General features: G+C 31.2%; 4 protein-coding genes and 1 long non-coding RNA gene across 15 annotated transcripts; 2 read left to right on the forward strand and 3 right to left on the reverse strand.

The window, feature by feature from the left end:
- The first annotated feature begins 2,999 nt into the window (after positions 1 to 2,999).
- Positions 3,000 to 16,076, forward strand: LOC143047563 (uncharacterized). Of its 2 annotated transcripts, XM_076220644.1 has the most exons (6): positions 3,000 to 3,149; positions 3,856 to 3,946; positions 5,194 to 5,438; positions 7,248 to 7,383; positions 14,105 to 14,233; positions 15,422 to 16,076. In XM_076220644.1, the coding sequence occupies exons 2-6, from the start codon at positions 3,874 to 3,876 to the stop codon at positions 15,805 to 15,807; spliced, it is 969 nt and encodes a 322-aa protein (XP_076076759.1). In that variant the 5' UTR covers positions 3,000 to 3,149; positions 3,856 to 3,873; the 3' UTR covers positions 15,808 to 16,076. The 2 variants fall into 2 exon arrangements, with proteins under 2 accessions (XP_076076759.1, XP_076076758.1); XM_076220643.1 differs by lacking the exon at positions 3,000 to 3,149 and having other exon boundaries at positions 3,794 to 3,946.
- A 3,168-nt stretch (positions 16,077 to 19,244) lies between these two features.
- Positions 19,245 to 23,644, reverse strand: LOC143047564 (uncharacterized). Its single transcript, XR_012969598.1, has 2 exons — positions 22,986 to 23,644; positions 19,245 to 22,319 (listed from the first exon to the last, which is right to left on the reverse strand). It is a non-coding gene; the product is annotated as an uncharacterized LOC143047564 (long non-coding RNA).
- Positions 23,645 to 32,026: 8,382 nt separating this feature from the next.
- Positions 32,027 to 45,890, reverse strand: LOC143049484 (anoctamin-1-like). The gene is made up of 5 exons (XM_076223100.1): positions 45,860 to 45,890; positions 42,528 to 42,655; positions 35,454 to 35,503; positions 33,764 to 33,869; positions 32,027 to 32,617 (listed from the first exon to the last, which is right to left on the reverse strand). The coding sequence occupies exons 1-5, from the start codon at positions 45,888 to 45,890 to the stop codon at positions 32,333 to 32,335; spliced, it is 600 nt and encodes a 199-aa protein (XP_076079215.1). The 3' UTR covers positions 32,027 to 32,332.
- LOC143047565 (anoctamin-2-like) lies at positions 39,099 to 113,951 on the reverse strand. 9 transcript variants are annotated; one of them, XM_076220647.1, is made up of 29 exons: positions 111,115 to 111,220; positions 100,863 to 100,884; positions 96,560 to 96,715; positions 94,118 to 94,233; positions 92,721 to 92,744; positions 90,258 to 90,419; positions 89,569 to 89,673; positions 86,947 to 86,991; positions 86,359 to 86,391; positions 85,669 to 85,683; positions 80,193 to 80,341; positions 79,090 to 79,208; positions 78,002 to 78,057; positions 77,255 to 77,358; positions 76,885 to 77,019; positions 76,395 to 76,555; positions 75,750 to 75,832; positions 74,852 to 74,923; positions 73,132 to 73,209; positions 72,247 to 72,456; positions 71,830 to 71,978; positions 71,382 to 71,436; positions 68,170 to 68,270; positions 67,503 to 67,639; positions 66,953 to 67,105; positions 64,878 to 64,930; positions 61,367 to 61,545; positions 47,958 to 48,063; positions 39,099 to 46,846 (listed from the first exon to the last, which is right to left on the reverse strand). In XM_076220647.1, exons 3-29 carry the CDS (start codon positions 96,669 to 96,671, stop codon positions 46,562 to 46,564), a joined length of 2,997 nt encoding a protein of 998 aa, XP_076076762.1. In that variant the 5' UTR covers positions 96,672 to 96,715; positions 100,863 to 100,884; positions 111,115 to 111,220; the 3' UTR covers positions 39,099 to 46,561. The 9 variants fall into 9 exon arrangements, with proteins under 9 accessions (XP_076076762.1, XP_076076767.1, XP_076076760.1 ...); XM_076220652.1 differs by lacking the exons at positions 96,560 to 96,715; positions 100,863 to 100,884 and adding an exon at positions 113,873 to 113,951; XM_076220645.1 differs by lacking the exon at positions 100,863 to 100,884.
- Positions 113,952 to 117,693: 3,742 nt separating this feature from the next.
- Positions 117,694 to 142,370, forward strand: LOC143047570 (uncharacterized). 2 transcript variants are annotated; one of them, XM_076220663.1, is made up of 16 exons: positions 117,694 to 117,775; positions 120,686 to 120,874; positions 122,061 to 122,222; positions 122,821 to 122,908; positions 123,604 to 123,721; positions 124,446 to 124,578; positions 125,168 to 125,311; positions 125,828 to 126,025; positions 127,125 to 127,250; positions 128,206 to 128,403; positions 128,794 to 128,955; positions 130,034 to 130,245; positions 132,527 to 132,653; positions 134,210 to 134,374; positions 136,036 to 136,221; positions 138,089 to 142,370. In XM_076220663.1, exons 2-16 carry the CDS (start codon positions 120,694 to 120,696, stop codon positions 138,406 to 138,408), a joined length of 2,520 nt encoding a protein of 839 aa, XP_076076778.1. In that variant the 5' UTR covers positions 117,694 to 117,775; positions 120,686 to 120,693; the 3' UTR covers positions 138,409 to 142,370. The 2 variants fall into 2 exon arrangements, with proteins under 2 accessions (XP_076076778.1, XP_076076777.1); XM_076220662.1 differs by lacking the exon at positions 117,694 to 117,775 and adding an exon at positions 118,723 to 118,992.
- The last annotated feature ends 807 nt before the right edge of the window (positions 142,371 to 143,177 follow it).

Raw genomic sequence — 143,177 nt, forward strand, 5'->3', positions numbered from 1 at the left:
GAGAGAGAGAGAGAGAGAGAAAGAAAAACGTCGAAAACATTACCTAGGAAAATAAAGATTAACCAAAATTCAGATGAGGACTCGTTTTCTGCTTCTTCTTCCTGCTACTCTAGTAACACCCGTCAGGCTACTATTGTTTACTGCTTTGATTGAGTAAATAGGCATCTTACAGATATATCTTTCATTGAAGTTTGATAATTGATGAGGTTTTTTATGCAATTTGGTATTTTGTTTTATTTCTTATTTTAGAATAAACACTGCCAAACAGACATGTACCCTTTACAATCATTACATGTTTTAAATACAGTTGACCTTTTGCATAAATATAGTATCAAAGAAACAAATCAAACCAGAAAAACTTCAGATTAACCAATAAACCATGAAAATGAGGTCATGGTCAGATGATAATTGCCAGACAGACATACACACCTTACAATGATTCCATATGCCAAATATAGTTGACCTATTGCTAATAGTATAAGAAAAATAAACAGAATAAAAACCATTGAGAAATGAACTATAACAATGAGGTCAAGGTCAAATGAAACATGCCAGACTAACATGTACTTCGTAAAATATTTTCATACACCAAAAATAGTTGACCTATTGCATAAAGGATCAGACCAAGAACACAAAAACACAAAAGCTTAACTTTAACCACTGAACCATGAAAAGGGGTCAATGTCAGATAACAACTGCCAGATCAACATGTACTGCATACAGTATTAGCAAAACAGACCAAAACACAAAAGTTTAACTAAAACCACTGAACCATGAAAATGAGGGCAATGTTAGATGATACCTGCCGGTTAGAAATGTACACCTTACAATCATTCCATAAACTAAATATAGTAGACCTATTGCTCATAGCATCTGAGATATGGACTTAACCACGAACAGTCAACCTTGTTCCCTGATCCATTAAATGAGGTCGAGTTCAAGTGAAAATTGATTGACAGGAATGGGAACTTTGCAAAGTACTCACATACTAAATATAGTTATTCTATTACTCATAATAAGAGAGAAATAAAGAATACTAAAAAATCTTTATTTTTGCAAGTAGTTACTGAGCCATGAAATTTGGTAAAGGACAGTGGACAAATGACAGACGGAAACTTCATAACATAAGGCATCTTTATGCAAAGTTTGAAGGATCCAGTTCTTCTGCCTTCTGAAATATTAAACTTTTAAGAGGTTAGTTAATGTGTGAAGTTAGTACTTTATTAATCTGTTTTAGAAATTGATATAAAATATGACTATTGACCTTGTTTATAGAATCCATACCAATTGTCATTTCCGTGTTTTTTTAACTATGTGTATTTCAAATAAAAACTCTGCAGCTAATAAATCAATAATTAAAAAAATATAGTATACCCTTAAACTCTTCAGCTGAGTAGTACACAAAAGGCTAACAAAATGCCCTGAAAATGAAATACTACATTTTTGCCTATACTGTGACAAAGATATGAATAATTCTTATGATACCTAAACTGGCTTATACAGAAACTACTTGCTATAAGAAATACTTGTCGGTCACCATCTTTTGATGAACAAAATCAATACGGGGTCTGGAGCTGCATTTCGGCATACAATCAAAAGGTAAAATTTATACATTATCAAGCAAAAGACAAAATATATATCATTCCCTTTTATTGAAGCCAGGAAAACGGACAAAAATGTCATTCAACAATACATTTTGTAAAGTTTTAAAAAGGAAGTGGCTGTACGGCAGAAGTAGGAAAGTTTTTACCCGCTACAACTAAACATTATCAAGCTCAAATTTAGATATAACATTATTCCCATCCATACAGAAGCCAAGAAGAATTTTAGGAAAAATTTTCTAGTGCAACGAGTGTTGTAATTTCTAACTATCACCAAGCAGAAAGTAGCTGCACGGCAGATGACCAAATATAAAAACACAATTGACAAAAGTTCCTACCTTAGGTCTTTCGGGCGTGCATACGGAGAGATTCGCGGAACAACGTATGAATTGACAGAGGGAGGAAAGGATGAAATGACGGACAGAATGACGGACGGAATAACAGACACAGGGACAGACGGAGGCAAGTGGTTACAAGACCTTCTTTCGACGTTGGCGACGCAGATATAAATGGACAATTTCATATCCCCGTCCTTATATGCCGGTTTTCTTATTTTGTATTTCTTACAGATAATACATGACAAACTATCTTTATCCGTCCATGTGTTTAAGGTCAAGGTCACAAATATTTACACTTAAAATTTGATATAGTGGTTTCCGATTCATAATCTAGAATTTTTTAAAGAAGATAAATCAAAATAAAACGTATGCAGCAATAGATGTTAGGGTGCCTGTTTACATAAAAGAAATAACATGATGGTTTTAAGGATATTCGCTTGTTATGTTTTGGAATATTTGTCAGGTTTTCGGAATCCTCTGGCTTTGTATGCCTTAAAACATTTACCCATTGACACCCAATTTTCTTTTTATAAATCTTTTGCATGTATAATTATAAGCCATCTGTAAAAGTCTTATACAATCCTTGTTATTTCTAAATAGTTTTTGAGTACTTAAACTTGTCAATGTTAAAGCTATGAAAAGTCAGTAGAGGACATTTTCCCGCGGAAATTTCAATGGCTAATATCTCGAAAACAAGCACATTGACCTATAATAAATTTTTTGGCACTTTTTAGTCCTTAAATAATCCCCTATCAATATATACTAGTGTTATGAAAAGGTTGTTGTTTTGAAACTGAGTAGCGAACCTCCTTAACTAAGTTAAAAAGCTTAATACTTGAAAGGCGACATCAGTTTATAGTAGGTTTATTTTTTACAAAACTGAATTAAAAACGATGCATTTAAAGTTATTTGAACATTTGGATGTTAGTTTCCGCTGAAAATTATCTAGCTGCCAGAAAAACATTTTACATTTGGATATGATCCACTTTTTGAAATAAAACGAACATATCGATTTTAATTACACATTCAATTTATCAATTACATGTCCAAAACCTGGGACAAAGATAGTTTGTAGGTTAATGTAGGTTTCGTCGCATTAAACATGTGCGTATCAATAACATGATAAACGTTTTGTATATAAAACATTGATGTGTCAGTTATTCTTTGTATTGATGCTATACATATCGGTTTTACGAGCTGTTAATTTTATGTAAGTATTTGTAAAGAAAACCTCAAGAAATTTTTTTCAACAAATATGTGTGTGTATTGTCATATGCTTTTACTGATATTGTTCACAACCTCTAGTAAAAGCCACGCTTTTCCAAAATCTTGGTCAAGAAATGCCTTAAGATTGATCAATATTTCTTGTAAATTGTGAATGTACGGCGATACGTTAATAATACAACGTCATTACGAAAAGAAAACAAAAAGCACGACGGACGATGGCGACGGACGATGACGACGGACAACGGACGCCAAATAATAAAAAAAGCTCACTTGGCCCATTGAACCATGTGAGCTAAAAGGAAGTCAGAGGACAATTATTTCTTGACATGCTAAAATAAAAATGAAGCTTTAGAGAGGTTTTTTTTTTTTGGTAATGCAATTGATACATGTACATACATAATATGATGCAAAATGATTAGGGACTTTCCGTTTTGAATTTTCCTCGGATTTCATTATTTTTGTGATTTTACTTTTTTACACAGCTATTTCAATTGGTCCAGATTTCAATAGGCACAGGCCTACAACAATTTAGGCCATTGAAGTGAAAATTAAAGTAAGTTATAAGAATCAGAAGACCGTACTGAATATTTCCAAGCACATTTTTTTTCAAAGTGACATAACTCTGTTAATGAATAACTCTAGCACATCTGTATTAATTTCGTTGAATTGAAGACATTTTTTTATCATAGGAATAAATTTCAACAACGATGATGTATACAGCTTGGACAGTGATATGGTTGTGTTCTGTGATATTAGGAAGTGTCCATTCGCAATCTACCAGTAAGTTAACGCTAAACCTTCATTGAGGAAATGTAAGATTAACTGACTTGATCCTTACACTGTGTAAACAATATATAATGAACCAATAAGTATTAAGATGTGGACTTATTCCTTATTAATAAATTTTGTATTTTCCCTTTTAATTTTTCTAATGTTTTCAGAAATTTCAATTAAAATTATTTGAATAGATACTTATATAACATACAAAAATTGTTAAGATCTGTTAATGTTGTACTGACCAAAATTTGCTAATTATATATTCAACCTGTGTTTCACATTTTACTCAGTTGGTTTCCATTTCTTCCTATTTGGAAACACTGATTAGGGATTATGTATCATAAAGGCAAAGAAGGGTCTACAGAAGTTGATGCAATCTAGGTGCTGTGTGCAAATCATTCCTACCACATTGCACGATATCAACTTCGCTTCCAAAAATTTAAAAAAGAAAAAAAGGATGATTTATTAATGTCTCTAAATCGAATAAACAGTGTTTTGTAATCATAGAAAATATTTCTAGTACAAGTTTTACATAAGAAGAATTTATGGATTGTTAAAATAACCTTCTTTTCAAATATTTACTGTATTATTGATTTATTTAGGGAAAAGTTTATCATGTATGAAACCTTTTTTCACTGAACCTCTGTAAAAGAGAGGCGAAAGATACTAACGGGACATGCGTTCAAATGTAAAAAAAATATACATGACAAACTCCAGCTAACATTTGAAAATTCACAAGTGACGAACACTGAAACTTACAGTATATTAGTAAAACAACTGTTCATACATGAATATATTGTGTACATGTAGATTGTATAATCAGAACTACTTTTTGAATGAATTACAGATTATGTGTATAACCCCTTCAACAAATTTTAAATATCTTTTGGGTGATGTTCACAACAAAAATTTCTTGTAAATAATTACATATCACCACCGCAAAGGATGGATAATGACATCACAATTCAAGATGCTGTATACAATGTGCCGGTCTTCCTCTGTTCGATGTCCTATAGCACCATGATACATACACCTCGTTGTTATCCATTCGTTTGGTGTGTTTGAGCTTTTTATTTTGCCATTTGATTAGGGACTTTCCGTTTTGAATTTTCCTCGGAGTTCAGTATTTTTGTGGTAGAAAGGTAGAAAATAGCTTTAACTTTCTTGCAGGTTGAATAGGTGGGTTTTTTTTTCGTGTTCTACATTCTTTATGTTTAGTGTAATGTTTTGTTATGATATATGTTTTGCAGTAACTATGGACAGTGATGTCTATTGTGGGAAAGCAATTGATCTTTATGATCAGGAATATGTTATAAAGATAAGAAAAGATATGACAACATCAATCCGGCCGAATTACCATTGTGTTATTACGATTCGTTATGGTTACACAGATTCAAATCACGGAATACAGATCACTCAACAGATGATCGATATCAACGATTGTGGAATTAAGCTGAATATTTATGAAGGATCTTCACCAGGTGGAACTGTTTTGGTGGGTACTTTATTTATGGTAGGAAGATTAGAATATATTATTACAAATACTTGAATGCTTATTATCCGTACATATTTTTAAACAAATGTATAATTGCATTTCAAATTTTACGCACCTTCAAAGATATATTTTTAAAAGATGTGCAGAATTACTGAGTACTACTTATAAAATCTATATCAATAATACCTATGCAATACACAGAGATATGTTTCAGAGTGCTTCACTCACAATCATCAATAATCCTTGTAAAAATCACACCAGAACTAAATTCATAACTGTATTACCTTATGTGCATACATAGTTTTATTTTGATTTACTTTCTTTGTTTGATTGCTATTTCATTGATACTAACCCTTATGACGTCACCAAACATTTACGTTGTATTTACAATGATAAAAGAACTGTCTCATGAAAGTACCAAATGTATTGTTCCTGTGACATGGAAATGTCAGAAAAATGTTCCTGCTATTTTGATTGTGTGCAATTGTTGATTCCATAAATTCTTCCAGCCGATTTGGTTGTTTTTAATTGACAGACACTAACATAGGTGCTAGATCAGAATTAGGTAGATTTGCTTTGGACTCTTATATAAAAACTTAAACACTCATGTACTTTTATAGAACAAACTGTAATTAAAATAATTCCCTGGTTAAAGAATCTCTAAAAACAAACATAAATTTACATTCTGCAGGATTTATTCTAGCTTTCGTATGCAGATATATGTTTTTAAAGATATGAAAATAAACACAGGAAATTAATCTAATATCAATGTACCTTTTACATGTTTTAAACAATCAAAAAACGTGTTAAAATGTACTATTAAAAAGTGTGTTTCGGAGGAATATGAAAAAACGACTTTAAATAAACTTTCAAAATTGGATACTTCATCCAAAATTTGTCTCTATGGGAAATTAAAAACTAATTGTCAATCTGAGGAATATTTAAGTTGCAATAATTTTATACATAGGCAGTTACTCTCGAAAATTTAGACTTAGTGATCATTCCCTAGACATTGAATTGAGAAGATACAGAAACATTCCAAGAGCACAAAGATTATGTAAAAAATGTGGAGTCCTAGATGACGAATTCCATTTATTGTTGTATTGTGACATTAACATATCATAATTTTTTGGCTTATCTAAAAGACTGTGTACCATCATTTCAACATTTTGTCTATCCCTTATTCATGTATTTGATTTTGATGTTATATTTGTTATTCTCGTGGGATTTTGTCTGATGTTTGGTCCGTTTCTGTGTGTTACATTGTAGTGTTGTGTCGTTGTTCTCCTCTTATATTTATGCGTTTCCCTCAGTTTTAGTTTGTTACCCCGATTTTGTTTTTTGTCCATGGATTTATGAGTTTGAACAGCGGTATACTACTGTTGCTTTTATTGATGCATTTAATAAACTAATACACATTCTAAACCCCATCCCTGAACTTGTTTGTCATATTGGAGTCTTCATTTTGCAGTCTTTAGAACTGAGAAGGTCAGACCCATGTCAGACAAGCTCATGATTGTGTTTTATACATAAATTTATAATTGAACTCTTAAAATATGTTCTATTATATTGTATTGTATTTCATCGTTTTGCATTGTATTTAAAATGTATAATTGCTTATTTGTATTGCTTGGCCCTTATGGGTGTAATTGCGTCTGGCGTATATATAAAATTTAGTCCAGGTATCTATGATGAGATTATTTGCAATAAGGATTACGTAACTTCATAATTTTTCTATCCATTTTAATTTCACAAAATGTATTTTTTCATGTCATCGTGTGTTAATTGTACATTGATGTATAATTTCAGAAAAGATTATCCTGTTCAACCAAAAGTACAGGTATTTTATTTTCCGAATATAAAATGGTTACATTTGAGTTAATAATTCCAGTAGCGCTGTACAACCCAAGGAATGACTTCATTATTAAAGTGAAAGCATTTTACAGTAAGTATTTTCTGTTGATAGTGAAATATTGAAACATGCAAGTGGGATTGCCGCGTATCCATCAACTGATTTCATCAGTCCACCTACAGAGGTATAGACACAGGACAAGTAAATGAAAATAACACTTTGTATACATTAGTTAAAATATTATCCAGTGTTTCAAACTTATAAAGGCTTCTATCAACATTATGTACTTAATTATTCATTTTTTATATGATAATGCGGATCTAATCAAGGTGTCTGTGGGGGGTCCTGGTGGTCATGTTGGAAGAAATGTGTAATAAGAATACAAAGTAAAAATAGAATAAACAGCACCAAAAATGGCTTAGTATCGGAAACATAATATTATAACACACAGTCATGTGTAGGTATAATCAACAATTCCGTTAGATGAATATATTTACCACTCATACACGTTGTGGGAAATTTCGAAACCTTTAAAATATCTAATTTCACTGAATTCAATCAGATCTAAAAAAAAAAAAAAAAGTGTTCTGTTTTATTTCTACATCTACATGTACATCGTACGTGGAACTGTCAATTCGGACCAATATTCAACGCTTTCGGTAGGTCAAAAAGAGTATGTTGAAAGGTAAAATCAAAAATATATAAAGCAAGTATATATGTATGATATGACCTTTAAAAAAAGGAGAAACCCGGCTTCCTTGGTAGTACCAGGGAAATAATACCCACCGGCCTACTTTAGTTCATCATTTGACTAACTTTGCAAATGGCGGAATGAACAGAAAATAGAAAGAGAGCTTTGAAAGCTCCCTCTTGAGGGATGCCAAGGAAGGAGTCTAAGTTACTCTTGATGGAAAAGAGTTTCAAAAGGTCACTGTTCTTGGGAAAAAGCTGTATTTGAAGCCATTAATCTAGGTTGAGTATTATCGGAACTTCTTGGTATGTGATGATCTTGATCTTGCTAATATTTGTGTTAGGTAATTGTCACATGGTATATCACAAGATCATTAACCACTTTATTTTAAGGTTAGTGTCACCTTTCTGTCTTTCAACGATTTCCAGTCAAGTTCTCCCAACATGCTAACCACACTACTGTGGTTCAAATAGCTATAAGTGGCGTAACGGGCTTTTTAACTTTTTTCACATGCTCTTTTTGATAGGGGTTCCATACTTTTGCAAAGTAGCGTAATTGGAATCTGACCAATGCAACATAGGTGTTTGTCTTTGTTTCACTATCAAACGTTCTTAAATTGCGTTTTAGAACTCCTAACATACTTTTTCCTTTTTTTTCGGTCACTCTATCGATTTCTGGTTTCCAGGACAGGTTTGATTCGGTGTCAACCCTAAGTTATTTTGTACTTCTTTATCTTTCCAGCACTTGTCTCTTTTATTTATGAGCATGATCTTGTAGTAGTTTGTACAGTGCACTTCTGTGGGTAAAAGTCCATACCTTAGGATGTTTGTGCTGTTTCTTAATTATTATTTATAACTGTTGGTTTTGATTGTTATTGTCTTATAAAGATTTTCATGTAGTATGCTAGTATCAACAGGAGATGTTTTCTTTATATGCTATGCGATCGTTTTATTAGGTAGATCGTTAATAGATAGAAGGGGTAGTAAAGGTCCGAGTACAGTCCCTTGGGAGACTACACTGAACACATGAACTTTCTCTGAAGATTCTCCCTCAATGATGGCTTGTTAAATACAATAAGCTAGGAATGATTGAATCAACTTGAATGTTTGTCTTGTAATTCCGTAAGGATGTACTGAAATTCAGAAAATATTTCGAGGGTTTGATGAATGCAAATAGTGCTATGATAAAAACTCGCATTCTATATATATATATATATATAAATATATCTGTATGCAGAATTTCCTTAAATCTAATCTCGTATGTTTGTCCTTTTTTTTTAAATCGCAATAATAAAAGCGTGAAATTCCTGCATTTACAGTAGTTTGCTTAGCAGGCGTCTATGTAGTAGCATAAACAAAATTACGGTAACCCCATTTTTATTTTGAGATCCTGACGAGCTATATTCTCATGATTTATTTTAAAATTCTATATAAAAAAGAAGATAGGGTATAATTGCCAATGAGACAGCTCTCCACAAGAGACAAAAGAACACAGTAATTAACAACTATAGGTCACCGTACGGCCTTCAACAATGAACAAAACCCATACCGCATAGTCAACCATAAAAGGCCCCGAAATGACAATGTAAAACAATTCAATAGAGAAAAATAACTAACAAAGAGAATGAGGCAGGGTTAAACATGTTAGCAGGATCCAAACCCTCCCCTAGCCTTGGGTGTAACAGTACAACATAAGAACGAACTATAAACATCAGTTGAAAAGGCTTAACTTATCAGATGGATAAACATACAAATATACAAGTGGACATGGCCGGTGTCATATGGTATTTTAAACCCCATGGTAAATTGACCCCGGGGTCTAAATACCGCTATGGTAAATTGCCCCCCCCCCCCATGGTAAATTGAACCCCCCTGTATGAAAAATTGAACCCCCATAGTAAATTGAACCCCACTGTTTTTTCATCCTAGATGATTATTAGAACATTTTACATTATTCTAAAGCTTAACATAGATTAAGAAATCATTCATACAAGGAGGGGAATAACCATTTTCCATGCTTAGTTAAAAGAAAAATCTTTGCTTGGTATAAGTGCTCTGAAGTCTTTACCAACAAAATGTCATTCAAAATACTTATTGACACATTATAACTAGACCATATGTAGCTTTAATGCTATTATTATTATTTGTAATTATAACAAATGTATATATAGTTATATGTATAAAGGGTAGTTTTGATTTTCCATGGTAAAAAAGGGGAAGGGGGTCAAAATACCATGGCAAAGTAAAATTTTAAAAATATTTTCCAGCAAGTAAAATACATACAAACTACTTATTGGTATATTCTAACTACATAAAGAAGTAACAATTGCCAGATTTTTTTTAATTAAAGGTCTAGAGTATGGGGGTTCAATATACCGCAGAAGGGTCAAAATAGCATGGCAAAGTAATTTTCAAAATAACTTTTCCAGCAAGTTTAATACATACAAACTACGTATTGGTGTATTCTAACTACATAAAAGAGTTAGAATTGCCAGAATTTCTGAAATTAAAGGCCTAGAGTAGGGGGTTCAATATACTGCAAAGGGGGGGGGGTCAAAACACCATGGCAAAGTAAAATTTTCAAATTCACTTTTCCATCAAGTTTAATACATGCAAACTACGTATTGGTGTATTCTAACTACATAAAAGAGTTAGAATTGCCAGATTTTTTTTAAATTAAAGGTCAAGAGTAGGGGGTTCAACATACCGCAGAACGGTCAAAATACCATGGCAAAGTAAAATTTTCAAAATAACTTTTCCAGCAAGTTTAATACATACAAACTACTTGTTGGTGTATTCTAACTACATAAAAGAGTTGAAATTGCCAGATTTTTTTAATTAAAGGTCTAGAGTAGGGGGTTCAATATACCGCAGGGGATCAAAATACCATGGCAAAGTAAAATTTTCAAAATAAATTTTCTAGCAAGTTTAATACATACAAACTACTTTTTGGTGTATTCTTACTTCATAAAGAGTTAGAATTGCCAGATTTCTTTTAATTAAAGGTCTATAGTAGGGGGTTCAATATACCGTAGGAGGTCAAAATACCATGGCAAAGTAAAATTTTCAAAATAAATTTTCTAGCAAGTTTAATACATACAAACTACTTGTTGGTGTGTTCTTACTACACAAAAAAGTTAGAATTGCCAGATTTTTTTTAAATTAAAGGTCTAGAATAGGGGGTTCAATATACCGCAGGGGGTCAAAATACCATGACAAAGTAAAATTTTAAAAATATCTTTTCCAGCAAGTTAAATACATACCAACTACTTTTGGTGTATTCTCACTTCATTAAATAATTAGAATTGTTAGATTTTTTAATATTAAAGGTCTAGAGTAGGGGGTTCAAAATACCGCAGGGGGGTCAAAATACCATGGCAAAGTAAAATTGTCAAAATATCTTTTCCAGCAAGTTTTATACATACAAACTACTTTTCCAGGGTATTTTGACCCCCCCCCCCCCCCTTTGCGTTATATTGAACCCCCTACTATAGACCTTGAATTTCAAAATTTCTAGCTATTCTTACTCCTTAACATAGTAATAGTACTCCAATGAGTAGTTTGTATGTATTTAACATGATGGAAAAGACATTTTGAAATTTTTACTTTGCAATGGTATTTTGACCCCCTGTGGTATATTGAACCCCTTACTATAGACCTTGAATTTCAAAAATTGTAGCTATTCTAACTCTTAAACATAGTAATAGTACTCCAATAAGTAGTTTGTATGTTTTTAACATGATGTAAAAGATATTTTGAAATTTTTACTTTGCAATGGTATTTTGACCCCCCTGCGGTATATTGAACCCCTTACTATAGACCTTGAATTTCAAAAATTGTAGCTATTCTAACTCTTAAACATAGTAATAGTACTCCAATAAGTAGTTTGTATGTTTTTAACATGATGTAAAAGATATTTTGAAAATTTTACTTTGCCATGGTATTTTGACCCCCCTGCGGTATATTGAACCCCTTACTATAGACCTTGAATTTCTATTAAACATAATAATAGTACATGTACTCCAATTAGTAGTTTGTATGTATTTAACATGTTGTAAAAGATATTTTGAAAATTTTACTTTGCCATGTTATTTTAATCCCCCCCCTGCAGTATATTGAACCCCCTACTAAAGACCTTGAATTTCAAAAATGCAAGCTATTCTACCCCCTTTACATAGGGGTCATTTTACCGCATGGTAATTTGACCCCAGGTTCACTTTTCAGGGCGTTCAAAATACCATATGACACCGGTTACTTGTACTTCTGATTCCCAACAACAGAAAGTCACTAAGTACAGATCAGAGAGAACTTTCAGTAAGTACAGATCAGAGAGAACTTACAGTTACTGTACAGTCCAAAGCCAGTAACAACTTATAAAAAAAAATATGCCACTGAGACTTAATAGTTTAGTTTACTTTCTAATAACATTCACATTATGATGGCACTTTTTTTAGAAGACAGTTTTTGGATGTTCATGTTTAAATAACAATAACTAAGTTATTTTAAAAAATATCAAGACAAGTGAGGCACTATAATAATGAAGGATTAGCAACCCAAACACAGTAAATGCACCTACATGTTTCTAATTGACCATATCTGAAAGACGACAAAAAACAATTACAACATTTGTATTCTTAAATTAGCGTTGTCAGTTTATCAAAAAATAATAAATCACTTAATAAGATATATTAATATTAAATATATATATATAAATATATAACTTATCATAGGTTTGAACGTAGTTTTCAATTTAGACTTGTATATATATCTATATATATATATGAGGTGCAAAAATTTTGTTGTACACCAGATCCGGATTTCGACGATAAATGTCTCTTCAGTGATGTTAGGGATTGAAACGGTATTTGGAAGGCCATATAATGTATCTCAATTTAGGATAGACGTTTGAATTTAAAGAGTCAAAGTAGGATGAACGGATCATATAAACTGGAGGGAAAATATGATACAAGCCCAAACGAAAAAATATAAACAAGTCTAAATTGAAAACTACGTTCAAACCTATGATTGCGTTGGATAAAAACTGCAATTTTTATACGTGTGCAAGTAAAATCAATTTCGTTGTAGAAGGGTCTAAATGCAGCACAAACAACATTTTCCAAAAGACCAAAAAAGTGAAAAGTACATTTTAACAAAACGCATTTGACTAACAGGTCGAACAACTGATATTCTTAAACCCTGCTGACTGCCATTGGCGATTGCCAAATAAATTGATCACAAGATGTAACAAAATGGATTTTGAAATGAATTTTATACTAAACAGATAAACAATAATTTTGCAGAAAAGATGTTATACCACAAACATGAGGTGCAAAAACTTTAGGCCATATAATTTATCTCAATTTAGGATAGACGTTTGAATTTAAAGAGTCAAAGTAGGATGAACGGATCATATAAACTGGAGGGAAAATATGTAACAAGCCCAAACGAAAACATATATTTAAACCAGCTCGCCATACATCAAATTTAGTTAAAATATATTCAATTTTGAAACACAAATTGTTTGTGCAGCGTTCGTATAATCTTTATTAAAAATGCACCACTTGGGTTAGTCGATTGTCCTCAAACGTTCATATACAAATAACCGTTCGAGTTAAGTTGTGATTTCCAATGAGACAACCTTAGTCACTCAACATTTCTCATAATTTGTGTCAGTCTTTACAGAACACTCGTTAAATCTGAATATTGGAAAAAGAGGTAACACAAATGGATAATGCAACATGTAAATTCCAGAATGGATGTAATTGTGGCATCATATCACCAAGTTATGTGTATTATTTGTAGATAAACTCATCAATGATACCAGGATTGCATTAAGAATATCCTCTTTTTTACAATTATTATGTATGAGTTATTTATTCTCTCTAACAGACTATTCATATTCCCCATTTCCATTCTTAATTTTATATGACCAAATAGGCATACTTATCTATGTCTGCTAGCATATCAAATCAGATCTTTTTAAAGATAAGTTTGTCTTTTATGATCATTCAAACTATAGACATCAGTTTGAAACATGTTTGGTATTACCCTTCCTAAACCGATATCATTAATAAAAGGAGTATGTAAGAATACGAACAAATCATATTGTGTTGTTTTTTTCCAGAATATCCATGGACCTTAAATGATTCCGTAGCTGAACAAAAACCGAACATGGATAATTTAAACAAAACTGATGACGTAAGCACACGTGTTGGTAAACTACAGCAACAGATTGTTAGTAACAGTGCTAGAGGTTTGTGACTTTAAGTAGTGTTACTCCCTTTATTCAAACTCCGTACAGTGATCGTTTCCGTTCCGGTACTATTTTCCCTTACTCCATCAATTAGTGTAGAGTAGTTTGCGGATTGGAGCTGAACTGCCGGGGAGTTTGCCCTTTATTATGTCATACAAACTTATGAATATAGGAATCGAGTACAATTTCAAAAACTCACTTTGTACTGTATAAGAATAACTTAAGGATAAAAGTATGTGACTTCCGCTTTCGAAACCTCAGTTATTCATATTTTTCATTTCAACTGATAAGCGATTTGATTAACATTATTTACTGTTGAGCTCTTAAATTATTTTTTTTTAAATAAACACAAGATGGCTAGTTCCCTTTATGTTTGTTGTTTCAACTATCCATAAATTGGCATCCAACAAATATATTTAGTCCAAAAAAATCATGAGCTCTTGGATTGACGTTTCTAAATAAATCGTGCAAAGTATAATTGCGTAATCTTTTTTTTTCAAAAGACTTTAGATTCTTATGTTATTCAAAATGTTAATTAGAATCATATGAAGTGACAGGTGAAAAATAATGTTTATCCAATTATTGAACCAATGCATGTATATATCATAAACTTATTCTTTTGTGAACGATTTTATAATTTTTTACGCAAACATATCGTATTATCGTCAATTTTTCTTCTTCTTCTCTCTGTCTGTTATGATAAAAAAAAATATGGCAGCTAATTAATTGTCGTGTTTCAAAGCCGTAGTTTACCGATTGTCACCTTATAGTAAACAATCAACAAAGAAGAATGGTTATTGAGCACGTGTATAACAAGTTCAATCAGATAACAGTTTATTTTAAACACATATTCATGCGTATTGTGATTTCCGGATTTTTACGAGAAGGTTACGCTAAGGTCACTTGCATACTGAAAATATGTTGGCGAATTACTTCCTGGAAGCAAGCAATTGAAAATAATAAAATTCTTCTAAATGTGGACAAATTAAAAAAAAATCTTCAGACAAAAGTATACATGGTATATGCACATAAGTTTTATAATGAACACTGTCCATTTAGTTAGAAAAAACAGATATGCATAATTTTTTTTTTATTTGAGGTTTCATATGACTTTAAAAAGATATAATGACCGATTATAGATTATACAGAGTTCAAATTTACTTTAAACTGGTTTCATTTATTTTTCAGTGGCTATGACAGCATGTCTTGTTTCTAGTCTTTTCTTATCCAGTGGTTCTGTTGTGAAATTTGATGATATCAAAACACATACAGGCATTTCTAATTTATCCTCTTTCCGAGAAAGTGGCAAGTTTACAAGTGAGAGCGAGGGGCTCTATCTAGTTACTTCCTGGATTATGTCGAATACAAATGCAGCCCAGTTCGCAATATACTGTAACGGCGATAGTTTGTCAAGTGCATATGTTATGCATGATGGTGATGCGGGAAGTATTGGAAGAGCCACAGCTGTTGTTTCTATTGAGTTAAAAGTAGGCGATAATGTATGGGTACAAACCAAAACACGCATGCAAGTAGGTAGAGACGGGTCGTGTCTTACAATTGCAAAACTGAAGTAAAATACCAGATTAGTGTTAACCGCTTCGTCAAAAATTTATACAGACTGTTTAAGGTTTTTTTTCTTAAAAATACTTTAATGTGCTTGTTAATTTATTAAGAAATGTTGTAGTTTCAAATAATTTTTAACAAAATTTTTCTTTTCTTTTTAGATTAATGTACACATTGTATATATTTTATCAAAAAAAGTTATTCTACTTTATGACAATAAAAAGTCATAACCTATACATTATTTAAATATTTCTGTATGTGAATAAACTCATCATAGATACCAGGACTAAATTTAGTATATACGCCAGAAGCGCATTTCGTCTACAAAAGACTCATCAGTGACGCTCGAATCCAAAAAAGTTAAAAAGGCCAAATTAGTGTATCTGAATGACAAACAATGACAAATTGTAAACATTGAACATCTTTGTTTTGGTATCACCACCTCTCTGGCTTGAGGTAAGTGTGTCATTGCTTATTTCTTGGAAAACGATTTTCAATCGTTACAAGGATACATCTCCGTTCAGATAGAATTGAAGATTATTGTACATTAGATTCATAATGTTCCCTCTTAGGTTTTATCCGTGAAAAAGTTGTGTCATGCATGCCTTAAATTTAAAGGAGGAAAACGTAACGTTCTGAATATTTTTCACCGGTCAATACGCTATAAGTTACGGTATCCCGACCTCTCAGTTGATAATCAAACTGGTAACAAAATGAACGCTAAACCCTTAATGTAGTAAAGAATTCTAAATATATAAAAAGGAAATGTAGTATGATTGCCAATGAGACAACTCTACACAAGAGACCAAAATGACACAGAAATTAACAACTATAGGTCACCATAACGCCCTTCAACAATGAACATAGCCCATACCGCATAATCAGCTATAACAAGCCCCGAAATGACAATGTAAAACAATTCAAACGAGAAAACTAACGACCTAATTTATATAAAGTATGGTTTGATAGCCAATATTCAGATGATAGTTAAAATATCGTTGACGATGACAATCAGTCGCAATTACCTGCACTGCCTTCTGGTGATGGTGGTCAATATAGAACCACGGAAAAGAACATAGAACAGAACTCCAATAAATATCCGCGAGTTAGAAAAAGCACATAAACAAGAAAAATAAATCTATACAAATTTATCAAATGAAAAAAGAACTCAACAAAAATTCTAAAGACTATGAACATGTTAAGCACAGTTATCGAAATATAAAAAAATTAAGCGTCTTACCTGATAATCACATTTTTTAAACACAATTTCCACAGTTGGACAAACCTAAACAGTATTGGTCTTATGAACAAAAGATTTCGAATGGAAAGCTATGTAGACACAGAAGTTTATCAGCACAGGTCGATATTTTTCATTGATTTGGTAATGCTACGAGACATATTTTTCCTCCATATTCAATGTTTCAATTTCTACAGTGTATTTTTTCAACATGGGCCTGTCACATCAAATCAATATTTTCAAACAAAAATATGAACCCAACAATGCATAAATAACAGACAACTTTTCACCCAGATACATAATAAAATAATCCGAACCAAGTTATGATTTGGGACTGCACATAATTCGAAATAGATGAGCCTAGTGAATAAGATCAAATTCAGGCAAAGGTATAAGTTTGTGGCTGTTGTCAAGTTATTAAACATGTCATTTTTTAAATTAAAATGTATTAACTCATAGGGTCTTTGCATCGGAAATACACATAATTATTCCAAAATCAGTAGTGTAACACTATATGCAGTGATTATATTATAACTTTACAGTTCAATATAATGTTCATATACAAATGGACAGTAATTTTATAATAACATTTATCTCTGGTTTAACTCACGGAAAAATCTATTGTTATTCTAGAAAGTAGTTATGTGCGTACATATTTTTGCTTAAGGGAAGCTCATACTTTTGACAGATGGTCATCGTGTATAGTGGTCAGTTAATTGGCTTTTAAAGTTCTGTATTAAATCAACTTTGACCACTGTTTGTGACATATGTATATACCGCATTTGGCTTTCTAGAAGTAAGTATCCTCAAAGATTGAATCAAACAACATGCTTTCTAAATTAAAGTCACGTTTGTGGAACTATTAAAGAATTATCTCGAAAAAGATACTTCAGATTATAATTTGGTCAGCTTGTTCAGCCATTGATTATCTTGTACCTGTGCATTTGGTTTATTGTTGATGTTCTGTCTTACTAGACGTATCTAAAGTCTTGTAGTATGTCTGCATGATACGGGCAATGTTCTTCTCGTATAATTTATGATGGCACGATACTAAACCCCTAAAGGGAGGGATTGTTCTTGATTTCAGATGATGAACTCATAATCTTTGGATCCGTTTAATTTAGGTCTGCATTCACTGCAGTATCTGCGAACTTTTCTGAAAAGTTCATCGAACAATACCAAGACCAGTTAGTAAATATTCCAAATTAACATCACAAATAATACACGATGGTCTTGAAGTTTAGATTCTAGGTACTGACGTTGTTTATCATCTGAATAACGTGTTATAGCATTCTTTCATTTTGTCTTTGTACATTTTTACTTTTATTGTTTATGTTATTTTTAGTAATATCCATTTGAGGTGGCTAGGGACTTATACATCCATCATTGTGCTATTGTAAATTTGAATTCTTGTATTTTGTTTTTTCTAATGTGTTTTTTCTAATGTGCTTTTTCTTTGTGCATTTTTTTTAATAGTGATTAAGATTATTACACAATGTTGACTTTTGTATCCCTATATTTGACATTTTTACCTGTTGTCTGTTTTTGTTCACACATCATTGTCAATATAATGCAATTATATGCGACTGTTATACAAGTGAGGGGTTGAGCTAGCTATTAAATCAGGATATATCCACCATTTCCTACATATGAAAATGCCTGTACCAAGTCAGGAATATGACAGCTGTTATCCATTGGTTTGATGTGTTTGAGCTTTTGAATTTGCAATTTGCTTAGGGACCTTAGAATTTTCATCAGAGTTAGGTATTTTTATTATTTTACTTTTTGTTAATTTATGTTGGTCATTGTCATGCTTAGATTATTTTGTTACCTAGTTCTAACATTTGACTTGGACTTCTTTTTAACTGATTTTACTGTGTGTACTATTCCACATTGGCTAGAAGTATTAGGGGAACCGTTGAGATTTATCAAATGAAAGGTAAGCAGTTCTTGCTTCACTAGTGACATCTGTCATGTAACTCATGCAATAACTGTTTAACAATAACTGAACCATGAAAATGAGGTCAAGGACAATTGAAATATTAAAGACAAAAACATCATAACATAAGGCCTCTACATACAAAATATGACGGTCTTCTACCTTCTAAAATGTCAAGCTTTTTAAGTATTTAGTTATCACTGCCTCTGGATCACTATTCCTTTTTTCAGCTTAGTGTGACAAAAGTTGCAGGCTTGACAAAAACTACTGACTAGAATGAGGTATCTTTTTTATTTGCAGGGTAAAATGCAGTTTCATAAATACATATTAACTATAAATATCAATACAGCTTGAAATACCAGACATGAGTAATAAATGTATGCTTTCAAAATTTGAGTAGGTAAGAAGGTGAAAGTTTGAAAAAATGTATGGCATTTATAAAAAAATATCAGACAAAAAGACGTAATTGTGAGGTAATGCCAACTTAGTAGTTTTAACAGTCATAGTTCAGATATTTTCACACTAAGAGAGTATTGTCAGAAGTTTTCTGATATATGTACATTTACGATAAAAATATGCATGGTAAATTTTAGTAAAAATATCTGTTAAAAATTTCCATGAAATTTACATTATTATAGCATTTTCAAAGCAACTTGAGAAATCTATATATAGATTTGAAAAATTCAAAACAAAATGAAACCAGTGGGCCAAAACAAAAATGTATGTTTGGTTGACATTGATGGTAAACTGTTTAAAAAGACCAACTGGAAATATTTACTCATAGGATAGTTATTGATTCAGATTTGGGTATTTTTGTAACTTTACTTTTACTCATTATTTTACAAACCCTGCCCGAACAATTTTGATCTTAAAAATTATTCTAGTCTAAACTTCTTATTAAAGTTCTGCGGCAGTCTGAAAAGACCATTTTATCAGTCATAAGCTTAAAAAAACTGAGAAAAACCATGTCAAGTTTTCCATTAACAGAAGAACTGAGAAATAACATGCATAGTTCACCATTAGCATGATTACAACAACAGGTTAATATAGGCACTTATAATGGCGATCAGATGTGAGAAATAAAAATATATAAAGATTTGTTAACAGATATATATTTAATTTGGTCCTACAAAGGATATTGCACATTAAAATATATATGGTTTTAATGGTGTAAACTATTATCATATAATAAGATTTTTTATAACCAAAGAAGTATATGTATTAACCAATATCTGTGCAACTGGTAAACTTAATTGTATATAGAGCTATACTGTTGTTGATTGTCAAAAGTAATATTGCCCAGATGAAAAAACTGCCTCCAGGTGATCTCAAATAAAACTTATCCCAGTTCCACATATTAAATCTCTTTTTAAATGTTTGACATTTATTTTTTTAAACAACTTCTTGATGACCAGTTGCAAAAAAATTGGTAACACATTAAAAGTATAATAAGAAATGATATTAATTACAATTATAAAAACTATTAGACTTTTTAAAAATTTACAAGTATACATTATTAAATAGAAAGATAAATTTTCAACCTTTTAAATGTAAAAAATAAATACAGCATGTACAAAATCTAAAATTCAGAAAAGACCATTCGATAAAATGTTTATTTCATATACACAATAATTTTGTTCATATCTACACAACTTTAAATTCAATTTGTCATAAGTGGTTCATCTGCAATGTTAAGATTGTTTACAAAACAAAATATACAAAAACATGAATAAAATGTCATGATAAATCAATAATTTCTGATGTATAAAATCCAAACCAAAATACATTTTCAATGGAAAAATTAGTAAATTTATATCTTAAAACTCAATGTCTTAATGATTTATCTCTCAATTATTAGTATAACAAATGCATAACAATCCTACCTTTAAGAAGTACTTAAACTTTTATAAATATTTTAAATGCCTATGTAAAATGTGATACAAAGGCCGAATGACATTTGGTTACATCTACACCTGTTTTGAACACTTCATCCTATGAGTAGAAATATGAGTATCTTCATGGTCATATGCAATTATTTGACATATTAATTCATCCAATATGTTGTAGAATGTGCTAAGTCCCAGCATTAGGGTAATTTTTGTTTCTTGTTTTACAACAGAAACTTTGCATGTGCTACCCAATTTCTTTCAACAATAAAGTTTAAAATAATCTAAAATCAAGATCTGCAGAAATGAGCTGAAAAGACTTAAAGACATAAAAAAAAATATGAATGGATATATATACTGGAAAAGTTATGGTATTTTATAAATGCTATTTTGTACCAAGGGGAAATAATCCAGCACACTCAATGACTGTCTAATACCTAATAGTCCTTTGCCTGGAAACAGATATAAATAACATGTAATATGAAAAGACACTCGGTGTGAGGCTCCAAGGCAATTATTCAAGTTATATGTCAAGAATGAAGACTTTCAAAAAGGTTTAAAAATTGGGGCATTTATGCATTTAATCTAAATAAAAATCAAATATGAACAACAAATTGCATTGCATACTAAGGAACAATTCTATAAGAGTTGCGTACATAAAACTGAATCAATTTCAAGAACAACCAAAAAAATGCACTAATTGTATGTATTTTTTCTCATTTTTAAAAGTATCAGTTCTAGAGGCTACCCATTTCTAATTGCAATGAAAATGGTCATTATCTAAACTAAAAGCAAAATAGCAAATAAAGTTTCTCTAATATGACAAAAAGACAAGGACAAATTTATACATAAAAAGAAATAAGATAATACAAACTAGTACTTAACTTATAAACAAATACTACATTGCTAAAGCTATATTTATAAACAAACACATTAACTAGTTCAGATGCAACATGGTCCAGTATACAAGTCTTTTTATCCGTACAAGTTGCTTTTGCTAGAGTATTTATGCTTACATTATAAAAATGACAAAATTTAAATGAGTCAAGAATTTGAAAAAAAATGACAACCTCTGCTGTATCAAATTTTTTAAATGATTTGCCTTGAAAATTGCATATATACAGGTATTAGCAGCTTTCAGGATGAACCCTAATCCCTAAGGCCCAGACCAAAACTGTTTTCTGGGCGTTAACATTTTGCACAAGCTAATATTTAAAAATTCACTAAAAACTATGTTAGCATGCTTTCTATGTCAATATTTTTGTATAGACTATTTAATCTAAAATATTAACGGAGAAACCTCCACTGTAAATAATCATATCTTAAAAAAATATATATTAATAGAAATAAATACTCTATGAAAACATAAACAAAAAATCTGGCAACATTTCCACTTATACAACCTTTAAATCAATTCATTTTTTTTCAAATTAAATGTTCAACCTTTATCATGATGTCTACCTTAAATGCAGGATTGATTGATTGATTGTTGGTTGCTTAACCTCCAGTGTTACAACCTTTATCATTATGTCAACTTTAAATGCAGGATTGATTGATTGATTGTTGGTTGCTTAACCTCCAGTGTTACAACCTTTATCATTATGTCAACCTTAAATGCAGGATTGATTGATTGATTGTTGGTTGCTTAACCTCCAGTGTTACAACCTTTATCATTATGTCAACCTTAAATGCAGGATTGATTGATTGATTGTTGGTTGCTTAACCTCCAGTGTTACAACCTTTATCATTATGTCAACCTTAAATGCAGGATTGATTGATTGATTGTTGGTTGCTTAACCTCCAGTGTTACAACCTTTATCATTATGTCAACCTTAAATGCAGGATTGATTGATTGATTGTTGGTTGCTTAACCTCCAGTGTTACAACCTTTATCATTATGTCAACCTTAAATGCAGGATTGATTGATTGATTGTTGGTTGCTTAACCTCCAGTGTTACAACCTTTATCATTATGTCAACCTTAAATGCAGGATTGATTGATTGATTGTTGGTTGCTTAACCTCCAGTGTTACAACCTTTATCATTATGTCAACCTTAAATGCAGGATTGATTGATTGATTGTTGGTTGCTTAACCTCCAGTGATACAACCTTTATCATGATGTCAACCTTAAATGCAGGAAAAAATTATTCTAACAAAGGAGGATCACACCCCGAAAGTCTGAATAATAACCTTTTTATTTGGATATCTCCTGTATCAATGCCCCGACAAATGTTAACAATTCACTATACAATGTTAACCATGCATGTGTAAACCAATTTGATGGTCAAATCTATTTTAATTGCATTATTCTGTTGACCCTCTTGCTGTCTAGATTTTTATAAACCAAAGTATTTCTTATTATAACATAAGAAATTTGAAAGAACTGTTCCATTGTGAAACTTCTATGTTACAGCATCATTAAGAGGCTGAGAAACTTTCAATACAAAAATAACAAAGCACATATGTAATGCCCATTTCAATTGTGGTACATTTTCTGTACCAAGATATCAATAATTATGTTAGATGCAGAAATCGAAACTGCTCGGGTGAAACTTTGGAGATCCAATATGACACTTAGATCTATTCCATTAAAATTGAGGGTAGAAAGGAACTTAATGAATCCCCTTATAACCAACATACTTGACTTGAGCAATTTTGTAAACAACAAATGATCCATGACCAATTTTCTCTTCCTTCCCTCCCCCATTCACTTTAATAGAATAGTCCTTAACTGACTCAATCTGTATCTTTTCAAAGTAATCTGAATATCAACATTTTTCAATTAAACAAGTGTGGACACAGATGAGTGTGGATAGTATGTTTGGATGTTTGACAGTGTCTTATGACAAAAGGAGTTCTATGTTTTTCCTATATGGTGTTATTAACTGTGTTGCACGATGACAACCAATCTGAGCATTAGGAGTGTTATTTATTAAAAAAAAATATGTCCAAGGCATGTAGGAGACAGTAATTACATTAGTTACCAAATTATTATGATATAATATGTTCTACATCTTTGATTTTGGATACATTTTGTAGCTAGGAGAGCAACACATAATAGCTAGGTTCTTTTTTCACATGTTTTTTTCTAAATGGGACATGATATCTAGTTTTGAGAACATGATATAAGGAGCCTGTAATTCAGTGGTTGTCGTTTGTTTATGTGTTACATATTAGTTTTTTGTTTATTTTTTTGATAAAAAATAAGGCCATTAGTTTTCTCGCTTGAATTGTTTTACATTGTCATTTCGGGGCCTTTTATAGCTGATTATGCCGTATTGACTTTGCTGGTTTATCCCCGTACAGTGACATGTAGATGTTAATTTCTGTGTCGATTTGGTCTCTTGTGTAGAATTGTCTCATTGGCAATCATACCACCTCTTTTTTATATGTATTTGCTTACTATTGGTATGGTTCTATTTATATTACTTTGTGGTGGATCGTCGGTATCATTAGTTAAAATTTTGTTAAAATGTTCAATTGTTCCTCAGATTAGAATACATTTATTGGTTTTTAGTAATGACAATGCCTGACATGATGCTTGGGGATAGATGAGCTAGGAAGTAAACTTCTGTGCTGATTTATATCAATTCTTTGATTATATCTCCTCCAAAGTTGGTCGAAGTAAAGAAAATTTTTCATCAAAAAACTTTTGTGAGCATGCTTCAATGACTCATAACTGCTCCAAAAGTAATCTGATAGAATTTCAAGCATGTTAAGCCAATATTATCAACATCTACTTAATTAGTCTTAATATGTCTAAATATCTAAAAAGTCATAGTATTCAAAAGGTAATGCAAAGTTATTCCTTTTCATTTTTTGTATGTTATATGGATACAAATATAAGTGATACATGTACCAATACAATATTTGTTGTGGTATGAAAGTGTAGTAATTATCATTTACTGTAACAATGTTAATTCACTCAAATTAAGAAATAAACAAATGAATGGACCAGATGCTCCACAGGGTGCAGTTTTATACGACTGCAGAGGTCGAACCCTGAACGGTTGGGGCTAGTATGGACACAACATTCAAGCTGGAAACACACTCTGAATTTGGATTGTGATTAAATATTTGACTAAGCTTAGGTTTCTGACACAAAATGAATGTGGTCTAATGAACTTAAAATATTTGTTTTGCTTTGGAGCAATTCACTATGTTGTTGAATATTTAAAATCCTTTCAAAAAAAAAATATTTGAAGAAATTTTCTTTTTAATTTCAGAAATGAGAAAAATTGACCCCCCTCCCCAAATTTTTTTTCACCTCCCCCTTTTCCTTATTCAAAAATGATCTCAATTCAAATTTCTAATGGAGTTTGCAACAATAACTACTCATTTAAAATACATCATAAAATATTAAAATATAAAATGTCATACAGTCTTGGTTAAAATTAATAATAATTAAAAAATAAATGGGGAATGTGTCTAAAGGGACAAAGATGATGCCCCCGCTAGCATATAACGTTATAAAGGGACATAAATCAATGAAGCTGCCAAATATTAAACTTAAACTAAGTTTAGAGGTAATAAGCCTTATATACACATTTCATTTAATTTAGTGGAGACAAACTTAAGTTAAGAGATCAGAAAATAAAAAATTCTTCAATCTTTCCATTTGTAAAAGGGCATATTAACCCTAGAATTATAATCAAAGTGCTTGTAATCACTGAATGGTAATCAATGACTGCTTTAATTTATCAGTTGGTAATAAAGTGAATATTGCATTGTATATTGTATAAATAGCATTGATTTAAGTTGATTAAACTACTATCCTGAACAAAGAAAGATAACTCTAATTTTCAAAGAAGATATCATAAAGCATTGGTTTTAGGTTATTCAATAACAATTCTGGACGTTTTGGCCCTTAATTCCTAGAATGTTTGCCCCATAACCCACAAAATATATCCCAACCTTCTACTTATGGTATGAAACATTGTGTTACAATTTCAGAACAATTGAAATACTTATACACAACTTTTTGTACTGACACTCTAGATTAAGTCTTGTTTTGGGCACCTTTGTACCCCTTATTTCTAAACCTTAGGGACCATAACCCCCAAAATCAATCCCAAGCTTCCTTTTGTGGTTATAAACATTGTGTTATAATTTTATTGATTTCTTTTTACCAGTCGCGGATCCAGAAATTTTCATAAGAGGGGGCCCACTGACTGACCTAAAAGGGGAAGGGGGGGGCTTCAGTCACGCATCAGTGATTCCCTATATAAGCAACCAATTTTTTTCCAAAAAAGGGGGTCCCGGGCCCCCCCCTATATCCGCCTCTGTTTACTTATACTAAAGTTATTATCTGAAAACCATCTGTCTTCGCACAGGATACCAATTTACGACTGCATTTTGTGGTTGTATAAAAATGTCGAACATGTACAATTAAATATAGTTTTAGAAATCAATTAGACTAGATAGGCCTTATAATTTTTTTCAAAATAATTGAAGGACCATTTACACTCAGGACCGAGACATCAGCAGGCATTACAGATGTATTAAAACAACCTACATTGTAGCCTCATATTGCTAGTAGCGGGAGTAGCATTGTCGGGTAAATTTGTTCTTTTTTTTCTATAAAATGTTTGGTTCAAATCAAAATAGAATGCTTTTATCTCCCCAATACTTACATTGTACATAGAGGTGATACTACTTTGAAAAATCCTTGTCCATGAGAGTTGTCTGTCAAATCTTTATTTCACAAAGAATGAATTGCATAACAGTGAACTGAGCTCAAAGCAAAGTACTTTAATAATACACTTAGACAAAGAGCTAAATCCAGTGATATACTTTGAACTACAGGTCCTTCATGAACATCCATCCACCAAAACCATATCTCAATAACATTCCATACTACATGGTTGGATTCAGAAGGCCTGAAAAAGACTTGATTTTTTTTTTATCGAATTTTAAGTATATATGCACAGGTTAAAACTTTATTGTGGTATAATCATTCAGTATCTAGCAACTATCAATTTGCTTCATGCACATATTGATATAGGTTGAGTGCCCCTCTGTCGGAAATAAGAACACACCTCCGCCTAATTTTAGTCAACTGACGAAGAAACATTCAAAACTATAAAATGTTATCTAAGACTTGTTAGTGTCTATTTACCATTGCCACTGAATAAGATTCAATATCTATATATAGCTACAACCAATGAAAATCAATACGCCTCTAATAGCTATAGACTAGCATTGAAATCCCAGTTTTCAAAAATGGTAGCTAGATGGAACTAAAAAATTTGAAACAATAGATCTTAAATATTTCAAATGCATGTTAATTTAATTATATTAATTCTCCAAAATTCACCATGTTTTTCCTTTTTTTGTTTTCTGTTCGAGACCGTATATGACCTCTATGGAGCCTTTTCAACTTATAAAAGGGGGGATACATTTCCATAGAATAAAACTTTTCTGAAAGAATTGATTCCATATATTTTAAATAAATATTGAAGTCCATCTCAGGCATCTAGGAACAGGCTCAACATTACTTCTATACATGTATTAATATATTCCAAAAATGTGGACAAACTTACATTAAATATTTTACTTCAATGACTTTAATTAGTGGAGGAGATCAAATTAAAAAGTTGCAATGGTTAAATACTCCAATGGCAGTCTTTCCAGCTAAAATCTTGTGTGTAGAATGTGATATACCATTTTTGGGTCTATATACTGTCCTTTATCATGTTTATATTTAGGTCATTTTGACACAGCAAAATAAAAAAAAGATGTTAACTGTGATCTGGAAATTGAGTTCTTTTTTGCAAAATAAACCCACTAAAACTTAACTTTAAATGCAAAAGACCCCTAAATGGCTAACAGATACAATTGCTATAGATAAAATTGAGAATGGAAATGGTTAATGTATCAAAGAGACAACAACCCGACCATAGAAAAAAACAACATATAGAGAATAGTCCATGATTAATCATGATATTAAAGAATTCATGAAATTTACACCTATTCTGTCAGTTGAATGGACTACATTGTAGAATGAGATAAGTTATAGAGAGTAAAAAACATAAAGGTTTTTTCCAACAGGTGTGGTGTAAATTAAATCAGTTGTATTTTATGGCTGACATATTTATGTATATACATTTGTACATGTATGTAGATCATTGGCTTTTCAACGCATTGATATTTTTCAATACCGATTATCTATTTATTGTTCTATTGTTGGTATTTTTCAGCTTCCTAAAACAGTTTTCACACAACATGAATGCAAGCTTGAAAGGGTGTCCTCACACATTTTGACGTGGCTGCAAAAATTTTGGTTGACATATGTGTCCTCTTCTCATCAGTTACTGTGCTATTAAGAATGCATTCTGGCGTCACAATTTCATTTGAAAAGGCTAAGTACAAACTCAAATGACATACCAAAACATATGATCTGACCATACAAATGTACATGTACATGTATGAGGGTAGTAATGGGGTACCTTATTGAAGTATTCTTGCCAAATGAAAACAACGGTAATTTTTAGACACGACGATAAAATGTACACTTATTTTCAGAAGATAAAAAAATCAGCTGAATTTTGACAAATCACGCTATATGTTTTCCAAAAATAACAGTAATGATAATTATTTGAGAATCTGTCAAATCACCTTCAGAATATTTTCACTAATCACAGCGAGTTAAATTCAAACTAATTTGAAGCTAACGGTAGCGGAGAATGACTGTTTGACACCTGACAGTAAATTTAAGGGCATTACCACCCTCATGTATGTACATATCAGTTTTTCTTCATATAAGCCAGTGAGCCGCAATGAACTTAATGGCGAGCGAGTGTAGCTAATGAGCTAATGTGAATCAAATTGTGTCCTGAGTGGGGGATATATAAAGGGATCTATACGAAGAAAACCTGATTATCTGTTTATCATTCTATCTCGCACACATGTATAAATTATCAGCTTACCTGCACATGATTATCATAAAATATTTGACAGTGAACCGCAATGAACATTTTTAGCAAGTGAGCCCAGCTAATGAGCTAAAATGAATCAAACTGTGTGCTCATGCAATCAGAGTTGGTGATATTTTAAGGTATCTTTACCAAGAAAACCTGCAAATCTCAGTGGCGGATCCAGAACTTTTCATAAAGGGGTGGGGGATTCTGACTGACCAGAGGGTTGCCCTCTCCCGTCATGGTTCAATGATTTCCTACATGTATATAATCAACTTAATTTCCCCCACCCCCTTGGTCTGTCTATGCATGTCTATAGTCCTGCGAAATAGTACTAATACTGGTTTTTTTTCCCCCCATATTTGGCCCTACACAGTTGCTTATCTGTTTATCTTTCTATCACTGGCATTTTTAGACTAGAGATTTCATGCATTCAAACACATGTTCTATTGACCCTTTCGGTGTGTGTCTTTTTTTTTTTAAATTTCTCAATCTGGATGTAGGAATTTGATATTTTTTTAATTTGGGACTTCAGGATTTCATGTTTTTTATGTTAGGATTTCGTGATCAGGACAACTCCAATCCCACTCTTAAATAATGACTTATTTAGACTTATCTTTTAATTCTATAAAAAAATGCAACTCAGAACAGGAAAAATGACACTAAGTCTGATTTACTTCGACTATTGATCAGCTTATATGCAAAGCTAAAAACAGACACATAAATAACATAAAATAGTGCACTTTAAATGTACAATCCAGACACGTGTTACATGAGGAGCCAGTTTGTTTACAAATAATTGTGTCACGTGAAGGCGCACTGACGTCACAATTTGCATTGATCTTGCAATACACTACAATTCACTCATACAGAACCCATGATCATGCAAACATGTAACGTGAATGGGATTGGTTATCAAATAATACGGAATTAATGCGTGTACAGTTTTAGAAGAAATTAGTTCATCAAATAGATTTTGACACGAATAGGTCGGGTTGACATTTCTGTCATCGGGGATAATATGGAGATAAATGGGATTAAACTGACCGTCAAAAATGTCTATAGACGCACATCTCCAGAACCTTATAATTAATAAGCCATACTTACCAAAATTACTCTCTATATATATTTATAAACCTTACGTGAGTAAAATTTCACAATGATAACGATAAGTAATTTTGATGATGGTGATGATATTACTGATAAAGTGTGTATATATTTCTGTAAACGAAGTTGCCTGTATACTTCACTAAGGATTACATTTGAGCGCAAGGAGATCTCTATTTGTGGATCGGTTTATTAATTAATACCTTTGAACCCAGGGTCAAAGTTCAAGATGTTAACATTTTAACGGAAAATTTTAGCGGTTGCCTTTACAATTGACATGATTGAGGCCATCTATTTTTATTGCGGGGTTTCACATATTTAAATCGAAATTATAGAGAAAATTGGAATGTTAGCAGAATCAAAACAGAAAATAAATGAACAATTGATTATTTTCAGCAATACATACATTGGATTGAGCGTCTATGTATACACATTATTTGTAAAACTCTCCTTATTCCTGTGAAGCGTGTGCTTTACATGGAGGCTTGCTATGCTTTACATCGACGCCACAGTTCTTCAACCAATCAGGGAATGTTTATTTTGGGGCATTCGACCTATTTTTACTCAGAATTTGGCACATTTTAAGCGAAATTATAGAAAATGGAATATTGTTAGTACATATGAAATAGAAAAAGATGAATACTTTTAGCTAAAGATGATTTGGATGGGGGTTCTGTGTATTCTCATTATTTGTACAACTCTCCTCACTGATGCCATATTTAGGAATTTCCGTGACCTAAATGGTTCGCGAAAATTAATATTTTTATATATACATGTGGTACAATATGAAAATTGCAGTATAGATGGTAAAATCACAAATCAGCTGTTACTGTAAATGGACTGAAAGTATGACTTTTGAGCAAATTTAAAGGGAAATGACAGGGAAGGGGCCAAATAGTGTTCAAGGGGTGCAAATGCCCTTTAATTTGGTATGCAGGTTTCAAAAATAGAGGTAGAATTAGAGGGAAAGTTGAGTCATCTTTTCAGACTTCAGTTAAATAATGTCACTTATGAAGTTATGTAGACTTACCTTCTAATTCTAAAAAACACACACACACTACTCAGAACTATGTCTAATTCACTTTGACTACTGATATGCAAACCTAAAAACAAACAGAAAAATATATCATAAAATAGTGATTGAAAGATTCATAACACTTTGAAAGGATAATTCACACGTGTTACACGGGGAGCATGTTTGTTTACAAATAATAATGTCACGTGATCGCGCAGACCTCACATGTTGCATCGCCCAAGGTAACTAATACATAACCCATTATCATGCAAACATGCAACGTGAATGTGATTGGTTATCAAATAATACAGAAATAATGCATGTACAGTTTATGAAGAAATTAGTTCATCAAATAGATGCGATTTTCACTTTTGATTCAATTAAAAGAAAAATAACAATTTCTGAAATAAGTTATAACAAGAATGTGTCCATAGTACACGGATGCCCCACTCGCACTATCATTTTCTATGTTCAGTGGACCGTGAAATTGGGGTCAAAATTATAATTTGGAATTATAATTAGAAAGATCATATCATAGGGAACATGTGTACTAAGTTTCAAGTTGATGTAACTTTAACTTCATCAAAAACTACCTTGACCAAAAACTTTAACCTGAACTTCACACTATCATTTTTTATGTTCAGTGGACCATGAAATTGGGGTCAAAACTATAATTTGGAATTAAAATTAGAAAGATCATATCATGGGGAACATGTGTACTAAGTTTCAAGTTGATTGGACTTCAACTTCTTCAAAAACTACCTTGACCAAAAACTTTAACCTGAAGCGAAAGGACAGACGGACGGACGCACAAACGGACGCACGGACGAACGGAAGCACATACCAGAAAACATAATGCCCCTCTACTATCGTAGGTGGGGCACAAAAAGAAATTTATATTTTGTCAAAATATTACTACATAACTTATACGAAGCACATGAATGCTCACTTAAAAAATCAGCATTATGGCTAAGAATTTTGGGTAGCTTAAAGCACCTATACTTCAAGAAACAAGTACATTTTTTTATATATGAATTATTAAAACAATCAGAATATATCACAAAAACTAGGAATGGAAAGAAAGAAACTGCTACATCACTAGCTATTATAAAATGAGAATTTCAACAGATCTGTGCCTTGTATTTCATTATTCATGACAAAAATAGAAATAACAAAATATTACAAAAAGCATAGCTAAATTTTTCACAAATAAGTAAAAAATAATATTTATGAACCTATACTCTGTTCATATAGTAGATCTTTAAAGACTTTTAGTACTAAAAATAACTCTTTCTGTCATATTTTATCAAACTTTTGCAACTAAATATCAGGTAATCTCATTAGTAAATATATATGGGTTCACGACTCAACAATCCAGATCTTTTGTGAGCTATTTTTTAAGATCTGCTTTTGGAAAAAATTTCAGAAACAAATCTTATACAATATTTTCTTCCTCCCTTTCAGGAGAGTTCCCAGGAGACTTCCTGAACATTAATTTAGCACTTCCTGTATCATCAAGCTGATACTGAGGTCCAACATCAGATATTGCTTCAATGGCTGCTTCTCCTTCCTCGGGAGACTTTCCTTGAGCGCGGAGTAGTTCTGTCTTTATAATAATCTCATTGCTAATATAAGCCTCTCTTCTGATTTGAACTTTCAACTGTGCAGGGACATCTGGGATTAACCAAGCAATCAAACCAGTGATGAAAACGATTACATTCTAAAAAAAATATACAAGTTTAGATTATATTTAACCTGATCACTGTACAATCATCTAAAATCAAGATTGTAAGCACTGACTGGTAAAGATTGCTTTAATTTATCAGTGGGTAATACAATTAATAAATATTGCATTGAATAAAGCATTGGTTATAGTTCATTCAACTACAATTCTGGACAATGGGAGATATTTCTAATTTTTAAAGATTGCTTTAATAATGACATCATTTTTTTATAATTTTAGAACAGATATTAGATTTTTGCTTCTTGCAAAAGTTATGTAAATTTCTTGCTAGGCGTAGCATTATTTTGTGACAGGAATATCTGACCATATATTTATACAGTGATAAGTTTCTGAAAATGTTCATGGATAGGATGTATAGAATGTTATGATCAATGCACTATATTTTGTGTAAAAAGGTAGTGATAAGCCTTTGAAGATTCAGATATCAAGTCAGTAACATAGGGTTTTGATTGCATTTCATGCAATCTTTACCCAAAAATATTTGAAATTTAAAGATTGTTTGCTTGTTAGAGCTTAGGAATGGCAGTTGGTCCTTGACAGTTTTATTGGCTATAAAAAGTCGACTGGTATTAACATTTTGTTCTTAGTTTGTACTGTCACACACCTGTCCATAGCTAGGTTCTGATGTAGTGCTCACAAACATGTTTAAACTACATTCCCCTGTTCCCAAGTCAGGATCATTGGGTGTGGTTTTATTACAAATCAGGCAATTGTTTTTGTCATTTCACATTTTGTCAAGTTTAGGCCTTTTCTAATGGACTATACAGTATGGATAGGGACTTAAAAGACAAATGTGGTCCTAAATTTTTTTAAGTTGTAATTTCTGTCCTGCCTTTTTATTTATCCCTCTATTCTGTCCTGCTTTTTTATTTATCCCTCTATTCTGTCCTGCTTTTTTATTTGTCCCTCTATTCTGTCCTACTTTTTTTTGCCAAGTTGCTCATCCTCCTTTCTTTTTTCTTTTTTGCTAAGTTACTCATCCAGCCTTTTTATTTTAATCAAAACTCCTACCCTGCCTTTTTTCAAATTAAATGGTAGCCCCCCCCCCTAAAATCAAATGGTAGCTCCCTTAAAATAAAAGATATAAGAAGATGTGGTATATAAACTTTTTTGTAACCTTACCTGAAATACTACAACAAATACAAATCTAGCAGCCAGTATATGCCAGTATAATTGTGAAAATTCATAGGCATTCTCTGACCATGGTGGGTTTCTAAAATCTCGGTATCTGTAAATAGAAGAAAATATTAAATATTGAGGAAAAAAATCTTTTTACAATATTCATGTCCACTCATTTAAGGGCATATGATAGTTACATGAAAGTTAATGATTTGTCAGCGTCAAATGTTATTTTCCCCCCGACGTCAAACTGTGACATATCGAGAAGAGATGAATTTCTTTTACTTTGACAAATATACCACAAAACATGCTGTTTTTTCCTATAATCCTGAAACTTTGTTAAAAATTAATAATTTTCAAAGAAATACTATGCATATCACAAGCATATTTATGTAAAGAAGATTTGCATATTATTTTTACAGAAATCTGCTTGTATTACAAGTATCTATTTGTTGAAATAAACAAAAGTTAGGTGTGGGTATCCAAAGGACAGAAATGTAAAAAAAAGCACGAAATTTCAACCAACTTATCTCTTAAAGTAGCACATGAAGGTATATTTCTTTGTTATATTTTTTAATTGCATAGGTGAAAAATAGCTTGTTTGCAAATTTTTGTAAAAACATCATTATGGGATTGAAACTGTATGGTATGCTCTTAATATAAAATGTATCATCAAAAATGTCAAGGCATTCAAATGTGTACTCAGGGTGTCGACTTTAGTAAGATGAAAAACAGGGGGAAAGCATCAACAAGATATCAATATAACAAATATGAAGCAGACAAAAATGAACAACTATTTTGGGGTAAATGCAGTCCTTAATATTCATTGAATCATAAGCTAATGCATTCTGGGTTTTAATACACTCAAAGCTTACAACAAAATGCATCGATTGTGTAGGTAAGTTGATATATTTGGCTAGCTTGCTTGTTAGCTGAACTGTGAAGTCATTATGAGGTTAACTATACTACCCTCCTTTCCGAGTAATCTAGTCCTACAGACAGAAAATTGGTTATATGTCGGACTAGTCTCCTCTAAAAGTAGGGTAGTATACCTAACCTGATAATGATGATAATGTGTTCCTTTCCAACTTGTCATAGTATCTAGAGAAAGTGTATCATTTCATGAGATGCTAAATCATTTATGAAAAAAAAAAGCTTTTCATTAACCAGAATTCTTTTGCAACAGTGTTCAGTCTTCAATATCAGATACAATAGTTGCATGAAAATTAGGATATACCTCTGCAGGTTGGTATTTTCAGAAATTCTAATTTTATTTAGCTCTATTTAATGTTTTTTTTTAGTATTTATATGTCATAGTATAAGATTTGTTACTTTAAAAATTTTATTACTTCTAAAATGTAAAGTATTAGTGAAGAAAATATCAAAAGACAGAAAGATTAGTCCTACACTGAAGGGCGACCTGCAACTGATGAGAAAAAAATATTTTTATATAACAATTATCAGTAAACTGTTAGTTTAGTATGACCTCCATAATCACTGAACTGGTACACATTTTTGTTTAGGGGCCAGCTGAAGCACGCCTTTGGGTGCAGGAGTTTCTCGCTGCATTGAAGACCAATTGGTGGTCTTTGGCTGTTTTCTGCTCTTTGGTCGAGTTGTTGTCTCTTTGACACATTCCCCATTTCCATTTTCAGTAAACTTTTTCTTTTATTGGATAAATTCAAGACAATACCTGCAAATCTGTATGTCTTCACTTCCAGCATACGTAGGCCTATGGTCTCCCTCAAAATCAGATGTGTTGAAATATTACATTGTATGATTGAGGTATCCCTTCAGGCTATCATCTTTACTGTAGGAATTCAGATATACCATTCTAGGTATATAATCTGATGTCAGAGCAATTATAAAGGCCTGGAAAATACATATGGCATATCATTAGAGACACTAAACCTGCCTTTCACTATATTAACAATTTAATCAGATTTTTAACAAATTGGTACACAAGCTTACAATCTGCAGGATTGATTGATTGTTGGTGTTTTAACACCACTTTTGATGGAGATTTATTTCCCCGAAGGTATCACAAGCCCAGTAGTCAGCACTTTTTGTGCTGACATGAGTTGTCATTGATTTGGTTATATTTATAAATTTACTGTTTACAAATTTTTGAAATTTTTGAAATACTAAGGCTTTTCTACCTCAGGCATAGATCACCTTAGCTGTATATGGCAAAACTTTTAGGAATTTTGGTTCTCAATGCTCTTCAACTTCGTACTTTATTTGGCCTTTTTAACTTTTTTGGATTCGAGCGTCACTGATGTCTTTTGTAGAGGAAACGCGCGTCTGGCGTATATACTAAAGGAGTAGGTTCACTAAGACCCCTTTTTTTGCCCCAAAATATAGCAGTTTTAGAAAATTGTGAAAATGTAATCTTTAAGCTATATTTTGGAAAGTAAAATGCTTCTGCTACATAAATATGAGCTGTTCTTGACGATACATTGCACAAATATCGCGTTTTAGCATCATTAAGTCATGATAAATTACTGAAATCTTCAAAATTTTACCATTTTGGTCATTTTTTAGACGGTTTCTGTCTAGAATGAAAGTGGCCGCATTCGTGTTCATTCATAATATTGAAATATAAGTTGTATTTGATGATAATACAAAACATATATAAAGGTTGAGGATGAACACGGATGCGGCCACATTCATTTTTGACAAAAACCATCTGAAAAATGACGTTTTTTGGCATATTTGATAGATTTTTCATATTTAAGCTTGAATCAGAGCGTTTTTAATGACTAAATTAGTTAAAATCTTTCACATAAACTAATCGAATCAATTGAAATAAACACTTAAGTGTTTAAAAAAACTTTAAAATCAAAATGTATTAACCCATAGGGTCTTTGCATCGGAAATACACATAATTACACACTGCATATAGTGTTACACTACTGATTTTGGAATAATTATGTGTATTTTTTTTTTTTACACATAATTATTCCAAAATCAGTAGTGTAACACTATATGCAGTGATTATAATATATCTTTACAGTTCAATATAATGTTCATATACAAATGGACAGTAATTTTAAAATAACAAATGTCTCTGGTTTAACTCAACGAAAAATCTATTGTTATTCTAGAAAGTGATTATGTGCGTACATATTTTTGCTGAAGGGAAGCTCATACTTTTGACAGATGGTCATCATGTATAGTGGTCAGTTAATTTGCTTTTAAAGTTCTGTATTAAATCAACTTTGACTACTGTTTGTGACATATGTATATACCGCTTTTGGCTTTCTAGAAGTAAGTATCCTCAAAGATTGAATCAAACAACATGCTTTCTAAATTAAAGTCACGTTTGTGGAACAGCTTACCCTTCCGGAGCACCTGAGATCACCCCTAGTTTTTGATGGGGTTCATGTTGCTTATTCTCTAGTTGTCTATGTTGTGTCATGTGTCCTATTGTTTGTCTGTTTGTCTTTTTTCATTTTTAACCATGACGTTGTCAGTTTATTTTCGATTAATGAGTTTGACTGTCGCTCTGGTATCTTGTGTCCCCCTTTTAAAGAGATATCTCGGACGGACTGTTCAGATTATAATTTGGTCAGCTTGTTCAGCCATTGATTATCTTGTACCTGTGCATTTGGGGCAATATGCGCAATTGTTTCTCCATAGGCCGTAATGGTAACGTTTTCTTCTGTTGCTCAGCCCATATCGTAAACTTGTATATGTATGATGGCTTGTTTCGAAGCTGAGACATTTTTACATATGTGGTTAAATTTTCGGGGTACGAAGTGTGATTCATTTTTCCGTAATTTAGCAAACCCCGAGTATCATTTTGCGATGTGGCTCCTCATGGTAAAAAATCCCATTTTTAACACAATAAGTTCTTTGAAATTTTAATACTTTGAACACATTTAATAGCTCCATTGTTTTTACACATTTATTCTGTGTTCCCTTACTTTCTAAATTAACACTAATGGTTCAGCTCAGTCATTTGTTTATCATAGAAATGTGTCAGATATCACTACACAGAGATATTTGGTTTACACGTGACTTTTGTGTTCCTCATTTCAAGGCGCATTAGGGGTATTGTCCCATTTGGTTTATTGTTGATGTTCTGTCTTACTAGACGTATCTAAAGTCTTGTAGTATGTCTGCATGATACGAGCATGTTCTTCTCGTATAATTTATGATAGCACGATACTAAACCCCTAAAGGGAGGGATTGTTCTTGATTTCAGATGATGAACTCATAATCTTTGGATCCGTTTGATTTAGGTCTGCATTCACTGCAGTAACTGCAAACTTTTCTGAAAAGTTCATCGAAAAATACCAAGACCAGTTAGTAAATATTCCAAATTAACATCACAAATAATACACGATGGTCTTGATGTTTAGATTCTAGGTACTGACGTTGTTTATCATCTGAATAACGTGTTATAGCATTCTTTCATTTTGTCTTCGTAAATTTTTACTTTTATTGTTTATTTTTTGTAATATCCATTAGAGGTGGCTAGGGACTTATACATCCATAATTGTGCTATGGTAAATTTGAATTCTTGTATTTTTTTTTCTAATGTGTTTTTTCTAATGTGCTTTTTCTTTGTGCATTTTTTTAATAGTGATTAAGATTATTACACAATGTTGACTTGTGTACCCCTATATTTGACATTTTTACCTGTTGTCTGTTTTTGTTCACACATTGTGGTCAATATAATGGAATTGTATGCGACTCTTATACAAGTGAGGGGTTGATCTAGCTATTAATTCAGGTTATATCCACATTTTCTACATATGAAAATGCCTGTACAAAGTCAGGAATATTACAGTTGTTATCCATTTTTTTTATGTGTTTTAGCTTTTGAATTTGCAATTTGCTTAGGGACCTTAGAATTTTCATCAGAGTTAGGTATTTTTATTATTTTACTTTTTGTTAATTTATATTGGTCATTGTCATGCTTAGATTATTTTGTTACCTAGTTCTAACATTTGACTTGGACTTCTTTTTAACTGATTTTTACTGTACGTATTACTGTGTGTACTATTCCACATTGGCTAGAAGTATTAGGGGAACCGTTGAGATCTATCAAATGAAAGGTAAGCAAGTCCTGCTTCACTAGTGACATCTGTCATGTTACTCATGCAATAACTGTTTAACAATAACTGAACCATGAAAATGAGGTCAAGGACAGTTGAAATATTAAAGACAAAAACATCATAACATAAGGCCTCTATATACAAAATATGACGGTCTTCTACCTTATAAAATGTCAAGCTTTTTAAGTATTTAGTTATCACTGCCTCTGGATCACTATTCCTTTTTTCAGCTTAGTGTGACAAAAGTTGCAGGCTTGACAAAAACCACTGACTAGAATGAGGTATCTTTTTTATTTGCAGGGTAAAATGCAGTTTCATAAATACATATTAAACTATAAATATCAATACAGCTTGAAATACCAGACATGAGTAATAAATGTATGCTTTCAAAATTTGAGTAGGTAAGAAGGTGAAAGTTTGAAAAAATGTATGGCATTTATAAAAAAATATCAGACAAAAAGACGTAATTGTGAGGTAATGCCAACTTAGTAGTTTTAACAGTCATAGTTCAGATATTTTCACACTAAGAGAGTATTGTCAGAAGTTTTCCGATATATGTTCATTTACGATAAAAATATGCATGGTAAATTTTAGTAAAAATATCTGTTAAAAATTTCCATGAAATTTACATTATTATAGCATTTTCAAAGCAACTTGAGAAATCTATATATAGATTTGAAAAATTCTAAACAAAATGAAACCAGTGGGCCAAAACAAAAATGTATGTTTGGTTGACATTGATGGTAAACTGTTTAAAAAGACCAACTGGAAATATTTACTCATAGGATAGTTATTGATTCAGATTTGGGTATTTTTGTTACTTTACTTTTACTCATTATTTTACAAACCCTGCCCGAACAATTTTGATCTTAAAAATTATTCTAGTCTAAACTTCTTATTAAAGTTCTGCGGCAGTCTGAAAAGACCATTTTATCAGTCATAAGCTTAAAAAAACTGAGAAAAACCATGTCAAGTTTTCCATTAACAGAAGAACTGAGAAATAACATGCATAGTTCACCATTAGCATGATTACCACAACAGGTTAATATAGGCACTTATAATGGCGATCAGATATGAGAAATAAAAATATATAAAGATTTGTTAACAGATATACATTTAATTTGGTCCTACAAAGGATATTGCACATTAAAATATATATGGTTTTAATGGTGTAAACTATTATCATATAATAAGATTTTTTATAACCAAACAAGTATATGTATTAACCAATATCTGTGCAACTGGTAAGCTTAATTGTATATAGGTTGTTGATTGTCAAAAGTAATATTGCCCAGATGAAAAAACTGCCTCCAGGTGATCTCAAATAAAACTTATCCTAGTTCCACATATTAAATCTCTTTTTAAATGTTTGACATTTTTTTTTTAAACAACTTCTTGATGACCAGTTGCAAAAAAATTGGTAACACATTTAAAGTATAATAAGAAATGATATTAATTACAATTATAAAAACTATTAGACTTTTTAAAAATTTACAAGTATACATTATTAAATAGAAAGATAAATTTTCAACCTTTTAAATGTAAAAAATAAATACAGCATGTACAAAATCTAAAATTCAGAAAAGACCATTCGATAAAATGTTTATTTCATATACACAATAATTTTGTTCATATCTACACAACTTTAAATTCAATTTGTCATAAGTGGTTCATCTGCAATGTTAAGATTGTTTACAAAACAAAATATACAAAAACATGAATAAAATGTCATGATAAATCAATAATTTCTGATGTATAAAATCCACACCAAAATACATTTTCAATGGAAAAAATTAGTAAATTTATATCTTAAAACTCAATGTCTTAATGATTTATCTCTCAATTATTAGTATTACAAATGCATAACAATCATACCTTTAAGAAGTACTTAAACTTTTATAAATATTTTAAATGCCTATGTAAAATGTGATACAAAGGCCGAATGACATTTGGTTATATCTACACCTGTTTTGAACACTTCATCCTATGAGTAGAAATATGAGTATCTTCATGGTCATATGCAAAAATTATTTGACATATTAATTCATCCAATATGTTGTAGAATGTGCTAAGTCCCAGCATTAGGGTAATTTTTGTTTCTTGTTTTACAACAGAAACTTTGCATGTGCTACCCAATTTCTTTCAACAATAAAGTTTAAAATAATCTAAAATCAAGATCTGCAGAAATGAGCTGAAAAGACTTAAAGACATAAAAAAAAAATATGAATGGATATATATACTGGAAAAGTTGTGGTATTTTATAAATGCTATTTTGTACCAAGGGGAAATAAACCAGCACACTCAATGACTGTCTAATACCTAATAGTCCTTTGCCTGGAAACAGATATAAATAACATGTAATATGAAAAGACACTCAGTGTGAGGCTCCAAGGCAATTATTCAAGTTATATGTCAAGAATGAAGACTTTCAAAAAGGTTTAATAATTGGGGCACTTATGCATTAATCTAAATAAAAATAAAATATGTACAACAAATTGCATTGCATACTAAGGAACAATTCTATAAGAGTTGCATACATAAAACTGAATCAATTTCAAGAACAACCAAAAAAATACACTAATATTATGTATTTTTTCTCATTTTTAAAAGTATCAGTTCTAGAGGCTACCCATTTCTAATTGCAATGAAAATGGTCATTATCTAAACTAAAAGCAAAATAGCAAATAAAATTTCTCTAATACTGACAAAAAGACAAGGACAAATTTATACATAAAAAGAAATAAGAGAAATACAAACTAGTACTTCACTTATAAACAAATACTACATTGCTAAAGCTATATATTCATAAACAAACAAATACACCAATTCAGATGTGCAACATGGTTTGAGTATACACGTCTTTAACAGTAAAAATCGCTTTTGCTAGAGTATTTATGCTTATATTATTAAAACGACAAAATTTAAATGAGTCAATAATTTGAAAACAAATGACAACCTTTGCTGTATGAAATTTTTAAAATGATTTGCCTTGAAAATTGCATATATACAGGTATAAGCAGCTTCAGGATGAACCCTAATCCCTAAGGCCCAGACCAAAACTCTTTTCTGGGCGTTAACATTTTCCACAAGCTATTAATTGAAAATTCACTAAAAAATTATGTTAGCCTGATTTCTATGTCAATGTTTTCGAGAAGACTATTTAATCTAAAATATAAAAAGAGAAACCTACTCTATAAATAATATCTGAAAAAAATATATATATACATAGAAATAAATTCTCTATAAAAACATGAACAAAAATCTGACAACATTTCCACTTATACAACCTTTAAATCAATTCAATTTGTTCAAATTAAATGTTCAACCTTTATCATGATGTTAACCTTAAATCTATTTTAATTGCATTATTTCTGTTGACTCTCTTGCTGTCTAGATTTTATCAACCAAATCATTTCTTATTATAACATAAGAAATTTGAAAGAACTGTTCCATTGTGAAACTCCTATGTTACAGCATCATTAAGAGGCTGAGAAACTTTCAACACAAAAATAACAAAGCACATATGTAATGCCCATTTCAATTGTGGTACATTTTCTGTACCAAGATATCAATAATTATGTTAGATGCAGAAATTGAAACTGCTCAGGTGGAACTTTGGCGATCCAATATAACACTTAAGCCTATTCCATTAAAATTGAGGGTAGAAAGAAACTTAATGAATCCCTTTATAACCAACATACTTGACTTGAGCAATTTTGTAAACAAAAAATGGTCCATGATCCATGACCCATTTTCCCTTCCTTCCCTCCCCCATTCACTTTAATAGAATAGTCCTTAACTGACTCAATCTGTATCTTTTCAAAGTAATCTGAATATCAACATTTTTCAATTAAAAAAATAACAATTTCTGAAATAAGTTATAATAGAGATTTCCAATAAAATGACATACGTACCTAACTCGACGTACGCACGTAACGGGACCGGTTATTGCTAACCAATTAATTTTGTTAAACGCGTCACTCAAGTTTTAACTAAGTATTCCTCAATTATAAAACCCATTCATAAGAAATTTTATCAATATCAAGTATTTCTAAGATGATGAAAAAGAAAGAAATTATGATTTTTATATATCACGTGACTATTGAGATTCCCGCCAATACTTCACTATCATAAGACCACGTATATATACGTATCTTTACCTATCATACGATTCATTTGAGTTGTCTTTCCTGCTTCTCATGACCATGACTTTGTTTTTTCCGATATACTTTGCAAAAATTAATGAACCTTTTATTATTTGATATTTGTATTGCTCTTGTTTGTCGTAACTTATCATGGTGTCCCTTCTTATTTTTGTTTTTTTATAATGTTTTGTAATATCTTATTTCCGTGGGTATTTAATATTAAATAAGTTTGTTTTTTTGCAATTTCATAAAAAATGAACTGAAAGTGTTAATTAGAATATGTCTCAGTTAAAGTTGATAACTGGGATTGCATCATACTTTATTCAGCATCATTTCAAACGTTCTCGTCTTCTGTAGTTAATCTCCTTAGTTTACAATCTCCGATTTTTTTTCAACTGGGAAAATGTACGACAACGGGATGAGTATACTAAAAAAAAACAGGTCTCGTACGTCTTTGAATTTAACTAGTTGACATACACTTTTCTTTCAAATGAAAGTCAACGAACATTAAAAAAAAGAAAAGATTTTAATTGATAATAATGTACATGTATGTAAATAAATGTGTACACCAAATCATTACATAGATTGTAATTTGGAAGGTGTACTTGATTCGCAACTGATGAATAATATGCATATAAACATTGGTCACTGTGGATAGTAAACTATCAGTTAATAGTACATAGTAATTGGCTAAAAAATCCTGTCCCCAAGTATCTCTGATTTAAAGAGGATGGGAATGCTATTTACATACTTGTTACACTTTTGAGACAACAATAATGTCACTTCAGTCTTTACGGGAATTTTCTTTAACTTTTACTTATCCAATTAGAAGTGGATTTGTAAGCTATCACATATACTGATTGAGTTAACGAAACATTTTAATTTCAATTTTTGTCTCGCTTTGGAGGAATATGTATAAAAGTGACAAATCTGCGACAGATAACCAGTGACTAAAAAACACTTTATATTCATAATTATATACTAGTACAATGTACATGGGATTGACTGGTAGCAGGCTAGCCTCGATGAGGGTTCAATTATTTTGTTGGACCCCCTGAACGAATGACTTTGAGAATGTATTTTTCGGCTTCTTCACCAAGCATGATGCATTCATGAATAAGAGCAGGTATTGGTTTACTTGTAGAATACATGCTTGAGGCTTCTTCGTCGTTAGTAATATAACTTGAGGCTTAATTCTTATCTGATATATTAGGCAATTTATGTCGAGAACTTATTTTACGCATGCATATCGATGCTACATATAAATTTCCAAGTTAAAGCCAATAAAAATCATTGAAGTATGTTTATCAAATGATCATGTGACAATTAAAACAGTAAGAAAGGAATTGACTCGTGAGATTGAAACGAAGCATCAAAACAGCAATTTATAGTATTTCCAAAATAAACTCCATGTACCGATCTGATATTAACCATAGCTGCTGAACACTATCTTAAAACAACTACAACTTATGAATAGAGAATAATTATCCAGTTTATAATATTGAACAATTATGTCGTACTGTTACATCATTGTCCTAGTATGGATGTGCCTGTCCAACGTCAGGAGCCTGTGATACAGTGCTTATCATTTGTTGTTGCTTTTTCGTTCATATTTTAACATTAATTTGGCCGTTAGTTTTCTCGTTTTAGTTGTTTTACATTTTTCTTTTTGTGCCGTCTTATAGCTGACTATGAGGTATGGGCTTTGCTCATTGTTGAAAGCCGTACGGTGGCCTATAGTGGTTAAAATTTCTGTGTTATTTGGTATCTTGTGAAAAGTTGTCGCATTGTTTTTGGTACATATCACCAATGAAGTATTAGAAATTCATACACATAGATATAGTCTAAAAAAGCAACACTACATGTCAGTATCACATTTCTGTGTTAAGTGAGATACTAAATCACGGAAAAAATAAAATTCAGAATGTAGTCTTAAACTTTTAAATCTCATGCGAGATGTCTAATGTTCAGACAATGTTGTTTTTATAAAGTATTTATCAAAGTCAAATGACAATGATTTAAGTTTTTTTTTCGTGCAGCACAATTTGTGAATATGGCCGAATCCAAGATATTTGAAAGAGGGTGTAGTTCCCGATAATTGGATTTATGCTGACAATTATACGGTAACAATTTGTATAGATATTGTGGAAAACATGAGACTTTCAAAATTATTTAGCGATCAAAAGGGGGGAGTATGCCCTCTACCCCTGTATCCTCTAATGCCCGTTTAGGTATACAAGGACAAAAACCTCGTCCCATACATTAGTATAGGTAAAGACGGAAAAGTACCATTTGATAAATATATCAATGATATGAATTTCTGCCAACATCAAATTATCTTTAATAAAATTATAGAAAATTATATTGAAAAAATAGTCGAGTACACCTTTTTCATTCGGGTGTGTTGGAATCTACTTTAAACTTAAAACTTGTAAAAACAAAAACAAATAGACAACCTTCTCGCTTTGGAATTCATTGTTTTAATATTTTCATGCTAAATGTTAACTTTGTATTTTTTTAAATTCATAATTTGAGAATTACTAAAATATGGGTCAAGTGAAATGACAAGAAATGATGGGTGTGTTTGATTAGAAGTTGCTAACTTACTTAATCCATTATAATATTTGTTTTAATAAAATCTTTCAAAGTTTAATGACAAAATATTCAAAGATTAAAAAAAATAGTTGGGTTGATTTTTACATCTTGTATATTCCAGCAAAAAATGCGTGTTAAAAGAGCAAAACATTCATGCAGTGGATTCTCCCCTCCGTCATGCTTCAATGCAATAGAACGAAATACGTTGAGTTAGGTCAGTTATGTCGAGTAAAGTCATTTTATTGGAAATCTCTAATAAGACTTAAAAATTGCATTAAAATTGGTTAAATTACCAATAGTTAATGGTGTACAACAACCATACATTACGACAAGATATTTCAAATATTCTTGCCAATCAGATTATATGGTGTTAATAAGAAGCCAAGTCTACAACAAACAAACATTTTTGTGACCCTGAGTGTACAAAAAAAAATTATACTTAAAGGCAAGAAATTTATATTTTGTCAAAATATTACTACATAACTTATACGAAGCACATGAATGCTTACTTAAAAATTCAGCATTATGGCTAAGAATTTTGGGTAGCTTAAAGCACCTATACTTCAAGAAACAAGTACATTTTATTATATATGAATTATTAAAACAATCATAATATATCACAAATACTAGGAATAGAAAGAAAGAAAACTGCTACATCACTAGCTATTATAAAATGAGAATTTCAACAGATCTGTGCCTTGTATTTCATTATTCATGACAAAAATAGAAATAACAAAATATTACAAAAAGCATAGCTAAATTTTTCACAAATAAGTACAAAATAATATTTATGAACCTCTACTCTGTTCATATAGTAGATCTTTAAAGACTTTTAGTACTAAAAATAACTCTTTCTGTCATATTTTATCAAACTTTTGCAACTAAATATCAAGTAATCTCATTAGTAAATATATATGGGTTCACGACGCAACAATCCAGATCTTTTGTGAGCTATTTTTAAGATCTGCTTTTAGAAAAAATTTCAGAAACAAATCTTATACAATATTTTCTTCCTCCCTTTCAGGAGAGTTCCCAGGAGACTTCCTGAACTTTAATTTAGCACTTCCTGTATCATCAAGCTGATACTGAGGTCCAACATCAGATATTGCTTCAATGGCTGCTTCTCCTTCCTCGGGAGACTTTCCTTGAGCGCGGAGTAGTTCTGTCTTTATAATAATCTCATTGCTAATATAAGCCTCTCTTCTGATTTGAACTTTCAACTGTGCAGGGACATCTGGGATTAACCAAGCAATCAAACCAGTGATGAAAACGATTACATTCTAAAAAAAATATACGAGTTTAGATTATATTTTACCTGATTACTGTACAATCATCTAAAATCTAAAGTTTGTAAGCACTGACTGGTAAAGATTGCTTTAATCTATCAGTGGGTAATACAATTAATAAATATTGCATTGAATAAAGCATTGGTTATAGTTCATTCAACTACAATTCTGGACAATGGGAGATAATTCTAATTTTTAAAGATTGCTTTATAATGACATCATTTATAATTTTAGAACAGATATTAAATTCTTGCTTCTGGCAAAAGTTATGTAAATTTCTTGCTAGGCGTAGCATTATTTTGTGACAGAAATATCTGAGCATATATTTATACAGTGATAAGTTTCTGAAAATGTTCATGGATAGGATGTATAGAATGTTACATTCAATGCAATATATTTTGTGTATCTAAAAGGTAGTGATAAGCCTTGGAAGATTCAGATATCAAGTCAGTAACATAGGGTTTTGATTGCATTTTATGCAATATTTACTCAAAAATATTTGAAATTTAAAGAGACTGTTTACTTGTTAGAGCTAAGGAATGACAGCTGGTCCTTGACAGTTTTATTGGCTGTAAAAAGTCAACTGGTATTAATATTTTGTTCTTAGTTTGTGCTATTACACACCTGTCCATGGCTAGGTCATGGTGTAGTGCTCATAAATATGTTTAAACCCACTACATTCAGCATGTGCCTGTTCCCAAGTCAGGATCATTGAGTGTGGTTTTATTACAAATAAGGCAATTGCTTTTTGTCATTTCACATTTTGTCAAGTTTAGGCCTTTTCTAACGGACTATACAGTATGGATAGGGACTTAAATGACAAATGTGGTCCTAATTTTTTTTTAGTTTTAATTTTTTCCCCCCTTTTTATTTATCCCTCTATTCTGTCCTACTTTTTTTTGCCAAGTTGCTCATCCTCCTTTCTTTTTTTCTTTTTTGCTTAGTTACTCACCCAGCCTTTTTCTTTTAATCAAAACTCCTACCCTGCCTTTTTTCAAACTAAATGGTAGCCCCCCCCCCCTCCCCCCCCTAAAAATCAAATGGTAGCTCCCTTAAAATAAAAGATATAAGAAGATGTGGTATATAAACTTTTTTGTAACCTTACCTGAAATACTACAACAAATACAAATCTAGCAGCCAGTATATGCCAGTATAATTGTGAAAATTCATAGGCATTCTCTGACCATGGTGGGTTTCTAAAATCTCGGTATCTGTAAATAGAAGAAAATATCAAATATTGAGGAAAAAAATCTTTTCACAATATTCATGTCTACTCATTTAAGGGCATATGATACAGTTACAGGGAAGTTAATGATTTGCCAGCGTCAAATGTTATTTTCCCCGACGTCAAACTGTGACATATTGAGAAGAGATGCATTTCTTTTACTATGACAAATATACCACAAAACATGCTGTTTTTTTTCATAAAATCCTGAAACTTCGTTAAAAATTAATAATTTTCAAAGAAATGCTATACATATTACAAGCATATTTATGTAAAGAAGATTTGCATAATATTTTTACAGAAATCTGCTTGTATCATGTGTATCTATTTGTTGAAATAAACAAAAGTTAGGTGTGTCTATCCAAAGGACAGAAATGTAAAAAAAAAAAGCACAAAATTTTGAGTAATTATCAAAAATTTCAACCAACTTATCTCTTAAAGTAGCACATGAAGGTATATTTCTTTATTATATTTTTAAATTGCATAGGTGAAAAATAGCTTGTTTGCAAATTTTTGTGAAACATAATTATGGGATTGAAACTGTATGGTATGCTCTTAATATAAAATGTATCACCAAAAATGCCAAGGCATTCAAATGTGTACTCAGAGTGTCGACTTTAGTAAGATGAGAAACAGGGGAAAACATCAACAAGATATCAATATAACAAATATGAAGCAGACAAAAATGAACAACTATTTTGGGGTAAATGCAGTCCTTAATATTCCTTGAATCATAAGCTAATACATTCTGGGTTCTTATACACTCAAAGCTTACAACAAAATGCATCAAGTGTGTAGGTAAGGTAATATCTTTGGCTAGCTTGCTTGTTGCTGAACCGTGAAGTCATTATGAGGTTAACTATACTACCCTACTTCCCGAGTAGTCTAGTCCTACAGATAGAAAAAATGGTTATATGTTGGACTAGTCTCCTCTAAAAGTAGGATAGTATACCTAACCTGATAATGATGTTAATGTATTCCTTTCCAACTTGTCATAGTATCTGGAGAAAGTGTATCATTTCGTGTGATGCTAAAATCATTTATGAAAAAAAAAGCTTTTCATTAACCAGAATTCTTTTGGAACAGTTTCAGTCTTAAATATGAGATATAATAGTTGCATAAATTAGGATATGCCTCTGCAGGTTGGTATTTTCAGAAATGCTAATTTTATTTAGCTCTATTTAATTTTTTTTTTTAGTAGTATTAACATGCCTTAGTATATGATTTGTTACTTTATAAATTTGATATCTTTTGAAATCTGAAGTTCTAATGAAGAAAAATATTGAAAAAAAAAGAATAGTCCTACACTGAAGGGTGACATGTCTATTACTGGTAAAGTTTCCCATGTTCTATTTTAAGCCTCAAGGTCATAAAAATGTCAAACAGATAATTGTTGTAAAAACACAGACCATTCTACTTCAAAGGGTGTTAATAATTGATTGGATTTAAACAATTGTCCATAGATTACATTTGGGGTTAATTTTTAAAACCAAAAAATTCTGCTAATTATCAATCATAACCAAATGTGAACTCTATTGGGCTTTGGGTGATCTGTATTAATGTTAATATTGCAGGGCATTTACATATGGTTAAAGAATTTCATACATCAATCATTTGTTTTTAATATTTTATTGGTAGTGAGTCCAATGGTGTCACACACGTCGCACTTTGTCTATGTTTGAGCACAATTTTTGTTTATATTGTTTATACTGTATTTGATATTCGTACTTGTCATATTTACATTTACTTAGGATACTACTTTTACAGGAGTCTAGTACATTTAATTTAGTTTAATTTATTAAGTAGATATTTTGAAAGTCACCATTGCTTTTGCAATGGATGACAGTCAACATTTTACAGGGAGTGGATATGAGGTAGATCCCCTTGAAGAGTACATGCATAATTTACAAGATACTCATGTTGATACCCCACATAAGAATTTTGATTCTATTAGTGTTAGGTCAGGTACTGACAGTGAAGTCAGTACGTCTGAATACGAAGCAGCCCATGATTGGCAAACCCAGCGTCATAAGAAAAGGAAGATTAATATCTCTCCTGGTTTAAAAACTTATAGTGAAAGTGTACAAAGCACTATTAAGAAAGCTCCTTCTTGAAGTTTTTCGCTGTTGTTACATGTGATGATACAGAAACAAAACTGGGTCTTAAAAACCCTATTTTAAAACAAAAACTGTTTAACAAAACAGTTGGTATAATTAAAACTTTAAATAAAACTAAAACAGGCAATTTATTTGTAGAGTGTTTTGATGTAAATCAATTTAATGAGTTAAAAAAGCTCAACAAATTAGGTGAGTGGGAAATCAGAGTTAATATTCCCAAAATTATGTCCACCTCTGTGGGGTGTATTTATAGAACCCCATCAGATATAAGTATTGATCAGGTTAAAGAAGCCCTAGAGGCATATAATGTTGTCAAGGTAGAAGAAATGTTCTTCTACGATAAAGTAAAGAAACAGAAGGTACTTTAAAACTATATTTTAATACTCCGGAACTACCGGAAAGAGCCAATCTGGGCTTTACATCATATAAGGTCAAAATTTTTGTTAAAAAACCTATACAATGTTTTAAATGCCAAGGCTACGGTCACATGCAGAACGAATGTTCTAGTAAAGAAATATGTGTCCGTTGTGGTGGTGCACATACAACACCAAATTGTGATAAACCCCCCAAATGTATTAATTGTAATGGGGAACACCCCGCCTCAAATAAAGACTGTCCCAAGAGGATTGAAAATATCAAAATTATAACAAAGGTCGCTAAAGAGAAGTGCAGTTATAAGGAAGCACGGACAGAAGTAAAGCATGAAATTAAAAAACAAGATATAGTTCATCGTCCTAAAACAAAATCTCCCCTTCCCAAAGAACACAAAGAGATAGATGATCTATTAGTATTTATAGCCTTATTACTTTTTAAAAGAAACTACCTGCTATTAAGGAAGAAAATGCCCAATTTATTTATATTACAGATTTAGTTAAAAAAGTTTTTGGGTTTGAAATACAACCACAAAATCTTACAAAAAGATTTACTGAACTTATATAAGCAAATATTTGTTTTACAGGGTAAATTGTACAGAATATCTCTTTTAATAATGTATATATTATATTTGTATTTAAACCTAATATTAGTCATGGCAGCACATTTTACAGTACTGCACTGGAATTGCCAGGGTCTAAAAGCCCATGCACCAGAGTTTTTATGGCACTTAGGGTCTGTTAAACATAGGCCTGACATTATTTGTTTACAAGAAACTTTTTGTACAAATGAGTCAGATTTTATAGATATACAAGGATATATGTTGGCTGCCTTCTCCACGAGAGGCACAAAAAGAGGAGGGACGGCTATTTATTGTAAAAATGGTATTAACTTTACTAAGGTATCGTTAACCAGTAAATTAGAGATTTCAGCTATTAACATTATTTATAATAAGAAACGTTTTATTGATTGTCAATATATACGACCCACAATCTGATACAGTTCAGACAGACTATGATATTTTAATAAACCAATTTGATACCGAATTTATTTTATGTGGAGATTTTAATGCTCACCACAATTTATGGGGTAGTGAAAGAATAGACACGAAAGGTAGAGAATTAGCAAATTCAATTTTATATAATAATATTTGTTTATTAAATGAAGGAAAAGGCACGCGCCTGAATCCTACTAACCTTAAAACTTCATGTACTGATTTAGCCTTTTGTAGTTTGAATTTAGCTCACAGGATTCAGTGGTCAGTTGACCAAAATACTACTTTTAATAGTGATCACTTTTCTATATCACTTAAAATAGATATCAAAGTTAATAATAGTGAAGAAAATAATAACTTTAAATGGAATTTTAAGAAAGCTGATTGGAAGAATTTTTCCAAAGCTTGTGATGAGAGAATTTCAGATAATTATATTTCTGATAATATTGAAAATTCTAATACTTTGTTAACTACTGAGCTTATTGATATTGCAACTCAGTTTATTCCTATTAAAAAATTTAGAAATCAAACGAAACCTTGTGTGCCATGGTGGTCTGACCAATGCACCAAAGCGATAAAGGAAAGAAATAAGGCTAGAAACAAAGCTAGACATACAGGAAAGGGGCATGACTTTATTATTTATAAGGAAAAAAAACAAAATTAGTCAAAAAGTTTTACAGGATACACAAGATATATATTGGAAAAATTATTGTAACACATTGAATGACAATTCCAATATTTCAGATTTATGGTATAATATTAAAAAAATGCTTGGTAAAATAAGCAGCAAAAAAGAGATACCAGCTCTTAGAGCATGTGGTCACTTTTTAACTAGTACTATTGATAAAGCAAACTATTTTGCTAAAAAATTTGTAGAAGTTAGCAGTTCTAACAACTATGATAATGATTTTAAAAAGCATAAATCTACTGTTGAAGAGCAGGAAATCAACACGTTTCTTAAATATTATAAAGAAAATCAAGATTGTTTTAACGAAAAATTCACTTTACAGGAATTTAAAGATGCCATTTCAGATACAAACGATAGTTCACCAGGTAAAGATAAAACCAGTTATAGCATGTTCAGACATCTGAGCGACAAAACTTTAAACCTTTTTTCCTATTTTTAAATAAAATATGGTTTTTACAGGAGATTCCTAAAGACTGGAAACATTCTGTGGTCATCCCTTGTTTAAAACAAGGAAAAGATTCAAGTGATCCGTTGTCTTATAGGCCTATAGCTTTGACCTCTAATTTTAATAAAATTATGGAAAAGATGGTAAATAACCGATTAAGATGGTTTTTAGAAAAAAATAATTTATATAATCCAAACCAAAGTGGATTTCGAAAAAATAAAAATACTTTACAGCAATGTATTAGACTTGATAATGAAATACATAAAACTTTTGCTAAGAAATATATTACTGTTGGCGTTTTCATAGATTTTCAAAAGGCTTTTGATATGCTATGGAAACACGGATTATTAAAGAAAATGGTTAATTTTGGTATTAAAGGAAATTTGCTAGCCTATGTCAATAATTATTTAACATCAAGAACACTACAAGTTAAAATAAATAATACTTTTTCAGAAACTTATTTTGTTGAAAATGGTACCCCACAAGGGAGTTGTATAAGTCCCACTTTATTTAATATTATGGTTAATGATTTATCAACATGTTTACAAGACTGTGAGATTTCACAATTTGCAGATGATGGTGCTATTTGGAAATCAGGTTCATGTATTAAGTTCTTACAGAAAAAAATCCAACTAGACTTGGATAATATTTGTAAATGGTGCTCTACATGGGGCTTTAAAATTTCTCCAAGTAAAACTGTTGCTATGATATTTACAAGAAGAAACAATATAAATATATCTTTAAAACTTGGTAATCACACATTAGAAATAGTTAAAGAAATTAAATTTTTAGGATTAATTTTTGACAGAAATTTAACTTGGCATCAACATATCCAAAGTTTACAAACAAAGTGTCTAAAAGTTATTAACTGTATGAGAGTACTTACAGGAACAAGATGGGGCGCAACAAGCAATACCCTTAGAACTATTTATATTTCCTTGATTAGATCAAAACTTGATTATGGATGTGAAATTTATAATTCAGCTTCTTTTAGTACTAAAAAATGTCTAGATAAAATTCAAAATCAGGCATTACGTATATGTACTGGTTCAATGAGATCAGCTTCCTTGAAAGCTTTGCAAGTTGAAATGGGAGATCCTCCTTTAGAAATAAGAAGACAAAGTCTAATAGCAAAAGCTTTTTTAAATATGACTAGTTTTGACAACTCACACCCGGCTAAAGCCGCGGTAAATGACACTTTCATTTTTGATTATTACTCCAAAAACCTTAAACGAAAACCCTTTTCAATAACAGCAAGAGATTTCCTAGCTCAAAATAAATTTTCTACTGAATGTATTTACAGATATTCAGAATGTCCATGTCCACCATGGCATATCGAAAAATCATTAGTTAAAACACAACTTCAGGATAAAATAAGTAAAAAGGATCTGCCACATTTAATTAAAAGTGAGGCCGAAATATTAATCGACTCAGAATATTCAAAACATTTGCAAATATTTACAGATGGATCTAAAGACCCACATGGTAATACAAGTTGTGCATATGTTGTTCCAGAACTTAAAATAAAAAAAGGTTTTAAACTACCCAACTACATTTCTATATTTATGTCAGAATTAATGGCAATATTTGTAAGTCTTTTATGGCTAGAAGATTTTAAACCTATTAAAACTGTAATTTTTGTAGATTCTTTGTCAGCTCTTCAAGCCATCAGAGCTCCTATTTTTAAAGTAAAGAATCAAATTTCATACGATATTCATTTAATTTTGACTTCACTTAAAAAGGGTGGATCAGAAATTATATTTGAATGGATACCAAGTCATGTCGGAGTAATGGGCAACGAAAGTGCAGATTTACAAGCCAAAAACGCACTTAATTTAGACAACTGCATAGATTTTATACCTCTCTTTAAAGAAGACATTAAAACTGTCTGTAAAAATTTTCTGAAAAATTCATGGCAAAAAGATTGGGAAACAAACAAAGATAGGTCATTATTTAAAATTATTGATAAAGTAAATTTTCAAATTAATATTCCAAATTTAACAAGAGAGAAAGAAATATTACTCTTCGAATTAAGAACAGGATATATTGGACTAAATAAGCACCTGCATAAAATTGGAGTAGTTACCTCAAATCTATGTATAAACTGCAACCAGATCGAAAGTGTAGAGCATTATATGTTAAATTGTAAATTATTCAATTTAGAAAGGAATATTTTATTTGAAAAACTAAAAAAGCTAAATGTTACTGATTTTTCACTTAAAAATTTACTAAAAGGTTATAATTTTGCTCCCATTTATGAATATGTGCTAAGTACGAAAAGACTACATTATGTCAAAAATACGTAGCATTTTTTTAGATTTTATTAGTTTCTATCTGAACTAAATTCAAATGCTGTATTTTGTTTTACCTTTTACATATATTTCATATAAAAATAGGGGTCTACCTATATTAGGGAGAATTCATTTTCTGCCCCAGGAAGAAAACAAAAATTATTAAATTTGTTAATGAATACTTTTAATAGTTAAAGACCTATATCATGCTATATTCACCTACATCAAAACACCAGGATAGCTACCTTCACTATTATAGAAAGAAATACACAAAAGAAACTCTTTGCCTAAGATAAGGAACAGTACTCACCAAGAGAGCGATATCTTTAAATTTTCAACTCGACCTCGATTAAGAATTCACTACTTAAGTAGCTACAGATTTAATTTTCAATACATTCATTTTCATATTTAAGCTGCTAAATTTATTACACTTTTTTTAATATTCAAGTATTAATTCATGTTAAGTCATCGACACAACATATAGACAAGTAGATTAGCGGTGCCAACCAGTGGTCACCCCCTGACATGGTAGTCGTGATATACAGGGTATGAAATTATGTTAAATATTTAACCAGATTGTCGTGTATGTAGCTTGTTTAACAATGGCGTCAGCACAAGTACATCGAATGTACTTACGGGAAAAACAAGCAAGTACAATTCAAACTGGAATCCTTGAGCATCTTAGTAAATTAATATAAAAGTATAAAGTCCCGTATTTTATTATAGAAATAAGTTAATTTATTTTTCTTTATATATATATATATATATATATATACATATTTACTATAGATAATTTAGCTGATCTGTAACAATAACATCTTCATGCCTTATATATCATGTACTGTAGTACGCCGCTAGATTAAAACTGACGAAGAAAGGTAACACACGGCCAGCGAAAGATCTTTTTTTGAGAGCCCAGGTGGTCGTGTGGTCTAGCGGGACGGCTGCAGTGCAGGCGATTTGGTGTCACGATATCACAGTAGCATGGGTTCGAATCCCGGCGAGGGAAGAACCAAAAAATTGCGAAAGCAAATTTACAGATCTAACATTGTTGGGTTGATGTTTAGACGAGTTATATATATACATATATATACAATTTGGCTTTTTTGGGGGGGTATATCATGAACCAGTTTTTTGCATTTCGGGATCTAGACAGTGGCATGTCCTCTGCCTGACTGATCACCAGACAGAGAACAGGTCAATGTCTGGTTCCAGTTTGCAATTAACCTACACTACCATGGTTAGTACCTCCGTGGGATAGTGCGTATACACGATTCTCACGGGACCACTGGCTGGGGCAACTGATCAAAACTTAAGTCGTATATTTCATAAGCAAATAAGAGATACCAGCTCTTAGAGCATGTGGTCACTTTTTAACTAGTACTATTGATAAAGCAAACTATTTTGCTAAAAATTTGTAGAAGTTAGCAGTTCTAACAACTATGATAATGATTTTAAAAAGCATAAATCTACTGTTGAAGAGCAGGAAATCAACACGTTTCTTAAATATTATAAAGAAAATCAAGATTGTTTTAACGAAAAATTCACTTTACAGGAATTTAAAGATGCCATTTCAGATACAAACGATAGTTCACCAGGTAAAGATAAAACCAGTTATAGCATGTTCAGACATCTGAGCGACAAAACTTTAAACATTTTTTTCCTATTTTTAAATAAAATATGGTTTTTACAGGAGATTCCTAAAGACTGGAAACATTCTGTGGTCATCCCTTGTTTAAAACAAGGAAAAGATTCAAGTGATCCGTTGTCTTATAGGCCTATAGCTTTGACCTCTAATTTTAATAAAATTATGGAAAAGATGGTAAATAACCGATTAAGATGGTTTTTAGAAAAAAATAATTTATATAATCCAAACCAAAGTGGATTTCGAAAAAATAAAAATACTTTACAGCAATGTATTAGACTTGATAATGAAATACATAAAACTTTTGCTAAGAAATATATTACTGTTGGCGTTTTCATAGATTTTCAAAAGGCTTTTGATATGCTATGGAAACACGGATTATTAAAGAAAATGGTTAATTTTGGTATTAAAGGAAATTTGCTAGCCTATGTCAATAATTATTTAACATCAAGAACACTACAAGTTAAAATAAATAATACTTTTTCAGAAACTTATTTTGTTGAAAATGGTACCCCACAAGGGAGTTGTATAAGTCCCACTTTATTTAATATTATGGTTAATGATTTATCAACATGTTTACAAGACTGTGAGATTTCACAATTTGCAGATGATGGTGCTATTTGGAAATCAGGTTCATGTATTAAGTTCTTACAGAAAAAAATCCAACTAGACTTGGATAATATTTGTAAATGGTGCTCTACATGGGGCTTTAAAATTTCTCCAAGTAAAACTGTTGCTATGATATTTACAAGAAGAAACAATATAAATATATCTTTAAAACTTGGTAATCACACATTAGAAATAGTTAAAGAAATTAAATTTTTAGGATTAATTTTTGACAGAAATTTAACTTGGCATCAACATATCCAAAGTTTACAAACAAAGTGTCTAAAAGTTATTAACTGTATGAGAGTACTTACAGGAACAAGATGGGGCGCAACAAGCAATACCCTTAGAACTATTTATATTTCCTTGATTAGATCAAAACTTGATTATGGATGTGAAATTTATAATTCAGCTTCTTTTAGTACTAAAAAATGTCTAGATAAAATTCAAAATCAGGCATTACGTATATGTACTGGTTCAATGAGATCAGCTTCCTTGAAAGCTTTGCAAGTTGAAATGGGAGATCCTCCTTTAGAAATAAGAAGACAAAGTCTAATAGCAAAAGCTTTTTTAAATATGACTAGTTTTGACAACTCACACCCGGCTAAAGCCGCGGTAAATGACACTTTCATTTTTGATTATTACTCCAAAAACCTTAAACGAAAACCCTTTTCAATAACAGCAAGAGATTTCCTAGCTCAAAATAAATTTTCTACTGAATGTATTTACAGATATTCAGAATGTCCATGTCCACCATGGCATATCGAAAAATCATTAGTTAAAACACAACTTCAGGATAAAATAAGTAAAAAGGATCTGCCACATTTAATTAAAAGTGAGGCCGAAATATTAATCGACTCAGAATATTCAAAACATTTGCAAATATTTACAGATGGATCTAAAGACCCACATGGTAATACAAGTTGTGCATATGTTGTTCCAGAACTTAAAATAAAAAAAGGTTTTAAACTACCCAACTACATTTCTATATTTATGTCAGAATTAATGGCAATATTTGTAAGTCTTTTATGGCTAGAAGATTTTAAACCTATTAAAACTGTAATTTTTGTAGATTCTTTGTCAGCTCTTCAAGCCATCAGAGCTCCTATTTTTAAAGTAAAGAATCAAATTTCATACGATATTCATTTAATTTTGACTTCACTTAAAAAGGGTGGATCAGAAATTATATTTGAATGGATACCAAGTCATGTCGGAGTAATGGGCAACGAAAGTGCAGATTTACAAGCCAAAAACGCACTTAATTTAGACAACTGCATAGATTTTATACCTCTCTTTAAAGAAGACATTAAAACTGTCTGTAAAAATTTTCTGAAAAATTCATGGCAAAAAGATTGGGAAACAAACAAAGATAGGTCATTATTTAAAATTATTGATAAAGTAAATTTTCAAATTAATATTCCAAATTTAACAAGAGAGAAAGAAATATTACTCTTCGAATTAAGAACAGGATATATTGGACTAAATAAGCACCTGCATAAAATTGGAGTAGTTACCTCAAATCTATGTATAAACTGCAACCAGATCGAAAGTGTAGAGCATTATATGTTAAATTGTAAATTATTCAATTTAGAAAGGAATATTTTATTTGAAAAACTAAAAAAGCTAAATGTTACTGATTTTTCACTTAAAAATTTACTAAAAGGTTATAATTTTGCTCCCATTTATGAATATGTGCTAAGTACGAAAAGACTACATTATGTCAAAAATACGTAGCATTTTTTTAGATTTTATTAGTTTCTATCTGAACTAAATTCAAATGCTGTATTTTGTTTTACCTTTTACATATATTTCATATAAAAATAGGGGTCTACCTATATTAGGGAGAATTCATTTTCTGCCCCAGGAAGAAAACAAAAATTATTAAATTTGTTAATGAATACTTTTAATAGTTAAAGACCTATATCATGCTATATTCACCTACATCAAAACACCAGGATAGCTACCTTCACTATTATAGAAAGAAATACACAAAAGAAACTCTTTGCCTAAGATAAGGAACAGTACTCACCAAGAGAGCGATATCTTTAAATTTTCAACTCGACCTCGATTAAGAATTCACTACTTAAGTAGCTACAGATTTAATTTTCAATACATTCATTTTCATATTTAAGCTGCTAAATTTATTACACTTTTTTTAATATTCAAGTATTAATTCATGTTAAGTCATCGACACAACATATAGACAAGTAGATTAGCGGTGCCAACCAGTGGTCACCCCCTGACATGGTAGTCGTGATATACAGGGTATGAAATTATGTTAAATATTTAACCAGATTGTCGTGTATGTAGCTTGTTTAACAATGGCGTCAGCACAAGTACATCGAATGTACTTACGGGAAAAACAAGCAAGTACAATTCAAACTGGAATCCTTGAGCATCTTAGTAAATTAATATAAAAGTATAAAGTCCCGTATTTTATTATAGAAATAAGTTAATTTATTTTTCTTTATATATATATATATATATATATACATATTTACTATAGATAATTTAGCTGATCTGTAACAATAACATCTTCATGCCTTATATATCATGTACTGTAGTACGCCGCTAGATTAAAACTGACGAAGAAAGGTAACACACGGCCAGCGAAAGATCTTTTTTTGAGAGCCCAGGTGGTCGTGTGGTCTAGCGGGACGGCTGCAGTGCAGGCGATTTGGTGTCACGATATCACAGTAGCATGGGTTCGAATCCCGGCGAGGGAAGAACCAAAAAATTGCGAAAGCAAATTTACAGATCTAACATTGTTGGGTTGATGTTTAGACGAGTTATATATATACATATATATACAATTTGGCTTTTTTGGGGGGGTATATCATGAACCAGTTTTTTGCATTTCGGGATCTAGACAGTGGCATGTCCTCTGCCTGACTGATCACCAGACAGAGAACAGGTCAATGTCTGGTTCCAGTTTGCAATTAACCTACACTACCATGGTTAGTACCTCCGTGGGATAGTGCGTATACACGATTCTCACGGGACCACTGGCTGGGGCAACTGATCAAAACTTAAGTCGTATATTTCATAAGCAAATAAGTAACATCTGATTAAAAACAACAAATGAGCGACACACTAGGTTCTTGAAAAACTCACAACAAAAGTCATAAAAAAAAAAAACATTACCGGTAAGTAAATTCTTTTTTTTTTTTTTTTTATTTTTGTAAAACAAAACAAAAACAAAAAACATTAGGAACATATAGGGCACAATTTCCAGTAGGAAAGCCGTCCTTAAAAAGCCCACAGGAAGAAGAAGAATATTTTATGAAAAGAGCATTTACTTTTAATTAGCATTTTTTCTCACTTTCAACACTTGTGTCCAGCAGTTAACCCGTACAGGGCCCCATTACTGCTTTGCATATACGAAACTAACAAGGTGTTATTTCAGTGCCCAACTGCATATCAAAGGCAAATCATTACACATCTATTAGTTTAAATAGTTATAAACTGTGAAGTATTGTTTAAAAGTTTTTTTTAATCAAAGCATAACAATGTACATTGTACATATGGGTCATAGAAACAAATCTATTTTTAGAACAATTTATTTTGGATCCCAGGTAAAGGAAAGTCTGAATGCAAATAAACTAAAACGTAAACAAAATATGTTTATAATCTATATTTAAAGAAACAAAATAGAATAACACATATGACACTAGAGTAGACTTATAATTTTTATTAGAATAAATCAACATTCAGTATATTGTATGTGGATTACAGACGTTCATCTTTCTACAGGGATTTCCTTTACCTGATCTGTTCCATCGATGTTATTTGACTCTGTCATTTGGCATTTCGGATATAAGCATACTCCGCTTTATTGCATAATTTCGTCTGACAAATAGGCTATGCAAATAACCGGAATCTACTGTATAACAATAATCAGTAAACTGTTAGTTTAGTAAGACATCCATAATCACTAAACTAGTACACATTTTTGTTTAGGGGCCAGCTGAAGCACGCTTTTTGGTGTGGGATTTTCTTGCTGTGTTGAAGACCCATTGGTGCCCTTTCTGCTGTTTTCTGCTCTTTGGTCGAGTTTTTGTCTCTTTGACATATTCCCTGTTTCAATTCTTAATAAAATTCTTCTTTTATTGGATAAATGCACAACCGTACCTGCAAATCTGTATGTGTTCACTTCCTGCATACGTAGGCCTATGATCTCCCTCAAAATCAGATGTGTTAAAATATGACATTGTATGATTGAGGTATCCCTTCAGGCTATCATCTTTACTGTAGGAATTCAAGTATACCATTCTAGGTATATAATCTGATGTCAGAGCAATTATAAAGGCCTGGAAAATATAAATGTCATAACATTAGAGACACTTACCCTGCCTTTTACTATACCAACAATAGACCATTTTATAATATCAAATTTTGACTATGTAATTTATATTTTTCAACAGATTACTTTCTTTGTGGTTGGACATCCTGGTACTCGTTCAAGCAAGAGCAACGTAAATAAGTAAGTTCAAGATTTAAATCAGTACAGTTTGGAGAGAAAGTTTACTGTTAAATGCTTTCTATACATGACTAAATCATCAGAAAGCAGTAAACTTTCCCCACAAATTGCACTGTTCATATATTTCATTTAACTTCTTTCAGTTGCTCGTAATTAGCTGAGTACCAGTTGATGTCTTACCAGATAGTTGGTAACCTGTCGAAAAAATACAAAACCGGAGTCAAAAGTCAGTAATATGAAAATAAACTATTTAATCAGATTTTTAACAAGTTGGGCTTCAAGCTAACAGTCTGTAGGAAGACAAGTGACCTTACACAGACAAATTTCTATGTCTCAAGGGCAAACCACACTTTGCTCTTACTGCAATGCTGCATGTTTTGTGGATAAGTAACAAATGCCAATCTTATAACCTTTGCTTTGACCAAGCTGGGATAAACATTTAAAACTTTTGGTTCAAAGTTTGAGCTGGAAAATGAATTGTAAATCATTTTGGTGTTATTTGTCATTTGTTAGTGATTGTGGCAAAATGGCTTGTATGGTTAAAAGAAGTGGGGATGTCTCCAAATTGTGACATGGAAGAAAGATTTTGAACAGATATATCATGTTAAGGAGGGGTATTTTTCACAAATACCCCTCAAGAACATGCTATATCTGTTTAATTACACCGAATGTTAACCTTAAACCAGATGCTCCGCAGGGCGTAGCTTTATACGACCGCAGAGGTTGAACCCTGAACGGTTAGGGCAAGTATGGACACAACATTCAAGCTGGATTCAGCTCTAAATTTGGATTGTGATTAAATAGTTGACACAGCATAGGTTTCTGACACAGAATGAATGTGTTCTAATGAACTTAAAATTTTTGTTTCTCTTAGAGCAATTCACTATGCTGTTGAATATTAATCCTCTCAAAAAAATGTTTGAAGAAATTTTCTTTTTTATTTATGAAATTTCAAATGAGAAAAATTGAACCCAATTTTTTTAATCACATCCCCCTTTCCCTTATTCCAAAACTAATCTCAATTAAAATTTCTAATGGAGTTTGCAACAATAACTACTCATTTAAATACATCATAAAATATTAAGATGTAAAAAAACTGCTTGTTATCACTGAATGGTAAAGATTATTTTAATTTATCAGTTGGTAGTAAAAAGTGAATATACATTGTATATTGTATATAACAAAGATTTAAGTTGATTCTGGACAAAGAAAGATAACTCCAATTAAAAAAAAATCTTGCTATTGCACAATATTTTGCAATTAGATATTTCTTGCTTACTATTCTGGACAAAGAAAGATAACTCTAATTAATTTTTTTTTTGATATTTCACAATATTGTGCAATTAGATATTTCTTGCCATTGTGCAATTGAAAAGACTTGCTATTGCACAATACTTAATATAATAATTTTAGATCCTGATTTGGACCAACTTGAAAACTGGGCCCATAATAAAAAATCTAAGTACATTTTTGAATTCAGCATATCAAAGAACTTCAAGATTTCAATTTTTGTTAAAATCAGACTAAGTTTAATTTTGGACCCTTTGGACTTTAGTGTAGACCAATTTGAAAACAGGACCAAAAATGAAGAATCTACATACACAGTTAGATTTGGTATATCAAAGAACCCCATTTATTCAATTTTTGATGAAATCAAACAAAGTTTAATTTTGGACCCCGATTTGGACCAACTTGAAAACTGGGCCAATAATCAAGAATCTAAGTACATTTTTAGATTCAGCATATCAAAGAACCTAACTGATTCATTTTTTGTCAAAATCAAACTAAGTTTAATTTTGGACCCTTTGGACCTTAATGTAGACCAATTTGAAAACGGGACCAAAAGTTAAGAATCTACATACACAGTCATGACAGTTAGATTCAGCATATCAAAGAACCCCAATTATTCAATTTTGATGAAATCAAACAAAAGTTTAATTTTGGACCCTTTGGGCCCCTTATTATGTTGGGACCAAAACTCCCAAAATCAAACCCAACCTTTCTTTTATGGTCATAAACCTTGTGTTTAAATTTCATAGATTTCTATTTACTTATACTAACGTTATGGTGCGAAAACCAAGAAAAATGCTTATTTGGGTCCCTTTTTGGCCCCTAATTCCTAAACTGTTGGGACCTAAACTCCCAAAATCAATACCAACCTTCCTTTTGTAGTCATTAACATTGTGTTTAAATTTCATTGATTTCTATTTACTTAAACTAATGTTATTGTGCGAAAACCAAGAATAATGCTTATTTGGGCCCTTTTTTGGCCCCTAATTCCTAAACTGTTGAGACCAAAACTCCCAAAATCAATCCCAACCGTTCTTTTGTGGTCATAAACCTTGTGTCAAAATTTCATAGATTTCTATTAACTTAAACTAAAGTTATAGTGCGAAAACCAAGAAAATGCTTATTTGGGCCCTTTTTGGCCCCTAATTCCTAAAATGTTGGGACCAAAACTCCCAAAATCAATACCAACCTTCCTTTTGTGGTCATAAACCTTGTGTTAAAATTTCATAGATTTCCATTCACTTTTACTAAAGTTAGAGTGCGAAAACTAAAAGTATTCGGACGCCGGACGACGACGACGACGACGACGACGACGACGACGACGACGACGCCGACGCCAACGTGATAGCAATATACGACGAAAATTTTTTCAAAATTTGCGGTCGTATAAAAACTCATTGATGATCCTGATGTTACAAGCGTCCAGTGAGATAGAGTATTTTTTTGCAAATACCACAACAGAGACGGTAAAAAAGGCATATCCTTTTTTCAAATACCACAGCAGCGTTAAAAAATGAACGATATTAATTTAAAACAGTAAATTGGTGAAAAAATACACTGGCTATCAACCAATCAAAACCCAGAATTCTTACATAAGGTGTAATTATACAAAAAAAATAATTTTTCTTTCCATTGTTTCCCATAACAATTATAGATAATATGCCTTTAACTTAAATGATTGCTTTGAACCAATTGTATGGTATCAAGGGTTTATCATAATTAAATTATACAGAAATAAGAAATTTAGAGATAATATTACAATTACAGTGGAAAATGAGTAAATGCTTGACACTGAATGCCATTGTTACTCCTCATTTATATATATTATTGTAAGGACATAAGAAAGTTATGCCCCTTTTTTATAGAACTTACATTAGAGATTATAGCTATTCTTGAGATTCCATACAAAACACTGTACCAGATGCCTGAAATTAAAAATCACAGCACTGTAAGCGATATAGGCAGTTAATCAAAAACCAAGACAAAAGTATTGATGCTTGAAATTAAAAAAAATAAATATTTTAAAATTAAAAAAATATTTATGGACACTCTATATCAAAGTCTGACAAACAAAGCACATTGGGTAAAGACAAAATTAACAGACAAAATTGAATCTTAAAAACATTACGCAGAAAATGATCAATCAAGTATGTTTGAGGCTGCAAATTAAAGCAAAAAATTTTACATGCACATTAATGTTTTACAATCGATTATTCCTTGTTTCAATCTTAATTTAAAGTCAAACAATATATATATTAACAGCCATCTTATGTGCAGGGCTCACGCTACCAGGCGACTTGGGCGAAGAAGTCGCCTTCCTGACCGTCACTTCGCTTTCCCCGACCCCCAAAAGCGAAATCAAGTCGCCTTGTTCTTGACGATACTCGCTTTCAGTCGCTTCCGTCATCGGACATTTTCAATTTTTACCAAGTTGATGAAACATCAATTTTTTATTGATAATTAAAGAAATTCAGACATAAACGATTCATTATCTTTAGAAAAGAGGTTGAAGCATTGTCTTCGCAGTGTGTAGCAGGTTATTTGATAAAAATACAACTTTTTATCACTTCATGCATTTTTGGAAGTTCCGGTGGTTGTTACTCAAAAACGTACATAAACCTAAATTTCGGCGGCAAAATAAGTTTGTTACTTCATTTAACCGTGATAAAAGTTGCCTCCAGTAAATGTTTAATCCATTTATTGCATTAAAAACGTCATGTTCCTTTTCAAATAACTTGTCAAACATCGTTTATTTTTGTAAATTTTCTTGCATTCGTCCGCCATTGACCGATTTCTAAACTACGGATCTGAACCGGACCAGCTATGACCGAAATCCGTACTTTTACAATAATTACTATGGACGCACGGACGGAACAGCTGACAGAAGAATATTGATCCCAAAGGGAAAAATTACGCATTCCACACACATTAAGAGACTTTTGGTTACATCTAATTAATTGGTGTATATAATTCCCTATATTTTTTATGGATTGTTTCAAACTATTGATTAAAGTTGCTTAACTCTGAGACTATTATACTAATTTCAATATATTATGGCCCAGCTTAATAACTTTTATATTTTTTTATGAGAAACACTGAATTTCATACACAAGATAATTTTTAATTAAATTGTAATATAAATGATATATTATAATTTCTTTACATTTTTTAAAATATTTTTTTTTTAGTGCTAGATATTTAGTTGGAATAAGTTTCTCACAAGAACCTTAGTAAAACTTAAACAACTTTTAATTTCAAATGTTACTTTAATTGTATTTTTTTTACTCAGATATGAATTGAACAATATAAAAAGAACATTATTTACATATGGCCCTTTATACTATTGTAAAATCCAAACATTGTAGCGCACCGCGCGAATGAGCACTTCTCTTTCAAATCTCACCACTTCTCCCTATCAGTTTCAAAAAGAGAAGTCACTTCTCCCTATAATTCTGAAGTAGTGTGAGCCCTGTATGTGTAAAGTTATTTTTTAATTTCATGAAAACTGTTTTCAAATTTAGCAATGTTGAACTTATATGATACTCAGAAAGGAATATAAATCCTTTGTTGAGTACGCAATAGGTAAAGCTGTCATTTTCATATATCTAGAAAAGCTATGAATAAACAGACTTTGAAGCGTGACACACTGGTAAACAGAATTCAGCTTATTGTTAAAGGCTGTACAGTGACCTACAGTTGTTAATTTCTGTGTCATTTGGTCTCTTGTGAATGGTTGTCTCATTTGCAATCATACCACATCTTCTTTTATTTATAAACAGCCTTTCAAAAAATAAAGTTATATTTATTTCAATAATTAACTTTTGTCCTCATATATTGTGTGAAGTCATAGTCCTCAAAATGATGTTTGGGCTAATCACAATGTCCAAAACAGTGAATTACCCATAATGCAACACTATTTCTGAATTGTTCTAATTTCTGATCCATACCTATATCAGGACTTCTATCAGCCAGTGGTCTTCTCAGATGTGTGATCATTTTGGATGAGTCCATCCTGATCTCTATAATGTTGTTTATGAGAGAAAAGAGAGGTCCCAGTGGGAAAGCTGCCACAAAAATTGTCAAAAAGCCGAACTGTAGCACTATAAAAAAAATACATCAATATATTTCAATCCACAAAGTAGCAAAAGCTAATTTACAAAATAATAATGAAATAGAATGATAAAAATGTTTGAAATACAACAGATATATAATTTTCATCAAGTTTTCAATGTTTAGCCACTACAGTTTACTTTCTTTGAAAATGAAAAATTATTCAAGTTATTTTTAAACATCAATACAGAGTTCAAAAATACATTTTCACAGTAAAATCAAATATAAAAAAAAATATTGCCAAAATTTCTGATCTAATGCAATTAATTATGATTATCATAAAAAAACAAAATAAAAACAAGCAGCCTGTGCAATGAAACCTATATCATGAAGGCTCCAGCTAATACATTTTTGTAATTTTTCTCATAGAAAGCTCTAAATACTAACCCATTTCTAAATACTCATAAAACAAAGAGGTTGTCTGAGCAGCCTCTAACTTGTAATCTTTCTCATAGGAGGCTCTAGAAGCTTTTTCTGCCTTTGTCTCCTTGGAAAGACATCTTTTTATCATCTTTATTAGTTTTCTGTAGAATAAACGAACATGAAAAATAAATAATAAGAGTTACTTTATGTATAAAAGCCAGATTTCACAAAATAATATAGAAAAATAGCTGAGTCAAGAGTTTTGGCATAGGAACCCTGAAAATCACTTCTCAAATAAAAATTTGCAAGTTTGGAGACCAATTAACAGGGACTGATCCTGTGTTGCTGCATGTCATATTGGAGCCTTAAACTGATCAGTCCCTTCCATTAAAGCTAAGAATACTTTGACCTAATTTTCAATTTATGATGAGTATTGTAAAATCTCAAAATAAAAGTAACTGGAAATTGCTGTAAGATGGATGTAGAAATTGCTTACTCGCTTCAAACCACCATGACCAAGTGTCATCCCAAGAATAAAATCAATCCCTTCAATAGGAGACATGAAAAGTTTGACCAAAATTTTCTTTGTAAAATGAGTGCATTATTAGCAAACAAGAAGTGAATTTACTGTGGATGTTCAGTTAACTCTGGTAATGAAAGTCTTTAGAGAGATGGTTTTAATATTACTCACGGCAGAACAAGTTCTGTGAAGTTATTAACAAATAACTGTTTTCCTGTCATGATAATAGCAAGCTGTATACACAATTCTATCAAGCACCCTCCTGCAGCACACTACAAACAAAAACAAAAAATAACAAGAGGCTCTCAAGAGCCTGAATCGCTCACCTTAATTTTTTTGGTTAAATCTCTCATCAATGATTATTTTGGCTTTTTAATTTATTTAAATGTTCTTTGAATCGTCCTATTTTCTTCAAAAGCAAAAAAAAAATCATTTTCTCCTATGTTCTATTTTAGCCATAGGAGCTATGTTTCTGACATGCAAGGAAATGAAATATAAAATTTATACTAGATACTCTGAAACTCATTTAGCCTAAGTTTGGCTGAAATTGATACAGCAGTTTCAAAGGAGAAGATTTTTTAAAGTAAGTCAACATGATGAACAAATTGTGAAAAAGTCTTTAAAGGGCAATAACTCCTTAAGGGATCAATTGACAATTTTGGTCAAATTGACTTATTTGTAGATCTTACTTTGCTTAACATTTTTGCTGTACAGTTTACAGTTTATCTGTATCTATAATAATATTCAAGATAATAACCAAAAACTGCAAAATTTCTTTAAAATCATCAATTCAGGGGCATTAAACCTGAAAAACCAGTTACTCAATTCCGCTGAAAATTTCAGGACAGGTAGACCTTGACCTAATAAATACTTTAACTTCTTGTCTTATTTGCTCTAAATGCTGGAGTTTTTGAGATATAAGCCAAAAACTGCATTTTACCCTGTGTTCTATTTTTAGCCATGACGGCCATGTTTTTTGACGAAATAAAAAATAAAGCACAAACTTTATTTTATACACCCTACTGATCATTCAGTTGAAGTTTGGTTGAATTTGGTTTCGTAGTTTTAGAGGAGAAGATTTTTTAAAGTTAGCAAATATGATGATTAAATTGTGAAAAATTGTCATTAAAGGACAATAACCCCTTAAGGGGTCAATTGACAATTTTGGTCATATTAACTTATTTGTAGATCTTACTTTGCTGATCATTTTTGCTGTTTACAGTTTATCTTTATCTATAATAATATTCAAGATAATGACCAAAAACTGCAAAATTTCCTTAAAATTACCAATTAAGTGGCAGCAACCCAACAATGGTTTGTTTGATTCATCTGAAAATTTCAGGGCTGATAGATCTTGACCTAATGAACATTTTTACCCCATGTCAGATTTGCTCTAAATGCTTTCGTTTTTGAGATATAAGCCAAAAACTGCATTTGACCCCTATGTTCTATTTTAAGTAACGGCGGCCATGTTTTTTGACGGATCAAAAATCGAAGCACACACTTTGTGCAGGATAATCTAAGGAACAATCATGCTAAGTTTCATTCAAATCCATTCAGTAGTTTCAGAGGAGAAGATGTTTGAAAAATTGTTAACAACGACGACGACGACGACGTCGACGACGACGACGACGGACGCCAAGTGATGAGAAAAGCTCACATGGCCTTTTAGGCCAGGTGAGCTAAAAATGCATTAAAACTTAAATTCTATGTAAACAATGTATGTTCAACACAAACTAAAATAAAAAGCACATCATTTAACAAGTTAGGGCACTGTATACTCATTCATTTTCGTGCGTTGAAGAAAACTTGTGTTTTTTGGTGGATATTTGATTTCATGGTTTTTGCCAATCACATCAAACAAAGCCTAAAGAAATTTGTTATTATTTGAATGTTTGAATTTGTGGTTCATCAGTTTCCACGAAACCCATGAAAATTGGTATCCAGCAAACAATAATGAATCAAAAGTAAAATAATTTTCATGGAAGGCTTACCAGCAAAAGTAATCTTTAAATACAAAATAGAATGTCCCTTGGAGGTATAAAATGTAAAATGGGTCAATATAATTGGGTTATGATGACCTGGAAAGCCTCCATTTTACTTTCTGCTTCTTCACACTTTTTCTAGATTCAGATCCTTAGGGTTGCAATTATTATCAATGAATAAAGTAAAACAGTTCTTTCTTAGGGGGTAGGGACACATGATCTGTTTTTTTCAATACGATTGAAAGAAGAGGTTCTTCTACGATAAATTTGGCACATGACAAACCTACTTCTATAAGTTTGTTGTTAATAGATATGAAAATACAGTCAAATCTGTATAAATCGGCCAGCTAGGGACTATGGAAGAGGGCCTGTTTGGACAGTGAGCCTGTTTATTCAGCTTTTCCGTTTTGACTGGAAGAAAATCACTTGTGACGTCTGATATATTGCATGGAAAAGTTCTGTTTAATTGTAAACTGATCAATTAAAATACAAAACGCAACAAAGTAAAAACGTATGATCGTTGTTTTGAATCTTCATATTCAGTGGTTATAAAAATTTAAGAAACTGGTTGTTTCTCAAATTAAAAAAAAATGAAATTTCATCGTGTTTTACATATCCTCCCATATCAAATAGACCTCGATAGCATAAGTCTCCGACTTGTCAATTGAACTTTCACTTCGTTTTTCATTGTTTTCATTTGCATCATAATACTCGTGTTGTTAAGATTGTGAGACAAGAGTTTTTATTTACTTCCATGATCGTTAATTTGAAACATTGGTATGACCGATTAAAAAGCAAGAATATTATCAAACAAAATTTCATCACTATTGAAACATGGTCGTACAGTGCACAATATCCATTGATTGTTGTCATCTGGGTGTTCTTCATTATCAGGGTCATTGGTTTAGGGGTACACAACAGGGAACTCAGGATTTCGAAAATACGATGTAAATATCAAACTCTAAGATTTATCCAAGTTTTAATGTACTAAGTTCAATCCGAAATATATTCTGCGTGTCTTTTCGTTTAATTTACACGTGTATAATGTTTTAATAAATAAAACAGCACACTACTGTACGATTGTAACTTCACAGATTAACACCTAGCTAATTGTTTACCTTGAAAAGCCATATTGTATAAACAAATTTGTTTTGATTGCATATCGATCATTAGAAATTAATTATACAAACCGATTTTGACAGGTTGGGTCCGGTTTACAAAGGGTATTTTAACAAAGACTTCAAAGGAAAAAAAATTGGACTTTAATTTTCAGCCGGAATGGATAGGAAACTGGTTTATTCAGGGTCTGGTTTAGTCAGGTTTGACTGTATAATTTTAAGTTGGAAATTATCATTCGCTTCAAGTGACAATCATAGACATATAAAATAGTCTGCTTACTTCTTCCTGTCTGGCTCCAAACATAGTGGTGTATTTTCCAGGCCTTCCTATTATTCTGAAAAAGAAAAAGTAATATGTAAAAGATCAAAGGAAACCCATTGCAATATGATTTGTTGTGTCAAAAAACAAACAAAAAATTAAAAAATAATAATTTTAGGAAATATAGTTTTATAATATTCTAATACTTTTTCAATATTTCATGATAGATTGATTGATTGATTGTTGCTGTTTTAATGCCACTTTTAAGTGTCGTTTTTGGGGATATTTCATGGCAGTAAGTTTTTATGGGTGGAGGAAGCCGGAGTGCTCCGAGAAAACCACCAACCTTTCATGATAGAAGATGTAGTCGTGAAATTTGGAAAGGCAATTATAATCAAGACCAAAACTTAGAATAACAAATTTATATCAAATATCAAATGTAAAAGTACAAACATAATGATCAACTAACCTTCCTTTGAAGAAAGCTATGTATATAATGGAGGAGTAGTAGTTGACGAACTGTAAGGCAAACAATTTCAATGTGATACTGTCGTCATATTCCTTCTGTGTCCTCAAACATTCTAAGTCTGTTAACCAGAAAGCAAGACGACTGTAGATCTGTAAATATATATTGAATAAAGAATCATTATTGTTATAAAAAGACGAGCTTCCAATTTCCAATTTTTAGTTTCGATTTTATGATTTTATGGACGTACATTTGGTTCAATTGGTGGAAAATGTTTCTTTGGACATTATAGTGGTTTGTGTACGTAGCTCACAAAAAAGCCAGATGGACTATAAAATATTCAGTAAGAGTTAATTGCACATTTCAATTACTACAGACAAACTATTACAGAATATGTTACGACTAATATAACAAATTTACCATGTTAAGAATAATAATTATCAACAGATTGATACAAGCAGCAGTTACAGTTGTCACCAGACTGGCATTCTCATAGATTGTCGCTGTTGTCGTGGCAACCAATGTAGAATTTGTTGACGTTGGTCTGTCTTTTGTTAGAACTTGCAGAGCAGCCAACACCGATACACGATAGGCTATTACACCAAATACAGCAGCTATGGCTAGGAAACCCTAAAGATAAATAAATATACTTAAGTAATGAATTCTTAATTCTGTAAATTCAGAAATTTTTACAATGTTTTATTACATTTGTACTTCAAAAATTGCAATTTCAATTCTGATACCATATTTTGTTCAGCGTTTTCTGAAAATTTGATAACATGAACTGGTGGTTACATTAACTTGAGACCTTATTATTTGTTGGCGAGAAATCATTTCAAATAAACCTCTTCTTTTTATCAGTAGTTTTATTTTGTCATTTCAAGGTTTCAGTTATGGGAGTAATGAAAATTGGTGCCATTGGTCAGTAAAATTTAAATTTTACAGTTTATCAAACAGTTGTAAAATATACTGTAATCAATAATACTCAAGTGAAAGAGTATGCTCCCTTTAATAATTCACCCACTGTCTTTTTTCTTTTCAAAATTTTCCTTCGATCTTACTGACTGATAATTATCATTCTAAGCACAGTAGAGTGATATAAAAAAAATCGCTAGAAAATAAGGGGACCAAGCCGTTGTCAATAAAATCAACAACTTTACTATATGTAAAATAGCGATAAACAGATTGGTCATCATAACTCAATTGCTTTTATTACTTTCATCCTACAGGCTCAAGCGAGATAGTCAATCACATTGAGATGACCAACGATAACCTATTAATATATATAAAATTTGTTATACTTACCAGAAAAAACATGATTGAATAAGACATCAAGAAAATTGGTACTCTCTTTGTCCAGAAGGGTAGATGAGGTTCTTTTAACTGTTAAGAGAAAGAGTAACTTTTAGAGGATTATTTTATAACTAACAGAAAAAGTTATTAACTTTAAGATGTTTAAATAAACTCAAACATTTACAGAAAAGCTGAATCGAGAAAAAAAATTCTTAAAGTCTTCATGATTTTGGAAACCGTCATAAAAATTCATTTCTCCCAGTTGTAGGACTTTCTGTAAAATCACTTCCAAAAGCCTGAATCTGATTTTTGAATTACAAGAAAAAACAAAGTTTCACCTTCATTGGGTATACTGATATAATACTGGTTGCCTGTAGTTGATAGAAACGGTGGAAAGTAAATGGAAAAGAATACATTACTTTAATTTCAACATTTCCAGCTTTATTATCATGTTCAATTACAAGGAATTCTTTGGTGAGCATAGATTTTACTAACCCTTGTAATTTGATTTTCAGATGTATTCTGAATGAGTACAGTTTCTTAAGGTTAAACATTGGTATATATATCCTTAGATAGAATTTTTAAATACTTTGCCAGAATGTAGATCTTTCCATGCTTTTTTCAAAAATATAATTAAAAGTATTGGTCACCATGCTTTTTTCAAGCTACAAGTCGTACAAAATTGCCCAAATTTGAGTAGATTCTTTATATTGTTCATGAAAAAACAAATTTGTGTGGAAAAATAGAAATTTATGAGATAGAATTGAAATAAAACATGAGAAGATAGGTTTTAAAATATGCTTTAAGAAATGAAAAGTAAAATTGGTGGCACCGACCTGGTTTTTTTCCTACAATTAAAAATTGGAATTTCTCTATCATTCCTTAAAAAAAATCCATTTCAGTTGTAGCCTCTAAAATAGCTAAGTTCACAATTTGATTTGAACAATCACAAATATTTGGTTTTAGAAAAATCAGTCTAAAAAATGCAATGAATCACTTATTTTTCTTTTTCAAATAAAAAGGTTTAACCGATTAATTGCCAATCTGGCTAAAAATTTGCAGATTTGGGTAAAGAACTAGACCTGTTGTGAACTGTGATTTTACAATCCAAGATGGTGATATACAGTAAATCTACCTTTAAGAGATAATAGGTTGCATTTACCCCTGTGATTGGATGTATTCTATGATCAGTACCGTTTTCTATGATGAGTATAGGTTTCATGTACCCAAATAATTGAATGTATTCTAAAACGAGTACATTTTTCTTTCTATGGTGAGTTTAGTTTTCTATGGTGAGTATAGTTTTCACTTACCTGAGTAAATGGATGTATTCTATAATGAGTAGTTTTCTACCCTGAGTATAAGTCTCACTTATTCCAGTAATTGCATTTATTTCTTAAACAAGTACGGTTTTCAATGGTCAGTATAGGTTTCACTTACCCAGTAATTGGATGTTTTTCTTAAATGAGCACTGTTTTCAATGGTCAGCATAGTTTTCACTTACCCCAGTAATAGGATGTCTTCTTAAATGAGTACAGTTTTTTTATGGTGAGTATAAGTTTAACTCACCCCAGTAATTGAATGTATTCTATGAGTACAGTTTTCTATGGTGAGTATCAGTCTAACTTACCACAGTAATTGGATGTATTCTATAATAAGTACAGTTTTCTATGGTGAGTATAGTTTTCTATGGTGAGTACAGTTTTTTGTGGTTAGTATGCATTTAACTTACCCCAGTGATAGGATGTATTCTATAATGAGTACAATTTTCAAGTCTTGCCAAGTATTCAGGTCTAGGTGGTTGCTGAAACATAAAACAGGCAAAGGTATGATTCTACCACCTATTTCTACTTGAATTCCAAAATTATAAAAGTATTATACATTTTTTATATAATGTCAATCAATATTCACAAGATGATCCTACTCAATTAATTGTATGCTTGTAAGGCCAGATATGTTTTCAAACAGTTTCAAGTCAAATTGACAAACTCCAAAATAATTAAAAGAAAAACAAAGGATATGGGGTATCTATCTATGACACAAAGTCAATACATGCACAGCAACAAAAAACACAAAAAGCAAAGGAGCAGGGCTCATACTGCTGTTCTTCATCTCAAGGTCCAAGATCATTAGATCACACCAGCATTCCTTTTCTTACTCACAGTCACTTATGGTTCTACTGTGAAGTTTCATTGCTGCTACGTTATACATTAAGGGGGTACAGAAAACCTAAGGTAATTAACCCTTAAAATTCAGCTGAATGTTTTAATCACATACTAATAGTAAGGAGAAATCAAGATTTACAACAATAAAAATAAGTATTGGTCAAACTCCTATCTATCCAACTAAATTATTCCTGTAAATTGTGTAGTTCAAATTTCAAAAATTTTCATATTTTTCTCAAATGATCAGAGTAAATATTTTGTCAAAAAAAGTCAAATCTATTTTTAGTCAAAGTGTATGGTAACCCTAAAATGATGGCCTACATCCCTTTTCATTGATTTTAATAGAAAAAGAAATAATATGAGGTATCCATCCATCCATGACACAAAATCAGTACGTCAATGTTTTTTATATCCTACTTTTGTAGATAAATTAGCATAAACACCATGAATAATGAATATATTTACCTCTTCTCTAACATAGTCCAACAAGTCCCATTTATACTGCATGGAAGCCTGCCTTCTCTTCCAAAATTCCAAGAATAAAGTACCTGTCCAAAATATATATTCAATCATGTAGTAACACAATATCACAAAATGATAGTTCAAAGGATGAGTTCTTAAATTTTGTGTGTTATTATAACTATTGTTTAACAATGGACACACATGCAACTTTATTTTAACTAATGCAATTTCAAGAAACTTTGTATACAAAATATTTTTTTATATATTTTTGAGACACCTTTCTAGTCGCAAAAATAATAATAAAATATCTGAATTGACAGTTTACATTTATGCTTAGGATAACATGTTTTAAAATGACATATGAATATATTCTTCTTTGCTCTAGCTAAATAAAACAGTAGTATACTGTTGTTAAAAATTCATAAGTTGATTGAGAGAAAACATTATACTGATTCTCCAAGATTTACCTGAATACAGTTGAAAAAAAAAGGCACTCTCACATTTCATCTGCATAGAAGGACTAAAATTCAGTTTTATAAAAAAAAAATACATGACAGATTTAAATAGAAATTATTTTCTGAACTAATAAAATTTCAGGATAGTTAAATACAGTCACTTATCAAATTAAAATACTTAAGACCAACTTACCCCAGAATGACATAAATATAGCAAAGAAGACTGTTCCACCATTATCAAACATCCGACTAGCTATGGCATTAGAACATGACTCATACAGGTTCCAATATGGACATTGAAAATCACATAATGGACACATCGTGAAGTTATTTTTTGGATCACAAATCTCCTTCCTAAAATAAAATAAAAATATTAAAAAGAACCACAGTAGATTCATCATTATTATTTGTTTGGTACCCTAGATTTTGTGGGGGAATGTAACCCATAATTCAAATATTCAATAAAATTCACATTTTCTGTATGCTTGTATGCAGACTTTGGAAAAAAACATTAAAAAACAAATATCCACAAAAAATAATTTTTCATTGATGCACAAAATTAAATAAACCCACAGTGATAAAACAAGAATGCATGTGATTTGCGTATTGTTTTCTTTATCTTAATTTGTTTGTAAAAACAGGTAAGAAATCAGTGTATAAAGAAATAGATAAAAAAAACTTACGCTGGGTAGCTGTCTGGTGCCACTGCTATTCCATATATGAATACCACCAAACCAACAATAGAGGCTGGTATCAACATCATTGTGTAGAATCCTAACCAAGTAAAGTATATTCCTATCTTAGCTCCAAAGTAATTCCTGAAAATAAAATAACTTACAATTTGTACCATCAGAAACATGCATTTTCAGTCATTAAAGTCATTTGTATGTACATTGTTTTTGATACTGATGCCTACATGTTGTTATTACTTACAAATTAAAGATTTTATTTAATAGTTTGAATGTTTTTGTGATTTAATTTGATGTCATTGATTCTATGGTAATTTAATATCAAAATAAAAAGAAGACATTCTGACATGGAGCCTTAACTAACCTCACATGTTCCAATGGCTGAACTTTAAACATATTCCTCCAGTTTCCCCAGTGGTCAAACAGCAATTTTCTTTCATTGGATGCTGAGCCTGGCTTCCAATGACCCTATAATGTAATAGTAAAAATAATACATGTACAGTATTTAGTAATGTCAATGAATGTAAGAAACAATACATGCTCACAAATTGGAAAAAAAACATGTCCCTCTTAGCCTGTGTTATAGGGAGACTGTAAATTACATGGCAAATCTAGCTGACAAATCTAGTAAGTTGTCTGTTTGAAACTTTCATGCTACAATAATATGAAAGTTCCTCGGGGAAATGTCTAAACAGAATTGTGCATGCAACAAAAAGTTAAATGTATGGACGCTCCCATAATCTTTTTTTTTCCACCAAATAATCACAAGTATTTGTTTATTTTCCTCCCATTCCTTCCTCAATTTGGATAGGTTTTATAATGTACAACTTTAGTATTCAAGTTTGACTACAGCATGCATGATTATTTTACCAATTTGTGTTAATGTCATATTTTATGGATGTCTCTAATTATAAGTTTCAAGTTCAGTCCCATCGTAAAAATTCTTTCTGTCAAAAATACAATCTACATTCAATAAAATTATGTGAATGTTTATGTGCATGTCTTTTCAAATTTACCTACAGTGGAAGAGAGTGAAAATGGTAACACGGTTATTCAAACAAATAACAAAAGGATGATGCAATGACAGCTAAATTTATAACTTTTTACTAACCTCATGTAATGAATAAGCTGCTGTGTAAATATTGTCGTTTATCATCTTGTTGATACCTGAAAAGAAAGAGGAGTTATATGTACAAATTTCCCAGTTTATAAATCTCAACATTTGTAGTTATAAAAACTGACAAAGGCTTCCACAAAGCATCTTGTTACTTCCAAATTTCATTAAATTGTTACACATGGAATAAAATGTACATATCACATTTATGTACTGCAAAAACATTTATTTTCGTGGGGTTAAAATTTCCTGGTTTTGTCTGTATTACAGATTTCATTGGGATTTAGTTTCATGGTTTCAAGAAAATGGAAGTGATATTATATGTAGGTTAAATTTTCATGGGGTTTTTAATTTTTCGTAGATATATTTTTTCCACAAAAATAAACAAAATTTAATCCTCCACGAAATTTTTTCTTTTACAGAACCGGTATATGATTTGTTTAAAAGAAGTCCACAATACATTGCAATAGTAACATCTTATATAAATCTGCTTTACTTTGTCAAGTCCCAAGTTCCAAACACCATTATAAATAATACATGTTACTTTTGTTATCCTCTTCTTTTGATCTTTCTGCATGATAATTTTCCATTTCTTGTGACTTTTACTGTGATGGGTTTTTATCAGTAAAGTAATAGGAGCATAAAAACCTCATTGAGATAGTCTAGAAAAATTCTGCGGTCTTTCAATTATTTTGGGGTTGATAACATCTCATCTAAGGGGCCAGGGATATCACCCTGATGAGATTGCAGCTGAGAAACTCTCTATTGTTTTCAGAACCATGGATAATCTAGTTTATAGCTATTTTACAAAATGTTCCTTTGATCTTACTGACAGATATTTTCCTTTCACAGTAGAGTGATATGAAAAAATTATTGCTAGAAACTTAGGGGGCATGTGCCATTGTCAATGAAATTAACAACGTCGTCATAGGTAAAATAGAGATAAAAAATTATCATTGGTCATCTCAACTTGATTGCTTTTCTCACTTTTGTCGTACCGGCTCTCAAGTGAGAAAATCAATCTTGTTGAGATGATCTACGATAATCTATAAACACATGCAAAAACCTTACTAACATGCACTTACCAAAAGAATAAGCATCATTTTTATCAGTACTGAATGATTTTCTCCTCAGAATAAAATTCACAATACGACTTCTTGTAGCATTATCAAAGAAGGTGTCTCTATCTTCTGGTATGTCAAACCTGAAACACAAAATAGAAAGTATAGGTGTCAGATCACCAATTACTCCCTCCAATTTGTATACATTTGTACAATCCTCCAGAATGTATGTAAAAGTAGCCCTACTCTGACACAAAATATTGCTTTTGATGTCTTTGTTTACTTTGAAAAATCAGGGTTAATGTGCTCCATAGAATTCTAATTTAAGATTTCCAGAAAAACAGGGGTTATTTTTGGTAGACCTATGTTTTGAAGGTCAATTTTTTTTTTCTTTAGGGTAGTTAGTTTTTCAAGTTTTGCTATACAATAAAAGGGTCATGGCATGAATATTGATGAAAATTGACCCTGACTTTTGTATAATATTAAAGTTGTCCTTTGACTTGCAATAAATTAAGCAGTTTGAAACTTATATATAAGGTCTTTAAATATAAAAAAAAAATATACTCAGAACATTACTCACCAATACTCATGCAATAACTGTATAATATTTATCTTAACTATAAAGGTCTTATTTAATGAAATTTGATGCCACTGTCATAAAAGTGAGAGGTTTAGCTAGTTATAAAACCAGGTTTAATCCACCATTTTCTACATAAGAAAATGTCTGTGCCAAGTCAGGAATATGACAGTTGTAATCCATTCGTTCGATGTGTTTGAGCTTTTGATTTTGCCATTTGATAAGGGACTTTCTGTTTGAATTTTCCTTGAGTTCAGTATTTTTGTGATTTTACTTTTAATTGACAGGTTATGTACCATTGTATGTGAAGTTTTTCCCCCATTAATTCATTTGTTGTTGCAAATCAAAATCCTTGAAGCAAGGCATGTTTTTTTATATGAAGTGTTCAGGCCGTGGCAAGTGTCAGAGTCAATCATGGGAGGAATTCAATTATTTAGTATACCGAATCTTTAGTTTTCTGTGTAATTTTTATTGACTGTTGTTTGCCTTTTTTCTTTTTGGCAATAGCTATTTAAGCCCCCTCAGTATCTTACTATTTTTTCATACTCACAAATATTCCTTGTCTCTGCTGTACACCAATGTAAACCTCCTTTTGATATGTGGTACCTGGTCTTCATTCAGTTGGAATGGTGTATAAATTCTCTTAGCTATACCTGTTACTTTAGTCCATAACTTGGTGGACACCGATTTCATTGGATTCTGGATTAGTAAATATTGTTGTAATGTATTATCTTGTAGAGTTTTGTTATCAGAAATAAGTAAATGTAGCTAAAGTTGAATTTATAAAATATTCATTTCATATTGAAAATTAGTTGATGCTTCTTTTATTCTTAAATATTTAGTACTTAAAGATGATAAAAAGAAAAGAAAATACTTCAAACTGTACACCCTAGTGAAAATTCTGTAAAATAAATTGTAGATAGCATGCACACTTTATTTTCATACAATATAACGATGTCAAAATGTTAACAATAAATAAGTAAGTCTTCTGTACTAATCCACTGCAAGACAAAATGACCTGAAATATTTTACAGTTTAATAATTTAACCTTTACAGTACTTACATATATAATAAAATAGAAGAATATTTTGATTATGATTAATTACCTGACAGTAACTTAACAAATTTAAAGGAATCACCTACCTTTTAAAGCTGTTATCCTAATGCTAGTAAGATAAAGGTTTGGTTGACTTGCTTGCTTTGTTTGTAAACATGTTTACTCAAGCGTTGTAATTAAGATTGACATCTGCTATCAATAGCTAGGTGGGTCTTCAACTTGTATACATTGCTTACCTTCCAATAAAATTTATAAGTATAATGTATACAAGCTGAAGCCCCGCCTATATATTGATAGCAGATGTCAATCTTAAGAACAACGCCTGAACATTTTTACAAACAAAGCAAGATAAACAACCAAACCTTTAACTTCCTGGCATTAGGATAACAGCTTTAATTATCATTTTATTTCTATTTAATTAAAACTTAAAGAAAAATCCATGCACAACTTTAATTTGAATTCACATTTAACAAGTGACATTATTTACCAAAGCAATATTTGGTTAAACACTTAAAGGTAAAAGACTCAACAGTAAAACACTAAAAGCTGCCATTTCATTAAGGCGGGCCAGACAAACCAATAAGAAAGAAAGCCTGATCTCCCTTGGTCTCTCCTGATTTACATTCTGTTTCAACGAATGTTTGACTTTCAATCAGACTTGTTCGAATGTTGGAAAAGTTGCACTAGGAATACTAGATACATTAATTTTCATGTTTGTCAGTATAAAATATAAAGCTCCATCAAGAGATCATGTGTCCCTTAAGGCCCCTCAACCCCTAAATACACCTCTGGAATCTATAATATTAAAGCAAAAACAAATCCGGAATTGAAAAAAGAAATCAAATATTTACCACTGCAATAACTTGACTTATAATCTAAAATTAAACTGCTTAACTTAATGCAAGTCCCATGGAGAACTTTAATATCATACAAAAGTGATATCTCACATGTAGATTTAAAGAAAAAACTGACAAGAGAACAGTATTCAGCAGTATCAAACAATGCAATAAGGGTCCAAAATAGCAACAGTAAAGACAGTTAAAGACAATTTGGCAATTCATTACCTCTTAGGGAAAATTAATTGATTGCAGTTATAATTTTTAACCCAAGACAGTATTTACAAAAATTAATGCAACAACTTAGTCTGTTAACAATGTTTGAGTAATTCAGAAAAAAAATAATTCAGAGAGGACTAATTTCTAAAAATATCTGTCAAAATCACAATGCTACTTTTGGATGTGCTAGAATATATATTGCTCTTGCACAATAAAAATTAACATTTTTAAACTTATGTTTTCCCCTCTATATTCTTTCTTAATATAAGACAGAATATAGAAATAAAATTAATCTAACAAAGGAACTTTTGTTTGTGTAATGACTGCATTTTTTAAACTAGAGGCTCTAAAGAGCCTGTGTCACTCACCTTCATCTATGTGAATATTAAACAAAGGATGGATTCATGACAAAATTGTGTTTTGGTGATGGTGATGTGTTTGTAGATCTTACTTTACTGAACATTCTTGCTGCTTACAATTATCTCTATCTATAATGAACTTGGCCAAGTAGCTACAGTGGAAAATGTTTGTAAAAATTTACAAATTTTATGAAAATTTTTAAAAATTGACTATAAAGGGCAATAACTCCTTAAGGGGTCAACTGACCATTTTGGTCATGTTGACTATTTTTAGATCTTACTTTGCTGAACATTATTGCTGTTTACAGTTTATCTCTATCTATAATAATATTCAAGATAATAACCAACAAGAATGTGTCCATAGTACACGGATGCCCCACTCACACTACAATTTTCCATGTTCAGTGGACCGTGAAATTGGAGTCAAAACTTTAATTTGGAATTAAAATTAGAAAGATCATATCATAGGGAACATGTGTACTAAGTTTCAAGTAGTTGTGACTTAAACTTCATCAAAAACTACCTTGACCAAAAACTTTAACCTGAACTTCTTACTTTCATTTTCTATGTTCAGTTGACCATGAAATTGGGGTCAAAACTATAATTTGGCATTAAAATTACAAAGATCATATCATGGGGAACATGTGTACTAAGTTTCAAGTGGATTGGACTTCAACTTCATCAAAAACTACCTTGAACAAAACATTTAACCTGAAGTCGGACGGACGAACGAACGAACGAACGAACGGACGAACGAACGGACGAACGAACGAACGGAGGCACAGACCAGAAAACATAATGCCCCTCTACTATCGTAGGTGGGGCATAAAAACGGCAAAATTTCCTTAAAATTACCATTCAGGGGCAGCAACCCAACAATGGGTTTTCTGATTTATCTAAAAATTTCAGGGTAGATAGATCTTGACCTGATGAACAATTTTACATGTCAGATTTGCTCTTAATGCTTTGGTTTCAGAGATATAATCCAAAATCTACATTTTACCCCTATGTTCTATTTTTAACCATGGTGGCCATCTTGGTTGGTTGGCTTGGTCACGGGACACATTTTTTAAACTAGATACCCCAATGATGATTGTGGCCAAGTTTGGTTAAATTTGGCCCAGTAGTTTCAGAGGAGAAGATTTTTGTAAAAGTTAACAACGACGGAGGACGGTCACAGGACATCGACGGACACCAGTGATAAGAAAAGCTCACTTGGCCCTCTGGGCCAGGTGAGCTAAAAAGCAAAAGAATTAATTTCAATTGAACCAAGCCTGTTAAGTAGAACTTTTTGCGGCAATATGATTAAAAACATATCCTGTGTTCAAGTTTGCTTCCAAGGATATGACAACATCATTTCTACTTTCTTTTCTCATGATTATCACATTAACCAATGAGCTTCCAGTGTACTCAATTTTGAAGGTGTGAGTCATAACAATAAAACCAGAGGATTCCAAGCGGTATTTAAAACAGAAAGTAGAACTGAACATGGTTAAATCCTTGTAAGCTCAGCATGGGCACAGGAACTATATTTTAATTAAATTGAACTTTTCACTCAACACTAACTTACTGATTAATACACCAAGCCTGAAATGCAGACAAGTTTCATGCATTCACATTGTAAAACAACTCAATGAAAACTTAAAATCTGAATAAACTAAGACGGGGAAACACGCAGACATTCTGACTCAATTTACCAAACACCAGGCACAGGGATTTTCTGCCATCTCAACGATGCGATTCTATAGAAAATACAAAATTTCATCCACATTTTAAATACCATTGACATTTGTCATAAAAACGTGAGGTTTAGTAACCTTTTTAAAAAACCAGGTTTTTCTTACCAAATTGAAAATACAAAATATATACAAAAGGAATGGTCATTACCAATTCATCTACATATTAAATACCATTGACAATTAACATAAATGTGAGGTTTAGTAGCCTTTTTTAAAAACAGGTTTTACTAATCAAATAGTTTATAAATAATTTTTCAAAGACATCAGACATTATTTTACTTGTGTTTTCTCAGGTGTTGGCATGGTTACTTTCAAAATTGCAATAAAGGTTAATCAATTATTTATTGCTATAATTAAATTTCATATTTATATTCTTTGTTTATTTCTTTTCTATTTCTTGTTAAATTCATGTAAAGTCCATCTGACATGTGCATTAAAATTGTGGATTAAACAAAACAATCTGAAATTGAATTTATCAAATATTGTATTTATATTTTTGTCTCTATTTCTTTCCTATTTCTTGTTATATTTGTAAAATGTTTATCTGACATGATTCTGGATTAAACAAAACTAAGTATAAGCTGGATATTCTATGTTTGATTTCATTAAAATCTTAGTGAAATCCTTTCATAAATTACTGAATAACAATAATTGTAAATTTTCCTTTAAAAATTTCATACATTTAGGCTGTTGTTAGTAGTTAAATATATAGAAGCACACATACATTAGAAATATTTCATTTGTGAAGTCACTCTTAAAAAGACTTATAAACAGCTCATGTATTATTTCACGCACTAAAGTTTCAGAACTACAGAACAAGAAATCTGAAAATATTATAAATTTAAAAGGGAGGTTACTTGTACATTATGTAAGATTATCATCAAATTAATTTAATTTCCAAAGTATATATTCTAAACAACATTTATTATGTTTATTAGGGATATTACTTTTTTTAACACTTTTTCTATATCTTTACCACATAAATAAAAAATAAAAAAAAATAAAGTAAATTAATCATGAAATAAAATATAGATTTTAGTTGAAGAGACAAACCCTGAAACCCCTTTTTGGCCTTTGCATTAAATGTTTTGGGCCCTACTTATGGACGTACACCGCAGAAAATTTTGTAAAAATCAGAATATACAAAATAATAAAATGAACATTTTGACTACAAACCAAAATTACAGAAAGTGCTTTTACAACAGTACGTATGACATCAAACAAAGAAACTGTATCAGAGAAAGGGAAAATGTGGAAAGAGGTATAAGATCTCTAGTATTTATTGTCAATGTAATTTTTTACCTATATGTCAAGAATTTTCATTGAATATTCATGACAAATAGATTTATGAATGGACAAAACAAATAACTATAGTAAAACATCTACTGGTAAGAGAAAAGTTTTTATCAATCAAAAATTCTTGCCTTGAACCACACTGGTTTAAGTGTAAGGTTAACTAATAAGTATGTGAAAAGTTTAACCATATCTTACAAACATAATGAATATTCATGGACACTTTCTTGTTGAGAATGAATATTCATAAACACTTTCTTGTTGAGAGACAGCACAAATGTGGTCAAGTGATACTTCAACCCTAATTCCTCCAATATTTCAGGATGATAGACAAGAATTAAAAGTGATGGTCAAGAATTGATGCTTGGCAAAATATACTCTCTGGCCAGTCTGTTAAAAACAATAGGACAACTATCTATACAACGTATACCAACATAAGATAAAAGTTTGTGAAATGTTAAAATAAATATTACACATAACTGGAAATGAAGGGATAAGACTTAGAAATCACGGGGAATCTCACCTGCATTCGGAGGGACTAAAAGTACAAACATAATTAACTGTTAAATTATAAAAAAAAGATTGTACATATCTTTTTGATATAAACTTCAGGAGTATGCAACAAATACATCTGATTGCATTGAGTGTGAAGGTAAAGATAATATCTTCAGTTAGCTTGCTTGCTAGTTGAACTGTAAGGTAATTATTATGTTAGCTAAACTACCCTCCTTTAAAAGTAGACTAGACTGACATATAATTAATCTATCTGTTCGTAGGAGTAGTCTACTCTGAAAGGAGGGTAGTTTACCTAACATAATAATGACTTCACAGTTCAGATAAAAAGCAAGCTAACCAAAGATTCTACCTTTACCTACACACTTAATGCTTTTGGCTGTATTTCTGGTAAAAAAAAATTATTATGCTTTTTCAATAAATGTCATGACACACTATTGTATTATTACTGTTGTCACTGCAATGTTTGTGATAGAGTGTACTTTAGGTTAAAAATATTTGAAAATATCATTAGGAATGGAGTGATGCTTGATTTAATTAATGTGACATGGAATTAATTTACCAAACTTATCATTAAATGAATTTCAGATACAAAGACTGTTTGGGGATTAAAAGATTAATAATGACAAAGGGTTCAGTGGTTCAGTGAATGGGTAATATTGCTTTTTGTGAACCACTTCAGTTTCAGTGTAGTACTCACTATACTCCAATACGTAGAAGGACCAAATATCGTCTGACATAAGAAATACCACAAGCAAATATTAACTATTATATTCACACACAAACACTTTATTTGTATAACTAAGTCGATTAAACATGTTAGAAATCACTATCACTTACATTTTGACCTTTCTGAATAAAACATCCATAAAGATATACATTAAAGCTAACACAAATCTGGTAATATTCATTTGTTTTTATCATTGTATAAACACAAAGCGAGGCTTTTAAGTCTGCTGGCCTAATGAATTTTTCTTTTTAAATTTCATAACTCAAATGCAGAGTTTCTGTCTAGAATCTACTTTTTAATGTTTATCTTCTACAAGTGTTAGCATGTGTTTCAATTTGTTAACTGGTGAACCTCTGATAAATTACAAATCTGTTATCTTAACTTTAATATTTCCATGATAACATGCCATACAACCAATTTACTGACAACTTGTTAAGAAAATCTATAATTAGACCCCTTTATGATACTTTAAGAGACAGATGCTACTATTCCTATTTTCATGCCACTTTTTCCACCTTGCCCCAACATTTAACACATCAACAGCACATTACTCTATACCTCTAACTGTGAATACTTCATCTGTATTTTGTCGAGTACCAAGTTCTGTCGATAAATTAGTTAAAACATAAAAAAAATATATCCATAATCCCTTAAATAGTTTAATATAGTTACTATGAATAATACAACAAAAACGTTCAGCACTGCTCTTTGCTAAAGTACAAGTAACGAATGAGAGAACTTATTTCCAAATTTTGCCTTTATTTTGTTAAAACAAATCCAAGCAGACTATGCAATCATAATTTTATACCTATACTTGTTAAAGTGCATTTTTTATTTCTAACTTGAGGTAAATTTAACATAGTTGAGGCACTGGGAAAGAGCAATGCTGACCAACTTAAATGAGCATTTGTTTGTTTGCTGAAAATTATGAAAACTATTTGTTTGGTTTAGATGATATCTATTTTTAGATCATCTGTGTACACCTTTCAAATCTTCCATTGCATAAACATTTGAAGGTGCAGTGTGTAATTGCAAAAGCTATTAAATATGCCAGTTTGAACATTCAAAATAAATATAAAAGGCAAAGTTTTCATTGGAAAACAAACAAATTTGTTTGTTATACAAATGACAGTGTAATATATCGTTCCAAAATTAGGACAATTTGCATTGTTATATTTTTTTTGTTTATTACTTCCTGTTTTCTTTTGAAGTTACAAACTCAGCAAACAAACTAATACTTCCTTAAACCTAACACTGACATCTATATATAGAGTGATAATGTGAAAATAATCAGCTTGTTTTAAAGAGAAAGTACATGTCATATGACAGAACAAAAATTTCAAATGATTTTACAACAATCATGGTGTTATTTTTAGTTAAATTTGGCATCTTTCAAATAAGCTGATTATTTTTGATGATTAATGATTTTAATTAAAATCTGAAGACATAAAAAATCTTACAACCAACCTCCAAATTTCCCAGCTTTCCATGTTAGATTAAAATGAAAATTGTTAGTTGTGAATATAAAAATTTCTGTAGTTAGTTACGCTTTGGCAGATACATGTATGCATTAATATTAATGTTGTTATATGTGAATAATTGATTCATTCTTTTTATAGAACTTTATTACATTTCTTATCAAAAACTGTGGTTTCATTTTAGTTCATGATGGTTAATTTTCAATATTTGAAGAACAAAATCTTTAAAGATGTTCAATACCTTTGTTCTTAACTTTTTGTCAGATATTTGGAATCCATCTAGCCTTATCCATGTAGTGATTATAAAAATTTGCCAGCAAACCATTATTTTCTTTTCATAATTTTATTTCATAAATTTCGAAAATTCATTTTATAAAATCCTTGTTATTTTTTCATAGATTTTGAAGGATAAGAAAGTGTCAATGTTAAATGTATGAAAAATCTAGAGAGTATTGATTCCCACCAAATTAAAGATTGATTAAATCGATAGAGAAAAATGAGGACACAGAGCGCGGCACCTTTATCTTATATCTAAGTTCTGTTACTTCTAACTGTCTTATAAAAAAGCATGTAAAAAAAATAAAAATGCTTTGTTAAGTACTTTAATTTCCTGACTGCTAGTCCATGAAAATAATAAAACCACAGAATGTAAAAAAAAAGCTATTGCGCAATACATCATTAAAATGCTTTAGAAGCGACTCCTATGTGTATATTGAATCATAATTGTACTTTCTATAAAATCTAGTGTAAAAGCCAATACATGTATGTGACAAAAATATATATCTATATCAGTCTTTTGCAGAAATCTGTTTCTTGACTGATACGTATGTGTGTGACAAACCTGATATGACCATGATGACTGCATATTCTTGAAAGACTGTTGGTAAATCATACAAATTTTGTTAAGTAAAGTAAAATCACAAGAAAACTGAATTCAGAGGAAAATTCTGAAGAAAATTCTGAGGAAATTCAGAACTGAAAGTCCCTAATCAAATGGGAAAATCAAAAAGCTCAAACACATCAAACAAATGGATAACAACTGCCATATCCTGACTAGGCATCTCCTAATGTAGGAAATGGTGGATTAAACACGGTTTTATAGCTAGCTAAACCTCTCACTTGTAATATACTATATGCAAAGAAGCAAAACTTTCAACAAACTGTACGATGAAATCAAGAACAAAAATCTCTCATATCAAATTGAATTTTTTCCAAATGCCATTTGATGACACTGAATAGTTTTGTCTGCAGTGAATACATCCCCTTCTGTATGTGCCCGTCACAAGTTAGGAGCCTATTGTTCTGTGAAAGTCGTTTGTAGCTGTAAATCATATTTGTCTTTTGTTTATTTTTTTGTACATAAGCATGGAAAGGTTGTTAGTATTTTGGTTCAAATTATTTTATTTTTTTTGTTTTGGAGTCATATATGGCTTGCTATGCGGTATGGGTTTTGCTCATTGTTAAAGGTTGTAATGCGACTTATTATTGCTAACTTCTACATCATTTTATCTCTAATTGAGAGTTGTCTCATTGGCAATCAAAGAAAATCATCTAGTTTTCATATTGTTCGGTTTATAATGTTAAATTGTCTCACTTCAATGCCATGCATCAAAATATTGATTTTATAACTTTTTTTAATTGTCATTCATATTATTTGTTTAAAGTTCATACTCTTTAAAAAAAAAAATATACATGTAAATACCTTCTTAACAGGCATTTTCAGTTTTAGAATCTCAGCGTATCTAGTTAGGACTTCATATGGAGCATGGACTTTCATAAAATCTGCTTCTTCATCTTTAGAAACAGTCTGAAAAAACATATGTAATAATATTGAGATAGTTCGTAAATAAGAAACAAGATTAACTAATAAACTGATTTACTGTACTTCGTAATAGTTGATATGTTTGTTAATATCATATATAAACAGGGATAGATCTAAGATTTTTGTTCAGCTGGGGGGTGGGGCTTTAGATCTCAAATGTGAATACTAGGCAAATATTTAGCCTGAAGTAGGTTTCTGATAAAGGGGATGTTTTCTGTATGTTCACATAGTTCTGTCATTTTTCAGATCGGAAATTGTACCAAGAAAAAAACATATATATAGAAAGTCAGGAGAATATTCCTGATTGTTCTATGGTAACAGCAGTTGGGGATACAGTTTGTCCTACGCAAGTGCTATTTCACATGGCAATTATTATTTAAACTGGAAGCAGTCAGTCAGTCATTAGCATATAAACTACCAGGATTGTAAAACATATTCTAGAAACTTAAAGACCAAGTCAATACATATCTTAATGGCATAGATATAAATATAATTAACAAATGATTAAAGCAAGTAACTGGTACACACTTATGAGAAAAAATAGCAGAGTAATGTTAATCTATACAAACCAGATCTTCTTCTAACTGTAGACCTTCCTCTCTCAGATTTTTCTCAAAGATTTCTCTAGCCTTGATGTTTCTATTCTTATGTTTATCATCATCGTCATCTAATTCCCAAGCCAAGACATAGTCTATCCTTCTTTTTCCATCCTTGAAGTACATATTTCTGCCCTGAAATTAGTTCAAAATATTATCATTTTCAAGAACTAGATAAACTAATTTGGAAAAAAATTGCTTGTTCTTAATATATATATTGACAAGTATACATATGTGTATATAAGTCAGCAAAGCATTAAGATATAGAAGCTAAAAACTGCCCTAAATTATTGTAGGAGTACCAATACAACACTGTCGACTAATATGGACCTATCTATTTTTTGTGGGTACCCATTTTTCAGGGATTGAGAATCAATTGTATTTTCATAGATATTTGATTACAGGGTTTTGTCCAAATATGCATTTTCATATTTGTGTTTTAGGTCTTTGTCAAATAATTAGCTATATGGAAATCATACCATAAAATGATAACTATCTTTTTTCAGTCCCTTCAAATAACCTTTCATACCAAAATTACAATATAATCTTTTATTTAACCCACTTCTTCTTCTATATTATTTCTTGGTACATTGTTTTCTATCAAATATATACCAGCATGCAGGCAATGATGCAAGCAGAGCAATTCCATCATGGATTTTAAAGAGGGTATGCTAAGTTTTAGTAAATATGACATCAAAACACATGATGCTTATAAGCTTAAGACATTACTGGTCCTACACAAAAATCTTCAAGAAAATTATATTACACCCTGCATGCAATCCAGATCATCATATTCAATATACATGTAATATCATAAATAAATTTCTATTTTATGCAAACTGGATTATCAAATTTAATCTTACATCTAAAATAAACATGCAAAATAGATTCATTAAAATTCAGATATCAAAATTTAATTATTACTATCACTTTACACCATTAGCATATTAATTTAGCTGCTAATAATAAGTTCCTGTATGAAAATTTTATAAAGAACTGAACATTTTAATTAATTTTAACATTATAGAGATATTAGTTGTGCATTTATCACAAATACAACCAAAATCTTAGAATCAATTTCCTAGCAAGTTTTTAGCAATTTATTACAATCCAAAGAAACTTTTCCACAGAGACATCTCCTATTGGTCAATCTATTTAAACTTTTGCCAGTTCTATTGGCCCATTGAGTAACATCAATATCTATTGTTCTCTGTGTAGTTTATATACCATGTTCACCAAGGCCATTAAATTTCTTCTAAGAGAAATCCATTGCTTATAGAGTAATCTAGCTGAGTAATAAAATTATTATCTAAATAAATGGAAAAATATGTGTTTCAACTCACAAAACTACATGTCATGTTGTATTTTTTTCAATATCAACAATAAATTTCCAATCTGTTCAATATAAACACTGATTTAATCATAAAAAGTTGATTCTGGCAAAATTTTCAACATTCCTATTGAACTTTTTTTAGTGTGTTTGACAATGATAAATGACAATGTGTAATAATTTAAGGCATTTTTAAATGTGTTCTTTAACTAAACAAACTAAAAAAAATACAAAGTTTCAATAGGAACAATGCTAAAAATGAATAAACTGAACACAGAACAATCATGAGAATAGCTATTGTATTTATTCAATAGGACAATAGAGCTGACAATAGTTTAAAAATGTGTCTAGTTAATCAACACCTTTCAATGGTACATTAGCTGGTAGAGTAATTATGATGGATAGCTGTTAGTATGCTGCAGTCATCTTAAAACCTCGGGAAAATAATGATACACAAAGACAACAACCTAGATTACTGTGGTGGGCTTGTTTGGATCTTGAGTGGTAGTAACCCCATATGCACTGCATTTTATGTTCTTCAGTATTTGTTTCCTATCATAAAGTTGTCCTGAAGAGGTTACCGTAAGTGGTGAAATATGTAGACCAGAATAATAAATTTCCTTGCAGTAATCTAGGATGTTGTTGTCTTTGTGTATCAATAGTTTAAAAAGATTGACCAATAAATGACTCTGTGGGAAACTTTCATTTGGTTCACATTATTTTTAATAACCAGCAGTACAATCTACAGATTTGCATTCCCTTTTCACTCAAGCACACACTTTATGGGCCATGTGTGTTAATACATAGCTAGACATAACAGATGCAGGAGTTTGTTTAATTTACAGACCTGTATCCAAACCCACTGTAACCATTCTTTCTCACTTAAGCACAATCTTTTTAGGACATGTGTACACAGATAGACATAACAGGTACAGGGGTTCATTAAATTTACAGAACTGATCCCAACCCACAGTGACCATTCTCTTTTCTTGATATATGATAGTGCAGATCTAACCAAGATGTCTTATTAGTATACAGTTAAAACAAGAAACACTATCAATCATACAAGTTTCACAATGCACTGATCTATGCCACACATTTTTTACCTGTTCCCCTTTTTCTTTTTTCCCCTGCCAGAGATAAAATAAAGGCATTCAAAACACAATTTTCTCTTTCCATTGAAAATATGACACCGGATACTTCTAACTAAGAAGTATTCATTGTCTTAAACATTTTAAAATGGTAAACAAACTAACAACTTAAAAACTGGTAAATAACAGAATACAAATACAAAACAAAGCAGGCAAACTAGCTGTCAACAAGACACAAACAAACAAACAAATTACAGCCAGTTGCATTGAGTGTGTAGGTAAGCGTAGTATCTTTGGTTAGCCTGCTTGCTAGCTGAACCATGAAGTCATTACTAGGTGAGGTAAACAACTGTTCTGCTCTATGGTCGGATTGTTGTCTCTTTGACACATTCCCCATTTCCATTTTCAATTTTACCCTCCTTTAAGCGTAGACTAACCCAAAAGATAACCAATATATCTGTTTGTAGGACTAGGCTACTTCGAAAGGATGGTAGTATTTCTTACCTAATAGTTACTTCATGGTTGCAAGCAAGCTTACCAAAAATATTATCTTTATCTACACACTCAATGCAATTGGTTGTAATGCCCTATCAATTATCAAGGTTGTAGTTTTATCATTGTCCTTTAAACCATAAATACCCTGCTTAAAAACATAGTCATACAATAAATAAAATAAATATGGTAGGCAACACATTTTTTTTTAATTTGAAAGAAAGGATAAAGAACGAAAAATAATATACAGGAAACTAATGTCACTGAAAAGAATTCACAATGAAACGTTTAATCAACAAACTTTTTTTTCTCCATTAATCAATGCCATATATATGCATGCTATTTTTAAATACAGCAGCCATGTTGTTTATTTCTGCAGCTTCAATCAAAGCATCAAAACATTCAGACACATTTGAGTGATGATTCATGTAAATTTCAAATCTTATGAATTTTGTAGATATTGAGATTTAGTTAGTTTTCTTTCATGTTGTTAGGGTTGTCAACTTGTCATCATAATGACCTTCATCCCTAATCTCATTTTATAAGTACATGTATATGTATCTAGTAAATTCAGGTTGTCTCTAATTATGTTGATGCTTTATTTTACTCATTTATGTGTGTCACATTTTTGTCAGAAGTCTCTGGCTTTTGTTAGTCTTGTATGTTTTTTTAATTTTAGTTCATCTATATGGTATGGGGTTTAGTGTAACATCCATTTTCACTGAACTTAGTAAGTACACAATTTTATTTAGGGGCAACCCCCTGGAGGCTGGTGCAGGATTTTCTCACTGCGTTGAAGACCAATTGGTGGCCTTCTGCTCCTTGACATATTCCCCATTTCCATTCTCAATTTCACTTTTGAATTCTAGAGTTTATTTCAGATTAAGTTTAATTGAACTAACAATAAAAGTGTAACCAACCTGTGCACTTTTATCTTGTACATCAGCATTGCCTCCTGAAACTTTGACCGCTGTGTCTGCTGTTGGTTTAACTTCATCTTCTATACCATTTGGTGCTGTCTCATCTAAATTTATATCTAAAAAGAACAGAGAGATCAAATGTATGGAAAGCCAACGGGGTCAAAATTCTTAATTCTAAAATTGTCAATTTGTAACTTGTAACTGTGTAATTTCAAAATTCTTAATTTGAAAATTGTCAAGTTGTAACTTGTATCTTTGTAATTTCTCAATTTCTGATGAAATTTCCAAGAGCAACCTCTCATTTAAATATTATTTACTGGTACATTAAATTAAGCATCATTTCATTAATTTCAGAATGTATTCATATTGTGCAAGACAAACTTGAATTGAAAAAATTTCAAGTTGGAAATTAACAGATTCAGATTTCTTAGCTCTTTTGCAGTTGAAAGTTTCATAGACTTCTAAGAGTAGACTTCAATAAAACCGGCTGTAGTCCTAAAGCAAAACATTTGTTTTAGCAAAAAAAGCATCAAGAGCTCAGCATTAGATTAAATGTTTGGATCATACATACAGACAGGACAAGGTGATTGCAATATAGCAAAAGGGCCAGAGCCAGAGAGCATATAATATTGTTTTTGTAGGATTTGGTATGAAATAAAGCAGCTTTTCTTTTCTGCTTTACTCAAAGAATAATCAAAGAATTATAATCATGTAATACCAGAAAACTATTTTAATAATCGTAAGTTAGTGAACATTAGTAATGTTAGTATAATATGGTAATGTTTAATGTTAATAAATACTTAAAAATAGATCACTTAAAAATTAATAATGTAATCAATGTCATTATAGGCTATAAGCAATTCATGTTTTAACCCAACTTCTTGAAAATGGCAATTATTATTGTCGGAAAAATGTATGGTGTTGAAATAAAAATTTCTTGAAGTTATAGTAATGTGAACAGATGTTTTACCTTAGATGTACTGATTTCAGTACTTACAACCAACCAAATCTCATAATTTTTATATGTATCACTATTGTTAATTAAAAACGGCCCTTTATCAAATTCAGATTAAACTGACCAGCTGAAAGTTTAAACTGACCAGTACAGTATAATAAACAGAAAAATATACTTGTATGAACCTTACAAACAAATGTATAAATGATATAGAAAATGTTATTGAAGAACACTGAATAGTTTGTAGTTTCCATGACCTAAATATGACGGTTTACATAAATACAATATATATACCATGTATCACTGTATACAGCATTTCAATTATAATATCATATAAGTATATATATATTGTATATTGTATATTTGTTTTTGGAAGGGGAATTGCATGAATTGAAAATATATAATACACATCCATATGATTCTTCTATTGACAAGTAAATAATATACATATATTACACCTGACAACAGGAAATGAAACTGAACTGTTTTATTACATAGGTTTGATATTAAACATTTCAGTAAATCATCGATTAAAGGTAAATCTCAAGTGAACACTTTAAAGAGTCTCCAAGCAGATCAACTTGTAGCTGGCATCTGAAAACCCAAGCAATAAGTTAATTGAGACCATCAACATCTGAATCTACTCAGTGGCGGATACAGGGGAGAAATCACCCTTTTTTGGACCATCAATGCATTTGAATGGGGACAAATGGTTGAACCCACCCCCCTTATTTCTGGGGCAGGAACCCATTCTTTTGAAAATGGCTGGATCCGCCCCTGCCACCTAGCTTTGTGGTCTTGTCAATTTTGCAATAGACCATGTAATGAGAAAGGAAAAGCCTTATGAATTCTAATAGCGTTTAGTTGATGTTGTTAAAGCATTAAAAAGTAAGCCACACAAGAATTAAATTAAATTTCCAGAAAGATAGAAAAATACTACATAAATATCCCACTCTAAAACAAATCAGTTTTGAGCTGTTCAGAAGGTACCAGTGTTAAAATAAAATACTAATCACACAATGCATTAAATCAAAGCACTGTGAGCACATGTGTCCCTTTTTCTAAGCTTTTTTATCAGTTCATAAAAGTATCAACTTTTAAAAACAACTGAAAAATTCAAAAACAACAAGCTTCAAAACACCCTATTTTCAAAGCATTACATTAAGAGTTTTCAATAATTTGTCTTTTACTTTTACTTCCCACCTTTAGCTGACAGAAAATATTAAGAAATTTGTAAGTACTTAGCTGACGCTTTCAAACTCCATCTTAACACAGGAGAGAAGTTTGCTATATTGTATACAAAAATAAACACATTTTGCCAACAGATTTTTTTTTTTAAGTTCGTAAGTGTTTAGTAGCTGAAGCTTTCAAACTCTTAACATAACACAGGAGCAATGCTTGCAAGAATAAAGTTTGCTATATTATACACCAATACTACAAAGTACTACACAAAAACCTCTTTACAGCAAAGCCCCTGGCATATGTACCTGATATAGTAGGATTGTACGATTCAACATAATCTGGAAATCGTGACATCTGAGCGTAGGAGAACCGACTTGACGGAGGCCTCTCAACGAGTCGGTCAGTACCACTGTCCATGTTTTATAATTAGCCTATTTTGTCCAGTTATAAAGTGTGTTTATCTGATAAAATATAAAAGATATGGATATCTGACAAATCTAATATTTACAAAAGGTAGATTATATAAGGAAGATATTTATGATGCAATTTGCATACAGTGAATTACATTGAAAGTGAAGCGTTGTGTTGACAATTGTGTTTATATAGTATATGTGGGGATTAACTTACAATCAAGCGGAAGGCTGAAGACACATTATGCAATTTAACTGAAGATTTTTTTTAGTTTATCAGCAAAATAAAAACTATTAATAATTGCATATTTGAAAATGAAATTATTTATTCAACACTGAATAGTTTCAAGAACAGGATTAAAACTGGATAAAAAATATTCAAACAAAAATTCAATATTTTCATAAGCTTTTCAACTGGTTTTATAATTTCAATAAATTCATTCATTGCAATGGTCTACCGATAGCATATCTCAATATATGCAATTGAGGAAGGACTGTTACAATTTACATTCTGTCAAACTTTCATTATATCTGAGACCTGATAATCTTACTGAAATTTATTTAAAGCTATACATGTATGGGATGTCTCGAAGGCCTTGATTTGTAAAAATCTTTTATATCAATTTACAGCGTGAATTTAAATTTTATTCTTGATACAGGGATGAGTGCTCTTACTATCCAAACTTCTATTCAGATTGTTATTTTTTTTCCACAAGACTTAATTTAAGGTATTTTACAGTTAGCTAATGTCATGTATATATGTTGTTAATGGATAATGTAAATCATTAAAGTTCTGTCCTAAGGCTGTCGTATTTCACATAAAAAATTATAATTGTCTCATCGCAAGAATATTGATATTTTCAACAACCAATACATGTTATCTTGAGGAATCTGTGAAGCTAATATATATATATGTCCTTGATGACCTACTAGCTAATTAAAATTTCAAACATTCTGGGACACAATTGTGGTCATTTTTCAACTGATAACATTAACCTAATATTTCATGACACTGGACACCAGCTACATTATGACAGTTTGTGGAAATTTAAGGAAGATACATTTAGGGTGTGTTTTTGTGTGAATGAAATATAAAACTTACTTTAAAAACTCGACATGAAAATGATATTTCACAAACCTATTTTCACCTTAAATAAGTCACCTAGAAAAATATCCCTTGCATAAAAAATGTAAATTTTACTATTATTTCCTACATATTTGTGTGAGAGTACAAGGTCAGAGGTCAAGATCCAGGTAAACATGGTAAACATTTATATTGATACCTGGATGATAAAATAAGAAATTTGACAAGGTGTGCATGGGGAAGCTTCAGGTGTAATTGGCTTAACATTATAATGTATACAAACCTGAAGAGATCGCAAAATAAAAGCAATATTGATATATTGAAATATCATAGTCAAAACTACTTAAATTTTTACTTAAATCTCACTCAATCTATTTAACATTTACAGATGTTGAATTTTTGTAATAAAAACACATTAAAAATGCAGTGTGTGCTAAATGCTAAGAAAAACCCCGAAAATCTTCAGTCCGGACTGAATTTGTATGATCTGTAACAGCTACAGTATTTTATCAACTTGTGACAGATTTAATTGCCAAACAGTTGAGGTTGTGGTTTCACATCTGATAACAGTTCACTGAGAAAAGACAATGACCTTAGTTTTAGAGGAAAGAATTTTTATTATCAAAATACATATGCATTGAATATTCACACATAATGATTTCAGAGTTAAATTATTTGTATAAATTGAAAATTTATTTTATTTTTAATTTTTTTATATTTTCCCTAGTACAATGGTCTATCAACATGATCAATTGAAATGAAATTACAATTAAAGATGTGGAAACATTAAAAATTGTAAACACACTTTATATTTTGACCTTCATTATACATTCTTTACCTAATGCCATTTCAAGTATTTGTAACAAAAGTAAAACAAGGCTAGGCATCTGCTAGTCATCAGCTTCTCGTTGTCAAATATATGGTCATAAATTCATTGATAAAGAGAAACCATACAGTGACTTTCCTCATCACCAAACTGATCAAAAAGCGGTGTACTTCGGGGTTTAACCAAAACTTGCAAATACAAGTTCTAATGGTATAGCCTCATGACTGATTTATTGATAACTACAAGTAATGCAGTATATGTTTTTTCAATAACTGGTAATGTTCTGAAAGTTTATTGCATTTCATTAGAATGTCCAACAAAATGACCAACTCAAATACTATGGAAAGACTAAAGAGTCTTGTGGGCTTCAAAAAGTTTAAACTTTAATTACCGGTAGGTAACAATACGGTTAGAGAATTGAGTTGGATTCCTTTTTCATTCAAATGACCCTTTTATCGAAAAGCTTCCACTATGTTAGGATCCGCCCCTGTCAGATCCTATAGACACATGTACAGGGTAAGGCTTTACTCCTTTACTGCTTTTACACACTGTCTTCAAAAGACTGGGAAAAAAATCTTAACTTTTATGCATGTGTTTTAAAAGAATACCATAATAACAGACTACATGGTGCTATAGTACTCCCTTTGTGTTAGGGTGGGGATTGTATGACTATGTGTAAATATTATTGTTAATATATGTTAGTGACATATCTCCATTAATCCTGATTGGGAGTGTACACAGATTCCACTGTACCCTCGCAACTCTTGAGGGGTGCTTCAAATAACGGAGGAATCTACATATATACATACAGTAACACATATCGTGCAAGATTTTCAAAATGGTAAAGATTGATAGGAAAGCAAAATTGTCTAAAGCAGATTTATTCATACTAATTATAGACCTACATGCTATTTAGTCCAATCCAGAGTAAATGATGATAAGCTAGTCCAATAGAAACGTAACATTTGTACATCCTTTAAATGAAGAAGTCTAATTGTTTCACTTTAGTTTGAAAAGTTCGTCTAATTTTAAATTAACATGAACAGTCCAAAATGTATCAAATGCCTCGTTCACACTGGCATTTCATTCGAATTCAATTTGAATCTAATTCGCTTATCGCGTTCACACACTCTTCTTTTTTAATTCGAATTGATTCGAATTGGCTAATTCGAATTATCCAATTCGCATTAAAAATACACTTTTGTGAATACGAATTAAAAGTTAACGTTGTTTGGACAGTAAAGTGAATTTGACGCGCATTGTAATTCAAATTATAATTGACGTTAGACGTTTTGAATGCAAATTAAACTAATTCGAATTAGTTAATGCGAATCGAATTCGAATTACGTGTGAACTCAGCATAAATATAACATTATATGCTCAACAACAATCAACTTCAAGAACTATAAGATCGTGTAACGCTTGAATATGCATGGCATTAAATACATTGCAGTTATAGCAATTAAAGCTCTTCTACTACACTGTGAAAACAACTTATTTGTAAAGGCAGCTGAGTTATCATGGTTTCTAGAAAAGGAGATATGGTCATACTTAAGTCGTTTTTAGATTTGGAAATTATAGTACATGTATTATAAATCTATCCGCATAAACAAATTCTTCAGATCTTATCAAGACATCAATTGTCAGTGTTTACACACATTTCTAAATTTCTATTTTAACTTTTAGGTTCCAAACATTTAATGCAATACAATGTATTGCAAACAAAAACTGTCAAAATTTTCCTGGTTAAGAGATTTTGCCATTAATACTTGGTTACTAAACAAAGACTTACACTGAAAGATATGTTACTACAAGTTGTATTATGCATACCGTAATATAGACAAATTTCATTCAAAGGGTTATAAGGGTTTTTGCTCCATCTTATTTTGAAATTTACAAATCACTATATATACAAATATTTGTTTGTTTGCATATTTCAGGTCAAATATGTCAATTGACTGACTTGTCTACACTTTACTGTCTAGATTACATTTCCTATCAATTCATCACTAAAATCAGCTTTATTTTGAAAGGGTTGAACAATTCTACATGTTCTATTTTTTCTGTTCTTTCAGAGGCTAAAAAATGGCTCTCATATCATGTGACATATCATACAAAATGTACCTCCTCCCATTTAAAAAAGCTTGAACATAAATGATATCAAACTTTCAATTCCACTTAATCTTAATTTGACCTTTCTACACTAAGGATTCATTTAAAATTCACAGTATAGTACCTAGAACTTTTGCATCAGTGAAGAAAAAAAAACATCAATAGAGTTCACCTACCTTTTTCCATCCCAATAGATTCCTAGATTATAAAAAATTATGAATCACAAAAGCTGGTATTCCTGGTATAAAAATAAAATCTCTGTGTATCTAGAAGTCCAGCTTCATTTTTTTTAACTATTCCTACCAAAAATTATAACAACGCATAATAAATGCCTTTCAGCTTCATTTACTGTACAAATTGTTAATAGATGTACAATGATGTAGGTCTTGTGACATTTACCATATATAAAATACCAGATTTATTGCCCTATAAACAAATACTTATATTTTGTAGACAAATGATACAGCAAGTGTACATTTTATGTATGTTTATTTCACTACAATAAAGATAAAAGCATGTAGCATACATAATTATAACACTTCAAAATAAGGTTAGGTCAATGGGCACTAGAGCCTTTTTCAAAATGTAAAGGACGGAACAGAATACAAGTGAGTTAAGTAATTTTAAAAAACATCTATGCTCAAAGTCTGTAAAATAATGATTAAACGTCAAACTCCACAACATTAAATATATATATGTGTTGGTCTATGTTTAATTTTATTTGTCTTTTAATGTATACTTCAGTTAAGTTTTTTTTATTTTGAATTATATAGATATATATCTTTATTTACATATCTTGAATACTTTGGACAAGTACATGTACCATATTTATAATTAATGCTTATTATTGGAAGTATATCCCACAAAAAATTACTTTCTGATTGTATATCTACTTTTTTCAGACTGATAGACCAATCAACAGACAGACAGACAGAGATAAAAGAAGACGAACTGGATATGTTAGTTAACAGACAGACTCAAATATATCCCACAAAAACTGTTTGAGAATTGTATGTCTACTTTTTTCAGACTGACAACCAAAACCACCAACCGACCTACTAACAGACATACAGGACCAAACAGACAGACAGACAATACCAACAACAAATGGAAGTTTTTAACGACCTTGACAGACCTTACAGCCCTTACACAGTCAGCTACAATACCAAGTGACTGTATCCCTCCTTTTAAATGCAATATAATATATATATATATACATCATGTTACATGTATCTCAATTTAAATGTGACATGTAAGCCTGAGGGTAAATGACACCTTGTCTCATTAGATATACATGTATTTGATTAAACACTTGACAGCTTTAACTAACAATGACATACTCTCCTTTTGTTGAACTTAGAGCTTTTCAAAAGATTGATATAATTTATCTGGGATGCATGATTACAAACTTTTATAATTATCTGTTCTTAACCAGCTTAGAATAGTAAAGTCACAAAAACATAGTGATTGAATGGTATTCTTTAATAAATTTGGGCCTTGTTAGTAGAGAGGTCTTATTTCTAACTACTTCATTTATAGCATCACTATTCTGTCACCATTTAGGTTGTGAATTCAAACTCTGAATGTGGCAAGAACCTTAATTACTGTTAAGTACTTAAAATTTAAAGAAAACACCAGACTCTTTGGCATGTACCATACATCTTTAACATCATGGAGTTTTTTTAAGGAGGTCTTCATATTTTCTGGTACCAGAACGATAAAAAATTGGAAAGTGAAAAAACCTTCAAAAAACATTACACCATACATTTTTTTTTACTAAAATTATGTTTGTTTGTTTGTAATCTGATGCAATCATTTCATGAAAGAAAATCAGTACAAATCACACCAATATCTGCCATTTAAACTAGTATAAAAGACAATAAGTGTGGAAAGAGTCTATTCTTCCATTAAGTACTATGTCTTTCATCTTTAGTCACCTTGCTTTTAAATGTTCCAACCCACTACCCATCATAAAACACAGAATATATTTACATACAAGACGTCCATTTGAATTTAAATTAATACTTAATGTAAACAAAGAAATTTTTATATTGTTACAGATATACCTACATTGATATAAGTAACTACTTTCAAAAACCCCATTACCATAAAAAAATCATTCATTAAATTCATCAAATACATGTTTCTTACACTGATTAATCAATATTTTAAGATAAACTGATTTGGATTAAATTAAGATGGACTTATATTAGTGTTCACAATATAACTATATAATATCTATATCTGCTTAGTATCAATTCATTTTCTGTTGAAGGTCTCTTGAAGGAAGAAGACTTAAATAGAAAGCTGTGAAATCCAAATTTGATGCAAGAATCAATTTTAAACCTCATTTATGTTTGATGGGAACAACTAAACAAGTACAGATACATTTTTTTCCTAATAAGAGTAAAAATTTACTAGCCTATTGGAAGAGAAGTATATCCGAGGGTCTGTCAGACATGTGGCAATGTCCAGCACAAATTGTTTGGTCCAGTTATGTCATCAGCTACTGGACCAAATAACCAGTGAAGATGCAAGAATTTTTTAAAGGGAAACTTCGCAAAAAAATCAAAAATTGATATTATGTCCATTCTGTATAAAAATTCTCAAATTTATAGATATTAAAGTTTTATTCCGCTAGATAAGAGATCACCATCGATTTTAAATTTTGAGTATCAATTCTCTGCGTTCCGCCATTTTGTCATCTTCTACGATCAAAAATCACGATATGTCTATAAACCACAAAGGACCAAAACTACAGTAACCGATGTAGTCGTAATTGCGTGTCGATATCTTGTCAATCGTACGGTTGTTTTATCTGACTAACTAACTTGATACGGAAAATGTTCTTATTTTTTTTTTTAAATAACCATAGTCTGTTATTTTTAAACTGTTAATATTGGACTTAATTAAAAAGTCAAAGTTCAAATCATAAATAAGTGTTCCGTGAAAATTGTTTTCGAAAATGTAATTCGTTCATAATTCTTTAAAGTAATAAACTTTATTCAAATAAATTCGGATCTTCCCTCATCTGATCACCAGCATGGCTTAAGGTATTACTCCCAAAGGTATTGTGAGGGGTGTGAGGTGACACGTCCAGGTATTCAAGCGATTTCCTGTCGGGCTTGCAAGTTCATGTATCGTTTCACTTATGTAGGTATTGATCGGTGTACACGGTCGATAACTTATAACTTTCCATTTTGAACTATCAGGTTTATAATATACATCTACATCTCTGTCTTGCGTGTCCGAAAGTGATATAATATACTAGTCATTACTTAACTCATACGCTTGTTTATAAATAACATTTCTGGTGTAAAGAATATTATTTATAAAAATATAAATAATACATAAAAAAAAAGATTTGAAGAAATAAAAATCTATTTACATATTTTTTCTAAGGGTTAATTTAGGAAAATGTAATATAAACTCGTTGTCAATAGTAAAGGACAGATTGGAACATACCAGAAATATTGATTTAAAAAATGTACGCATTTGACGACGATTCGTTATACGCCTGGATAGAAAGTTACGGAACTATAGCGCAATTTAAATTATCTACATGTATACATTGAACATAAGAAAGAAACATACATTTTGTGTAAATTGGGGTAAAAGTTTTGTAAATAGACTAGTCCACGTATGCCAACAGTATGTAATCAACGAATTCGATAGACTATTGTATACCAAAAAAAGAAGAAGAAGAACGAACTATACAAATCAGTTGAAAAAGGCTTAACTCATCAGATGGATAAAAATACAAATACTATAAATACAATTGGAAGTTTTCGTTTTTGCAATTTGAGAGTAAATGATGTATCAAACGTTCAAGAATACGCATGTAATATGTGTCACTGGATAAAAAAAAAATATCGTCAACACCTACTTCCGTATGGGACTTCCCCTTTCAGTGACCTGCAAATTTAACAGATGATACACTTTCTAAGATTTATATGTCCAACAACGACCCACTGCTCTACATGTGTTACTAACAGCCTAAGATAGCAATTCTTTTGTTAGGTCAATTCTCTTTCGTACAATACCAGAAAACATGGAAAATAAGTTCTTTAAATTTTGACTCTGGAATTAATACCATTTTTTCGTGCGACAAACTTTATTTCTGGCGATGAGCAGACATGGGCGGAAAACAATAAAAAGATAGGTTTAATATTTGTTCATTCATTTAACATGTATAATATGAATATCATTTAGTACACTTCGGTCTATACAAATGCAGAATATACCATGATGGTTTGCCTTCGTCAAAAGATATAAGAGATCTGACAAATAGATTATCACTTCGATATTGCAAGACACCCATTTATAACTTTGCACTTTTGCATACCAAACTTTCGCAAAAAGATAAGTCATTTGATTAAATAAGAAGTTGTGGTTTGTTTACTTGGGAGACACTTACCCAAAATGAAGTGGACTTAAGCAGCTATATAAGTCACAGTATGGCCTTCAACAGTGAACAAAAGTAAAAGTATATTGTATAATTCAACTAAATGTGAACATGGCTGTGAGTTAGTACGTCTGGAGCTCTCCCTCTATGGCGCTTGTACCTCGGAAAACTTATATAGCTTGTTTAAAGAACAACCGGGTTCAGACAAACTGTTCTGAAATCGATATTGTCACTAATGCATTCACCCAATTCAATATTACCATCAAAGAGAGTAAATTCGGGGCAACAAAGACATTCCGTCAATAACGGTATAACTATGCATTTAGTACACGAACACCAATCCGGCTGTGTTAAACTGGTGTAAGGCAAAATAGTGTCCTGGGAAATTGTGTCCACATGGACACTTTTTCCTAGAATTTAGGTATTCAATAATGTCCATTGCCATTGCTTATTGTCCCCTATAAATGGACATATTGTAATAGCAATATCTATGAAATAGTGTCCACGTGACTACAGAATGTTATGAAATAGAGGACATTTTTAAATCCTACTATTATTAACAAATTGTGTCCTCCAAGGGAAGTAGTACAATGGTCATTATAATGTTTTATTATGCTTGAATTTTAATAAAATAAAAAAGTTTAATTAGAAATTGATTAATATAAACAAAATAAAAAATGGATGGAAAGGAATACAGAAAAATTTACAACTATATAAGTTATAAGAAATATCCTTATAATACAAATCTAAATGAAAGAAGAACATAACTATAAGAAGGAAATGTGAAAAGTTTAAAATTAAATTTGAAGAACTGTACTATATGTACCATGACAAGAAGGCAAAAGAAAATGTGGAAAAACTAGTGGTACACTGTGACAAGCTAGATGCTGTTTTAGTCATATGTCATGATGAAAGTGGATATATATATATATATATTATAAGAACATCAGCATGGTATGAATGCCAATGAGATAACTGAAGTAATTCCTGTCAAAGTAACAAAATTAGTGTATTAAAAATAAGCAAGTATAGATTAGAATACAGTCAGTAATATAACTTAACAATGAATGTTATTTAATCATATATATAAAAAAAAAGTCCAGGAGGACAAAAATGTCATGTGAAAAAATGTCCAAGTGGACATCTTATCACTGAAGTATAGTATTTAATTATGTCCACTTTCAGGGACACTTTCTCATACCTGAGGACAGTTTTTCATAGAAAAATGTGTCCAGGACACATATAAATAAGTAAATATTGTCCCGAGACCGTATTTACTAGGAAATAATGTCCGGTGGACACTTTTTCATTGGGGACATTATTAAATCCTACAAAGGCGAGGGTTGCTAAGGATATCTTGATTTCGGGAACTTTCTGCAGCTTCCATTTTATGGAGCTCTTCTTCGGTATACTCTGGCTCTAGTGCGTACCCAAATTGACCATACTCGTCAAAATCTGCCTCTCTTGACCGGACTGGAACCACTGTTAGTACTATCAACCTCTTTTTTTTTTTTACTATCAACCTCCGAACAAGACATTTTTAGTTACGATTTTATGATTAATTTTGGGACAATATATACACTGTCCTATAGAAACAAGCACGCACAAATCATGAGAGAAATATATGTGAGTGAAAGTTAATTGAATTAGCAAAGTTAATATCCTTTGGTGTCGAATGTATGTTAACTAATTAATGTGTTTTTATAGACTAGCTCAAATCCTCATCCAAATAATATAATCTATATGTAATAATCCCATCCTACCACACCAAGATTTAATGCAGAGCGGTAGACATATTTAAGGTACTAATTAAGTATAATTAAATGAACAATAGATAAAAATAATTAATTATAAATGTGCAAAGTTTTAAAAACATTTTTTTTTTCTTTATTCGTACAATTATATTCCGCTTCGGTAGAGTTACCTTCAGATAGTTTCAGATATTAATTAATACATGGGTTTCAAAAGTCTAAATGTAAGTGTTCTCGTACATTTTTTTTGCCTAATAAAGACAATCAAAATGATTTGGTAAAGCTATTTCTAATTTCTAAGTTCCCCTTTTTTTATGAGACTTAAATCAAGGACAAGAGGTGTATATCATTTTATTCTGACACATGAATTAAGTTTCCCGTTTTTAACCGAAAACTGTTTATTTCTTATTAAATTAATTTATTTGAATTCAAATAAATAATAGCACCAAATATAATTAAATAATTCCACGGCGATCTATTTTTATTTGTCACCTGTATTTTTAATGTGTGTATTAAAAATGCTCCCTTGTTTTATAATCCACTGATCCGAATAGACAGTCACACCTGGCAAGGTGTGCCCTAGAGGCGTGGTTAAATACCGAAGTGCAAATAACAATTTACCTTTAAACAAGCCATCTACGAGTATTGCCACAGAACCGTGAATACACACATCGTATAAACCTAGTCATAGCAGAGATAGTAAAAGGTCAATAAGAGTACACCAACATATTGTCTTTACAGATTATTGTACTTTAATTTGTTCACCTTATCAGTCCGAAAATGCATTAATTCAAAATAATTTTATAACTTTTTGTGTTGTCTAAAAAAAATAATTCGAATATTTACGTTTAACATAGAAAATTTATCTCATGAATGTGTACAATTGCACGTCTGTGCGTTTTATCTTCTTATTATCGGCTGGTTATTAGATAAAGCATAAGTCATCGGCGCGCTTACGATTACGTTAAAATATGATTAAAAACCAAGACTTTTAATGATTGTATTTTAAATCCCGGCATGCAAAAACCAGGAGAAAACGTCACAACCTACAGGAAGTAGTTAATATTTTTTCATTAATTATTGAATTTCTCCTTTATTACTGCACATTTAGCGATAAAACTTTGTGAATATATATATTATGTCATTATGAACATATTTAAACCATAAGAAAAAAATCGCGAATTTTCCCTTTAATACTCATAATGTAAAACACTGCCAAAACACTGACTGGACCTGTAATGGTTGAGCAATTACTGGACTAAACTACCATTAGGGTCCAAGAAACCTTTGGAACCTCTGAATTTATAAAAAAAAAATGGATTTTTGCCTTTAGAAACCATAAGCACTTTTTTCCTAAATATATTGAATTACAATTTAAACATATTATAAACGCATAGAAAGGGTGCTGTATGTATTTCTAATTGTAAACAGTTTTATTTTATTGTTAAAATTTCAACATTAATCAACATCTATAAACCAATAAAAGACTCCTAATCATAAATTAATCATCAGAGTATTTCAAAAACAAGTACCTGTACATTTGACATTATCCTGATTATAATGAATGATATTTATGCATGAAATGAATAAAATTACCGTTGTAACAGTGACATAGAAAGCAATAAAATAATACATATAATAATGTCCATTTTATGAAGATTTTAGATGAAAATATACAATAGCAATAAGTTAGTACTGTTAGTAGGCAGTATCAAATACATGTATATAAAAAGAGTCAACTATTGGAGTTAGAATAAATCTTGATTTCAAAAGAAAACTTCTTCAATAAGTTTTACCTATGTACATGATGTACATGTGACATGCATTGTACAGAACTTAGTTTTTTTAATGTTTACTGATGGCTAACTGTATGTGTTTATGAAATTAACTATCAAAGGTACCAGGCTTATAATTATTTCATACGCCAGGCACGTTTTTCGTCTACATAAGACGCATCAGTGATGCTCATAGGGTCAACATTAAAAATATCTTTGTTTCCCCTCCCCAACCAAGGTTATCAGGGTATGGGTAGGTAGGTAGGCAAATTAACTGCTAGTAGTCTGTTGTTATTTATGTATTATTGTCAATTTGTTTATTTTCTTTGGTTACATCTTCTGACATCAGACTTGGACTTCTCTTGAACTGAATTTTAATGTGCGTATTGTTATGCGTTTACTTTTCTACATTGGTTAGAGGTATAGGGGGAGGGTTGAGATCTCACAAACATGTTTAACCCTGCCGCATTTTTGCGCCTGTCCCAAGTCAGGAGCCTCTGGCCTTTGTTAGTCTTATATTATTTTAATTTTAGTTTCTTGTGTACAATTTGGAAATTAGTATGGCGTTCATTATCACTGGACTAGTATATATTTGTTTAGGGGCCAGCTGAAGGACGCCTCCGGGTGCGGGAATTTCACGCTACATTGAAGACCTGTTGGTGACCCTCTGCTGTTGTTTTTTATTTGGTCGGGTTGTTGTCTCTTTGACACATTCGCCATTTCCATTCTCAATTTTATAAATTATTTTATTTTATTTCTTGATATAATTTTTCTATATTGAATTCAACAGGTAAGATAAGTCAAGAAATGTGGGGTATTCCCTGTATTCAGTGTACACCCCAGTTTTCTGGTTATGCAGGGACCGCCTTTTTCCTATTCATTTTATAGTATAAAATCTACAAAAGCACACATTCTGCATGACAATGTTTAATGAAAGGAAGTGTTTAATTGGTTAAAAATCAAGCTTATTTCAAGTCTAATTTGATGCATAACTCACAAGAAACAATTCCTGTGTTCACCAATTCATATCTTGATCATCAATTATGAGATGACAAAAAGATATGTTAATGACTTGGAAATTAAAATTCAATGAATAAAAATTTTCAATAGATTTAAACATAATTCAGTTATGTTCAGTTACACCTGGATCATGCAGCTTGGTCAATTTATTCCTAAACAAAAGATTTGTATGTTTTTCGAGTTCTAGAAAAAACAAGGCTTCACGTATATGCTATGTTGTTCCTAGAATACTTTAAGTATTTACAAATTCAACTGATGCAGTTATAACTTTAAATGTGCCCTTTTGAAAATGTCATGCCATAAATTGAAAAATAAAAACACATTTAAACTGGTCTTGTTTACACCAGAAATCAGGGAGGTTCCCTGAAAGCAGGGAATTCACGTATCCAACATTTTCTGACTTGTGCCCAACTTGGCCTGTTCGAAGTCGAAGACAAAGTAGATTGATTTCAAAGCACGATTCAGACAACCATTTTACTCAAAGATTTTATCCTTTAAACAGAAACAGAGGTAAAAGACAAAGCCAATCAAGGTGCACTCAGTGGGTTGAAAGATGTTTCAGATTTTTAATTTTCAAATATCAAATCATCTGCGCGTGGCAAGGTATTATGTTTGTTTTCCTTGATTCCGAATCATATAGACGCTTCAATGCAATATTGCCTTGATTTAAAACGCATGTTGAATACAGCATCAGAAAGGTATGACAAAAAACCAACGCACGTTTACTACAGCATCGGAAAGATATCACCAAAAACCAACATAGCAAACAAAAAAAAATTTGGACAAGAATGGCCAATAAATTTTTTCGAGTCGCAGCGATTTTACCGGGTCGGTGGTGGGAGGGGAAACAAACAATATTTTATTTTTGGCCTAGTGGCATTATACATGTAACTGATATAGTTATACTGGTAAAATGAATTAGTGATACTTATTTGTATCATTATTGCCATCAAAGGTCAGATGTGTCACACATATGAATATTCAGTGAATGCTAGAGCTGACTTGAATTTACTGTAATATTTGATCTGACCTTTCATATGACCTTTCATCAACTTTAAAAATCAAGATCACAAATAAAATAACTGTTGGTCAGGAGATTTTTATCTCATGTACATCCACCCTAAACTCCCATTTCAGAATAAATACATCAACTATTTAGTTCATCAGATAGCTTATCAAAACAGATTGCCGTCCAAACGCATCCTTTAAATTTTAGACTGACTTAAATAATTCCTTTTGTTTTTCATGAAATAAATGGGAACAATTTGCATATAAATGTAATACATGTGTGCCCCTCTGTCAAAATTCCTAAAATTACAATGTCCTACGAGGTTATATAAAGTTCAATAATGGAGTCTTCTATATAAGGAGCTGCAAATTAGAGTTCATGTATAACAAAATGTATAAAGATGTTAAAATTACATGTGTTAAAATGTACAGAATTCTATTTGTTATACAGTTCTATAAGAATACATACTGTCCTGTTGATCTTCAGCCAACATATGTAGTTTTACGTCATCTTTTTCTGTTGCTGCCATTGTTTATATACTTCAAATGCTCAAAAGAAGATATTTTTGGGGGCTCTGTAATGTAAATATACATGTAAATTAGTATGATAATACTAAAAGAATTAGAAAAAGGCCCCCATATATTGATATATGTAAACTCAAAACTGACCGATCAGTTTTCAGTAAATTTAAACTAAGTGCCCATTCCCTAGCAATTAAAAGAGGGCGTTATACCAACATTGAAAGAAGGAAACACATTTGCTTATCCTGTAACAGACAAGAAATTGAGGATGAATACCATTTCTTCTCAATCTGTCCATGCTATATATCATTGAGGGATACCTATATACAAAAAATTAATAAAAATCTTAATTTCAATTTTATTAAATTGCAGTCTGCTATAACACTGAAGCATTTGACTGCACTTTTAAATAGCAGTCTACCTGCAGTCATTATAAAAATCAGATTCACCATAAAGTACATTTGTATATTAATGATTGTTTTTTATTGAGAACATCTGTATAACTTGTATTTCTTTTAATATGCAACCTAATTTTTGTTTGTGTTCTTTTTTTAATTGTTCATGAACATTAATAATGTGTTAACTGTTGATATTTATAGTCTTTTTTTTTCTTCGCTGTGAATACCACTGTCTCTCTTATATATATAATTATCATCAATTTAACTATTGTCAGTTTATTGTCTTAATTTTGTATGCCATAACCATTTAATGTAAACTGTGTTTGTGCTAATATATATTGTCTATACTAAGATATTGTCAAGAGATTTTTCAAATTTTTATTTTTTTTATTTTAACCCTTTCGCCGATGAGTCCCGGTTTACCGGGATTCACGCTTCAGACAGCTGATGATGAGTCCCGTTTTACCGGGATCGGAATACCTCTTTTATATTTCCCGCTCAAAACAGTGCAAACATGAGTTATCTTTCTTTGATGAATACCCGGATGAAAGTGTAAACATGGCGCTTCTGTTTGTTGAAAAACGTGTCAAAATCAGACGAAATTTACGGAATTTACGAGAATTTGAAATGAGGGAACATTTTTTTTGAAAGAATATGGAAGAATTGAAGCCAAACTAGTATACCTTTTTGACATAAAATGTCGTTTTATATACAAAACACTTGGAATGGACATCGTTTAGTGTGAGGAATTTGTACAGCCTCGTAAAATTTTTCAAAATTTTGCCGTTTTGGGTTAAAAAATTACGATTTGGGGTTTTAGAGCAGAATTTTAAGAATTTCACCTAGATAATGCCGAAAATTTGAAAATTTGAATATTTTATGAAGAAAAAATTATCAAAACATGAACAAAACTGTGAACATGGTGTTAGTGAATGAAATAAATACACAAATAACTATAAACAAGTTTTTATTGACATTTATTATGAAGGTCTCCCACTTGAGTAAAAGTAGCCAGGGAAGCCATCGTCTCAGAGTAGCTTCTGTCTGGGCAGCAATCGGTGAAAGGGTTAATGGGCATTTTTCTTTTCCTGTCCTGCAGAAGGTGTAAATTCAAACTAGGTTGGGATAAGTCCAAATAAGTATGACGTCTTGAAAGGCTATTATGTTTTTTTTCTTTGACGCCTTACTTCGACGTCATAATGCTGAAGCCGCCATTTTCGGTTGGACTTTGAGAGCATATTTTGCTCTCAACTTTGAGACCCAATTTGGACATCAAATTTTCAGTGAAGGCTAAAAAAAATTGCATACATAAAAATTCTTACCTTTTATCATGTTTATGTGTTTACATTTTGTAATTGTGCAAAATATTTCCAATTAATCCCTACAGAAATAATAATATAACAATTCCATCCGGGGCGGGAACATGTCGACGTTTATCTGGTTTATTTTTAGGAGATTATAAAATAAGTTTACACCAAACTCTGTCATGTCTGTAAAATTTGACAGACCTGAATTTCCGGAACGTTTGTTTTACATTTTCCGGAAATTCAGGTCAGTCAAAATGTACCGAGTTTGGTTCAAAAATATATTTTATACTCCTAATATGAAGCATCTTGATGTTTAATCAGATAAACATTTTAAAAAAGCAGTCAATTCCTTCTCAAAGTCCAACTGAAAATATGAGTTTGGCCTTATGATGTCGAATTAGGCGTCGAAAGAAAAAAAATATAAAAGCCTTTCAAGATGTCATAATTATTTGGACTACGTTGGGATACAACTTTGAGATGCTCCCTCTCAGGTAACAACTGTTTTGTATTGTATTGATTGTCCTTGATTGGCATGCAGGATAAATATCTACACAACTATAGGCCAGTTGCACCACAGCAGGGTGTTATATATTGACTGAGTGGACAGTATCCAATACAATTCAGATGTTTGTTTTAACATCTTTAAACCTTCTGCAGGAACAAAAAAAAAATTAAATGCCCATCAAATCAAATTAAAAAAAAAAACATACAATGCATTTAAATCTTGTATATCTAGTGAATGCCAGGCCTTAAAATGTGTGTAAACAGATTATTTTTGGAGGTGTAAATACGGACATATTTGTACATTTGTTGTGATAAACAAAAATATGATAAATGTTTGCAACATGTGTGTTTTGATTTTCTGACAGAAAAATGTCATGCCGGTTGAGTGTGTATAAATTTGCAGAGCCACAGAAGTTACATTAAGACCTGAAAAGTTTCATTATCTGCAGATAAAAAAAATATATGGATTGATCTGATTTATTGAGAAAAACATTACCTGATTCTAATACAATATAAACATAACCAAGCCCTTTCGCCTTGCGTCGGCGACTAAAGTACCAAATTTTAAAGAAAACAATAGAGAATATCCGAACGGAGGTATTCCGATTGACAAAAGAAAAAATGTATGGAGCGCAACTTTATCATTATTTTGACAGACAAATCACCTATAAGCAGTTACTTTCTACACTATACTAGTATAGAAAGTCCCTGTTGTAAGTTTCGTTTTATTTTATTTATAAAAGAAAGTAAAGGTGATATAATTTTTTCACAGACTCAGACATGTGAGACAGAGTTGTCAAGAACTGGCCGGAGATTTGGAAATTTTCAGCTGTAGTTTGGGCCTCATAAACTTGAGATTTCTTATTGACATTTTTATCGACGTACGCAATGTTTTGTGTTTTGGTTGGTTGTTTTTTTTTTTTTTTTTTTTTTTTTGTGTTTAAACTGCATATATTTCCTTTTTGGTTTATGATTTTATACCTTTAAACACATCCATAGCCATTTTTATTATGATAGAAATAGAAGATCAGGGGTTTCCAAATATTTATTTATTATATATATATATAGATGAAGTGGTCAGCCATCATATATAGTTTAACTAAGTTGTTAAAAATTATCTATGCTTAAGCTTCGTTGTCAATTGAGACAAACAAGTAAAGAAAAATATTGACTGTAACAAAGTATGCATTTCAAACGAAACTCATGATTGTATTCCAATATCCGGAAAATTTTCAAGTGAACTGGGACTGAGTTATTCAGTATGTAATCATTTATCCTTTTCCTGTAATAAAACAATCAGAACACAAGCTATAAGAGTTTCAATTTCAGCTGAGGATTTCTTGGACCATGATCTAAAGACTTTTAAACCAAATTGCCCAGTTTTCCTGTTAAGTTTGAGATGAGTTTCAAATGTGACCTGTCATGATACGTTAACGATATTCTGTATGCCTTTATATTTTTATTTGAATATCTCATGTGCATGTATAATATTTGGCCCTGCAACTTTCGTCATGGCCGTTCGTATGCCTTGTATGTATAACACGACTCACGTACATGAGATGATTTAGACCGGCTTCAATGATGTTTTCAATCTCACTGTTAGTGTATATAGAATGTATAGCACACATTTTTATTATATTCGAAATCACAAAAAGACGAGACATATATCTGTGTCAACAGTGTATTGTTTAAATACATGAACAGAACATTTTATCTTGGGATAAAACTTAGAGACTTTAACATTTAAAAACGGAAACCGACAAATTTGTCAAAAGTACCTCTATTTCAAATATAACAATACTGATTGTTCATACGGAAACTGAAAAAATTGCTTGACTAAAATTTAAAGAGTCAGATTTTATTATGAAATTTCCGGAAACGCCTGTTAAATAAAGGCAAAAGTAGTATACCGCTGTTCGAAACTCGTAAATCGATAGAAAAAAAAAACAGCCCGGGTTACAAACTAAAACTGAGGGAAACGCATTAAATATAACAGGAGAACAACGACACAACAATAAAATGTAACACACACAGAAACGAACTAAACATTAGACAAAATCCGATGAGAATAACAAATATAACATCAAAACCAAATACATGAATTTGGGATAGAAAAGTACCGTGACACTTTGTCAAATATATAGCGAATAAACGGATTTTTGTCACTGAATGCTTTCCAAGAACAGTTTTAAAATTCCGTCTCTATTGATATATATCTTAGTGAAAGGCTTTCTTAAAAAATCACAAGAAAATGAAAAGTGAACCAAATAATTATTATGATTTTATCGAAACCTCAGTTAAGACTTAAAAACTTTTGTATAATAGATATGTACAGAGGCACATATACATATATGTGTTTATATGTCTCTGGCATACATTATTTGTTTCAGAGCCTACGACAAAAGCACTCGGAAAGAATTGCTGATATAAATTAAGTCGAGTTATTGGCTATCCACACAGATGATAGTTAATTGGAAGATTCAGAAAAAAGGGGTGACAAAATCAGACCAATGTCTGCTTATTAATCTGTTCGTATATAGAAATAAGGAGACGTGATGTGATTGCCAATGAGACAACTGCATACATTTTTTTTGTACATCAGAGTCAAAAACACGTTGATGTCATCAACACTGTCTAGATAACCGTACCGTGACGGGTCTTTACTAACAACGAGCAAAACCCATACCGTATAGTCAACTATAGAAGGTACTGACATGGCAAATTATGAAACAATTGCAACTAGGAAACCAAAAGCCTTTGTTTTGGCAAAATAATAAACAAATAAAAAGTATGACACGCAGCCTTGAACGACTACAACGGAATAATACAGGCTCCTGACTTGGGACAGGCACGTCCATATAAGGATAAGAGTGAAGGTTGGTACCTATTAAAAAGGACCTGACATGTCAAAATGTGAACTTTGACCAATTCAAACTACGGAAACAATAGCCTCATGTATTTTGAAAAAATATTTTACAAATAAAAAGTGTTTCCCGTTTCTCGTTATTCTATATAGATTAGACCGTTGGTTTTCCCGTTTGAATTGTTTTACATTAATCATTTTTGGGGCCCTTTATAGCTTACTGTTCAGTGTGAGCCAAGGCTCCGTGTAGAAGACCGTGCTTTGACCTATAATGGTTTTTCTTTTACAAATTGTAACTTAGATGGAGGGTTGTCTCATTGGCACCCTGCCGCACCCATACTAAATCTTCGCACATCTATCTATTATTTTATATACAGAACGTGGCAAGGTTAAACATGTTTATGAGCGCTCACTCTTCCCTAACTTGGGACACCTAGTGGTGTAGTAGCAAAACGTCAGAAAAACTGAAAAGAAGCCTCACCAAATCAAAGTTTGAAATAACTTAATATATACTATTGACACGAAGCACCAAAAACAAAAATATATATACCGTGAGACAATAGACACAAAGTACCGGTCCAAGAGTACATGCAGTTGCCGAAAAGGTATAGTTTTAACGACCAATTACAGCTAAATGCATTGGGGGTGTAGGTAAGTTAATATCTTTGGCTATAGCTTTGTTGTCTGTTAGCTGAACCGTGAAGTCATTAAGGTTAACTATAATACCGTCCTTTTGGAGTAGTCTACTATACAGACAGATAGATTTGTTATATGTCGAACCAATCTATACTCTTAAAGGAGGGTAGCATACCTAACATGATAATGGCTTCACGGTTCAGCTAGCAAGCAAGCTAACCAAATATCTTACCTTTACCTACATACTGTATGCATTCTGCTGTAAAACTAACAGATAAATCATGCTCTCCCGACAAATTCCAATCAGGACCCATCCAACATCTATTAGTATTTGTTAGTAATATGCATACAATATTACATTTTTTTTGCCATTGATTTTATCAACAAATGTGTGTACAATCTTACAATTCCAACAAACAAAAGACATGCACGATGTTATCAAATATGAAACAATTCAAACAATAACCCAATGACCAGATTTCTGAAAATAAAAATAAAAAATAAACCAAAAACATAAATTACAGACTGCCTTCACTTACTACAAATGAATTACAGGCTCCTGACTTGGGACAGACACATAACGAATGCGGTTATGTTATACTTGTTTATGGGCGCTCTATTCTTATTGATAAGGATGTTACGGCACAATATCAAATGAAAAAAAATGTAAAGACAAACAGTTGGTAGTAACTTTATTTATAATATTGGCACACAGCACAAAAAAGTAGTTGCTGAAAGGTATACTAGTAGTGCAGTCAATTTACAACTAATATATAAATTATGCTCTCCCAGAAAAAAACCCGAATCAACCAGGAGTTCAGGACACATCCAACGCATTTAGTAGTGAGATGTTATCTATATACAGTCTGAGAAAAGCATGACCTTATGTGATAACAAAACGTAAGTACAAAGTACGTTTTATAGGATTAGGGACCATAAATTTTATGACTGTAACAAAATGTAAAATCAATATTACTACCTAAAAAGCAATATCCATTGACAAACGAATATATCAATGAGATTGACGGGCATAAAGTTAACGTTACTTGTCTAGTTATTCAAAAGACTGTGATACACCGTAATCCCCGACCGTGCGAGGGTTGTTTAGACAGTCATGATCAATATCGTTTAAAACTTCCATCAGCATCATCATCATTAGATAGTACTATACGCATTTTTAGAAGGTTTTCTTTATTATTGTCAAATAAGTTATGTTAAAAAAGTATCTATGCAAATCTTCGATTTCAATTTCTACTTCCACACAGAATTTTGCATTGATAAATATTTATAGTTCGAATAAAATTCGCGACAACATTTCTACGGTTTTATACAAATTTCTACAAAAAGTGTCCAAATGAAAAAAAACAATTTTCTACACTGACTAGATAAATAATTGGCTATTTGATTCTAAAATCTACGAAATTTCATAAGACGTTTTAATATGTGTGTATACTCTTGAATGCTTTTGGAACAATTATCTTAATTGTATGGCAACTTGAAACACCTGCATCTTTTGGATGACTGCCATACAAGTATAACAGATCATGATTCATCAATCAATCAATCAATCAATCAATCAATCAATCAATCAATCAATCAATCAATCAATCAATCAATCAATCAATCAATCAATCAATCAATCAATCAATCAAATAGTTAAAAAAAAATTAGATGGATAGGGCTGCAAACATATATTTAAACCTCTTTAAGAAGCATGCATTCCTCTTAAAGCTAAGAGAAGACATGAACTCGACAGATGAAAATATAGAACAACAATTTGGAGTCTTACTCGGATTTGTCACTATACTTTTAGCATTACTTGTCCGGTTTCATTTACGAATTAGAATAGCTGTAACTAGTTCCGGTTACTTGCTTACTTCCGCTTGTTGTAGCAACAACAGAAATTCCTTGTTCTCGAATTTCATAGCCTATTTAAACTACAATGAACGTTTTAAATTCAATTTCAATAGTTCATTTATGGAAAAGTACATAACAGCACAACAGCTGACAATGTCAACACGAGGATTTTTGATTAACTTTTGATTTTGTAACGGAACAGTGCACCTGCTGAGAGTTAAAAATAACTGACAGAAATTTTAGATTAAGCTTGATTTTGTGTACGTTTTGAATATTTGAATAGTTAATTCATTACTTCTCACTTAATTTCTTTTCTTCTTGGCCAGTTCTAATGGTATCAGGTCCGTTCGCGCCCAATACACTTTCGCACCCTACATGTTCGCACCCAATTTAAAGTCTAGTTGAATAATTAGAAAATCATGATTGTTGTTTTAAATTGCCTTGATGTAAATACTGCATGTATTTAGCTTCGTATGAGTAAAACATTGAAAATTTTAAATGAAAAACACAAACGATAATTGTTTTTTTCACAGATTGGCCCCTTTGATCTGAAACAATTAAATAAAAAATTATAGCAATACACTAACCAAAATTGATTAATATTTAAGATTTGATTCCACCCAAAAATCCCGGTCGTCAAAATCTCACTTTATTTAGAAACAATGATTAAAAATATTTTAACAATACACTATCCAAAACATGATCAAGATTTATTGAACACAAAAAACACGTTGTCCCACTTTATTTTGAGACAATGACAACAAATATACTAATAGGAATACACTTGCCAAAATTTGGTTATAAAGTTATCAAACAGAAAACCAATAAAAATTGGGCGCGAACGTGTAGGGTGCGAAAGTAAAAGGGCGCGAACGTAATCGGGTGCGAACAGACCCGGATTCAGTTCTAATTGCTGAAGGTTATCATGTTATCATAGCCAGTAACACAGTCACCATTTCGTACAGAATGGCCATATCACTTTATTTGTGAATCTGCAACACTTCCAGAGTCGTGGGCACAAAATTTGACTATTTTTTTGTTTGTTGATAAATAACAAATATCTTAAACTAACTATATGAAGTTTAAAGCTCCTACCTATTAGTCTAAGGTACTCTCGTATTTGGAAGAAAAATGATATTTATTTATTTATCTGACCCTATTCAGAATCCAGCTACATGCAGGGAGTATAAAAACATTGTGTCTGCTGATCTAGCAGACACAATGTACACATTTTTACTAGTTTTATACTCAAGTGATGATCTGAATTGTGATGCATAGAAAATTGTCCTGAAAGTACATATGTAGATTACCTTGAAAAGAAAGCTCTCAAATAAGGAATAAAAAAATCAGACATATTCCCGATTCTTTTGAATATTTCAAATAATTTAAGAAATGATTAACTTTGTTAAGGTTGACATACAAGTGAAGTACCAAACAAAAATTGTATATAAATACAAATTACATAATTATTTACAAGTTAAACAATTACACTATACTTACATGTTCATACTGAAAACACAAAGTTTTCATTAAGCCCACCATCTTTATAATATATGTATCTTATATACTTTTTGAATGTTACAAATTAAGAACGTGGCATGCCAAGAACGTTACAGTAAGTCTTAAAAGAAAGAATGAACTGATTGTTATATTTTATATTTTTACATGGTGATGAACAACTTGTGAATGATTTCAGTGCTATAGTAAATGTAATAAATAACTAGTAAACAGACACAAAAGGTTCCTGCTATCATTTTAGCAGCCTTTGGAGCTGATGATGAACAAATTTAACTTTTTGGGGTTCAAAAACATATACATGTATATATAATTATTGAGAATTGTACGGGTCTCTAAATATTATCTTGATAAGCTTGTGATGTTTGTTGTCTGTTTGATGTTTTCACAACCTTTATTACATTTCTTAAAATCCATAAAGTTATTTTTATATTTCAGGTTAAAATATGGAAACTTCAGTGTTATATCGCTGCGCTGGTGACATAATTTACAATGATCAGGAACCAGTACCAGGTCACATTAGTGATGTACAGCTCAAGATGTACTCAGAGACCAGTAACTTTCTACAGTATCTCAAACCACTAACACCACAGAATCCTTACTTCTTTGGACAGATTAGATCATTGTGTAAGTACAATGTACATATATGTGGACAATATAGAAAGGAAATTATTCTTCTGGGTTTGTTGTTGTCATGCTGTGTGGATGCAGTAGAAATTGTCCCCTTGCTTGTGGTGTATGTCCTTATATTCTATAATTATGGGCTGTTTGGCTGTGAGAGTCAGCTTTCACAAGTTTATTGACTTGAATGGAGAGTTGTCTCATTGGCACTCATACCACATGATCTTCTTTTTTCTATGACACAATATCTTACTGCTTGTCAACTTTGAGTTTGATTGACTGAAAGGTGCTTACTTAATAACTTGGGGCAAACATTGCATATAAAAAAGAAGATGGGTATGATTGCCAATAAAACAACTCTCCCCAAGAGACCAAAATAACACAGAAATTAAAACTTATAGGTCACCATATGGCCTTCAACAATGAACAAAGCCCATACTGCATGCATGTTACGCACACTTATCAGTTTGAAATGGAGGAGGTATGTTGAGAGTGATTATTTGTAGGCTGCAGTGTTCTCCCCAGATATTTTATTTATCATCCTGGTAAACATGAAAATTTGAAATACAAATGTACCATCTTGTTTCTAAAAATTGTAGCATCACATCCATAACATAATCTATAAGAAAAACCAATTCAGAGAGCATCACATCAAGAAATATAGCATCACATTACCATGATGCTAAAAGGCCCTGGGAAGAACACTGGGCTGAAATTGTAAGAAAAAGTATTGTGAAAGCCAGAAAGGCAGATTTATTTTTAGTTCTTGGTGTCATTGGTTACTTTACAATTAAAGTGTATACTCCACAATCTATTCATAAAAAATGATTTCACCTGGATTGGAAAACAAATTGTTACCATGAATAAATTTAGCAGAATCATTTTTACAAGAGTATTCCTTTAATAGTTATCAAAGGTACCAGGATTATAATTTAGTATGCCAGACGCGTGTTTTGTCTACATAAGACTCGATCATCAGTGACACTCAAATCAAAATAATTATAAAGCCAAACAAGTACAAAGTTGAAGAGCATTGAGGATCCAAAATTCCAAAAAGTTGTGCCAAATACTGCTAAGGTAATCTATGCCTGGGATAAGAAAATCTTTAGTTTTTCAAAATGTTAATATGATGTGAGATTTATAAGTTATTGTCAGTTTTATTTGTCACTGATTATTCCTATATTTTTCATAGCGACCAAAAGTAAGGTTACAATAGGTATTGCTGGACCAGACATCAAAGATGATGCTCATCCAGGGAACTGGAACAACACTGTTGGTTACCATAGTGATACTGGAAAATGTTACACATCGCACAAAGAAATTGCTAATACATATGGAGAAAAGTTTGGTATAGGTATGTATGGCAATAAAATGTTTTAAAATAAAAATAATGTGGTTTCAAAAAGTAAAATCACAAACATACTAAAATCCCAGGAAAATTCAAAATGGAATGTCCCTAATTAAATGGCAAAATCAAAATCTCAAACACATCAAATGAATGGATAACAACTGTCATATTGCTGACTTGGTAGTTGGTTTAGGCATTTTCTTACATAGAAAATGGTGGAATACAGCTAGCTAAACCTCTCGCCTGTTTGACAGTCAAATAAAATTCCATGAAATTTACAAAGATGTGTGAACAAAACAAACAGACATAATAGGTGACCATAACAATTTCAAAAATAGGAAACTGGAAAAACACTTACCTACAAATTATCGATATGAAATTTAATGGTGAATTAATTAGTCAAGCTGTTAATTGGCCAAGTACACATCACTTTAGAATGTGTGATCTTCTTTCAACGAATATGTACATATATTTTTCAATTTGGGAAACATATTTAGAAGTAAATCAAGAATTTGTTTTTAGAATTATGGATCAGCCTACAAATTCTGTCATCTATTGCTTAAGCAAGCTGCATGATTTGACTTCAATTTTCTGTTTCTGACAGGTGATGTGTTTGGAGTATGTGTAACCTACTTTGGACAACAAATGTCAACAGTTACATTTGTGAAAAATGGAAAACCTGTAGCTACAAGGTAAGACAAATCTGATTAGATTTAAATATTTTAAAAAGAACATGAGTGCTAATGTAACAACTCTCCATCCAAGTCACAATGTATAAAAAGTTAGCAATTGTATGTCCAAGTATGACCTTCAACATGGAGTCTTGGCTCTTTTCTACTTTTGATTTTGAAGACCTTTTTGAATACTCAGATTTTGAAATTGAAAATACTTCCGTAATTTTTTTTCACGGTTTCGCTCAAGCTTAAATACAGTACCCAGATCTGTGTCCTTTCTTTTCACTAGTGAGCAAACTTTCAATGATAAATGCATGCAAGATTTTATAAATTATTAGTATCATGGCAAAATATGATTTTATCTGTCATTGATACTGAAATCTTTTTGCATAAGATGAGTTTTGAAATAGATATTTGCTTATTTTAAACATGTTATAAAGTACTTAATACTATGCATTACATATATATATATATATATGAATATAAGGATATTTCAATGAGTCAGCAATCAAACAACATAACATAACCACAAAGCATAGTACATAAATTACTGTTTATACATATATTTCTCATAGACTAAGTTTGGCTTAGACATTTTTTTGTACAATTCATGCCCTTCTTTTGGCAAGCTATCAGTAAATATTGCTGCGACTGCTACCCTTTTCCTATAAATTAAATATATATATATAATTTCTGTTATCATTTATATGCAGGTATCACTTTGAAACAGACCACAGTAATTTCCTGCCTACAATAACACTTGAGAATGGACCAATAGATTTAGGGATCATGTGGCCCCAAGCAGTTTTTGGAAGTCCACAGTTTGATGAAGTATGTATTTTTTGTATTATGAATGTAACTATTTATGAATTATTAGATTGATTGAAAAATTGTTGGTGTTTAAGGCCACTTTCAGTTTCAGTTTCAGCACTATTGGATACATCTTTCTAAATGTATAATTTCATGTGAAAAGTGAATTTAAATGTTTAACATAGGACAAGTTTTCTATTGAATACCATACAGACTTTAACAAAACCATGAAATCATATATCTATATACAATTTTTGTTCAATCCATAAAACTTGTAGTACCCTTATCCATAAAAATAAAATATTTCCTTAAACTGCGAATGTACAAACGAAAATAATTGAATAAAATTGAGAATGGAAATGGGGAATGTGTCAGAGAGACAACAACCCAACCATAGAACAGACAACAGCAGAAGGTCACCAACAGGTCTTCAATGCAGGGAGAAATTCCCGAACCCGGAGGCGTCCTTCAGCTGGCCCCTAAACAAATATATATACTAGTTCAGTGATAATGAACACCATTCTAAACTCCAAATTGTATACAAGAAACTAAAATTAAAAATAATAGAAGACTAACAAAGGATAGAGGCTCCTGACTTGGGCCAGGCGCAAGAGTGCACAGTTACTTTGAAAAGTGCAGCTACTTCTTAGATTTAGCTTAATTTACTTATAAAAAACTCCTTATTGATTATTATTTAAATTTGATAAGAAATCATTTACATGGTATCTTTGTTTTATTTCTACAGAAAAATATGTTACATTGGATGTCTGACCCCTCAGTAAACTTTGATATGTCAAAGACCATGTTTATACTCGACAAGGCAAAAGATAAAATTATTGCTACAGCACCAATACAGAGTCCTATGCCATTGTGTTCAGGTAAGTTAAGAGTAAAAAAAAAATATTCTTTTTTGAAATGTGACATCATTAACTACATTTGTGTAAAATAAGTTCTTATAAATGATGAATTTTGTTTCAGTGGCTATAGACATGTTTTTTAATTACACAATTTTTTTTAACAGTAAAGGAAAGATTTTTGTAAAAGATTCTTGAATTTTGCAAATGTTAAGTTTTTTAGCCTGCTTCAAAAGCTTTTTAAATGTCAGGTTATGCAATTCAAATTGCTGAAATGACAAAACTTGATTTAGATAAATTTACCTTAGACTTACCTTTTGATAAATCTTAAATTAAGTGTCTTTCTATTTATTTATTAGTTGTATGCAAACATTTAACTGACTTTCATTAATAAACTTATATCAGATTATAAGGGGGGATAATTCTGTGATTCAATTGTGATTTTTTTTTATTTTTGCAAAACCTGTCCTGTTGCAATTTTGTCAACAATAAAAACATTGCTTAAAATACCAAATTTACGATACTTTTTGCATTTTTTGAAAGTAAATCATGGATGATAAGATTTTGTCTGTACCAGTAATTGAATGTACTTTAATAAACTTCTATTTGGCAGGTTTTTCTCATTTTGAGGTATATATCAAAGAAACCACTGATGGGGCTGCAGCATCTGTAGGGATTGGTGATTGTAGCCCTCTAAAGCCGTCACCAACCTGTGAAATATTACGGGACTTCATGACATGGACGGCTGATGGCAAAGGTGAGTTGAAATATAATCCTCCTCCTTCAACAGTGAAGGGTTAATTAGAATTCTTTTATTTTTGTGCTATTTCCACATTTCCTGACTGGTGTGAGAAAAATATTTCTCCTCACTAGTGAAAAATCTGTTCTCGGCAAATGATTGGTTGAAATTTAATTGTGACGTTAAATTTTCTTGTTTTCTTCTGAATTTTCTTATTGTGACGTCATGAAAAAAGGTGACCATGACTGATGACGTCACATCAAAAGTACACAACTTTCCTCAAATCTTGAAAAGGAAGGATAGAAATCATTAGAGAAACAGATTCCACCACTGTAACTTGTATATTACGATATTTCTCCACTTTCAACAGTTAAATTTTAATTACTACTTTGATAAATGATCCTTCAAGAATACCTGATGAATAGACCACTTTTCAGTTATGTCCTTTACTGGAAATTTTTACTTCATTTTTTACGTTTTGTCTGACTTATTTTATTTTGTAATAAACTAAAACTAAGTATTAAAATTTTTCAGTAAACAAAGTGGAAGAAAATGACAGAGTTGGTATGGGAGTACACTACCATCCAGATTCCAGAGATAATCCAGGATACAATGACAAAGAATCACAGTTGGTGTTGTGTTTTGTTACCAAAAATACTGTTACTATCTATGCAAAGATGATCATACAACCAGAGGGAGGCTTCTATCCTCTAGTGCTGCTGGACCAAAACTGTAAGAATATGCTTATTTTAAAAAATATATATATCGTTTTAATTGGTTTCAATTTTCTTTTTCTTGCAAATTAATAACTAACTAGTCTATTAAAAAATGTATACCGGTATCCCTGATACTTTTAATTTCGAAATTTGTGCTTTTTTTATTCTGTGAAAAATTTAGATTGGGACAGGGTATTAAAATGGAAAAATCAACTGTTTTATGTTTTCTATACACAACAAGATTATCACAAAAACACTTATTTTTCTCAAAATTTCACCAATCGTAAGTTTGATTTTTATTTGTTTATTTAATATCATTTGATTAAGGATGTGCTTAGGTGAGGTTTGGTGAAAATTAATAAATTAAGAAGTTAAAATTGATTCTATAAGCTGTTAGAGCATCAATTAAGGATAAAATTAAGCTAAAGATATTGATAGGTCATGGAGCTCCTTTGCTAGATATTTGAGATTTAAAATATGGCGGGAAAAGGCTAACTCAGACTTTTACCTTATATTTGTATTGATATTATTGGGTCTCAAAACAAAAGAAAGAAAATCAAGAATCTTCTAAAATTTTGGTAAATGACCTTTCATGAGCTATTAAGTCTTATGTGAAAAAATAAATGGGTGTTATGGGGCAAAATATTTTACATTGTATTGTATTGAAAAACTTCAAGGAGTCCAAACATTTGACACAAATTCCAAAACCTCACCTAAGTACATCCTTAGTACAAACATGTATCAAAATAACCACTATGTAGGTAACCTGTTGAATAATCAGAAATGTCAAAATAGTCTATTGACAGCCGCTTCACTTCAATTACAGGACTGTTTTTACAGATCTAATGTAGTACAAAAAAAAAGGTATTTCAGACATGCAAAAAAGTGCAAATTTGAAATGAAGTAAAATTCTGCCATACTTCATGAATGATTTGATAAATACTTTTTTATAGCTAAGCATGATTTCATACATTTGAAAAATATCAACCTGAAAGGAATATCCCTTTACTTATATGATTCTAATTTATATTGAATCACATCAAAACAGCTTTTTTTTTTAAAGATGTCTTGTCTCTTTGATTATTATAAAAAAAAATCTATCACTTGTTGTTTAGGTCGAAAAGTTTCAGTAGATGTTGAGTCCAACAGAACTATAGAGGTGTATGATAATTTAGACAGAGTGTTCAAAGAGGCTGTAGAAGAGGCTACCAAACATATCATTGAAGATTGTATAAAGAGAGGTTTGTTTACAATAAAGTAAAGAAATTTGAAATTGCTCCTTTTTTACAATTAAAGATTACTGTAGATGTATATGTAGAAAAGAAATATGATTTTTGGCAGATAATGCAATGCAATAGACAGCATTTAAATTTGTTGCATTTCCGTCAAAATTTTGGTATTAGTGAACATCACTCCTGCGTTTAAGGGGCGTCATCACTTCTGTTTTTATGTTGGGTGATTGGTTGAAAAAAAATAATGCTATATTGCTCAAATTAAACAGCAATTTAAATTCTAACTACTAATATTCAGCACTGGTATCATAAGGGAATTGTGATAAAGTACTTACGAAAAAAAAAAAGATCTAGTTTTATCCTGCATAATGACAATCTCAAAGATGCTTGATGAACTTTAATGGAGCAGGGATACAGGCGATCTGCTCTATCAGGTTAATGACATTAAAGAGGTGCACAAAATTGACTAATTTTTCCAGTGAACGACATAACTCAAAAATGATGTATTCATCAGGTATTCTTCAAGGTCAAAAGGATGAATACATAAAATCATTTACAGTTTAAACCCAAATCGATTTAGAAAAAATTAGATAGTAGTGATCATTGATGCTTGAGAATAATTCAGAACTATTCAAATATATTAACAAAGAAATGTGTAATGACTTCCAAAGAAACCAATACCATATAGGAAGATGTTAAAGGCTCTAGATTGACAAAGTGTGAAATTACTTTTAAAGAGAAAACAAATGTCCTGATTTACACTAAAACAACAAAAAATAACCAAATATGGCAGACAGAAAATATCAACAACCATTTATGTTAACTTCTATTTACAAGCAATTTGAATTTTGCTTTTAATTGATGATTTTAAAAGAATTTTATTTACAAATGATATGTAATGAAAGTATAGAAAATGGAACAATCATTTAAAAATAACTAAAAACAATGCTTTTTTTCGTTACAGAAATTCATATAAAAATGTTCCGTAAGTCTGATGCTTTAGTTTTGGATGTTCCAAAAGAACCGTCAACAGACATTGACCTGAGTAAACTGTACTGTAGAATAACACTACCTGCCGAGACTATGGGAATTCATGCCATACAGTTTTGCAAGCCTCTAACAGAAGACAACTCTTACTTCTGTTTAGATATAAAAACTCTGAGTATGCAATTGTTGATTTTATTTGAAGTTGTAACTTGTTTTCAAATAGCTAGTTTTCTTAAATTTATTATCAATGACATCAATGAAAGTTTATGGATAAGTTTAAAGAAGAACATTTTTCCATCAAAAAAGAGTTGGTTTAATTTTATTTGTTAATGTATTATTTTAGTTTCGTTTTAACCTTCAAAATAAAAAGGAACAAGAAAACAATGAACAATCCTGAAGTTCCAAAATACTTGTTATTTCAATCTGGTTGAGGGGGTCAAAATAGAAAAGTATGGTTGAAGTGTTACTTGAGAATTTACTTTTAGTCAACATTTTGCACCTCAATCTTACTATTCAAAGAATAAATATATTTTTTAAACCGAATTAAACATATAATTATTTTCAGATGAGGATTCTGTTGTAACTACTGGCGTTGCTGATAGCAATTTTGACTTGAGTAAACATCCTGGTAAAACAGAAAACACAGTAGGCTGGATGTCACAAAATGGTCGCATGTTCTACAACACCAGATATGAAGGCAATGTAAATGGGCAAAGATATGAAGAAGGTATTTATAACATGAATGAAGGGGGTAGACCTTGGTTCAGGGAGATAACTCTTAAAATTAGTTATGCATTTGTAGAAGTCAAGTTTCATCAATGTATTTTAAGCATTTACCTGAAACAGATGGGAAATAATCTATGTAACCTAGAAGTTTAGACTATATCAATGGAATTGGTTGACACAAACATACTTATGATTTTAAGAGTTATTTTCCTTCAACTTAAGGCAATGCATTTATCAAAACTGAAACATTCTCTGGCTTGTATCCAAAACTGAAATAAGATTAAGAACTTCTACATTATTTAGCTTTTTTTTTCAAATTTGAATCAATTCAAGAACCTAAACATATATTTGAGAAATCACTGGTTGCTTGTTCTGAAAACTTGAATAAATTCAAGAACCTAACTGTGTAGTTTAGATATTGGTATGTTCTTACATTTTGGGTCTTGTAAAAGTATTAATTCTTTAGTTTAAGCAATGTATACCTTTTGCTACAAGAATTGGTCTATTGTAATCAAAAAGCTGAATAATATTTTAATTTTAAAGGGAGATAATAGTTAAATTTTATGCAAGGGAGATAACTTGTTGACACTATTTATGAAACTGTTCTGAATTTAACTTTTTTAGAGTGAGTCTCATTGGGGTCTAAGCGTGACTTGGGATTGCCGATTTTTTGTAAGCATGACACGTGAAAGTCAAATTATTGTGGAAACAGGAAATGAAGTCTAGCGGGAAAATTACAAAAAAATGAGAATTGCTTACATACATAGTGTAAGCGGGATACGGAAATCATACAAAACAGTTAGCGGGATACGGGAATCATACAAAACAGTTAGCGGGATCCAGCATCAGAACCCCCCAATGAGACCCCTATAGAATAGTGATTATATACATGATATAAGATGAACGAATACCTGAAGTAGTGATAGAAGGTAGTGATAGGGTAATTAACCAGTGGATCAGAAATTTGAATGAATTGCAAAAGGTTGAGTGAAACACTTAACAGTAATTTTACAGGAAATAGAAAGATTAATTCAAAGATTTCATGGACTTATCATTTTTATGCATACTTTTAATTTCAGGTGATACAGTTGGACTAGATTGTTCAGTGTTTGAAAGTAGTCTTCCAGTAGTTTTGTTCTCAAAGAACTATCATCCTATAGGATTAAGATACCTGATGGCTAATGATCCAAGTCAATATTTTCCTACTATTGCCCTCTGTGGAAATGGTTATGAAGTTGTGGTTGATGTTTTCTGGCACACTAGACTATGTGTTGGACCTACATTTGAAATTGTGAGTTTGTGTATAAATTAGAATTGTGACCTGACTACCATTGTGTCCTATTATATAAATTCTGTAAGTTTACAACCAAAATTGTAAGGCGGTTAATTCTAAGATTACTCAGCTGGATTTGTATTTAAATACAGCACAATTGATTTAATAAATAGTACTCAAGAAAATTTATTCAATTCAACTGATTATTTGCTAGAAAATTTGTTAACATGTGTATAGTTTGCAATGTTGAATTTACCTGTATTGTCTGTATTACAATGGATTTATGACTTACAAAATTTAAATGTAAATTGTGGAAAGTTAGACGTACCAATAGTTTTAAATTGCTATTAAATTGTCAAATTTTGAATCGTTGGAACCAAATCGTGGATTAAGACAAACTTGCATTTTTGTGATTACTTGATCTCTTGGTTTTGCTATAAATGTCTGCATATAACCTAATGCTGTTGTCACACATTGGCGTGAAGACCGGCGTGCACCAGACGTACAGAGAAAATTGACAAAGTTGGTATACAGTAGTTGCACGCCAGAGGAACACTAAGCTATTGTTAAACGTGCGTTGCATAAGTTTGAAGTAAGTCAAAATGCAAGGGTATACCCTTGGTGAACTCCAGGAAAGTTTTATGCAACATAAAAATTTTCATCCAACTCAAGCGTTTGTCTAGCATATACCTGTACGCTACATACAGGTAATGCAGGTTACTTACCAGGGATCTCCATGGATGAAAATTGAACCATGGAGGAACTTTCACCATTACAAAGTCGAGAATGACCAAAAGCTGTCATGAAGGTCCCCATGCAGTTTTCTTTTATTTTTGGTAATTGTTATGGGGGTTAAAAATTATCTGATGTGGAGCTTATTTTTCGTGGACACTGTCAAATTCAGAGCCCATTACCGGTATGGGTGATTTGCAGCAACAACAAAACAATTCGTACGGGTTATGTAAAAGGTTAAAGAGATTTGTAAAGCAAACGTTGACAAATGAAAAGGTTTTTAATGACTTTATCTGGAAAAATTGATGCTGTGCAACTCGCATCTTTCGAGTCTGAATAGAAACCGGAAACGCGGATGTATCAATTTGATTGTAATATACGAAATGAATTCGGAATTTAGATACGATATTTCTTTACAGGAAATATTTAAGTTTTTACTTTTAAACTTTTAAAGTAATTCTAAATTATCGTTACAGCAGTACTCGAGTTATTTGCGATGAAATAATATTTACTGTTTTGCGTCTTATTTTGTACTTCTTAAAAAGGGGGATGCTGATTGCGTAAGTCAAAATAAAGCACGTGTTCGACTTGTTAAACTGTTTTCTTTGTAACTGGATTAATTTATTAATTTATTTATTTAATCTAAATGATCATAATCATTTGCTGAAACTTAGTTGATTACTTCGACAAATGGATCGTCTATCCTCAGATAGTATTCTCCTGTCTGGTTTGTTGATCTACCTGTACAAGCTCAGGTACAAGTAATTAGCGATCTTAATCCGGATATCCCTCAGGCGTTAGAACTGTATTGGATTATAACATAAAAAGCCTAAGGGTTATGCAATTACATGCATTTGATTATAATTGATAAAAAAATGGCGTCGGGCTACAAAAAACGATGAAGTTTTGAACGATGGCGGAAGACAATTTAACGATGGCGCAAGACAATTTAACGATGGCGCGAGTCATTTGACGATGGCGCAAGACATTTGAACGATGGCGGGGCTCCATCGTTAAACAGGCCATGGAGATCCCTGCTTACGCTTCAAGATTGTTCCACTTTCACTTAAATGTATGGGGGTATGTTTGTATAATAAAACGTCACAGACACATCGCAAGCATGGATTATCGTCCAAAATACGACAGAGACGCGGCTCATATATGTTCAAGAGCCTTTTTTTTCCTTCGTAACGTGCATTCCATCTACATTACACAAACGGCAGGCATACACTAACATATGTTACTTGAACACCAAATAAACGCTTAGGTATGCTTCTTGTTAGCCCAATACAGGCTTGTGCACATGATACAGGTATGATTGACAGGTGAATGCATCCAAACTTACTAGCGTATTGAGGGTGTACATAATGTTTACCACGCCCGGCGTATGTCAAAGCTATACGCTGATGTGTTACACCGGTATTATAGAAATGTGTAATTCATACTATCTGTACTCATGAAAATCAAAAATTAAAACCTGTTGGTACAATGTAATACACTCAAGGAAACAAAACTGTTTGCTAAACTATTTTTAAATAGGATTTAATGGTTCTATAATTTTTTTTAGGATAATGTGAACTATTGGATTATCCCAGAAGGGTCAAAGGTTAATGAGAAAGAAAAGATGGTAACAATACCAGAACATACAGATGCAGAAGTCCTGCAGTGTCCATATCCACTCAGTGACGAAATAAGTAAGACTTTCTTGAGGGTCCTAATTGGGGTACCTCTATGCCAAATATCAATAAAAATTCTTGCCAAATGACGTTAATGGTATTTTTTGGTGCCTGACGATAAATGAAGACTTTCTTTTAGATGATATCATAATTGACTGATTTTGTCGTTATCGCCCAGGCAAAAATAATCAGGAATATAATGCCTAACCATGTTAAAACTACAATAAAGTATGGCTTGCATCAATTATTTCTTAAATGACTATTTTCATCAAAGTATTCCTTACTTCACTGATTTTGAGTATGATCAATTAAGCTTAAGTATTTATGTTGCCACTGAGTCAATCAATTGCATGCAGGGATGCAGATCTATGGTATTGGTCTTGTTTTTTTTTTATACGCCTGTCAAAATTTTGACGGGAAGTATTATGGTATACAAATGTCTGGTGTCCGTCCGTCCGTCTGTCCGGCGTAAACATGTTGCACCGTATCTGAAAAACAATTCTTGATTATTGCTTAAAACTTTACACACTTCTTAGTTATATTGATCTTAATATCTGTATACTTTTTGGTGTTGATTCAAAATTTCATTTTTGAGTTATTTTGTAAAAAAGGGAGGGGGGGGGGGGTTTACATGTCACACTGTAACTCACAAACGATTTATGATTATTGCTTAAAACTTTACACACTTCTTTGTTATATTAATCTAAAGATCTGTATACTTTTTGGTGATGATTAAAAATTTCATTTATGAGTTATTGAGTATTTTGTAAAGAAGGGGGAGGGTTTTTATGTCGTGCTGTATCTTAAAAACGATTTATGATTATTGCTTAAGACTTTACACACTTCTTTGTTATATTAATCTAAAGATCTGTATACTTTGTGGTGATGACTCAAAATTTTATTTTTGAGTTATTGAGTATTTTGTAAAAAAGGGGATGGTTTTTTTACATGTCGCGCTGTATCTCAAAAATAATTTATGATTATTGCTTTAAACTTTACACACTTCTTTGTTATATTAATCTAAAGATCTGTATACTTTTTGGTTTGATTCAAAATTTTATTTTAGTGATATTTAGTTTTTTGTTTTTTTTTTAAAACGGGGTGGGGGGGGTTTCACATGTCCCGCTGTGTCTCAAAAACAATAAATGGTTATTGCTTAAAATGTTCTCAGGAACTATTTATGATTATTGCATAAAACTTCCACACAAGACGTCGGGCGTATCATGCGCTCATGGTGCAGCTGTTTATTAAGTTATGTGTTATCAGAAAGAGAGGCTGCATGATCTATTTTGCATATAATAATGGAAGAAAATAGTTCATTGATTCATGACTCAAATCCCTTCATGAACACAAAATATTTTTATTGAAAATCAACAATGCTTTTAGGTTAAATCTACCATTTTCTTCTTAAGAAAATGTTTTTACCAAGTCTAGAAAATGACAGTTGTTGTCCATTTTGTTTAATGTGTTTGAGATTTTAATTTTGCCATTTATTAGAGACTTTCAGTTTTGAATTTTCCAGTATTTTTGGGATTTTACTTTTTATGTATTAATGGTTATGTTTTTAATTACAGAATTTAACTATTTTGAGATACAGATTGTAGATAAATTTGGCTCCAATGCAGATGGAATACCACCTCCTGGGATAGCTTTGTCATCTCCGTGTTTTCAGGATATTAGTGTTACCATGTCATCTAACTTTAGACAAGATTTCATCAGATTTTTAGCAAAAGGAGAGGGTATGTAAAGGAAGAAAATCTTTTTATGCCCCATTTATGGGCATTACGTTTTCTGGTCTGTGCATCTGTCTGTTCGTCTGTTCATCCGTCTGTCCCGCTTCAGGTTAAAGTTTTTGGTCTAGGTTAAAGGTTTTTGGTCCTAGTAGTTTTTGATGAAGTTGAAGTCCAATCAACTTAAAACTTAGTATACATGTTCTTTATTATATGATCTTTCTAAGTTTAATGCCAAATTAGAGATTTTCTCCCATTTTTACTACCCTCTGAACATGAAAAATGATAGTGCGATGGGGCATCCATGTACTGGGGACACATTCTTGATTATGATTAATTACTGTAGATAAAAAAAACTAATGTGTATCATTGAAAGTTAACATAAACAAAATCTTTCAACATGACAAACTCATTGATGATGCCAGGCTTACAGTTTTGTACTCCAATCATTCATTTAGTTTACAAATTTCCATTTTAATGGACAAATTTCCATTTTCACTGAAGTAGTGCAATTTCTATAAGGGTCCATTTCATGGACAAATTTCCATTTGTTGTTGTCTCTTTGACATATTCCCAATTTCCATTCTTAATTTTATTATTCCTTTGTTTAGAATGTACATAGTAATAAGAAAAATATTTCTTTTTAACATGATACAATTTGAAACAGTTTGTTTCAGGTTGTTTCCACCTTATTTATTAGCTTATTGAAATCAATATTGGTGTATCAGTCTAGTACAATAGTTATCAAAGGTACCAGGATTATAATTTAGTACGCCAGACGCGCGTTTCGTCTTCATAAGACTCATCAGTGATGCTCAAATCAAAATATTTATAAAGCCAAACAAGTAAAAAACACAGGGTTTATATCAACATCCATGTGACAGGTTCTTGTCCTGATATGCATATACTTGCATATATTTGCATTTTAATTTTAACAAAAGTAATGTAAACGAATGCAAACTATCATACATTTAACATATTTTTGAAAAAAATTATTTTAATTAAACAATCTGATTTTTTTGTGAACAAGCTGCTCTCATATTTTGCATAGGTTCATTAGTAAAATTAAAATGTTTGCAGGTCATCATCAATAAGTGACGCAGAAGTTTTACAACAAAGGTTTTGTTTACAATAATGTATTAGTAGTAGAGGATTTGTATCAACATATCAATCAAAATACAATTATAATGGTCAACTATACTGAAGAAAAATAATCAGTTTTAAGGGTTTTTGGTAGTCTTTTTCAAAATAACAAGTTTTTTAAAAGACTGTCACAAATTGATATTATCTTAAATATATATAAAGGAACTTAAAAAGCAGAAAAAAATAGGGTTTGTGTGCTTATGTTTTCAAGATAGAAGCCATAGAAATTTATTGAAAATTTGGTTGGAAATTGTTCTCTCAAGATTTTACATAAATTTAGCATTGACACCTTTTTTTCTTTCAAAAGATTTTCAAATATGACTTTTTAAATTAAATGTTATAAAATTATGAAAAGAAAAGTAGAGGTTAGAGGGCATTTTTTTTAAGGCAATATATTGATAAAACCAGAGGATTTCCAAAAAAATTCTGGCCAAAATTCAAAAAGTAGAGGAGCAAACATCCTTTATACTAATTAAAATTTCGAAAGGCAGTTCTGATAAATATAGTTTCTTTGTTTTGAATTTTAGCTGAATCATCCGTGTCAGTTGGAGATACACTAGGCTGGGGAATCATTGTACCAAAAAGTGAACAAGAAAAGAAAGAAAATAGACTTGTGATCTGCTATCTGTGTATAAACAGGAACATAGCCCTTACAAGAGTGTCATATGAACCACCAGGGGGATTTTATGCAACAGTTTTACTTTACCCAGGAGGTAGGTTTTATGCTGTGCCATAATATATCTAAAAGTTATTATTACCTATTACATATATAGCTATAGGTTTTATTCAGTGTCTTACTATGTCTGTTGTAGTATGTAGTACAAACTTATAAATGAGGGGGGGGGGGGCGGGGGGGCAGAACCTTTTTCGGGACGCCGGGATCAGGTGTTTTTTAAGCTCTGGATTTCGTGATTGACCCTTTCAGGATCTGGTATTTCTTTTTTTATAATTTGGGGACCTTGAGATTTATTTTTTATAAATTTCGGAACCTTGGGATTTCATGTTTTTAAGCTCAGGATTTCAGGATCAGGACCCATCAGACCCCCCTCATATATGGATGGTAATAAACACTACCAGGTGGTTTTATATTACAGTTTTTTATCTATAATTTTTAAGTCACTATGTGGCTCTTTATTCATTCATACACCTTTGATGGTTACATGTACAAGCAGGTGGTTTAATACTACAGCTCAAGTTGAGGGAAGTGTTCTCATTTCCCAAAACCAGCTTATATTCAGGGATCTCCATGACCTGTTTAATGATGGCGGGGCGCCATCGTTCAAATATCTTCCGCCATTGTCAAATGACCTGTGCCATCGTTAAAAAGGCTTGCGCCATCGTTCAAATTTATTTCGACCAACGCCATTTTATTTAGAAATTATAATCAAATGCATGTAATTGCATAACCCTTAGGCTTTTTGTATTATAGTCCAATACAGTTCTAACGCCTGAGGGATATCCGCATTAAGATCGCTAATCACTTGTACCTGAACTTGTACAGGTAGATCGACAAACTGTACAGGAGAACACTTTGTGAAGATATATCGAATTATTCAACTAAGTTTCAACAAATGCTAATGATGATTTAGATTAAATAAATAACTTTATAATCCAGTTACAAAGAAAACAGTTGAACAAGTCGAACACATGCTTTTATATTGACTTACGCAATCAGCATCCCCCTTTTTTGAGAAGTACAAAATAAGACGTAAAACATTGACCTTATTTCATCGCAAATAATTTGAATACTATTGTAACGATAATATAGAATTACTTAAAAAGTTAAAAAGTAAAAACTTAAAAATATTTACTTTTCACCCAAAGAAATAATTCTAAATTCATTTAGTAATTTACAATCAAATTGATACATCCACCTTTCCGGTTACATTCAGACTTGAATGATGCATGTTGCATAGCATCAACTTGCTAGATTAAGTCATTTAAAATCTTTTCATTTGTCAATGTTTGCCCTAAGAATCTCTTCAACTTTTACATAACCCATACAAATTATTTTGTTGTTGATGCAAATCATCAAAACCAGTAATTGGTTCCTGACTTCTAAATTTGACAGGGTACGTGAAAAATAAGCTCCATATGATTTGTAACCCACATAACAATTATAAAAAATAGAAAGAAATCTATATGGGAATCTTAATGACAGCTTTTGGTCATTCTCAACTAAGGAGGGATCATGAAGGCTTGGCATTTGAATGGTTACAAATGACAATTAATGAAAACATTAATACTTCAATAATGAAATAGTTTAAATAAGCAATGTATCAGTCTGTTCACTATTCCTTACATGGAGGGATGAAATACTTTCGATCACGCTACACTTTACGGCGTAGACACAGTTTGTGATTGTGAAAGTTCCTCCATCATTCAATTTTCATCCATGGAGATCCCTGTATATTGACAACATTTTTACTGGTAAATTACATTTTTGTAGTTCTTTAGTATTGAAGTTTACTAAATTTATTGCACAATGAAGTCAATTCTTATTTATACAACTGTAAAGTTGTTAGCTGAAGGTCTCTGTGAAAGAAAAGGAGTAAAATGTATTATTTTTATTACTTGCAGTAAACAGAGCGAAGATAGGGAGGATTCGATATATTCATACTCATCCAATCACAGAGGATAAGATTAAAATATTACTCAAAGAGGCTAAAGACATAATAGCATTAGAAGAAGCTGCAAAACTTGAAGGTAATGATGCCTTAGACGTGATAGAAGACAAAAATTCTTTGTTCCGTCAACTTCCAGGAATCCTTGATGAAGAAGAAGAGAAATCGAACAAGCAAAAGATGGAAAATGTTGCTTTTACCGCTAATGCAATTGATAAACAGAAAAAGAAAATGAAACAAGGAGGAAATGAATCCAAAGCTTGTGTAATATTATAGAGAAGAGTGCAATGTTGATTTGTTGACAGTGACTTGTACATTTTACCTACACATACATACACAGATGTATAAATAGTGCAATTGGGTGCGGGATATTTTTGCTATTGCCAAAATAGTCTTTAGTGCTTTCCATGTTGATATTGTTGTTATTGTTAAAAATATGTCAAAAACTTGTCATGGAAGACTTGTCATGTAAGACTTGTTATGTAAGACTTGTTATGTAAGACTTGTAATGTAAGACTTGTCATGTAAGGCTTGTCATGTAAGGCTTGTCATGTAAGACTTGTCATGTAAGGCTTGTCATGTAAGACTTGTCATGTACGCCATAAATTGTAAAGGAGTATTCATGATTATCAATTCCATTAGAATGTGGAATTCGAATGTGCTCATAGTTGAAAAAAAGTGCCAAATATTTTTGATGTGTAATGTTCGTTTGATTTTGTCAGATATTAGTTAGAACTATTTTCATTTAAACAAGTACACACCCGTGATATCGCGGGTCCGTGACTGAATTAAAGTATATAACTATGCCTAAGCCTTATTTTAGTAATTAGTATTGTCATCTGATAAAGTCATGTCGATTATAAGATACAAAGTTTTCTCTGCTTTCAAATCTTTCTGTTTGAACCCGTCGACCTGGAACTTATCAATTATTGGTAATATTAATTATTTGGAAAACAAAAGGTCCTGGCTATCCAGGAATGGAGTATTTTTTAATCAACAGCATTGTCCTATATTACTTATCTTAGAAAGTCTTGCTGATTGCTGAATAAAACTACAATAGGGAAAAATTTGACAATGATTGAATTTAGTAGTGTCAGCCCTTTGATTATGACCCGTGTATATAGCAAAATCCTAAATACACCGTTTGGTGGTGCGCCTGTCAAATGCGGAACGTACAGATAAGATAATAGCTAACAGGTGAATATACTATTGGTATCGGTATCGGATTCGACCCGGAACTTGTTAATTATTGGCAATATTAATTATGTGGAAAACAAAAGGGTCTGGAGTGGTGTAATTTTTAATCTACACCATTGTCCTATATTAGTTATATATAGAGTTGAATTCTTTGATTTGTCGTTTTTACCCGATGACGGCTGACAAATTGGACCTCGTAATTTTAGTATTATAGATATCACATTTTGTGGCATATCTGAAATATCTATATTACAATCAAGGTAGATAACTTGTTTACTCACCCCATCCCAACTATTTGAAGTTAATGTGATTTCTTTGGTTCTCTAGGTTAGTCTTCTGGAATTACTATAGAACTCATTAAACTCTATATAATCCTCATATAGTATGTTTGTGTGTGCCAGTAGTGGTTGAATTGAACTGTCTTTTTATATTTTTGTTCATTTAAAGAATTTTGAATTTACACCAAATCATATGTCATCATTTTTATATACAGTCCAAGACATGTCTATACTCAGGGTTATTTAGAGCTTGCTGCATAGTTTTGATGTTTGTCCATTAGGGACCTACCATTCGATTTTTATGTGGGGCTAGGATGAAATTTAAAAAAAAAGGCAGGACAGGAGTTTGAGCAAAAAAAGAAAGGTTTGATGAGCACCTTGGCAAAAAAAATGGCAGGATGACAATTTATGTAAAAAAGTCAGAATGAGCTAATAAAAAAGGCAGGACCAAATAGAAATAGAATGAAAAATAAAAATGCAGGACAGAGATTACAACTTTAAAAAAATCAGGACAATTTCTTTTATCCAAAACCCCAATAGTAGCATCATTATTGACAGCATATTACATTAAAAAACTCCATTTTTATAACCAGACATACACTGTGAATTAAGAAATTATTGCAAGGTTTTTATTAATGCAAATAATGCGACTAGGTGAGGTTTTGAATTAATAAATACTTGCATTCGGATATTTCATACATAGGTCTGTGTGCTGATTTTCTATAAATCTTGATAATTAATCTCTCATTTTTGTCCATTCTTCAAAAATCGCATACGTAAATGCACACAATGATTTCTCAATTTACAGTTTTGTGTATTTGAAACACAAAAACTCATAAAAGACCATTTTAAAACTTACAGGGAACTAGATAACACATGTAAGATTTTGTTAGAACTAATTTATATAGTTTGTTTAGTACTGGTATTTAAAAGCATCAGTGAAATATCGTCATTTTTAATTTAGACTATTTCTTTCCATCCAATATCATAAATTTATTAACATTAAGGTTATTTGAGATTTATTGAAATACATTTTTTGTTTGTCAAAAATGGATACATGTTTTAGTGTTAACGGTGAAAAATGTTAATGGGGTAGGATGTGTGGTGAAAAATTATAAAAGATGGTGTAGTATGTGTGGTGAAAATTTAGTTTAAATGGTATAGTGTGGATTTTGAAAAATGAAAAAAATAGTGTTGTGTGGACGCCGAAAAATGAATAAACTATATGGTGTAGTGTGTGTGGTCAAAAATAAAAAATGGTGTAGTGTGGATGGTAAAAATTAATAAATTATATGGTGTATGTTGTGAAAAATTAATAAATGGTAAAGTATGTGTGGTGATAATAGTGATGTAGTGTGTGTGTGAAAAAATGATGAAGTGTATGCATGGGAATGCTATTATTAAAGTTGACAGTTACATAACAATGAGTGCAATGAAACTTAAAGGTAATTCTCCAGTTCAGAATCTAATGCATTCTGGGTAATATTTTCAAAAGTGTTCACCAAAAAGTTTTGATTGGTTTAAAATGTTCTAAACAATGGAAATTCAACCAATGACGTAACTTTATTTTCATTTAGGTGTACAAACAATTAGATTACCCATAGTCCTTTAGATTCTGAAAAGGAGAATTATAAATAGTTAGATTAAGTACTATTATTTGAAAAAATTATTTCAGCATTATTCGTCATCATGCAGCATGTTAAAACCTATCCAGCTTCTCAATCACAACTACTGGTTCTGTTAAAACAAAATCCACTCACTTTCAAGATCTGTAAATTCAGAAACTATTGCATGCATTTATAATTGTAATTTTGTCATTTTAGACTTAAGTTACGATTTGAATTTTTGCAATATTGATGAAAATCCTGTTTAATGCATATATAAAAAAATGGGATTATTACCCTGCTGCATTTTTGAAATAATAAAATCGTTGCAATAATTTTTGAATTTACAGTATTGATAATTGTGATTTGTTCCACAAAATCCAAAAATATTGGTTAACCATAAATATAAATGAAACCACAGTATGTAATGTACTGTGTTATTTATTGGATATATAATTAGTTATCAAAGGTACCAGAATTATAAATTAGTACGCCAGACACGCGTTTCCTCTACATAAGACTCATCAGTGACGCTCATATCAAAATATTTATAAAGCCAAACAAGTACAAAATTGAAGAGCATTGAGGATCCAAAATTCCAAAAAGTTGTGCCAAATACGCCTGTTAATATGGCTAAGGTAATCTATGCCTGGGATAAGAAAATCCTTAGTTTTTCGAAAAATTCAAAGTTTTGTAAACAGGAAATTTATAAAAATGACCACATTTTTGATATTCATGTCAACACGGAAATGTTGACTACTGGACTGGTGATACCCTCGTCCACCAGCAGTGGCATCGACCCAGTGGTGTGTAAATAGTTATCAAAGGTATCAGGATTATATAATTCAGTGATGTGGTTGAGTAGATGGACAGGTTATTGTGTTTGTTATTATTCTAAATGTTGTAAATGTTTAATATAAGTTTTTTTATTGATGCAAATTCTTTTGTTGTTATTTTTTTTTTTTTTTTTATTATTATTGAAGTTCAGATGTTCAGGGACGAAGATAAGTTTTGACAAATATGTTATAAATAATAATTATCAAAAAGTTAGTTTTTGATGAAAATGTGTCAGGAAAAATACATGAAAATATTGTTTTTAATCAAAATATGAAAGAGTGTAAACTGTGCTTCCCCTATTGTAATGCATTAAATTGGCTAGAATTGTGAGTTTTGGAAACCAAAATACTTCCTCTCATTTTAAACGACAAACGTGATGTATTCTAATCTACAAATTTCAAAAGATAATTCAGTTTGGTGTTGATTTGGTGAGTTTAATTTTAATTTAACACTATATTAAAGTTACTGTCCAATAAATGTTGTGATAATTTACTTTAATTTGAATGGATTTATTTATTTTGATCATATATTTTGATAGTAGAAAATCATATTTGCTCAAAACTAATTATACCAAATACAAAATAATTAACAATAGTAGAAAATAAGTTATGTCTTCCAAGGCATTGGTATCATCAGAGTTATCTCCCCATAAGCATCTTTTATTATCAGGTTCACCTGCATGTATATCTCTGTTTACAGATATTTCTTGAATAATAATTTATGAATTTGTGGTGTATTTTTTTTCATTGAAAATTCTAAAAGTACTTCTATTTTAAAAAATGCATAATACTAGTTGTTAAAGTTTAAACATGATCTTTAAACAAGGAGTTATAGTTTTATCTTTGTCTGTTTATTTAATTTCCCAGGCAAAATTTTAATGATGTCTTCCAAATATCTTGCCTTGTGATGATAATTTAAAGCTAGTGCTAATTGTTGAAAGAGATGATTTTGAAATAAGAAAAATGTATCAGGTCTCAGCATTAATAGATGTTTAAGTATGATTATGATTAATTTAATCTTGATTTTCATTAAACAAACGGTCACTTATTCACAAATATGTTTTTTTTTTAATAATATTGATTAAGATTTAGAGTCAAAAGACAAGCATCTACTACTGATCAATTATTAC

The sequence above is a fragment of the Mytilus galloprovincialis genome, chromosome 10 (genome assembly GCF_965363235.1).
Source record: "Mytilus galloprovincialis chromosome 10, xbMytGall1.hap1.1, whole genome shotgun sequence".
Taxonomy (NCBI): Eukaryota; Metazoa; Mollusca; class Bivalvia; order Mytilida; family Mytilidae; genus Mytilus; species Mytilus galloprovincialis.

Coding starts and splice junctions, on each gene's coding strand:
- LOC143049484 (XM_076223100.1), bottom strand. CDS start 45,890: ATGTATGGTTGTTGTACACCATTAACTATTG. Junction 42,656..45,859: donor TTGTACACCATTAACTATTG/GTAATTTAACCA, acceptor GTTGATATTCAG/ATTACTTTGAAAAGATACAG. Junction 35,504..42,527: donor TACAAAATTGCTCAAGTCAA/GTATGTTGGTTA, acceptor TCTGATTTTGAG/GGAGACCATAGGCCTACGTA.
- LOC143047570 (XM_076220663.1), top strand. CDS start 120,694: ATGGAAACTTCAGTGTTATATCGCTGCGCTGGTGACATAATTTACAAT. Junction 124,579..125,167: donor TCCTATGCCATTGTGTTCAG/GTAAGTTAAGAG, acceptor TCTATTTGGCAG/GTTTTTCTCATTTTGAGGTA. Junction 128,956..130,033: donor TGGGCAAAGATATGAAGAAG/GTATTTATAACA, acceptor TTTTAATTTCAG/GTGATACAGTTGGACTAGAT.
- LOC143047563 (XM_076220644.1), top strand. CDS start 3,874: ATGATGTATACAGCTTGGACAGTGATATGGTTGTGTTCTGTGATATTA. Junction 5,439..7,247: donor CACCAGGTGGAACTGTTTTG/GTGGGTACTTTA, acceptor GTATAATTTCAG/AAAAGATTATCCTGTTCAAC. Junction 7,384..14,104: donor TAAAGTGAAAGCATTTTACA/GTAAGTATTTTC, acceptor GTTTTTTTCCAG/AATATCCATGGACCTTAAAT.
- LOC143047565 (XM_076220645.1), bottom strand. CDS start 96,671: ATGGACAGTGGTACTGACCGACTCGTTGAGAGGCCTCCGTCAAGTCGG. Junction 86,992..89,568: donor TGAAAATGCCTGTTAAGAAG/GTATTTACATGT, acceptor ATTTATCGACAG/AACTTGGTACTCGACAAAAT. Junction 86,392..86,946: donor TGAAGTATTCACAGTTAGAG/GTATAGAGTAAT, acceptor TTCTTATGTCAG/ACGATATTTGGTCCTTCTAC.